This window comes from Rhipicephalus microplus, chromosome 3, assembly GCF_043290135.1.
Source record: "Rhipicephalus microplus isolate Deutch F79 chromosome 3, USDA_Rmic, whole genome shotgun sequence".
NCBI classification, from domain to species: Eukaryota; Metazoa; Arthropoda; class Arachnida; order Ixodida; family Ixodidae; genus Rhipicephalus; species Rhipicephalus microplus.
This window is the reverse complement of record NC_134702.1, coordinates 13,582,113-13,706,958: the sequence shown is the minus strand read 5'-3', so window position 1 is coordinate 13,706,958 and position 124,846 is coordinate 13,582,113. Positions and strand designations below refer to the sequence as shown.

General features: G+C 44.2%; 4 protein-coding genes across 5 annotated transcripts; 1 reads left to right on the top strand and 3 right to left on the bottom strand.

Annotated features, from left to right (window-relative positions):
- Positions 1–10,161: 10,161 nt before the first annotated feature.
- LOC119181826 (uncharacterized) lies at positions 10,162–44,070 on the bottom strand. Its single transcript, XM_075887662.1, has 14 exons — positions 44,034–44,070; positions 39,740–39,830; positions 35,159–35,364; positions 34,255–34,275; positions 32,311–32,367; positions 32,130–32,228; positions 30,046–30,123; positions 26,977–27,218; positions 25,768–25,883; positions 23,317–23,434; positions 20,095–20,259; positions 14,252–14,383; positions 12,403–12,525; positions 10,162–10,437 (listed from the first exon to the last, which is right to left on the bottom strand). Exons 1-14 carry the CDS (start codon positions 44,068–44,070, stop codon positions 10,402–10,404), a joined length of 1,521 nt encoding a protein of 506 aa, XP_075743777.1. The 3' UTR covers positions 10,162–10,401.
- Positions 44,071–55,280: 11,210 nt separating this feature from the next.
- On the bottom strand, positions 55,281–58,799 carry LOC119181834 (uncharacterized). 2 transcript variants are annotated; one of them, XM_037433079.2, is made up of 6 exons: positions 58,495–58,797; positions 58,325–58,395; positions 58,166–58,242; positions 56,241–56,285; positions 56,091–56,144; positions 55,281–55,846 (listed from the first exon to the last, which is right to left on the bottom strand). In XM_037433079.2, exons 1-6 carry the CDS (start codon positions 58,774–58,776, stop codon positions 55,767–55,769), a joined length of 609 nt encoding a protein of 202 aa, XP_037288976.2. In that variant the 5' UTR covers positions 58,777–58,797; the 3' UTR covers positions 55,281–55,766. The 2 variants fall into 2 exon arrangements, with proteins under 2 accessions (XP_037288976.2, XP_075745043.1); XM_075888928.1 differs by lacking the exon at positions 56,241–56,285 and having other exon boundaries at positions 55,428–55,846; positions 58,495–58,799.
- Positions 58,800–59,025: 226 nt separating this feature from the next.
- Positions 59,026–69,187, top strand: LOC119163815 (uncharacterized). The gene is made up of 5 exons (XM_075888927.1): positions 59,026–59,122; positions 59,948–62,697; positions 63,627–64,806; positions 66,591–66,938; positions 68,750–69,187. Exons 2-5 carry the CDS (start codon positions 59,951–59,953, stop codon positions 68,783–68,785), a joined length of 4,311 nt encoding a protein of 1,436 aa, XP_075745042.1. The 5' UTR covers positions 59,026–59,122; positions 59,948–59,950; the 3' UTR covers positions 68,786–69,187.
- A 4,047-nt stretch (positions 69,188–73,234) lies between these two features.
- coro (protein coronin) lies at positions 73,235–118,270 on the bottom strand. The gene is made up of 12 exons (XM_037433089.2): positions 118,133–118,270; positions 116,630–116,830; positions 115,053–115,305; positions 104,670–104,845; positions 103,183–103,299; positions 100,481–100,585; positions 98,738–98,883; positions 96,644–96,704; positions 94,965–95,066; positions 90,423–90,560; positions 87,608–87,796; positions 73,235–73,608 (listed from the first exon to the last, which is right to left on the bottom strand). The coding sequence occupies exons 2-12, from the start codon at positions 116,828–116,830 to the stop codon at positions 73,333–73,335; spliced, it is 1,764 nt and encodes a 587-aa protein (XP_037288986.2). The 5' UTR covers positions 118,133–118,270; the 3' UTR covers positions 73,235–73,332.
- Between the last annotated feature and the right edge of the window lie 6,576 nt (positions 118,271–124,846).

Here is a 124,846-nt window from a genome sequence, read left to right as displayed (position 1 = left end):
CCGCCATCTTGTATTCGTCACTCATGCTCGAAGCACACAGACTGCCGGCGAAAGAGGAAGCACGCCAAGAGCGAACGCGGTCGCAGAACACGAAGAATCGGAGTGGAGCGAGCACCGCAGCCCCATCTAGAGAGAAATACAAGTACTAGCTGTGCGTAGAGTTACTCTATACGGGAGCATATACAGTAACTCTACGCGCCTCGCCTAGAAATAGTGTATATGCTACCTACAGTATACGGTAGTATCTAGGCGACGCAAGGGTTCCTCGATGCGCGCGCTCACCTAGGCGACGCGCGCTCATTGCGCCATCTTGCTGGTAATGCTGAAAACACGATAGTCCCCCTAGGTGGCTATCGTCAGCGGTAAGTGGTAGATATAAATTGCTTGCCGTTTCGGCACCCGAAGGAGGTGCTTTTTATTGGTTCAGTGGCTAACGCCTCGCACTCGCAATTCAAAAGTCAGACGTTCGATTCCGTGTGCTGGAATCAACTTCTGCAATACTTTTTTCTTGCCTTTTTATATATATACATACGTATACATATACGGTGAATGACGGTAATGCTGGCGGCAAAATACAGCCGAGAGTGTCCATATAATCGCTATCGCAATAAAACAAATCTTCGCAAAGCCGGATTTTCCCTGGTGTCTTTGAATGCTAATGTTCCTGAAAGGGGCTTCTATCCACACATTAAGAAATACTTCAGCAATGTCGTGACAGAAAATGGCCCATTTTGTTTTTTGTTTTTTTTACAGCAAAATTTGTTATGATATCAAAACTTGGATCACGCGCAGCGCCGTAGTTTTCCGTCACCGCTCGTGTACGTAACCACATTGCACAAAGTTAGAAATATTAAAATTATTAATGAATTAAATTATTAATATTGAAATATTAAAGTCTCCCGACCTGAAGCTTCCTTTAATTTGTTGGCTTTCCCGCAATGCCTGTAAAAAAAAAGCAACCGAAAAATTTAGGCTGTTATCACGCCTGATAAGGTTTAACTTTAGTTTGACGTCACACCACACAACGAAGGTTATATTGTACGTTTGTATTAGTCTCCCGGGCTAAAGCTTCCCCTAATGCGTTCGCTTTCCCCCAATGAATGCCGAAAAGCAGCCGAAAAAGTTGAGACTCTTATCACCCCTGATAAGGCTCAACATTTGTCTGACGTCACATCGCGCAACGAAGAATGTACGTTTATATTAGTCTCCCGAGCTGAAGCTTCCCCTGATGCGTTGGCTTTCCATCAATGAATGTAAAAAAGCAGCCGAAAAAGTTGAGGCCTTATCACTCCTGATAAGGCTCAACTTTTTTCTGACGTCACACCATGCAAGGAAGGATATATTGTACGTTTATATTAGTCTCCCGAGCTGAAGCATCTCCTGATGCGCAACGAAGAATGTACGTTTATATTGGTCTCCCGAGCTGAAGCTTCCCCTGATGTGTTGGCTTTCCCTCAATGATTGTCAAAAATCAGCGGAAAAGTTGAGGCCCTTATCACTCCTGATAACGCTCAACTTTTTTCTGGCATCACACGAAGCAACGAAGGATATATTGTACGTTTATGTTAGTCTCCCGAGCTGAAGCTTCTTCTGATGCGTTGGCTTTCCCGCAATGAGTGTCACAAAGCAGCCGAAAATGTTGAAGCCCTTATCACCCCTGATAAGGCTCAACTTTTGGCTGACGTCACACCTCGAAGCAGAGGACCTATTATTTGATGTTTTAATTTCAGATATGTCAGAAAGGGCTAAATGTTTTGATGACGTCTGACAAAAAGTTGAGCCTTATCAGGGGTTATAAGAGCCTCAACTTTTTCGGCTGCTTTTTTTTTTTTTGACATGCATGGCGGGAAAGCAAACAGATCAGGGGAAGCTTTATCTGTGTAGGCTCTAACATAAACGCATAGTATATCCTTCGTTGCAAGTTGGGACGTCAGACAAAACTTGAGCCTTATCAGGGGTGATAAGAGACCCGACTTTTTCGATTGCTTTTCGACATGCATTGCGGGAAAGCCAAAGCATTATGGGAAGCTTACGCTCGGGAGTCTCCTATGCGCACAGGAGGTCCGTGTTTGCACGGTGTGACGTCACACTAAAGTTCAGCCGCTAACACAGAGTTTATTACAATAAACTTCATGCTTATTAACCACCTCCAGCATGCAGTTTGTAACCCTGGGACATCTACATATTTACCTGCACTGTATTACCCGTTTTCTTACTCGACTAATAAAGATTGATTGTTGACGTGATTTACTTACACTACTCGAAAAGGAGACTGTGAGCTTCTAATACGTCGATTGCATAGAAGCCGTCTCGATGATTAAAGGTGTCTGTCTATCCATCCATCTCTTTGCCACGTAATACAAATCGCACTGAAGACCCTTATATAGAAAACAAAATTTGTAGGCTGCGTTGAGTTTTTGAACTACTGGCTTACGCTCCAAAGGCGAGTGCCTTAACCACTAGACTAAAGGCCCAGGTATGCACAGCATCACTACCTATCAATCTCGTGCATGCACCATGAAGAAATTTACGTATAAAATAAAAGAAATTGCAAAGTTGCACTGAGTTTCGAACCTAGGGCCGCACGCTTCAGAAGCGAGTGTCTTACCCATTGGGCTAAAGACCCAGGCTTACAAGACATGTGTATGTTTCAACCCTATTATTGTGCTAAATATGAATAGACGTATAAAATAAAGGAAAACTTCGAGGCTGTGTGGAGTTTCGAACCCATAGTGCCACACTTTAATGTCGAGTGTCTCAGCCACTGGGCTAAAAAAGCACACTTGCAGATGTTAGGACGATCTTCTTTTAGTGAAGATATTTTACCACGTGAGCCATTTTTCTGCCATGGATTTTTTGGTTCAGTAGGGTAGCCCAATGACCAAAGTCCTAGCTGGATTATCCTCCCTGCCTCTCTCCTTCGTTTACCTCTCTCTCTCTCTCTCTCTCTCTCTCGCCTTAAGAAAAGAATAAGAATACGTAGACAAAATTTTTCTAGTTGAAGAAAAGCTTGTGCTGGTCTGGGAACCAGGACGAATTTTCCTTCAACTAGAAGATCTTCGTTCCGAGAAATTCTTGCAGATTTCCTAGTGGGTTCATGCTACGAATGTGTGGCTGTCTTTTCTCCCTTTCATAAGCCTTCGCTACAGTGCGGAATTCCGCAGTACTCACTTGCTGTAACAAGGTTTAACCGCGCCGATTAAGAAAGTAGCACCCTTGGGTAGCTTTGTAGCGCAGTTCCACGTCAACATTTCGCAGTGAAGTTTCAAATGCCCAAGCCATCGCTAAATAGAATGCTTCAAATCGTGGTCATGTGTTACCTGTGTAATGAGTACCCAGAGTTAGGCTCGTTAGAAACATCTTGCTTTTTTGTCACAGAATTGCTCGTCACGGAGTTTGCGCAAACAAAGGACCCCCGAATGACACAAAGGTACAAGAATAACGACAACAGCGAAAAACATGTTATAATCCTTCAAACATATGCATTTTGAACAGGAGAAAGTGAATAACTTTAATACAATAAGCCATGGAACAGTAACATCGCGACCCCAGGTGACGACCTCGGTCTTGACAAAAATATTCACATATGCGGTTCTTCCATTTACGAGCACACTACCTCATGGGTTTTGCTCATATACATAATAAGGTATCATTGAGCTATTTCTTTTATTATAAAACCATCGCAACGGACACCTTATGGTGAACACAGAATCGCCACTATATCTCCATATCTCCATTTTCTTGTGGAATTTACGACATGAACAAAGCCTTCACAATTATCGTTATTAAAACACAACGTGATCCAAGCACAGTGTTCAAACTTACACAATGTGACTTGAACTATGGCTCGGTTTTACCTTTATTTACCTTCGCCGCAAGCAGAGTGGTGTTTCGGTATAATCCGTGGTATCACAGCTCACATCATGTCGCAAACACGGCTGCGACGACTAGACTTATCGAATATAACATGCTGCGTTCACGGAGTCGTACCTCTATCACTTCCAACTGCGTGTCAGCCAAAGTCCGCATCAGATCACACGCCTTCGAATGCTCACAGTAAGCGCATCGGCTGACGCTTTCCAAGGAAGACGACGCAGAAACAAGGTAAATCAGACACTTGTTTTGCCTGTTTTAGGAGTAGCGCACAAGCAGCTCCTAGCGTGCTCCAGTCCGATTGCAAGTGATCTCTACCACTGGCAGCGCAGTGCTTCGTCACAGTGCTCCTTAGTTCATCTTTTTGTGAGGCCTGCGATTCCAAATGTGTGCGCTTACGCATTCAGGGAATGCACAGCAAGGACATAGAGTTTATCTTAACGATGCATGCGAAACGGCTGTATGACATGGGCTCACGTCAATCTGTGGACAGAGAAATAGTGGAGCACATGCAACCGACATCGCTGTTATAGAAGCAAAACTCGCTGTTGAAACACAGGGAGCCTAAATAATAAAACCAGCACTCTACGACAAGCACGCCACGTAATTTACCGCGAACCGCGCTGGAAGAGATGGACGTCAGTTGCTTGAAACGTTTCCTGCTGGGCTCGGTTTTCACCGAAGCGTGACTTCGAGTTCTGTGCGGTAACGTACACACACTTCGGAGTGAATACAGACTAGATGCAATGTCTTCGCGTGAGTGTCCATATAGATGCTGTATTCTTCTCTGTTCGACGCGAAAAACGGTTTGCGAGAGGTCCGCGTAAACAGGAGTGCGAACGGGTGTTTCAAGGCAAGGGCCACGGCATGCCACTGAAGTCCACCGGTCCACCAAGTCCAGCGTCCGCTTCCAGCAAGCTCACGATGACGGCCATGGCCACCTCGTCTTTTCCTTCACTGTTGTCCTGACCTCCGACAGTCAGGATTTCCCGACTCACGAAGCTGTTCACCAGGTTCAGATCTAGGATGAAGGAGCAGAACGTAAAACTACAGGCGAGTGGATCACAGTCTTATTTGAGGTATAAATTGTTGATACACTTGTTTCACGTATTCGCTATGCATATTTCTTGTGCTAATAGAATCGTTCGTGACCCTTTAACAAACTTGTTGGGTTTAAGGATTTAAGTAACGCGTTGTTTAAATAAGTAAGAATTAGAAGAAAACTGTCACATCTGACTTGGAAGTGAAACAAGTAGCCACCGTGAGAACTGTAGACAATGATGGTATTACGCGTCGTGTAAAGAGTTTTTGTTCGACATGTTTTTAGCTATTACTATTACTGATAATAATACTTCTTTGTGTTGAACGTCTCAAAACCGCCATACGACTGTGAGAGACACCGTAGTGATGGGGTCCAGAAATTTCGACCACATGAGGTTATTTAACGTGAACCGAAATCTAAACACATGGGCCTCTAGCATTCTCGCCTCCATCGAAATACGGCCGCCGTGACCGGGATTCGATCCCGCAACCTGCGTGTCAGCAGCTGAGTGCCTTGGTCATTAGACCACCGTGGCGGGTTTGTTTAGCCATTACCGTACGTCTACTCAAGGCTTAAATATTCTCGGCACGTGACCATGTTTGTAAGTAATGCAACACTGAAGTGTGATGGCTTAATTGTGAAAGTCGCCCCAAGTTCTCTTTATTGTGTCATGGTGCACTCACCGATAGCGAAACTCTAGTCATCACAGACCGCGCGTACTAATAAGTCAGTCGCTTTCCAATATTAATAACTGACCACAGCGCCGCATCACAAACTGGCTTCGTTACGACACAGTGCGAAAACCAGCATTATGCGAACGTCGCACGTATAGTGCTGTCTTAAAATGTGATGTCCGAGAAATTATAAGCCATTGTAGTCTTCAACCTACTGCCGTACAAAAATAAAAACCTAATTTTGGTAACCCGGACCGAAAGTTGAGAACACTTCGAATAAATGTTCACTCAATAGTGTGCGCTCTTATTCGCTTCCCTATACCTGAGACAAAAAGATTGCGCTTGACCAAGCACTGCAGACGTTTTAATAGTTTCATACATTTGAGACTTCAGCAGAATAAAACGTCATTGTGCACTTCTAAGCAGCCGTTACTTATTTTCGACTGCAATTTACCAGTGATTATCATGAAATAGAGGTGTGCTCAGCAAAAGATCTAAATGTGGTTGTACTCCCCGCCTGCTCCTTAGCGTATCATTCCAAGCAGTAAACTTTCGTAATCAGTTCAAACTTCAGGACACATGTCTTTTCACAACTTTGCAAGTTACCTTGCCCCAGCTATTTAAAAAAAAACTATGTCCTGGATTGTTCTTGAGAGTTTTGATAATGAATTGTCACCACGCTCACCATTCAAAGGTGTTTGAAGCAGTTACAGCGTTCTTCAAGAAGCATTTTGTTCGCTAAGGCTCATAACTCTAATGTAATCATGAGGCATAAATTTCGAGATTCAAAGTTATTAGTGTTTCCCTGCGTCGACACAGCTGACAGGAATGTTTTTATATACTGATAGACCAGAACCTGATCTATAGAAAAAAAAATGGCAGCATATCCACGGAGTGAATGATGGAGAGTGGGGCGAAGCATTCGTCCGTCCATGCGTCCGTCTGTGTGACCGTCCATGCGTCTGTTTGTGCGCCCGTCCCTGCGTTCTTTCATGCATCCGCCCCTGCGTCCGTTCATGCGTCCATCCACGCATCTGTTTGTGTGTCCGTTCGTTCATCTATTCAACACTCCAAGTCCCACCATCTCGCATCTTTTTATCATATATTCCCCATATAGAAGCACCGCCATCCAGCGGACATTCCAAGGACTAAACGAGAGGTGGCACACGCACACTTTCTTACGGCCTGCGCTTTGGGTCCATCCCACCTTTAACCACCTCGAGTTCATAGTATATTCTAGTTCACTGTATTCATGGCATTGCGACCAAACGCTCGCTAAACCTTTCGAAAACCAAGGAGGTTACGCCCAGCGAGTATAACGTAGCAACCTTTTCCTGTCAGATAGGGCTCAATTTACATGCCAATGGCTGGAAATGAGAAATGAGAGACAGGAAAATTCGGCTTTTACTTTCTTACGGCTTGCGCTTCGTATCTACTTCTCATTTTTAACCACCTTGAGTTCATTCATGGTATATACAAGTTCATTGTATTCATGGCACTGCGGCTCAACGCTCGCTAAACCTTTCTAAAGCTAAGGAGGTTACACCCAGCGAGTATAATGTAGCATACCTTTCTTGTCCGATAGTGCTCAATGTACATGCCAATGGCTGCTAATGGGGATCGCAGCGTGCGCGTTGACTAAAAGCCGAATGCTCATGTCTCTCATTCCCCATTAGCAGCCATTGGCATGTACATTGAGCACCATTTTTTATTGTTAAACAACGCACAGAAGAAATCTCTCACTGGCACCACCTTGGAGGTCAAGTGTTATACCTATTTCGAGTATGTGCCACTGGTGGTTACATACGAGGGACGCCCAAGCCACGCCATAAGGAGCTTCGCCCCTAAAATTTGGTTTGGATGCAAAACAGGAAACCGCAACGTTGGCAGGCCTCTGTCATCCTACCGGATGGCTTCTGCACAGGCGAAGTATACGGTATGATGGGAGCCTGTCTAGTCGGGACAAAGGTGCGAGAAATTTGATAGAAAAAGATTTTTCGACGGCTGCACAGCAGCCTTATCTCACAATTTTGCTGGAACATCTTGAAATGCTTTTGGAAACGACGTGAAAATCCGCCATGTCCAAATCGCCGTCTTTTCAACTCTGATTGGCTCGCATGGCAGCTACGATCTCTCTCATTGGTTGAAAATCTGCCAGTTTCACAGGATTTGGTTACCCAGTTCGACAACGTACAGAATAGCATATAGAAAGGAAAAAATTACAGCACGGGATGAATGATAGAGAGTGGAGCGAAGCTGGGTCCGCATGCCGCGCCGCTTCGGCCACCCGTACGCCGGGATCTTGTCGGCGCCACCGCTTATGTTGCTATGCATGCGTGGCTAACACAAGCATTGCCTTTTGTGTCAGCGACACGTCAATATCCTTATTTGATAGTGAGCATAATTTTCTGCGCGGCTTCTTGTAAAATGTTTGGTTTTGACCGTGTGACTACGTGGCTATGTTCTTTCGCAAGTATATATTTGAAGGGTGGCGAATAATAAAACTCATTAGAAAGTTTGCGCCTGTCCCCCTCCCATATTTTCTGCACCCTTGTCTTTATTTGTACACACTAGTTTAACTTGAAATGTCAACCAACTCGCCCAGCCGCAAGTTTTGCTGAACCAGCATAAACTTTCCTTCAGGCACAGGGTATGTGCTATATAAATATAACCATGTTGCCACAGTTCGAAAGTTTATTATAAAAAGAAATGAAAAAGGCACAACGTGTCTCATATTGTCCCAACCTGCGGGGCAAAACGAGGCAATGGGAAAACAATTTTCTCTCTTCAGTTGTTCCCAGCAGAACCACTTGAAATTCACACCACGAGCCCTCATGCAGTCCTCATGAGCCCAGGTCTTACACTCCACGCATTGAATCTAGACAGACACCAACTATAAGTTGCTCCGAACTTTTTGCAGATCAAACACTATCAGTTTTTTTTGTGCTATGTTTTTTTTTTCTAATGCTTGCACTTCATCGGATTATTTAGCGATTGAAATCTAGATATGTTCTGGCACCTCTTAATCTTTTTTTTCTTTTTTGCCGTTTTGAAGCGAAACAGCACTGGCATTTTTTTTTGGGGGGGGGGAGGGGGGGCAACTACCTATTGCAACTAGCGGGAAGGGCGTCACTGTTCCTGGCCATACAACACTGTTCTTTTCCCCATCAGAGCGTTGTTCTGGTTGCTGATTGTGCGTCACAGTGACTCACATAAAACACGCGAGACTTCAAAAAACGAATCGTTGACTCGATATTGCTGCAGACCGATGAAAGAGGCAGCGCAAAGCTACTCTAATTTTGTGCTGACACTAATGAAGCGGGTGTACCGAAGCACAACCACTGTCGCAGGAGGTAATGTTAGAGGCGGGCTTAAGTAAAGGAAGTGTGTTCATTATCACAAAAAATCTTTAAGCTGAGCACATCATTGTAACGTTTGTCAGTTGACTCCACAATTTTATTGTTTATAGCATGAGCAACTAGCACACCCTGGCGTTAGTTTCGATGTCACTATATAAACAGAATAAATCATTTTGGCATAAATTTCTACGCCGCGGGTTTTTGACAAAACAAGAAAGTTGTGCCCGTAAGTGCCTAATCGTTGAATGTACCTAATATCACTTTAAAGACATAAATGTATAAATCAAAATGAAATCGCCATGAATGCACCTTTCTGGCGACTCCAGAGTGCCACAGCACCGGCAGTGGGGGATGGTGTACACGTCCGAGAATGGGGGATACGCGTTTGTTTGAAGTAGACGCAAAGTGTTGACCTGTGCCTGGTTGAGCTTAGGGTGAGGTGGGGGGAAGCATGTGCTGTGGGAGTGCATGGCACAGTGCAGACACGCTATTACCACAACCCTTTCGCCAAGCTTCATGAGACTCTGCGGAGCACCGCTCTCGACGACCGAACCTGGGTGACCCAGCACGCGCGTGAGGCAAGCCCTTGACGTCCCTTATGGGAGGCCCAGCCACCTAAACCTGCTGGTTTCTGATAATAAAGTTTGCACCTTCTCCTCGTCTGGCGATGGGTTTCGAATCTAGAGCCACGCAATCAGAAAGCTAGTGTCTGTGATGTATACCTACAAACACTGAACAGAAAGCACACCCTGGCAAGCACTCCCAAGAATACGAATGCAAATGTCAAGTTCGGCGAGTATGGCATATGACACGAAAGAATTACGTACGCTGTATGATCTACAGGGCACGCGCAAAGATAAAGCGTGAAGGGGCAATAGCAACGAGTTCTCGGTTGAACGCAAGTCAATCTATCATACTCTTCTCTGTGACAGCCAATGCTTTCGCACATCTTATACTCAATTATGCTACCATCTTCACTGTCGTTTTCCGTCATCATAGCGTACAATCTGGTATCCCATTGACCTTGCAGGACCACGTTGCTCCATTTGGATAAAACACGGTGAGTAACATCCAAAATTGTTTAGCTATTGGTACCTGAAATGCTTCGTGCAACACTTACCTCCACATTTCTTGAACGAGAACCACTTGAACGAGAAGTGCAAAAGCAGCGGCCACGACAGAGTTCGGGATCATTGATCGGAAGAGCATACACTTTTGGAAGCACATGTAGAGCGCTTTATTGAAGCAATACGTATACGTATATGCGTCGTTTGCATGCGACTACGTCACCAGATTACACTGTACAAGAACAGTTTTATTCTGTTGCACAGGTGATGTCTATTTCGTTCATGGCACAATACGCGAAATGAGCAGAGCGTGAGAACGGTAAGTGGTGAAGGAGGAACGCAGCAGCTTATTACGACGCTGATGCTCCGCCGGTTTGCTTGCGGATTCAATTCGTCTCAGTCAGCGGTTTCGAGTCGGTTATCTGCGGGAAAATTACCGTGATGTAATAACCCGGAAAAAATGTTTATTTGAATCTAGAGAATGTATACTGGCTGCGTTTGAGTAAGTAAATAACCCAACACAACCTATTTTGTCACATAAACATGAAAATCTGCCACTGTTTCGGCTTGTCAACTGAAAGTATTACAGGACTCCTCTCTCTAATTCAGGTGAACATTGCAGACAACATCAGGACAAGCGCGAAAATGTTGAGCAAACAACAATCAACTGATGCTTTCTGGATGCTCGTGTCATGGTCGAATTCTAAAAGCAGCTGTTCTTTGCAGTTCTCACTTATGATGCAACGCGACGCGAACGTTTTCCGCTTTGCGTGCAGGTCAGCGTATCGATCAGCACGCACATAAGCTCGACTTGTACGATATTATTATATGTAAATAATTTTCTTTCCTCTTTCGGGCCAACATCTTTTGAAAGGGAACTTTTATGTCCGTGGTCAACGGATCGAGGCTGTTTTCCTCAAGACGTTAACTTTTGTTTATTTCAATAAATACGTTTATACCGGCGCCAGGGCAAGCGCAAACAGCTTGTGTGTGTGTTCTGTCACAACAAAGTGACACTTGAAATGATAGTTGGCGTCTACGACAACGCTTCCCTGTCGTCCGCGTGTTGACGTCTTTCTTCCGCATCCGGATTTCTATTTTCAATGTAAATTACTGTATACCCGAAAAATGTCACTTTGATCCTACTTACACGCAACTCGATCATAAACAACAACTGGCTGAGCGTTTAACTTATCGCACATCCAGGTAGATACATCGTGCTGCTAGCCGGTGCCACAGCAGCGAGTTCACTGCAGTGAGTAAATCGCAGTCCACTGACCTCGAGATCATTGCAGTGACAATGCAGTATTTTCCGGCTATACGATCGAATGTGGTAAATACTAGTGAGACTTTGACAGCGATCCACCCGCTAGCGATTTCCCCTCCTTTGTACATTTTTTTTTAACTGTAGAGTTGGCAAAGCAGGGCGTAAGGTGTAACCCGTGGACTGGAAGCAGATCCCATTGCAATGGGATCTGCTGAGGTCGATTCCGGAGCAGTTTTTTTTTTTTTTTTGCTTTGGGCCATACGTTACGGGGTGAATCGACGTGTCTGTACAAATAGAGTAGTTGTGTGCATGCCATCGGCTCAGTACACAAGTCGAGTACCGTGGCGCTTGAAGGGTATGTTATGCTCTGACGCAACCTCCGCACTCACTGTAGAGCACATAAGCCTGTTTTTTTGCGGTAGGAAGTGAAAATGAGAATGATGGGGAGGGGGGGGGGGCTGATATAGGGTTAAGAAAATGGGGAAAACGAAGGAGAACACCGACAGCTACGCCGGTTTTTTTTTTTTTTTTTTTTAGACGGTAGTCTTTCTTGGGGACCTTCGACGCAAAAATTTTGGTCTGTCTGTCTGTACATTTGTATGTTTGTCCACTCTTACCGGCATCGGGTATTGGAAACGGCCGACCCCATCTGCAGCGACCACCAATGTTGCTTAAGGTTGGGCATTCATGCTTGTGCAATTGTCAATTAAAAAGCAATTATTGAGCATGTCTGGGGCACCCTAAACACACGCATATATTCTGCATATGGATCTCTTACTAGAAAACGCATACATAAGTAATTTTAAGGACCGTAGCGCTTATCACGCTGCGCTTACCATGCGACGCTTGCACGGAACGGGGAGTGTTTCCAACGCTTTGCGAAGACGAGATGGTGGTGGTACCTACCCATCGCCTCGCGCTCTACACCTTATCACCTCTGAGACGGGCACGCACGGCCACGCGCTTTTTCAGTCTTCGCAGCACTAGAGTGCATAGATGCCATAGCCTTTATTTTTTTTCTTTACTCCGCCCTCCAGGACTCAGTCATGCATCCACCTCATCTGAACTGAACACTCACAATTCATCGTCTTCATCAATCATTTTCGCGTGCAGCACTAACCTGTCTGACTGCGGTGATGCGTGCGAAAGGCTCGCCAGGGTCGCACACGCCCCGATAGTCCTCGAGGTCCGCGTGGTAGAGCGCCACGCACAAAGCCGGATACTCGTCCAGGATCAATGTCATCTGCGCAAGCGCAGTGATTTTCAACGTTTATTTTCTAACTCTCGCAATGACACCGAACGTGTGTACAACCACCCGTCTGTGTCCGTGCGCATGCGCATAAGCACATGAACGCGGACGGGATGATTGTCTATTTCCTTTTCTTAACCCTTCCGCCGTCACTGCGGGATCCGGCAACATCAATCTGTAATCTATTTTAAAATATTCACACAACCATAACAGCGAGACCTTAAAAACAAGCTGGCACACTTCAGACGACCACTCGTTTCAATAGTGATGTAAGCGAAACGGCCTTACCTGTGCTACCGACACGCTTTATTTCAGTACCATTTCTACCACGCTTTTAAATATGATATGATTACATCGAATCAAATGCGATATAGATATTTTAAAAAGGCCCTGCAACACTTTTTGAGCATGTTCAGGAAACTCTGCCGATCTGTAGTAGAGGATCCCGACAACCCGCGAGCCTAATATTATAAAGCACAGCACGCGGCCTGGAATTCACAATAAATTTTCAAAGTCAGCTGAAAATTGCTTTCTCTTCTCTCGACAAATCACGTTATATGCCCAAAAAATCACACGTCAACGACCCATCTATCAGCCACTGGCTGATTTGTACATAGCACGCTCGATCGTTAGAGAGATTGCCGCGGGAGGCCGCTACTTGTCCACGCGTGTGAGCGATCACACTGACAAAGCCGCGCATTCGAAGAAAAAAAAAGAAAAAGTACTCAAGGTCGCGAAGCGCGCGTGACGTTTTTCTGTGGCCCTGCCATCCCTCCCTGCTTAGCTTCCATCGCTTTCGTCGTGATGAGAGAAGAGGGTGCAATTGCAGCATGCGACAAACCTTTGCAACTCCACTCGCACTGGACGGATTCTTAAAATTTTGACGGCTTTGAGTTCGTGAGGCAATAAGTTCTTCCAGTGAATTCATTCCATGGTTACTTGAAAAGGGGTTTTAGGGCCCCTTTAAGGGCCCCTGAACCACAACTAATTCAAAATAGAGAGTATATTTTCGTGCACGCCTTCCCTACATATCCTGCGAACACTATATTCTTGTTGTCACTTATTTCTTCATAAAACACGTCGTATGTCGGCAGTGTGCTTTTACACAGTCATTTTGCACTTCCTACTACACGCCACTATCTCCACTAGCGCACTCGCAAATGCACAAAACAAAGAGAAATAAGTTCATCGCGTACGATGGACATGCGAGATAAGGGAGAACGAGCTCGCGACTGCACGCCAAAGCAGGGTGAGGGACAATTTAAAACTGATATCCCTAGTACATTGGCCAGGGAAGAGCTCATTTCATCCTGACATCATGATTGCAAACTGCTGGAGTCAACAAATGTGCTGTTAAAACGGGAAACAAGAGAAATACGCGCAAGTTTTTGGTACCTTTAGAGGCAGTCTTAAACTGATGAGGTGCACTGAAATGCGACTGCCTCTAAATCATCCAGATAAGTAATTGCCTTCGAGGCGCGCGTCAAACTATCACATTTCCTCTTCTAATTAGTAACTTCAAGTTCACCGTAACAGCAACCATACGTCCGTCTCGCCTAGGAACTCGTTGCTAGAGTCTCTTGTTCGCAACACTCTAGACTTCCTTTAGCCCACTGCCCTGTATACAGCTGCATGTATCTACATATATGAACGCCAGACGAAATATCAGCGAAGGAACGCCTGCAGAAAGGTCGAAAGGATTTCCCTTCCAAGCTCATGCCTTTTTTCTCAATGTGGCGACAGTGTCGAAGGCTTCGAGTCGCACAGATTGGAGCTGTGTGCCGGCGGGTACATCGGCAAAGTTGCCGATCGCCGTATCCGAGTAATGCACCGGCCGCTTGTCCCGGCAGTGCTGCGAAAGGAATAGCTTATTTGAGAACACGGGAAAATGGGTTACGTAACGAGCAGTGCAGCGATGCAGCAAGTGTTTCTAATAATGATCACAATGGCGCAGGCACAAAGAAAATGCTTAGCAGTAATCCGGGTCACGCTAAACCTAAATAACCAACGACATTATTTAAATGATTGCTGTATAAGGATCTAAATAACCTAGCCAGAGCGAAGCATGTTAAATGAGCAGAATACATTACAACCTTCCGTGTACCGCAGGAAAACCACGAGAAATTATCAAAACTCTGTTGCACGGGAAATTTCTGTACATGCAATTGACAGCTTTCTACGCAAGAACTTATGGGGGGGGGGGGTGTAAATGTTTACACTAGACGTGTAAAGCTGGCAAAACAGCGAAGCTGGTCGATTCTATAAGAGCTTTAAGTAGCGTTCTTGGCTGATGCTATAGGTCTTTTCTTGGAGTAGACAGAGCAGAGTTACAGCCTGTCACAAACCTTGCAAGAACGTCGAAACGACATCGCCACAAATACAACTTTTATATCTGGCTGTGGCACCTTCTATAGAAGCTCGAGCGTCGGGAGAATTCAGCGCGGCGGATGCACACACTAAGATATAGAAGCTTCGCTCTTGGGAAAGACAACACATTGCAAGAACCGAGAACATATTGTATACAAGCCCACTTTATTAGACTAACAACGGTGTGTGTAAAAAAAGAAAGCCAAAATGCATTCTCAAAACATTATTCTACGGAAATCACCATCGAAGGGATTCAAGTGCTCGATGCACGGGAAATAAATGGTCGAATAAGACCAAATGTTGCAAATTCTGAACACCGGATATATTGCTCTTAAATAAACACACGGCATTAGAACGGCTTGGGTGAAAAGGGGAAGCCACAAGGAAGTGTCAAGCATTGTTCTGTGGAATGGTGTGTGTAAAAAAAGGAAGCCAAAATGCATTCTCAAAACATTATTCTACGGAAATCACCATCGAAGGGATTCAAGTGCTTGATGCACGGGAAATAAATGGTCGAATAAGACCAAATGTTGCAAATTCTGAACACCGAATATATTGCTCTCAAATAAACACACGGGATTAGAACGGCTTGGGTGAAAAGGGGAAGCCACAAGGAAGTGTCGAGCATTGTTCTGAGGAAATCACCAATGAAGAATTCAATGCTTCCTGCACCAGAACTATTTGAGCAAATAAGACCAAATGTTGCAGGAACACAGGAGATGGTTTCCTAAATAAACAGACGGCATTAGAACCGCGTCGGTGAAAAGGGGAAGCCACAAGGAAGAGTCAAGCATTGTTCTGAGGAAATCACCAATGAAGGAATTCAAATGCTTGATGCACGAGAACTATTTGGGAAAATAAGACCAAACGTTGCAGGAACAGAAGAGATGGTTTCCCAAATAAAAAGACGGCCATAGAACGGCGTGGGTGAAAAGGGGAAGCCACAAGGAAGTGCCAGATATTGTTCTGAGGAAATCACCAATGAAGGTATTCAAATGCTTGCTGCACAAGAACTATTTGGGCAAATAAGGCCAAATTCAATGTTGCAAGCACAGAGGAGATTGTTTGCTAAATAAACAGACGGTGTTAGAACAGCGTTGGTGAAAAGGGGAAGCCGCAAGGAAGTGTCAAGCATTGTTCTGAGGAAATCACCATTGAAGGGATTCAAATGCTTGCTGCACAAGAACTAATTGGGCAAATAGGACCAACTGTTGCAGGAACAGAGGAGATGGTTTCCCAAATAAACAGACGGCAATAGAACGGCGTGGGTGAAAAGGGGAAGCCACAAGGAAGTGTAAAACATTGTTCTGAGAAAATCACCACTGAAAGGATTCAAATGATTCCTGCACGAGAACTAATTGGGAAAATAAGACCAAATGTTGCAGGAACAGAGGAGATGGTTTCCTAAATAAACAGATGGTACTAGAACAGCGTGGGTGAAAAGGGGACGCCACAAGGAAGTGTCAAGCATTGTTCTGATGAAATCACCATTGAAGGGATTCAAATGTTTGCTGCACGAGAACTAATTGGGCAAACAAGACCCAATGTTGCAGGAACAGAGGAGATGGTTTTCTACATAAACAGACGGTACTATAACAGCGTGGGTGAAAAGGGGAAGCTACAAAGAAGTGTCAAATGTTCTTCTGAGGAAATCACCAATGAAAGGATTCAACTGCTTGCTGCACGATAACTATTTGGGCAAATAAGACCAAATGTTGCAGGAACAGAAGAGATGGTTTTCCAAATAAACAGACGGCAATAGAACGGCGTGGGTGAAAAGGGGAAGCTACAAGAAATAATCATCGAATGGATTCAAATGATTCCTGCACGAGAACTTATTGTGCGAATAAAGCCAAATGTTGCAGGCACAGATGAGATTTTTTGCTAAATAAACAGACGGTGTTAGCACAGCGTGGGTGAAAAGGGGAAGCCACAAGGAAGTATCAAGCATTGTTCTGAGGAACTCACCATTGAAGGGATTCAAATGTTTGCTGCACGAGAACTAATCGGGCAAATAAGACCAAACGTTGCAGGAACAAAATAGATGTTTTTTTTTCAAATAAACAGACGGTATTAGAACAGCGTGGGTGAAAAGGGGAAGCCACAAGGAAGTGTCAAACATTGCTCTGAAGAAATCACCACTGAAAGGATTCAAATGATTCCTGCACGAGAACTAATTGGGCAAATAAGACCAAATGTTGCAGGAACAGAGGAGATGGTTTCCCAAATAAACAGACGGTGTTAGAACAGCGTTTGTGAAAAGGGGAAGCCACAAGGAAGTGTCAAGCATTGTTCTGAGGAAATCACCAATGAAGAATTCAATGCTTCCTGCACCAGAACTATTTGAGCAAATAAGACCAAATGTTGCAGGAACAGAGGAGATGGTTTCCTAATTAAACAGACGGTACTAGAGCAGCGTGGGTGAAAAGGGGAAGCCACAAGGAAGTGTTAAACATTGCTCTGAGGAAATCACCACTGAAAGGATTTGATTGATTGATTTCTGGGGTTTAACGTCCCAAAACCACTATATGATTATGAGAGACGCCGTAGTGGAGGGCTCCGGAAATTTCGACCACCTGGGGTTGTTTAACGTGCACCCAAATCTGAGCACACGGGCCTACAACATTTCCGCCTCCATCGGAAATGCAGCCGCCGCAGCCGGGAATCGAACCCGCGACCTGCGGGTCAGCAGCCGAGTACCTTAGCCACTAGACCACCGCGGCGGGGCCACCACTGAAAGGATTCAAATGATTCCTGCACGAGAACTATTTGGGCAAATAAGACCAAATGTTGCAGGAACAGAAGAGATGCTTTCTCAAATAAACTGATGGCAGTAGAACGGCGTGGGTGAAAAGGGGAAGCTACAAGGAAGTGTCAAGCATTAATCTGTGGAAATAACCATCGAATGGATTCAAATGATTCCTTCACGAGAACTAATTGGGCAAATAAGACCAAATGTTGCAGGCACAGATGAGATTTTTTGCTAAATAAACAGACGCTGTTAGAACAGCGTGGGTGAAAAGGGGACGCCACAAGTAAGTGTCAAGGATTGTTCTGAGGAATTCACCATTGAAGGGATTCAAACGTTTGCTGCACGAGAACTAGATTGGCAAATTAGACCAAATGTTGCAGGAACAACACAGATGTTTTTCAAATAAACAAACGGTATTAGAACAGCGTGAGTGAAAAGGGGAAGCCACAAGGAAGTGCCAAATATTGTTCTGAGGAAATCACCAATGAAGGTATTCAAATGCTTGCTGCACAAGAGCTATTTGGGCAAATAAGACCAAATTCAATGTTGCAAGCACAGAGGAGATTGCTAAATAAACAGACGGTGTTAGAACAGCGTTGGTGAAAAGGGGAAGCCACAAGGAAGTGTCAAGCATTGTTCTGGAGAAATTACCATTGAAGGGATTCAAATGTTTGCTGCACGAGAACTAAATGGGCGAATAAGACCAAATGTTGCAGGAACAGAGATGTTTTCCTAAATAAGTGGACGGTAATAAATAAACGTGGGCGAAAAGGGGAAGCCACAAGGAAGTCAAGTACTGTTCTGAAGAAATCGCCATTGAAGAGATTTCTATACTTGCTGCACAAGAACTACATGTAGATGAGCGTATTGAACCAAACCTTGCAAAAACATGCGAAATATGTTTCCATATAAATAGAAGGTACTAGAACCGCATGGGTGAAAAAATAGAAGGCAAAAGTAATTTCAAATCATCATTCTACAGAAATTCCCGTTGAAGTGATTCAAATGCTCACTGCACAAGAACAAAAAAGGCGAATAGGATGGAACATAGCAGTAATTGGGATAGTCTCCTCTTATATAAGCTGATGATAATACACCAGCGTTTGTAAAATAGGAAAGCTGTAAGAAAACTTCAAAATATTGTGCAACAGGAATAACCATCGAAGTTATTTAAATGTTTGTTTCGCAAGTGCTAAAGTCACTTGGGACAAAGCAGTGTCAAAAAAAATATCTGCTTTGTAGCCAGAATAATTTGGGTAATATAGAAAAACCCAGAGAAATCATCAAAATTTCGGTCCGTGAAAAGAATTGTCGAAGTGATTGAAATGTATGCGGCACACGAGCACCTTAAGTAAGTGAAGTGGAATATTGCAGAAATGGATTGGATAGTCTCCTATTTACCCAGATGATATCGCCCCACGTGTTCATCGCTTTATTTTTATGTCACCACATTTTCAACCGCAAAAACTGTTAGCAACGCTTGGCGCAGACCACGCCGCAATGTTTGAGAAGCATCGCGATTGTTTGAGATCATTTTGTTAAGATTGCGCGCAGGACGTGAATAGCCGAGCTGATTCGAAAGCTTACGCGAGCAGAAAGGATAAGGCTCGAATGTTGGCCGCCGGTAACCAGAGTACCTACGGCCAGGTATGTGTTCGCTGCTATCAGTCTACGGCGTGTAATGCTTGATTTTTCATTTTCCGGGCGAAAGTTGGCACATGCAAAAGTTCCGTCTTGAAACCGTCAACTGCTGCCTTCTTCAATGTAACGACCACGTGACAATATTAGAAAGGTGTGGGTAAAGTTGGAAAGTCACCTTACGTTTTCTAATGTTGCTCAACGGAATTAACAATCGAGGGAATTCAAATGCTTGCTGTAAAATAATAAGTCTTGTAAACCATGCCGCCACAACTAGCTGTGCCAACAATTAGTTTGTTAAAAAGGAGGAAATGTTATATGACTCCTTTTTTTGAGGGACAGAACCAATGCGTCCAGAAGATAATTAAGTTAAGGCTGATTGCCTTGTTTATATTCAAATGAAATTGTCCGTTGCTTTCGTCTCACATTTAGTTATGTAAGGTAGTAATTTAGAAGAAAAGATTAACTGTTTAAGTGACAACAAATCCTAGGAACGTCGTTGGAGCCAACATTTTTGACAAGCGGACTTTTCTTTAGCATATATTTCAAGGTTACACTTCAAGGCTACAACTCCGCTTTATCCGTCATGTGCATCTTCTATAAGCGCAAAAGTTTAAATGCCTAGATATGCTTAGATTCAGTCCCTGCCGGCGGCAAGTTATCTTTTCGTGCACTTTAATTTCTTTTATGTCACCATTGCTGCAAATAACACCCACTATACTTTCATTGACTTGGTTGCCTGCTAGTTCTCATTAACGTGCCCACAGAAAGCGACACCGTGATAGAAACATGTCCGTCTTGCTTACCTGTCGGAGTGACGCGGGGTAGTAGTTGTAGCAGCGCGCGCCCAGGTGTCCCGGTCCCACGTGCACGATGAAGCGAAACGCGGCCAGGGTGAGCGATATGCACAGCCGCCCTGCCAACCGCTGGTACAGCTCTGCAGGGCCCGCGCTCCACTGCAGGCACTGCAACTACGAGAGACGCGATCTTTCAGAGAAGCTGCATCATGTGCGTACTCGGTTAATAATGTCCGCACCACGTTGTCTGGTCACCGTCTTATTGGTATAGCCATAAGGCTATAGATTACGGGTTCCGATAGTCCCAAACTGCCCGAAGTGGCGCCTATACAGCCACCGAGATTTGCCTGCACACAGTGCCTTCTCCCATCCCAGCCAAAGCAAACGTGCTGCCGTACAATACGCTCCTGAAAGAAGCGAAACCCAGTCGCACTCTGTGCAGTTATGACGCTTGGGTGGCGCGCGTGCCTGTGTGCAAGATGCACGCACTCGTGCATAAGGACAGGCTTCCAAGAAAGTCGTTATCTGGAGTGTCACACAAGATGTCCGGCATCGCTCGCGACAACTTCGTGCAGTCGCGCGCGATTTGAAGGGGCCATCGCGCGAGCATCGACCAATAACTACAATAGCGCCACGTCTCATAATGCTCTTTCGTGGACAGATTGGTATCATCCTAGCTTCACTCACTTTCATTGCCGTTCCTTAAGCTGCGACCACACCCGTCTGAGGAAGCTGTTAGAACGTAGCAGCGCCAAGCATCAGCTTCAACATATATTTCCCAGCAGTACTGAGGTCATCCAAGGAGATAATATCCCATGAAGAATACACTTGATTGGGATTAATGGAAGGCTCAAATAAAGAAAAAAAGGTGTAGATTTTATCGCAGGGGTGATTGTTGTAGCATGCAACAGCTAACGAGGGAAAGAATAATGCCCACCCTTGATTTTCACTGTTCCGAAACTAAAGCCGATATAGGCTCCTGGGACGTTAGGCAGGCCGGCGCTCTCGCGATAACCTTCATATCGCGCCTGACTGTACATCGGTAAATTGGGAAACTTCAGACAGATACTGAGGAAGCATCAGAACGATGTCGACAGGAAACAGTCTCGAATGCTCTCGCCGAGACCACGAAGGCAACGGGCCATAAGATTGATTGGGGAAAATAAATAATTATTGGCCAAGAAAGAAATCTGAAATCGCGGATTCATCTGTCTCAAGAAAACTTGTGTCGTTGGAGATACAGAAAACACACCACGCGCTCAGTCGAGGAAACCCTCCTTTCATCGTATAGACGCGCTATGTTATTAGTCGTGTGCTGATGAATAAGCGTCGGTGACTTGCATTCACCCTGTCGAAGTAAACAAGGCTTCCGTAGCGAAGTTGAAACGAACCAACCTAGAGTGCTGATGGAGGGGTGTGTGTTCCAGAATATAATGAAGAGAGGTGTTTTTTATGATAGTCAAGATATTCAGCATAAAATTGTCTGGCCTGCGCAAAAGCTGGAAGAGTGCCATTTCTAGAATTCGTTGCAAACTTGTTTTAGTAGCCCCACCACTTGGGGGTATACTTAATACAAGCACGCTCACAAGGTACCCATTACCGTATTTACTCGCATAATCCTCGCACTTTTTTTGCCGGAAAACCGATGAAAAGTTGGGGGGTGCGAAAATTACGCGGGGAAAACTTCCTAGGAAAACGTACAGGGCGAAAAAAAGAAAACGAAGTGGCCACAAATCGGGATTCTCACACCAGCAACTTACAGCAAGCTTTACAAAGTACTAATTAGAACTTACCTCAACAATAACAGCAGAGGTTCAACACAAGGCAAGATTTATTTGAGACATAAAAAGTGGAAGCAAATAGTCGAGAATTAGAATACCATACGCGAAGCTTGTGGGCGTTGCGGGCGTAGCGGTAGCGGTCGGCGCCCTCAAAAGGAGCCCTCAAAAGATGAACGTAGGACGTCAGTAATGGGCTGATGGCTATTTAACAGAATCGTCCACAGTTTCCTTCTGAAGAAACAAAGTTTCCCAGTTTAGGCACACGGCAGGCCCAACGCGTCTTGGTGGCTTTCAGCTGCCGTCACCAGTAGCGAACACAAAACTCGTAGGCTCCGAAGGGCCTACCAACGGCCCTGTTGCCGTTGTTTAGCGTATGATCTATCACTTGCAACTTGAAGCAGCCGTGTGGCTTCAGTATCGCCCCATAACGCGCCAAGATAACCGACAAAACATACAAAACATGACGATAGTTATAGCGCGAGAACAAAACGACGACACAGTTTTGTTATCGCGCTATAACTATCGTCATGCCATATCAACTAGCCCAAGCTGCCACACTTCTAAGATACAAAACACGCCGCAACGCGCACTGGCCACTTCGGCTTGGCTTGGATTGAATTGAATCTCCGTGCAATAGTACGCTTGATGCTTAAGAGATGGCGTCAAATAGCGCACGCTATCATCATCAGTGGCTGGAACGAGCAGACGACATTATTGCGGCAGTTTTCGGGGGTGCGATAATTACTCGAGGAAAAATTTTTTTTCGTATTTTTCTTGGGCGATGTGGGGGGTGCGAGAATTATGCGAGTAAATACGGTACTCCAATAATTGATTGGTTGGCTGATCATGACGAAGAATTATGGCTGAGCCTTTTGTAATGGGTTGGAAACATTCAACGACCCACTCGTAATGCAATTCATATTATGCGAGGCCCGGTTACACAATTCTCATTCTAGATCGCCTGGCTGTTATGCGTATACGTATGTTAACGCGGTTTCTTGCCGGCATATCGCTTGTATAAGCTTATATGCTCGAGATTTCGAGTACCAGCATGGCTCAGTGGTAGTGATACTGGGCTGGCACAGTGCTTTGAACCTCACTTTGTTTTAAATATTCTTTTTCTTATTTCATGTTTTTTTTTCATTTCGTGCGATAGCGGTAAGGGACACCAGCGGTGGCGGCGGTGGTGGTTGTGGTGTTAGCGGTGGACAACTACGGCGCCCTTGTTGTGATCTCATAATGGCAGGTACTGGTATTATTTTATCCTCAATACCGATTAGCACAGCTTCCCGCCTTAACAGTATTCAGCAAGTCCCTTGCTGCGAACCGCATTAAAGTTGAATAATTAGAAGCAAAACTACGGCCCTACTAAATATGTCACTTCTAAAAGAATCACCCAGCACAGAGCCCAATGGCGCGTTCTGAGCAGCTATAGCAGTGCAAGACGTACTATCGAGTGGTCTGGAGCATCGGGGTCCTCGCTGGGCTTTTTGTAGGCGTTGGGCACGAACACCTTGCACGAGGCGGGTCGTGGATCGTGCGTTTCGAACACCGTCAAGTTCACATGGCTGCGATTTTTGAAAAAAAAATACATATACAGAAATGGGAGGCGTACGCACCAAGAACCCGGCTAGTGGCCTGAAAAGAGATGCCTTAAAAAGAGAGGCAGCGAGATTGAAAAGAACTTCTTTATGGGCAGTTGGTGCTCACTGTTATGCCACAAGCAGGGTCCTCGTTCGGCAGCACTTGTTCCCACGAGAACCAGCGCAGTTCCGGCGAACTCCACCCCCCTCTCCCAGCGCCACCTTCCACGCAGGTGGCGGCGAGCCACCGAGCAGTTCTGGGCAAAGCGTCGCCTCCTCCGCCGAGCCACCGTGCCGTTCAGGGGAACTGTTCTCACAGAAGAGACCAAAACATTATTTAAGACCGTACCGGCCCCATGTTCGGAGGATTTTGCCCCAGCTGACGTGGTCGTGCTGGCCGGCTCTGTAAAACGACCACCTGCTATAGTAAACGTTCCTGTTGCTGTTTTCAAAACTGTTTGCCGCCTCTGGGCGAAGGCTTCAGCGAAGTCCGTTCTACTGCACGCCGCTCTGGGCTACCACTCCCATCGCAACACAGCGAACTTCTAAAAGTGGTGGCAGACCTGAATGCCATCACACATCGACTTTATAACAGGGGTGGCAGCGGTGCAATGTCATCGAACCCGACTTTATAACAGTTGTGGCAGCGGTGGGATGCGACTTAGCGACGGTGAACGACATAGACCGGAGGTCACCTGAAAGCCCTGGAATTCAGCGGGATCGGTACAGTGTATCACAACCGCACAAAGCCAGGTAAGTACCTGGCTTTGTGCTTGAGATATATCGAGTCTTTTAGCCTAGACCCGTTGAAAGATAGATATAACCAACAACTGCCTGGCCACTGTGGTTGTTATCTCGGCACAGAGCAGCACTGGATAGTTATCTGAGCAAGTAAATTAAGCAGGAAGGCTTAGATAATTCAATAGAATCAAGTGTTAAATTTTGCGGAATGTGTAAGGGTACGTTGAGGAAAATTTTGGGATGTTGTAAAAATCAGTAGAGTGAGAAAGAAACAAGAAACAGGTTAGAGATGGAGGTTGGCCACGTAGTGCTACTTGTGTGCTCAAGCTTTTCGTCTCCGCTGTGGGGTTTGCCTGGCTTCAATTTCTCCAGTCCCAGAATTGAAACGCCGGTGGGTTCGTGTTTCGTCGCAGCTGAGTCAAAGCAAAGCAGTATAGTCATGAACCTCATGAGAGATAACCTGCTAAACCTGTGTTGGTATCTTGACCTAAATTTTAACGATGATATGTCAGCATTTAAACTCCGTAAAGTAATTCTCGAAAGCAAAAGTGAAAAGGCGGAATAGGGAGGCAATCAGTTTTGCAAACAGCAACAAGTAGGGACGTTTACTATAGCAGGTTGTCGTTTTACAGAGCCGGCCAGCATCACCACGTCGGCTGGGGTAAAATCCCCCGAACATGGGGCCGGCACGGCCTTAAATAACGTTTTGGTCTCTTCTGCGAGACCAGTTATCCGAAACGACACCGTGGCTCGGCGGAGGAGGTGACGCTTTGCCCGGAACTGCTCGGTGGCTCGCCGTTATCTGCGTGGAAGGTGGCGCTGGGAGGGGGGGGGGGGGGGAATTCGCCAGAACTGCGCTGGTTCTCGTGGAAACAAGCTCTGCCCACGAGGACCATTCTTTTGGCATAACATCACATAGCTTTAGTACGCTTTTCTGTGGCACAAAATACATTTCGTGAAAAAAACGACAAAGAGAAGAAACTAAAGCGATGAACTACCCACCGTTTAATGACGCTCCCAGAGAGTTGTTGGAAGCCTTGTATAGAAAAAAAAGAAAGGATCTGATTGCGTCACGGATACATCTATAACTTTGTACTAATCATCAGAAATGCGCTTTCTCGGTAATATGCTAACTTGACCACGTCATTCCACGTCATACGTGGTCTCTTCACACATGCGCGGAAAGTGATTTTTTTTTCATCTACGTTTCTTCGAGTCTCATTAAACAGTCGGTACCACGATACATTTTCCGAATGTTCGCTATTGCACGACCCATGTTCGGTGTGCCTTCCCGCGACATTCGGTACGGCGATTATAACCACTGTACCAACGAGTCGGGCTGCAGTGGCTGCAAGCAGACATGGCGACGGACGCTGGTCTTTCGAGTGTGTAAGAAAAATTCAGCGCCCGTCCTGGTTGCCTCGTTTCAGCATTGTCTATTCATCGTGTCGCAGCACTTCAAAATGATGTTCTTCACTCAACATTGATATACACCCACCCTTACAGCGGTAGCCAAAATTCTGGCACGTACGCAATGTCCAGTAAAGGGGCAACACGCTCGAGCGTTGAAGCCATACTTAGCTATCCGGTGCAGCGTCGTGATGAGCTTCTTCTCCTCGTTGCCCTGGTAGCTCTCCGAAAGGTAGAAGCCGAACGCCATCAACACGTCGGGGCCCATCACGGCACGCAAGACCTGCAGGCAATGTGGGGCGTTGTGGACCCAACGTGAGACTCCTCTGAAGGAAAACTGCGAGGCGGCCTTGTTGGAATAGATCCACATCGACAATATTTGTGCGCAAACACGCATACAAAAAAGGAAGCAAAACGAGGAAGGACATGTGCTCATGCGGACATGCGACATACGGAAGGACATGTGCTCAGTTATCATCTGAGAACGTAAATGTCGGTGATTCCAGGTTTGATGTTTCAGGATCATTTGACACTTTTGTATTTCTTTACCCATGACATACAGACAATCTTGCACCATATCTGATCAGTACACGAGTACAATATAATCGCCATGTCACTGAAAAGAAACGTCACAGATGACGTGATTGGTTGAGCGGCAAGCCGCTGTCGACTCTGCTTCTGGCAGTATAATGATGCCGGCAGAATAGTGACAACCATGAAGTAGCACGACCCAGGTTATTCTCCCCTCCTCCGCAATTACACGGGCCAATCAGTCACACTGGCAACACAGCGATACTTATGCGACGCCAGGGCGACCCTTCCTTTCATTGAAACTTTACGGTCGTGATGATGTCGTGCGTCACGTTTCTGCTCCGGTCACGTGCTTGTTTCCCAGTTTTCGCCATTGAGTTCTTTATGTTATGGCAACACGCCACGGTGGCGCGCCGACGGCAACGTCGTGGGGAAATTCAAAAGTGAGATATTGACATCATAGGGCCCCTTTTGCCGCGTCGCTGTCTGGCGGATTACGCCATGTTCCCACCTTCGACTAGAACCTGTCGTGCGACAAGATCAGTCGCCAAGCGACTGGTGACAAGTGGCCACTTTGGTCGCCAATGGCCACAGTCGCAAACCTTTGCATCAATCAGATGCGCCGGAACTGTACGCCAGCTTATTTTACGGGCAATGACAATGCGATCCGCGATGCGTGTACGTGTGAATTCGGTGCGGCGACGGGCACAGATCGCCCGCAGGTATGAACATCGGTCGCCGTGAGTGGCTTTTCGGTCACTATAGACGCAAATGTTCGTGCGACCGGCGCTATCGGAGAAGCGAATGAGCCTTCACAGTAATCATTCAGTATATAATTAGAGCACCTTGAGAATATTGAGAATGTCCGGCGCAGTTTCCGAGGTGAGAGCGAGGTTGAGTAGCGCGAGTCCGTCCAGCCCAGTTCGCTGCAGCCATCCGAGGGCCAGCGTGGCGGCGCGGGTGCCGCGTGACCAGTCGCTGAACAGGTCGCGGTACGTGTCCGTCACACGGGCTTCCCACAGGGACACCAAGAACTGGCTGCCGTCCTCTTCTTGTTCATGCCGCTGGTTGATGAACCGCTGCAGCACTGGGACAATGAACGCAACAACGAGACGTGACCTTCAGGCGAAGCGTCGGCGCCATTTCCATAGCAGTTACTTAGATACAGGCGCGTCTCTGCCGCCGCCGTGACGTTCCGTAAATTGCAAAAACACTGCCACTCGCGTCGTATGTTCTCCGTCCGAGTGAAAACATGCGAGAGCAGTCAACGATCACGATTTCGGCTACTCGTTGGTTATGCTATACACGCAAACGTCGCTGCACTGAAAGAAGGGCACAATCCTTCTTTATCACGACATTTCTGAACGTATTTTGCTTTATCACGTGACACTCAGCAAAGGTCAGTGACGTCATATGAGGCATTTAGTAGCCGTTTTCGTTATCACATTCGGATATCGTCTGATTGAAGTATCTACCGACGTTACAACATGTGGGTTAACGTGAGTGGTTTAACTGGTTTTCGAAGTTTTTCTACCCGTGGACATCATAAAGTTGACAGCAGTTTATGAGTGAAGGCTATGCAGGTGTCGACCGTGTAAACAATGCTACATCAGAGATAACTTAAGCGTCATGTTGCACCACGTATCATTGATTGATATGTGGGGTTTAACGTCCCAAAACCACTATATGATTATGAGAGACGCCGTAGTGGAGGGCTCCGGAAATTTCGACCACCTGGGGTTCTTTAACGTGCGCCCAAATCTGAGCACACGGGCCTACAACATTTCCGCCTCCATCGGAAATGCAGCCGCCGCAGCCGGGATTGCACCACGTATCCCGCGACACCGTTTTCTGTAAACGCGGCGTAAACGTCCCAATCATATAAATTGGCAATGCTACTTGATGGCACAGCCGCAAAAATAACTCGGCGTACAACCTTTATTGATTTTATTCATCTTTAAGGCTTGTACTGCAGCGCAGGGGCCATACGCGGCTGATCACATGTGGTCGTTGAGCGTTTCAGCTTATTTATGAATCCAACAGCGACATGTCGGGCACGCTACGAGCAGTTTGATTGATATGTGGGACTTAACGTCCCAAAACCACCATATGATTACGAGCGACGCCGCATTGGAGGGTTGCGGAAATTTCGACCACCTGGGGTTCTTTAACGTGCACTCACATCTGAGCATACGGGCCTACAGCATTTTCGCCTCCATCGAAAATGCAGCCGCCCCAACCGAGATTCCATCTCGCTGCCTGTGACTACGAGCAATTCCTATCGGTCACCAGTTGCGGTCGCTCGCACGATTTCCTCTCAATAATGAATGCTGTCTGGCAAGCCTGCCAAGTTTTTTCGAGTTACCGCGTAATACCGCGTTTTTATAGACTTACTTCATCATTTTCGCGAAGGAAATCGTGTCACGACGTTTGTAGATTATAAAGTGAAGGAAGAACAATCCGCACCAGCGCGTCCCTGCTCGGCCGAATTCGGTCGGATAATCTGAGCCTGCAGGTCAATCACGGCGTTCATGAACACCAGGTGCGTGCACAGGTGCGTCGGGAAGTCTCCCTCGAAGGTATCCGCGAACATGCACATCAGGGCACGGCTGCCGTTACTTCCATCTGTGGAAGAATTGATTGATTGATTGATTGATTGATTGATTGATTGATTGATTGATTGATTGATTGATTGATTGATTGATTGATTGATTGGAGTGAAGAATTCCTGTGACTCGCCTGAAATGCCGGACATGAAAACGTCGTCTTTAATCGAAGAGACGCGAGAACGCCTCTTTTTTTTTCACATTTGTCAGTATATAGTGTGACATTGAATAAACGTATTCGAAAGTACCATCGACAAACAAGAGGGCCTCGTGATTGTGACAGCCAGTCTGTGCATGTGAGCACTTCATAGTCAAATCTACTTTCCTTCATAAGCCTTAATTTTTTTTAATCTTTCATTCGTAAGCCTTTCATAAGATAATTTATAAGCTTTGTTTTACGAAGAGGAGGATTACCTCCTTTCTGGGTTGTTGCACGAGAGTACAAAAGCCGACGTCTCAGCCTCGTGATCGGCAGTGCATTTTTGGGGGTTTGGGGGGGGGTGTGGCACGCGCACTAACAACAGCCCAGAGAGGACTATGGTGGCGCCCAGGGAGCCTTGAGTGAAAAGGCCCATCAACTGAACAACGCAATACAACATGAATATGCCTCTCAGCCGCGGCAGCTGCATTACTGTGATCGGCGAAGTACAATAAAACCCCACGTACCCCGCTTTTCTTTAATTTCCATGCACGCAGTATCGATCACCAACACTCGTAAATCGCCTGGATGATAGGGACGTCTTGAACCTATTTTTTTTTTCAGACTAGGGAGGAGAGGGGGGTAGGGGCTGCAAGTGTGCGTCCTTGAGATTTACCTTTCCTTCAAACATCACATATTTTAATTGCTCGGCAGTTATGTTTAGTTCGTACAACTTTCTTTTGAGCCGGTTCATTTTGTAGCGCGTATACTTGTGTTCGACGTCTCCCAGCCGAGTGAAACTTGAATTCGCAACTGCTCCTCAAACGGTATTAGAGAAGATTCAATAAAACAATCGAATTACGTGAGCTGTAAATCTATGTTCGTCACGTATTTTACTTTATAATTGATTCTAAGTATGTAAATAAATAAGATTAGCACCTGTATTTTTAAAACCAAAATGACCATTATGGCGAAATTTGTGGCTACGCCACTCCCTTCCGCCTGTGATTTTCCCGGATTTACGTCACTGGCATCTCTTAGGGGCCTCCCTGTTTCTATGGAAGTCAATCAACGAACCGGTGATCAGGTGTTTTCGATAAAAGTCGTCAGTGTAATCTAACCGCTAGTTCTGCGAAAATCGACAGTAGGACAGAGCGTCTCTGGCGTACCTGCAATGAACGGGGGCCAACTTGCCAAGCCTCCTCCTCTGCGGTCCATCCCGGCAGGCTGCCGGAGGCCACCAGGAACTACAGCAATAGACAATCCAGTCGCATGACAGGATTATAAAAAAAACATGGAAGAACGGAGAAGACATTTCGACAGGTCCATTTGTCGAAACGTCGGTCATAGAGCATGCAAGCCCTCTTTGTGGATTCATTTTTTCATCACATTATATCAAAAGACTTATACAGTGCCTCAACCAACCGTATTAAATATTTACAAGCGTTAAGAATATAGGGTGATACCTCGCTAGCTGCCCAACTGAAATTAACAAATGTGAACAAAGAATCATTGATTAATTATGTAGTAGCTAAGGACAATCTCACAATAAAGTAAATTATAACAAAATGATCACTCTTCTTTCTGGCCACAAAAATTACATTGTGAGAAAAATCTATCTATCTATCTATCTATCTATCTATCTATCTATCTATCTATCTATCTATCTATCTGTCTATCTATCTATCTATCTATCTATCTATCTATCTATCTATCTATCTATCTATCTATCTATCTATCTATCTATCTATCTATCTATCTTACCCTCAAAATCAAATGGCATTGAAGAGAGAAGCGAGTTGTCCCACAAGAACAATCGAACAATTAGTCACGACTCAGTAAAGCTAACCCTTAAAATTGAAGCTCATAATTAAAAATGTTAGTAAATACATCCCATAACTATACAACGTTAGGTAATGCATTATAAAACATGTGGCTTATAGTAACAATATCAAAGATAAGTCTTTTATACTCTTCGGACGTGGGCAGTAAAAATGACCTAAAGGAGGGTTTAGCATTGCATATTACTTAAGGTTAAAGCTGTAAGAACGACGTTAATTACGTAATCGACTTACTGCACTGTACACGACTTATAACTCGCTCCAGTGTAAGAAAATTGAGCTCTTTTACTGGCTATAAATTAGGCTTCCCGCGCTGAAATTAGAATTGAGACGTATACCGAGGCCATACAACATGTATACGTTGGGCACTGCATGCCGAGTTAAATATCAACTATCAAATATTTGTTCGTTAACCATCAGTATGAACTTCGACGTCAAAGTAGCCTTGCATTCATCTTGTGTTCTATACGTGTCACAACCCCGATGTGATGATAAGGCAAGCCGTAGTTGAGGGCTCCGGAAATTAGATATTGTTTAACCCTCTTGTGTTCTTTAATGTGCACTAGCATAGCACAGTACACGAACCTCGGGCGTTTTGTCTTCATCGAAATGCGACCACCGCGGTCGGTATCGAACCCGCAACCTTTCAGTTAGCAGCCGGGCAGCGTATATTGCGAGACCACCGCGGCGGACAGAATATAATTGGATTTGAATCCCTCTGCCGCACAATTTCCAACTGTATTTTAAAAAAAACCCCTCGTGGCGATGGAATTGCAATAATAGGCCTAGGGTGTGGCCTCACCGGTAACCACGGACGGGAATGGACTTCCTCACCAGGGCAGGATAGACCACCTTGGTGCTGTATTTGACAACTATACGTCCTACGTGAATACACCAATTCAGATATAAGCGTACATTAATGTGGTCGCTAGTTCGACAGAACACCGTCAGGTCGCGTAAAAGTATGTCGCTAAAAGCAGGTCACTTACTAATGTAAAATTAAAATAAGATGGCATTTCGGCATCCATACGGACCACTTGTTCCCAGTGGAACAATGGATAAAAATAAAACATCAAAACAATAGAGCACGAAAGTAATTCTCAGCAAGGGATCCGTACGGATCTCTAAATGTCCTTTCACTTTGTTTTTTTTATTGGTCAGTGACCTTGCTAACAAAGCGCGCATTAAAAAACCCCGGTAAGGTCTAAATCAATCCGGAGTAACCGCGTCATGCGAAGTGCATGCCTCGTATTTATATCGACGTGTGATACCACTTAAGTTAGAGGGTTTTATTTTTTCGCAAGGTGTTGATACTTTGTTGGTGATTATTCGCTAACTAGTTGTTGATTGTTCCTCAAGAAGTTATGTTTTCCTTGGTCTCGTGTTTAGTTAGTTCATGCGTTAGTCTGCACCTGAGGCGAAAGGAGCCATGTCGTCGTACGCTGTCGACGACTTCGCGCTTCGCTTGTGTTGCTCGGGATTGCTTGGGACCCCTTCGTAGTCCTCGGCAGCTGTAAATGGGCGTGGTCGCTGTATATAAGCTGCGTCGCAAATGTCTCTGTCTATCATAGACGAATAAATAGTGTCACTCACCGTTCCTCTCTGGTTGCAGAATGTCGGCCTTCTCGTAATACTTCGCAGGCTCTGCGTCTGACATGAGATGAAGAAAAGCGTTTTTTCGGGCACTACTTGATCACCTTGTTTGGGCGACATGTTCAAATCTACGCCTCAGCTGCTACTCTTTCTGAGCACAAATGACCAATCCCGAAGGGTGCGGTGTTGCCTGCTACGAGCGCCTGGAACACTTCATGCCATGTTTTCGGCATTCTGTATTCGATTGCATACTTTCTTTTTCACACTGTAGCTATACACCATCTGAAGCGATGCAAATTCATAGAAACACTATTACGATTACTTATTTATTTTATTCTTTCAATTTGCACTTGTCGTTTTTGTACAGCCATGGAGTGCAGAACCAACGTAAGGTTAGACACATCGGTATGAGACAAGCGTTGATACGGGGACGTATCTGTCATCGTTAAATACCTGCGTTCTGAACGGAGTCTGTATCTATTACGCGCAAGCGCCCATGCCTCTGGCAGACTCGCGATGCGGTTGTGTACATGAAGCTCGGTGATAAAAGATGACCCCGCGCCAAGGATGTCAGTGACGTATAGTGCAGGTGACGCGGCGCGCATCGGATGACTTGGGTGCCGAACACAAGCGCTGAGAGGAAAGAGAGAAATAAACTTTTATTTAGAAAACAGTGTTCCCAGCGAGGCCCGGTGTCACCCTGTAAGGTGGGAGGGTTCCCTATAGTCCAGGAACCCTCTGGATTCGACTGCTCTTTTGGCCCTGGCGACGAGTTGTCGCTGGTCTTCAAGGTTCTCGAGGACGATCTTGGCCTCCCACGTTTCCATTAGTTGATCGCCGTTTATTCTTGGGGCTTGGTCCCGCTCCAGTTGCACGCCGTGCACATGGTTAGCATGGCACTGGCATTCCAAGAGCAAGTGTGCCAGGGTGTCTAATACGCTGCAGAGCGGGCAACATGTATAGCCATGTGTCGTTGAGTAGAGGCGGTGCATTAATATGCCATGTATGTAAGTATTGCTTTGTAGGCGTCTGAAAATCACGCTCTTTTTTTGTTAGTCTTGGATGGGGTGGAGGGTACACCCGTCGCTCTAGTTTGTAGTGTTGAAGTAGCGACGAGTAGGTGTTTTCTACTACCTCCATCTCTGCAGCCACGGATCGGGTATCCTTTGGTCCCAGGGCAGCCCGGCTGACGTGCTCGTGGGCAGCGGCGTGAGCCGCTTCATTTCCCTCTAGACCCTCGTGTCCAGGAACCCAGATTACACAGGTATATGGAAGTGGAGAGCTGAGAGGAACAGATCTTTATCGGCGCTTGGAAATACTAGTCAATGCATCGTCGCGGTGAAGTTGTATGAACGGAGCGGGAATAACTAGATAAAACAAAGAGGAAAGAGAAATAGCTGGAAGTACACTCGCGCGAAATACTATGGTTTATTTCGTAGAACGAGGGTTCATTATTAGTTACCTACTCAGGCGCCTCCCACCGTGGAATCTCTTCCACGACGCCGTTTGTATAAAATCCGATCGAGACGGCCTTACACCTTGTCTTTATACAGGGGCGTATCAATTATGTAACTGCATACCGCCAGAAGCAGCACCACACGATTGCACTAAGGCGAAAGCCTTAGGTGTCCGATCAAATAGGCAATCGGACCATCGGCGGAGACCATCCCACGGAGTTACGGACGAGCTATAGCGCCTAGAATATACTAGTATATTCTAGGCACTATAGACTAGCGATGCAAGAAACCATCACGTGCTGACGTCTCCATCTGACGTCATCATGACGCGACAGATACAACAAAATGACGTCATCATCCCGTCACAAATTTTAGCGTGACGTCATGGAAAGTAAAAGAATATGACTTTCGCTTTATGCACAAGGGGCCGTCTGTGAGTTTTCATATTGTTACTACACTGCAGTGCACTAGAGTAATTGCGACTTACCACTGTCAGCCGACAGAGGGCCTGAAAAAGCAAAAAAAGGAGTGTTACTAGACCACCCTTCCCGAGCAACCATGATAGCCTCAAGAGAGTGCACTTGGTGCGTATCGACTGCAGTAACAGGTCTCACATTTTCTTAGATGCTAAACAGAATGTATGTTAAATTTGTCGCTACGTTTCAAAGCTACTCAGGCACTATATACCTTCATGTACCATGTTATGCAGTAAGTTCTGTAGAGATGAAGAAATTACTGCTGTGCACCTATGTTACACTTTTATTTTACAAAGAATCAGCCGACGACGAATCCTGATCGCTTGGCAAGACGAGGGTGAGTCGACCTGTCATGCACCGAATGAGAGTGCGCGTCAACAGAATCCATGCAAGTCAGCGGAATAGCGCATTAAGTGTCAAGAGCGTGATTAAATTAAGTATAAACTTAGCACTTAACTCATTGAAACGATGAGAACAGAAACATTCCCACTTTACAGGAGAAAAGTGGAAACTACCGAAAACGAGTGAAGCTAGAACAAAAGACAATGCAGGGGGAATAGCTGTAACCGAAGCGCAAGAAACAAAGAGACAAAACAAAACAAGAGAGGACATACGAGCGCTATGTCTCTTGTATTGTGTTTTTTTTTTCTATCTACAAATGATTTCTTATGTAGTACAACCAACAGGCCCCAGTCGCCACAGTTCAACTGATATATAATGGGCCGTCCATCCTGTTTTATTATGTTTTCTGTCATGACAGCTTTTCTGTTTTTCCTGCCTAAGTGTGTGTCAGTCTGAGCGTTCTTACGAAAGCAAGCACGCGTCGAATGTGTGGTGCGACGAGCTATAAAATTCCATGAGCTATCAACAGTTTAAATCGTGCCGACGTTCTGAAAGGCAGGCAAACGGACCGACCTGTGAAGATGCCGTACTTGTTGATGGCCGTGAGCGTGACGACGATGAGCAGGCCCTGGAAGACGGCGGCCAGCGCCACCAGCAGCTGGTTGCTGGTGCAGGGCCACGAGAACGCAGGTGGGCGCCGCCGATCCACGTGCGTCGCTTCTTCGTAGCTGCTGCAGCTCGACACGTCCATCGTGGTCATGGGCACGCTGTCCGAAACACTGCACGATGAGACACTCGATTGACAAGCGCACTCGAAAACACCCGATAGCAGCGAGTTCGATGCCGCGGCAATCACATTTCGATAGCGGCGATATGCTAGAGTCCCGTGTTCTGTGCGATGTGCGTGCTCGTCAGAGGGACACTAAAGCAAAATGACAATTTACGTCAGAGTGAAAGCCCAATGTATGACAACATCTAAAACGACAATACTATCAACAACAGTGCCCTACTTACCGAGAAATTAAGGTAAATACACAAGAACACAAGCGCCGCAGTAGGACATTTTCAAAAAGATCCCGATGACATCAGACGAACCGCCTACATATATTCACTAGTAATCGATCTAACTGCACTAAATAAAGAACCTTCCAAACATCAAGAGACGCAATAATATGCTGCTTGTTCATTTCTGTTTGATTCATGAAAAAAAAAAGAAAAGAAGCACCGGGCGTTACTATAGGGAATGGCGCGAGTGGTTCAAAAATTCAATTTTCACGTAGTTACATTGGACACGTTGTGCCATCTAGCGGGGCGCAGTCAAAACAAAGAATGTCCGCAGTTTTGAAGCCAATGGCGGGAAATCGATCAATGGCTGTTGTGTCTGCTGTGCCTCCCGCTGCTTTCGATCTGCTGCTACTAGCGCAGTAAAGCCGGGCAACGTAGTGCACGGCAACAGTGACGTGAACCGGTCCGGTCGGTCTGCTTTTTGAGGTGGGTAACTTGAAGTGCGCTAACCTGATGCAGACCACTAAAACTTGATTTTATTTCAAGATAGGCCCTTTCTAACCCAAAAGTAACACTACGACGTTTCTGGACCGCCATTTCAACAATCAAAGTCGACTTAATAGTTGCCTTTATATGTCCCTTTAAAGAACACTGAAATTTCTGGAACCCTTCTCTAGAGTATCCCTCCTAATAATATTGTCACGGGGGTGAGAGAATGAATGAAATAAATATATTTACATAGTATACAGGGAGAGTCAGAGGCAGCTGCAGCCAAGGTAGAGGTACAACAGCAACAACACGAGCGCGGTCGCTTTCATCGACTTCTTCGTCTACCTGATGCTCTCTGGTTGCCGATGTCGTGTAACAATATCATGCTTTTGAAGCGTAAAACCTCAGATTGTATTGCCATGCATTCTAGAAAAAAGAAATAAAAAAGGAGCGAGTAAAAAGGGTGTTTTTGTTCCACGACAATCGTCCGTGTGACTTTGCTTCCACGTTATATCACCTGGTGCGCGGTGCTTCGTGAACGAAACGCACGTTATCAGCGTAACAGTACATTCTCGATAGGAAAATGGTGAGAGCCGTGTTTTCAAGGAAAGACACGACAGCAAGCCATGACGATTACAGTTGCGGGGCATAAACACTCCTCAAATACTCGATTTTTTTCATAGTGTGGTCCGCAGGCGCCAGCTCACTTTAGTTCACATGATTTGAGAGGAAACGCAACGTATGTATAACGCCATATTACAGCCATACGATTCAAATAAAAAGCTAACTCCTGCCTTGCGTTATGTAGGTGTCACCATTTTTCTGGCGTCAGTGATGGGTTAGTGTTACTCGGGGACAAGTGAAAGCCCCCGCTGAGCCGGTTCGTGGTTCTCGCTATTTTGCCAGCACCACTATCCAGAGCCAGGGTAGGCAGCGACGGGACCTCCTAACAATGACGTCGTGTACGACGTTTGTGCGCGGGTCACGTGATCGCGAGCTGTTGAGGTGCAAGAAACTCTGAACTTGTATATATATTAAAGGAATGCACTCTAAATAAAACCGTGAATCGGCGGTTCTAGTCTGGGGGTGGGATGGGGTTTTAAGTGCTGTGTGGCTCGAGGAAGAGGAGGATAGGTTGAGGAGAAGAAAACACGCTCTGTCTGCAACCCTGAATATGAGCACGTGCGTCGAAGGTGCTTCTTGCAAAATGAGATTGCTTGCCCATTTTGCCCCCCCCCCCCCCCCATCACCTGCCGATTTCCTTGGTACACTCCCTTAAGGCGCGTTTACACTTGAGAGACGCGACACCGATTTTGGTCTGCGGGCTGTCGTTAGAAGTGTCTTTTCTCTGGTAATAGGCCTATGTACACTGCAAAGACACAAACAGTCCGCGGGTGGTCTCTTCAAGATACTTTCCGTGCATTGTCGTGCTCACAGCCTTTCGTTGGCCAATTCTGTAGCCACACTGGAGGAACATCCAACGACACCGACTAAACTTGCACAACTGCACCTCATTTTCAGCCATGCTCCCCGCTCTGCCATTGTCGCTCTCCGGTTAGGCGGCGCAGCCCCCGCCGTAATCCATGGTAACGAGGGACGGAGGTGGTGCACACCATAGGGAAGCGAAGAAAATACTTCCGTTGGGTGCTCGACCTGCCTATTCAAACGCCGCGGAAGCCTCGGAGAAGGCACTGTTAACTCCCCCAAGATAGTCAGCTTCGTGGTGATTTGAAGCAATGACATGGGGCGAATTTTCGCTCAGCCACCGATCTCCCAAAGCGACGCCAACGATAGGTCTGTCGATGCGTTTTGCTGGTGCTTTCGGTCTCTCATCATGCTACACTACGATGAAATGCTGTCTTTCAAGATGTCGTCATCGTTGGCTATAGTGTGACCACGGGGTCTGGCGACTTCGTCGGCTGATAGTTTGCGTCTGTTTCGTGTCTTGAGCGGGCTCGAGTCAGTGTCTTATCGCTCTAGTGTAAACGGACAACCGGTTGTAGAAGCCGCCCGACACGTCCTGGGCTATGCATGGCACCACTCTCCTCTTCTTATCAACGCTTACCTTTTCATCTATTCCACCCCTTCGTCACTACAAACGCAGAGCTATGCTCCCAACAGGAACTGCAACAGGGACTGCTCTGGGAATCTAGTTGGTTACCCTTAATGACCAGTGGCTACCCTGCCTACGCGCTACATGTCTGGCCCATGCCCATTTCGTCTTCTTGATTTCAACTATGATATCCTTAACCTCGGTTTTTTTTCCTGATCCAATATGCTCTCTGCCTGTCTATTAACGTTACACCTACCATTTTCCTTTCTATTGCTCACTGCGTCGTCCTCAATTTAAGCTGAACCCTTTTTGCAAGTCTCCAGGTTTCTGCTCCATAGCGAAGTACCGGCAAGATGCAGCTGTTATACACGTTTCTCTTGAGGGATAGTGGCAATCTACCTGTCATGATTTGAGAGTGCTTGCCAAATGTGATCCACCCCATTCTTATCATTCTATTTACTTTAATATTGTGTTTCAGCTCCGCTGTTATTACCTGTCCTAAGGAGACATAGTCTTTTACAACTTCAAGTGCACTATTACCTATCTCGAAGCCGTGTTCTCTTTCGAGGTTATCGTACATTACTTTCATTTTCTGCAGATTAATATCAATACCTTCCTTTCTGCTCTCCTAACTCCATAATCATGAGTTGCGATTCATCCCCTGAGTTACTCAACAATGCAGTGTCATCGACAAAGCTCAGGTTACTAAGGTACTACCTAACTCTTCCCATTCTAGGCCTCTGAAAACCTCTTGTAAGCACGCGGTAATTATCTTTTTGGTTGTAAGCACCCGAAATGATACCGACGGCTAACTGGCACAACAATCAGCACAGCGTGATACACTACAACACAATACCATTAGCTGGGTAGTTTTTTCAACTATTCAGAAAGAAAGCTATCATAGGTTTATACTGGTATGCGCACAGCCAACCTCATCCTAGAGGTGGTATTAGCTAAATTGTTGGCACAGGCCAGTGACAGAAGTAGCGGATGGCTTGGAAGGCCACTGCCGAGGCGTCTCAGCTTAGCGCTGATAGTGCCGTGGCCTCTGTGATGAGCTCCAGCCGCGCCCCGTTCCAACAGCGTGCTGCTGAAGCTAACCACGGAGGACATGGTAGTGCGTCGGCCTCGCGTAGTCATTGTCGCGGTCAAACGCAGTCCACGCATGCTTAAGTCGTTACCGGTTTACAGTTATTAATTGATTGATTGATATGTGGGGTTTAACGTCCCAAAACCACTATATGATTATGAGAGACGCCGTAGTGGAGGGCTCCGGAAATTTAGACCACCTGGGGTTCTTTGATATGTGGGGTTTAACGTCCCAAAACCACTATATGATTATGAGAGACGCCGTAGTGGAGGGCTCCGGAAATTCAGACCACCTGGGGTTCTTTAACGTGCACCCAAATCTGAGCACACGGGCCTACAACATTTCCGCCTCCATCGGAAATGCAGCCGCCGCAGCCGGGATTCGAACTCGCGCCCTGCGGGTCAGCAGCCGAGTACCTCAGCCACTAGACCACCACGGCGGGGCTACAGTTATTAAGGTAAACGTTGAACCTGGGGAGCGATCAGCGCACGCAGCAACGTGTCATGCATGAACTCACAGGTTGTGATCCATGTCATCCAGGCCAAGACTAATGATGCTGCTGTCTCCGTCAAATATGCCGAAGGCCGACGTGTTCTCTCCGAAATCTCCTACAGAGAAGGCGCGTGTAAATGAATAAGGAGTTTCCCAGCATTCCTACACGCGACTCTATGCTATTACATTAGTGACTAGGATGCAATATATAGGCGCTCTAGTTACATGCAAGTAATCGGTGTTGACACGTGACATATTTCAAGGTTTTGTGGGAAGAAAATGCCCGATCTTTGGCAGAGGCGAAAAACGGCAGAGAAAAAGTTATCATATTTGCTGCGGTACATCTGAAGGGATACAAACACTGACATAACATCATGAAACAGGAAGATCACTAAATTGGGTCCTCTGTCAGGCTATATGCCTTTAGCGCCTACAAAAATTTTTTTCTTGTTCAAGAAAACAACAAAACGGTTTTTGAATTCAATTGAATAATATTCGTATGAAACTTGCGAGTGAGAGCAAATATAGTTTACAAGACGCTTTCGAATAATAAAAATAGGAGGTATGACTCAATAAACCGCGAGAAATCGTACAAGCATGCGGTCAATCGCTTAGATCTTGCAGTATCACCACCTCGTACACGAAAAAAAAACACAACTATTGATTAACTAATTTTGCCGGAAAACACCTCAGTTAAGTGCACATCTGTAAAAGCTAAAATGGTGAACCCCTAGTACCTGCAGTAACGTTGACACGGGGGCAAGAAACTGTAGCAAATTTATACATGCAGCTGTCTATGTTCAATTTAACTTAAAGGGGCCCTGCAACACTTTTTCAAGTAACCATCGAATGACTTTATTTAGAGGGCCACTTACCAGGTTTGACAATTTTGAGCTAAGAAGCGCAATGCGCAGTTGAGGCGTTCATGGTCATGTCTGCCAAAATTTGCAACGCTGCGGAAATGGGTCAAATTTCAAGATGAACGCTGCTCCCCCTCCCTTTTGCGGGCGCGCGCCCAAAGAATGAGGGCATGACGCGCGCGTATGAATGGCCCTACGTACACGGCAATGCACTGATGTTGGCCCTCTACGTAGACGACTATGCTCTGACGTTGCCAAAAGTGGCACGTGACATGGCGAAAATTATTTAACACGACATGCGTAGTTTAGGTATTTGTTGCTTGAAGAGAAGAATAAATCTCTAGATAAAGAATGCGACGCAATAATGAAACGTGAGCGTTCTTTTTTTTTTTCACTTTTTACCCGTAAATTGCAACGAGATGCGGGGCTAATGTGATGGCGTTTCGCATGCGTTCTTGTCCCCGCGGTCAGCGCATCGAGCAGTCGACAGCCGTGGAACGCTCCTACGCGTTCGCGAATTCATTGTGCTCATCTATTCTACCGCGTCTAAGCCAGCCTTTCCAAACCACCCCGCAGAAACAAGCAGTAGGCCTCAAAACAACGCTGGTCAACAACAACAAAAAAAAAGCGGCGCTGCGTGCACGAGGGTTGGGCTTGTTCGCGTACGTCATGCGCACCTGACCTCTTGGTCGTGTGCCGGAGAGGGTAGGGAAGAGTTTTGGCTTGCGAAGGCTACGCAGAGGAGCGGTAAGGGTTTCGAGCTCGCCCCCTCTCATCCTCAATTCGCACCGCTTCAAAAAAAAAAAACATACTTTTCTAAGCTCGTAATGAACCGATTCAAAAAATTTTGTGGCAAAATTTTTCTCATCGGACACCCAACAACTTCCACGGTCTAACTAAAGTTCAGTATGGCGCCTGGTGAGTGGCCATTCCAGAAATTTATCGCCTCACGAATCGACCACCGCACAAACCATGAATCCGTCAATTACGGGCGGAAAGAGATTTTTCACACGCTGTAATAGCGTTCTCTCTTTTCTCGCCCCGACGAGCGCTCTGAAACTAAGCAAGGACAGATGGCTCGGGTGAAAGAAGTGGCCTCACGCACGTGTCATGGCCTTAATTTCTTTTTCAACGAATTCGCTGCTTACTGTCACTGTGATCGCGAGCATGCGCGTGGGCAAGCGATGACCTCTTACGGCTGCCTTGGTAACTACGGAGTTCGCGATGTGGCCTCCGAGATTAGCCGGCTAATCGCGGAGGCCATGCTCGTGATGCTAAAATCGTCCAATGGTCATGGATTTGGGCATATAGCGTGGTCGTTTGGATATATAGCATAACATTTAGAAAGAATATGAGAACAATTTCTAGCTGTATTTGAGAATTGTAAATTTCCGGCAACGTGCTGAGCTATATTGTTTGGCTCGCGCGTTCTCAGGAGCCTCGATTATCGATCGGCAGTGTTTTCTGACCATGCTGAAAAAGTGTTGCAGGGCCTTAATACTCGGGGGGGGGGGGGGGGGTGCGAGATGCTGCACAAAGCGAGATACGTACTGCGACTGTGGACCAAAAAGCGACTCAATTGAGGCGATCAATGTCTACACCTTCGTACGACTTATACGCGCCGCCACACGAAATTCACGCCTGCTCGCATATATTTCGCATTGCATTTTCCTCGTGCATGTGATTCCTGCGCACGTGATGGGTTCAGTGCTTTGCGACTGCAGTTCAGGCTTTTGCAGTTGCACGGCTAAAAAAATGGCAGCATATCCACGGGGTGGATGATGGAGAGTGGGGCGAAGCATCCGTCCGTGTATTCGTTCTTGCTTCCGTCCGTCCGTGCGTCCATCCATGCGTCCACCCATGCGTCCATCCGCCCGTCCGTGCGTGCGTCTGTACGTGCGTCCGCACGTCCATCCATGAGTCCGTCCATGCGCTCGTCCATGCATCCACCCTGCGTCCGCCCATGCGTCCATCCGTTCGTGCAGCCATCCGTGCGTCCGTCCATGAATCTGTCTGTGTGTCCATTCGTCCATCTAGTCAACACTCCAAGTACAACAATCTCGCATCTTTTCATTATATATTCCGCATATAGAAGCACCGCCATCCAGCAGACACCCAAGGACTAAACGAGAGGTGGCACACGCACACTTTCTTACGGCTGGCGCTTCGTGTCTACTTCCCACCTCTAACCACCTCGAGTTCATGGCATATACAAGTTCACTGTATTCATGGCACTGCGGCCCAACGCTCGCTAAACCTTTCTGAAACAAAGGAGGTTACGTCCAGCAAGTATAACGTAGCAACCTTTTCTTGTCAGATACTTCTCAATGTACATGCCAATGGGTGCTAATGGGGAATGAGAGACAGAAGAATTAGGCTTTTAGTTAACGCGAACGCTGCGATTTTTTTATTGTTCAACAACGCACAGGAGAAATCTCCCACTGGCACCCCCTTGGAGGTCAAAGCGTAAGACATGTTACGTACTACGAAGGACGATCGGGTGCCGTTTTGAGAAGCTTCGCCCCTAAAAATCTGGCTCCGAGTGGCTGAGCCGAAGCAGTCGTTTTGCGACCTGCGTAAACAGGCGTGAGCACAAGGGGGTTGGGGGAGGAAGGGCCCTAGTCATCTACGAAGGGAGGACTTAAAGTCAGCCTTATACATTGAAATAATATGAATGGGGCACCCTGACACAGGAAGTAGGGGGCGCAATGTCAACACCTTATAATAGGGAGGCGAGGCGCTACGACAAATCTCCCCTGAAGGACAAATCTGCGCATGCCTATGGCAACCAAGGAGGATTTAAAAAATTGCTGGAGTGGAAATGGCTGCGCAGAAGTGAAGCCGTTCCTCTGGCAAGATGGCGGCTGCAGCGGCAATCTAGGGGCATTAAAACGGGGCGTTAACCTCGCATGCCCAACAAGTTTACTGTGGGAACTTTTTCGGGTCACATAGTGCTCCAAGTGCGTCTTAGAGTTACTAGTTTTCTTTAGTGAGCCTCTAATGGGAGGCAAAGTTCTTTGAAGATTCAGTCATCCATACTCGTTTCTGTATGTTATTTCGTCGGGAACAACTATCTTTTAATATAGAACTAACGCAGCATTTACATACCATATCAAAGCCACTTGATCTTCAAGTGGGCACTATCAGAAAAGAGCATGTTTCCGCCATCTTGGCAAAGGCAAAAGCTGGCTTCACTTCTGCTGGCAAGGCAATGCAGCAGCTTCCACTCCAGCAATTTTTCTTTAATCCTCCTTGATGGCAACCAACGTGGCCATCTGCGACCACTCGCCTTGCGACTAACTTGGTCCCATGTGTAAATGAGCCTGTAGTATGCTGCATTTCTATGCGTCATGCCATTTTTGTTAAAAACTAGCGAAGCCGATCGCAACGTGAAGACATTTCGTTACCATCTTCGCGCATCGTATTTAGAATATGTGCCACGCCAACGAATTTGCTCACCAAAGCTTTCGTCAGTCGATGTGCTGAAGGACGTCATTCTGTGAGGCATATGTCGGATGATGCCGAATCAGGTGAAAAAAGTGCTTTACCAGAGCTCGTTGATGTTGATGTTGATGATGATGATAATGATGATGATGGGTTACACGTAAGGACAAAAATTAGTTGTGCTTACCATCAGTGCTGTTTGTGGTTTCAGCCACGCAACAAATTGAAAGCAATGCTAATACCTACTGTTATGAGTATTAATTGTTACACCAGCAATAAAGAAACAATAAAACAAGTTGGGTGTGTTTTAGTATCACTATTTAAAGCGTGCTGTTAAGTTAAACCATTAAGCTGTCTGGCCTGATTGTACATATGTGCGCAATTGTTGGAGTATTCTGTGTTTTCTTTTCATATCTCTTTATCATTATGTAATATTTCAAAATACTATTTAAATGTTACGACCAGAGAGCCTGCAACGCGGTGGTTAGGCTATATGACTAACTGTTCCCACGTGGGAGTGGCCCCCGGTGTCGCCCTAAGGGGTGGCACTTCTCCGGATCTTTAAATAAAGTTCTTCGTACCGTATCCTCCAATGTGGGCACGAGCAATGTCATCGAAACATCATCATTATTTTTCCACATTTAGGTATTGGCCAACTTAAGGGCTCATTTTTCCGTGTTTTAACACAATATTAATGAGATTTAACAGACAATATTGCCAAGCTATCAGACCCAATGGTAATGTAAACGTGAAGAAAGAAAAGTGGGCGAAAAGATAGCTTGCCGTGAGCCGGAACCGAACCTGTGACCTTCGAATAACGCGTTCGATGCTCTACCACTGAGCTACCCCGGCGGCTATCCCCCAAGCCATTTTATTGGGTTTATATGTGAATTCAAACGTGGGAGTGTCAGTCAGCACCACTAATATGTACATATTGCCGTGCTCGAAATAGACAGAGAACGAAGACGATGTGCGCGCCAACAGTCTCGTGAAAAGGGACACTGAATAAGACGACGGGCTTTTGTTTATTTTTGAGACTTGTACAAAAAATATCTATTATAAGGTACAGTGTGGCCAATCCCCCCTTGTGGGTATGAGCCAAGATCTTCTAGGCGACAAGACAACACAAGACTAGCTTTAGACTGGCGATGTCTCCTCCGAGGTGCAAGTAGCTGGCCGCGTGCTTGCTCTAGGGTTTTGGCCAAAGTTTGTGTAGATGTTGATGTGTCATTGTCTTTGTTAGGTGTTCTTATAGTGTTTTTACAGTTAAGTAAGTGCTTTTAGCGCTAGAAAAAGCACTCAGATGCCGTTTTCTTCACCTGGAGCAGGGGCTTTCTACTGGTCTGCTTCACTTTCGCCACAGGAGATACCAGTGGATCAGTTTCTGCGCAATGGCATCCCCGCAGTTCCTGTGGCCCTCGTCCCAAGCAATGATGGCTTCATTCGGATGAGTACGAAAGTGGTCCAGGCGGAGCTTCGAGCTGCTATACGTCTCACTTCCACAACATCACAGAGGTCCGCCAGTTCGGCAAAGACGGTATTCTATGTTTTTCATCTGATCAGCTCTGTGTCCAAGACCTCCTAAAGTGCTCGATGTTCGGGACAAATCCGGTGAGCGCCTTTATTCTACCGCATCTGGCATGTGTGAAAGGTATTGTTCGCAGCGTCGATGTCGACGACCCCATCTGAAATATTAGAGATGTTTGCCATGGCTGGTGAAATCTCCGTTTATAGGTGTGCACGAATGGTAGAGAAGCAGAAGATCCCGACTAAGTCGGTAATTGTAACATTTGCTGGAGCGAACCTCCCAAGCGAAATCAAGGCATGGCCACTAATATACAGAGTGGAACCGCTATGACTACGACCACTCCTGTGTACGAAGTACTGGCGATACTGTCACACTACTAAAGGATGCAGGTCAGAACTCAGATGCCGGGTGTGTGGTGACAATTACAAAACTGCAAAGCTAGAGAAGAGAAATGTTGTCTCTGCAACGAACAACACTGTGCAGATAGTCCTGATTGCTCAGCTGAGGCTCAAGAAATACAAATTCTTGAAATTATAGGGCGTAGGCGCTGTTCGCGACGAGAAGCCATAGAGGAAATACAAGCCAGAACTCACGGGTATGCCAGTGTTGCAGCACGACATATCTCGGAAATGGGTTGATCTCCCTGAATATCGCGGAAGTCTTAGATAAGGCTCTAGAAAAGGCCATGGAGCAACTGGCTTCTAACCTTTGTGATTCCCTGTCTCAAATTCTGGCTAACCAGATGACTCGCATACTTGGTACACCGGGAGAGTCAGGCCTAGTATACCAACATGTTGAGAGTTCACGACCAATAAATGACGTTAAATCTGAAACTGCGCCATCATATTATCCGTCTGTAGGACCCTCTGCAAGAGGCATCCAGAGCCATAATGAAGAATTTGAAACCTCACCATCGTATTATCCGTCTGCAGGACACTCTGCAGTAGATATCCAGGACCAAAGTGAGGATAAAGATGCAGATACAATAGATTCAGATGACATGAATTCGGGCCCTAAGTCACTGAAGCGATCTAGATTCCCTCTGACAAGAAAACTAACTCACCAAAACAGACAAAGAACAAAAATTATCTGAAGGAAAAGGAGAGCCTTTCAAAGAGAAATTTTTTGAAAGAAAGCATTCTAGATAAAGCTGTAGCGGAAGCAGCTCTTTCGAAACCATGGGGTCGCTTAAGATTCTCCATTGGAATTGCCGTTCAATTTATTCTGCATCTACGAATTTGGTATACTTGACTTCTAAATTCGCTCCTGATATTATAGCATCACAAGAGACATGACTATCTGTACATAATTTGTTTCAGTTAAATAACTTCCGGTCTTTTCGACTAGACTGTCCATCGAGAGGTGGGGGTCTAGCTTTCTTTATTAATAATAAAATTAGTATGAAAGTCAAATGTTCATGCAAACATTTGACGCCAGAATGCGAAATTTTGGCAGTAGACATTACATTACCAAACTGCAGTCCTTTCACCCTAGTTAATATATATTTTCCGGGTGGAGTTCAAGACACGCGAAGTTTGGATCTAGCCACAAGGTCGTGGTGCAAGGACAAAGTTTTAGTTCGAGACTTTGATTCCCACCACACGAGTTGGGGTTTTAGAACTGATCTGAGTGGAAAACGCTTGTGGGAGTGGACAATGGCTAATGACCTGACGTGCCTCAACGTCAAGTGGGGCTTCGTGGCAGTGTGGATTTTCCCTGGGTATGGAAATTCATGGTAAAACACCTCCCGACTACAGTGAAACCACCTTTAGAGGGGGTTGTATGTGAAGTATTAAATACACCTAGTGATTGATATGTGGGGTTATACGTCACAAAACCACCATATGATTATGAGAGGCGCCGTAGTGGAGGGCTCCGGAAATTTCGACCACCTGGGGATCTTTAACGTGACCCAAATCTGAGCACACGGGTCTACAGCATTTCCGCCTCCGTCGAAAATGCAGCCGCCGCAGCCGGGATCGATCCCGCGACCTGCGGCTCAGCAGCCGAGTATACCTTAGCCACTAGACCACTGCAGCGGGCCTATTCAATACATCTAATCGTTAATTCCAAAATACTTTAAAATTTTCAATAAGTTAAATTCGAATTTTCCAAATATATCTCACAAGCTTACTGAAAAGAGTTCTCTATTAGGTTGTTTTTAATGGTTATCATTTGTTCAAGACCAATTGACTTGATGTTTCACAAGCAGAAATCACATGATAAAACTATCGTTATAATTCTTAAACTTCGAGTATTCTTCATAACTCTTGCGATTGGCGCGCATTTGTAAGCTCAAAATAATGAAAAATTCTGGCTTCTATGCTATGCAGTCCAAGCTAACTTCTCATCAATCATAATTGGTGAATGAACGCTCATGCTTATCTTATGTATTAGAGGTAGTGCATTGAAGAAGTAATTAAAATCTCACATAAATTTCAATGCATCACAGTGCGTTCTTCCTGCTGCCAGTTTTGTCTTGCCCAGCATATAAGACAAGCCTGCCTGGGCATTGTGCATCAGCAACCATTGTCTCTGGTCATGAATTTCGTGTGGTTTCCGACCGGCACTGATGCAGCTGGTGGATGCCTGGGATCGGAGGCTCATCTTCACTATTGACCAGTCGACCACCACAGGAGATTCAGACACTGTGACGTGGAATGAGATTCACCAGAAGACAGAGTGTAGTTCCAACCACACAGGGCATGGTTACCCGGACCCTTTTTACCTGCTGGAAAACCTCCTTGCCAAGCTTCGAGTGCACGGAGTCACAGACTAGGGAACGTCTGAACTATACTAATTATGTAAGTTCATCTTGTGTTACCTATTTTCTATCGTTTTTTTTAACAGTTCAGAGAAGAAGGCACTTACATCTTCTTGCTTGTCTTTTTGGGCTTTCTTCAGTAAGCAGCCCAACCAACTAGACTAGCTGAATTCACCTTAGTGTACCACAAATGGGTTGTAACATCATATTGAGTTTATCATCATCATCCTCCTTTTCTTCTTCAACCCCTGCTATGTCCACTGCAGGATAAAGGCCTCTCAATGATCTACGATTTACCCTGTCATCAGAAACTGATTACACTTTATTCTTGGAAATTGCTTCACTTCATCTCCCGCTTGAATCGCTGCCACACTCAGCTGTGTTTCCTGTCCCTTGTTGTCAACTTCATTGCTCCTACTGACCACAGGTCAGTTACTGACCACAGGTCATCACTCTTACTGACCATGCATTACATGGCACATCCAGCTCCATATTTTTTGTTTTATTTCAATTTTGGCTAACCTCCCTGTCCTTCCTCATCTATTCCTCCTCCTCAATCAGAATGTCGGCTACCCCTTAATGTTCTCTGATCAATTGTGCTGCCTTCCAATCCCTTAATATTAAGCCCATCATTTTCTGTTCCATCGCACACTGTGCGGTTCTAAACTTTTCCTCTAGTTTCTTTCCTCCAAGTTTTGGTACTTTATGTGAATAATGGCAATATGCAATAATTGTACACTTTTATCCTTTAGAGAGAGCTCTTTTCACTGTTTCAATTTGTTTTAAGAAATTGCGCTGAAGGGCTTTGCATATTTATTATACTACAGTGACCTGTGATTGTAGTAGCCGTCATCTGAATGCACTTTGAGAAAAACCTAACTGTCGCAATCTTTTCAGGACAACCGAGCACACTGCACCTGAAAGTCCTGCTGCATAGCTGCAACATCATGAACATACTTTTATCAAAAATTTTATTTTGGTTGTTTTTCAGTGCTTCCACAAAAAGAGCAAAGGCAAAAATATTACCATATGCATGTCTAGCTTGCTAGCCTGCAAAGAAGGAAGGGAATATGTATAGAGACTCACAACATAAGTGTGAAAAATCTAAAGCGATACTTTAGGCATGTTAACTGCTCTCTTTTGTAACCATCATTCAGAACTTTTTTAATGACCAATAAAAAAGTGTTGTGGAAAGTGCAACTGGCCGATGTCTGCTCCTCTGGAACAGCATATTTTTCTCCCAGGCTCCAGCTGTTTTTCAAACATACCAGGCCTACACACTGCCTTTATTTACCCTGTGCCAATACATTTATGTCTTAATAATTAAGCAGAAGGCTGACACAGTTTTTTTGACAGGTACAAATGATGATGGGCAAGGTCAATATTAAAAAACAGTAGCACTTAATAAAGCTACATGCATTACGAAAAACATGTTTAAAACTCACTTGAAAGTCTTGCAGAATAAAGCATGTCAAAAGTAACACGCAGAACCGAGTTGTACGACATATTTATTCCTACCAGTACTACTTTATCTATAGGTTAAGCCACTCTTCACACAATGTGGTACAGCAGTATAATGGTATCCTTCCCTTGGTATGTCCGAACCACCGTGTCTTGTTTTAAAGGGCACCATTACTAGAAGCACAACAATTGCACCTATTGCACCAAATTACACTAAAAGAGGTACTTTGCACCGATTTCAAATGCTGTTTTAGCATAAAATCTTGCCAATCCTATGGCCTGGAAGTCTCAAAGCTTCCTTGCAAATAAAACAGACCAAAACCTATATATCACTACCCCAGAGGTAAAGAGCTCTTGCCTCCATTTGCTGTTTTTGTTCTGTGGCATTTATTTCTGGCTGGAGCAAATGTGCTGATGCCATAGATTCATACATCTGTGTTGTTTGTGGCACAGTCATATTTTCCTCATAACGAGTACTATCTGTGAATAGTAACGAGGTCACTGAGAGCAAGGATTGTATATCGGCATGTACAAGAAGAACAGGCAAGATCTTTGCATATAATTTACTTAGCTCAGTTTCATCACCTGGCCCAGCAAGATGTTTACTCAAGCAAATCAGTCTGTGGTAGTGACCATTAATAGTGTGAGGGTACAGCGTTCAGTAAACATTGTTGCGTATAATCAGATTAAACATGTAGAAGCTCAACAGACCAATGTGTTCTTTTTCTTTTCCCATGGCCTTCCAGAGTTTCAATGAATTGGCAAGCTCAAACTTGAACCACCAAACTACAACTAGTAACTGTATGAAGTGCAATGGTCCTCAATGGTTTGAATGACTGCGAAAAATTCCCAGCGTCCCTTATGTACTCGTCTTAGACAACTCAAAAGTGAGAACCATCCTCCTTTTCTCCTCAGTTAATTGTATTGAACCTTACCTCTCCCACACTGCTCAAGCTTTCTGCTCGTCACGAAATGTTGCATTGCCTCTGCGATTGGCCCTCCTTCGACAAAGTGATATGTCATGCTATTACCTTGACATATGTCATGCCGATGTCAGAAATTTATGCGTTCTACCATATCATGATGACCTTGAAGAGCAAGCGCAACAGAAAAGGATGTTGAAGAAAATTAACGCCACATCTTCAAATCTAGTGTGACATCATTAGATTTTTTGTACCATTAGCACTGTTACCAACACCAGTCCCATCTCCCATTATTTTGCCTTGACGAGACCACTAGCCCGGATGGTGCATAACTTATAAATTCTTTTCATTCACCACCATACGTTGTCATTCACTATTCACAAACAGCCTATCCTGGCAATGTTGCAGATGGATAACCATACAGTTTGCTGTTGAGCAATGACAAAAAAAAAAGTGGATGGAATGGATACATTACATTATCCCAGGCTTAAACTAGCCAAAGTGTATGCTCTTACTGGAATTGAAATTTTAGATCCAGAAATAATTGGCATAAAAAACAATGTTATATGCAAGAAACTGTAGCACTTCTTTTCTCATTAGCCCTTGTGTGAAGCTAAACCTTGCATATGCAGGCTGTCTGTTTCAAGATTCCCTGTACACCAGAATGAGCCTGTTCTGGTCTAAACAGTGCCTCCAACGGAAGCCATCAAAATAAAAAATGCGGGTTTGTGGCCTCTGAAGTTGTGCACCGCACACCAATAAGACATCCTCTGGAGCTTGGATGCGCTTCTTTTTTTCGGCGTACTATATTGAAAGTTTGCTGCTCCAGGTGTAGTTCTGTTTCTTGATGTTCGCATTCTTCTTGTCGCGGCGCTGTGACACCCTAGAAAACATTGCGTGCATCTAGCCACCCCTGTCGCACTTTTGCAGACAGTGGAAAAGCTAAACGTTTTCTTCCTTCTCGTGCTACATGAATCCCACAGGGCAGTGTACTCGGTCCCCTACTATTTTTGATATACTGTAACGATGTAGTAAATTGTGTAAATCCACCTGTTAACGTTCGACTTTTTGCAGACGATTGTATTCTGTTCAACTCGATAAATAGTTCTAATGACCAAGCAGCTCTCCAGTCCACTCTAAACAATATATGTGCAATGGTGCAATCACTATAGTGCAATCAATGGGGGATGAAACTAAACTTGGATAAATCAGTTCTGCTCCGTGTCACTAACAAGAAAAAGCCAGTACTAACTGACTACACGCTCTCTAACCAACCTCTTAAAGAAGTTAAGGAATACAAGTATCTTGGTGTCACTCTAACGAATAATTTAAGTCAGAATTCCCACATTAAACAAGTTTCTTCTGCAGCTTTCCGCAAATTATGCATGCTAAGGCACAAACTTAAGGATGCTCCTACAAAAGTGAAATTTTTAGCTTACCAATCCTTGATTCTCCCTAAATTAGAATATGCATGCATTGCCTGGGATCCTTATACTAAAACTAACATTGATGCATAAGAAAAAATTCAGCGGAGGGCAGTTCGTTTCATTTATTCTCTTTACAAGCCTGGTAGTTCTGTAACTAGTGTAATGCTTTCAAATGGTATCGTATCTTTGCAGTCGAGACGCAGATTCTTACGTCTCAAATTTTTGTACCAACTTTTTAACCGCAAATTTGCTCTGAACCCTGACCCCTACCTCACACCCCTAAGAACACGCCAGACTCGGCATTCACACGCACTTTCTTTAACACCATATTTTGCTCGTACTAACTTGTTCAAATTTTCCTTCTTTCCTCGTACCATTGAAGAGTGGAACGATTTGCCTGCAAGCAGTTTACACTCTCCCGATCTTATTTACGCTGAAATTAGAAGTTGTTTTTCTAAACTATTCCAACTATTTCCTCTTTTCCCTCCCCCCTCTTTCCTTTTGTTGCTTTTGTATAAATATGTCACGCTTTCCACTTTCTTTATTGTTGATGTTGTTTTGAAAGGTGTATGAAAACTGTATTATCTTACCCTTCCTGCTTTGGCCTCTGGCCAGCAGTATTTGTAAATAAATAAAATAAAAATAATTAAAATTGATAAGAAAAGGTATATATATATAATATATATATATATATATATATATATATATGTTCTCAGAACTACAAAATATCTTTAGATGTTTCAAGTTGTACTTCGTAGTAGCACTGTACATTAGTAATACATTTTATGCATGGTAGTTGAAGACACATCACGAGCAATATCATGTCTTGCCTACACTTCATAACACTGAAAACACAAAAGTGAAGAATTTTGTATTTATTACAGCTCTGTAACAAACAAGTGTACATGAGCTTCTGATAAACAGTGAGCATTATTACTAAAATAATATGGCTGGAATGCACCACATTCTGCATGGTATTTGGCCACAGTGAAGTCCCCACGTTCACATGTTTGAAGGGTTCAGAGAAAGCACGAGGCTTCAAAAAGCTGTTCCATGCTTTCGCCTAAAATCCAAAATTGGAATAGTGCTTTCCAGTTACAGGACATAAATGTGAGGAAAGCACTTCACTGTAACAGTACATGGAGCACATGCAAAACGTTCAAAAAATATACATGTGTCAAACAGAGACTTGTCGAAAAAAACCTGACATCAGGGGAAAACACTGCCATCAACCTCATTTGCACATGGTGCGCAGCAACATACCTCATAGTTGAACGTTGAGTTTCAATAAGATGCAGTAAACACAAATTCAATGACTGAATATAGAACGACAAGCTTTACACGTATCTTTTGTTATTGGGCTGATAAAGTAAAAATGTCATCATTAGGACTATCAGCCTGTCATTTCTATGGCTGACAATGCCCATGGATGATCATCGCAGATGCTCCACTGAACATTACTATGGCTCTCAGCATACCACCTTCCTCTTATCAAACGGACAGTCTGTAAAAATTGCCACGTTGCTCTTACAATGTTGTGCAATTCTGGAAGTGCTGGAGAGCTGATATGAGTGTGGTGGCCTGTTTAGAATTCTAAACACTGCAGTACCTAAAATAAAGAGTATATAGTTACTTGCAAAAAGAAGCTGCAGTTCAGATGAGACTAGACAGATGCAGTTGCATGGGCAATGGCAGTGACAAGAGTACATACACTCTTGCACCACTACGGTTCACCATTAAACCATGAAACAGCTCACAAAAGAAAGGGTACATCAATTGCAGCACTACAAACACTGTAAATGTAAACTTAGAAACACAGTCCTAGGAACATTGAGAAACTAAACATTGGCACACAATCAAAACAAGTCATCCAAAATAACCTTCCCCCAAACCATCACGTGACCATAATGTTGCAAACCATAGAGTAAAGTGCTGAATGTTGCATAATGAGGGAAGGCCAGGTTGACTTTCGAATGAATCAAGTGTGCCTATGGCCACAAATTTTGCAGAGTAGGCATGTTGAAACAAGTAGAGCTCAAAAAGGCATTAGGGCACTAAACTGGCCTGTTTTGTACACACATAAATATGTGCATTGTTTGATGATGCTATGCAGAGTTTAAAATTTACACAAGCAGAACAGTTATAGGCTACAATTCGTAACAAGTCAATCCATGAAGTATGCCTTCATGTACCATCAAAGTGATAGGGAGCACCAGCAGTATGCTGCCTTTCTTTTTCATAATTTTGACTGATTCATAATGAAATATAAACATTGAAATGGGCAATCAGTTCAATTGGACATTATAAGAAGACACCACTCGGAAAATTCCACCTCTATTCAAAACTTTAACACTAACAATCTAGCAGTTTTGATAAAAGAACCACATATACCTGGCAATGCAACATTCAGCTGAATTCTTTGATCTCGGCTGCACTCAAAAGCAGCTGACACAGTTCTCATGAACATATTGTGCAGGTCACAGTTCCACGTAGAAACACCACTAAGAGAAAAAATTGTACTGCAAAGTACTAAAATGATGACATGCACTATAATTAAATAATGAATGCGGATAACGAAACGCAATGCTACTGCTATACCTGCTCGATGCTTCACAGCCTGTAATGCAAACGACAGGAGAGCAAAATGATCTTGAAGGCAAGACAAAATATTTGCCACACGCAACTGCCTAGTAATGAGGCCTCACAAGATATTAATTTAGCCGTACAGCCAGATAGTATTATGACCTGGAGTCAGCATTACACACACTGTGCAAATAACGGCCATCTTGTGCCATAGCAAAATGAAGAACTGCATAAAAATGGTGTCCCCTTACAACAGTTCACCACGAGGCATAGACAGCAAACATACACCCGGGACAGCAAGCAGAACCTGAGGGCAGTACCACATTGTAATGCTGCATTATCGGCGGCAAGCATAGCTGCATCACGCTTCAGACAATGACAGCACTGGATGATGGCATTAGTGAGTGTAGTTTGAAAATGGCAAGACCACAGACTTGAACATAAATTCTTTAAATGCCACCAATAGCTGCCACAGGAAAACTTCTAAATGTCTCGAATCGCCATAAAAACTCGTTGCCTTTGCAGTGCAGTGCTCAAGCCATACACAAGCTTCCTCAGTCGAAATGGCCCCTCGTCTCTCGCACTATGCTGGCACAGTTTAACTGAACGGCAAGCGGCAATAGCGCATCGAGGGTTCCTCACAGCAATAGCAAGCTCGGGGAATGTCACGCCACAGTATAAAGGTGCACTACCTGATTACAGAGAGTGAAAAATTAGAGATGCCAATGTTCTTCTTTCCACAAAAATTGGCATCCTGATCTCTGTGAGCAAATGAGCGATTCCCTCCCCTGGTAAATACTACGTTCTGCGGGAGCCCACTGGATTTCATGGACATGAAGTCAAGAATGTTCTTACCCAGCCTATAATAAATACCCACAACACAACACATCCACACACATAAAAGTTCCTTTGGCTTTAAAACTCTTCGGCATTTCACTGCCGGTGACCTCCGCACAAAGCCTCCAAAAATGACGGGAGACAGTAATGCAGGGAAGACAGCAGACTGTGTTCCACGGCATAAAATCGGTCTGGTCCACTTTGGTCACTGCCCACAGTCGCAGTCTAGTTAAACAGTGGCAGGTTGTAGAAGTCGTAGCCACGGCACCCCTTCACAGCGCAATATACATACACCACGTGGTATGCTGTAAAGATGCAGACAAACAGGTTACCATTAGTACAGGAAATGTATTGTGCAATGCAGTGTAAATGGATGCAGCATTAAAAATAATTTCTTATTGGGTCATATATTGGTCCTTTGTTTACTAAACATTGTATATATCAATTTTTCATTTACTAAACATCAATTCACAGAAGTGCAGATGTTAGTGAGACAAGCATTTATAAGTTTACAAGCATAATTTTTACTTTCAGCAAAAACAAACTTGCCTCCAGGAATGAAGCAAATGGCACCAGCAATAAAGAAGACCAGACCTTGTACACCTGTGGATGAAACGAAAGCATGTTGATGTCAGTGCACCATTTTCCTGATGACCTAGTTGATAAATTAAATGGAGTAATATAGCAGCATGTTCTTACCAACTCTAGGCAGTATTTGCACAACTATCCCAGTAGCAATGAGGCCTGAAAGATCCAATGCACGCAACTTTACACCACGAAGATAAGTATGCCACACCTTTAGCCAGTATATTATGTGAATATCAGCTGCCTGATAACAGTACAGCACTATTATAAACAGGTGGACGACTATTTTTCCTTTTCACAAAAGTGTTTGGTTAATATTATTTGGCAAGCATGTTGCATATGCTGCGTACAAAAAAGTTCATTGGCCAAATGTGTTAGTTTCAAAGCAATAAACACACCACTTGGGATGGCACTGCTTTGAGGGGGTGTAATTAACTGCTCAGGGTGCATAGGCTGCAACACAATACGGCATATTGCGTTTAACACCTTACCACCGAAACATTCATTTCTCGGCAAAGTTTATCTTTGAAATCACTAATTTTCATACTTGCACAGGAATCACTGCATGACGTGAAGTACCGACCAACGTCGCTATATTATGCAATTTTTTCACGAGCTGAAAAGGAAGACGTCGATTATAATGAAATGAAAACAACGCAATTTTTTCACACGGGGACAAAAGCAGACGCGGACAGCGTTATACCCGTGACACACGGGCAAAAGTAAAGTACTTTGAAGTAAACCCCTTTTGTCGCCTAAGGGGACCATTTGCAGAAAGGAGTGGCGCTGATGACACACGGCACCGGACTACTGCTTTAGGCGATGTTTCAGAAGAACGCTGCAGAAAAAATGGCGCTGTTTGTGGAAGCAGCAAGATTGGAAATATTAAAAAGAATCTGCGCATGTACATCACATTCAGCGACGCCGGAGCATAAAACCGTTTTTTTTTTTTTTTATTGTCTGGTGGCCTATATTGCGCATACCTGTAATTTTCTTTCGCTTTTTTGCGTTTTTAGCAGCAACTTAAGTTCGTCTGGCGACTATGAACAGTCAGTGTTTTGCTGTTTTTGTTTTGTCGTGCTTTTTACATGGCTGCGTCCAGCTAGGTCAGTGACGGCGTGCCGCGTTTCATTGTGGTCCTGCGATGTCTCAGCGCAGAGACAGAGATAAAGCAACAGTTGAGGTGGGCCTGACTGTTGTCGCCCTCGGCTCCATCGAAGATGAGCTAAACGCTGCGAAGGCAAGAGTGATGAGCCTCAAACAAAGACTCGTCATAAACAGCTTCATTTTGACTGCTTCCGCACTGTCCCCCCGAGCCATCAACCGCGAAAGTTGGGCCAATGTGCGCAACGAACGCTGGTTCGAAGACACATTGCCGTTATTAGGCGACGGCCACTTTAAGCAGTGTTTTCGAGTGAGCCCGACACAGCAACTGCCGCTGCCAACCCTAACACGATCGCGCTAGTGACGTAATGCAGGCGTTTGACAGTATGGACAGACTATAGGCCTTCACTTTTGAACAAATCGCACTGCTGCTGAAATTGAAAACATTTTCTGAGCGCAAGAAAAAAATACTGACAGGGCACCACAGTGGTGAGACACGTTTTCTTCTATTGATAAATTATGCACACTGTATGCGAGAGTACTCCCTTCCTGCCAGAAAAGTAGATGCGGGATCTGCTTTTGCGAAAAGGATCTTTGCCGGAAAGGAGTTACTCCTTTGTCGTGTGTCACTGTGCCCGAACGCCTTTCCGAAAGATGTCCCCTTGTCTAAAGGACTTCAGGGTGCCCGTGTGTCAGGGGCATTAATCTGAGTCGCTTACTTTTGTTCCCGAGTGAAAAAAAAAAATCGCTTTCCATTTCTTTACTGAAAACCAACTAGCTCAAAGCACTACACTTTGAGCAGCAGTTCAGTAATGCTATTATACCGAATAACAAACAAGTCAAGCATTCAGATGAATATAACGATGTGAATAGTAGGCAAGGGCAAATTTCAATACACGTGATTGAAGTGTAACGTATAACTGAACGCGACTCACCTAGGCCAGTGAGTAAAAGGCCAAAAGCGGCCAGCATCACTTTCCAGTTTTCGCGCACTTTGGGGTGCGTCCACCACCTGTACGTTTCAAGAAGTCAGAGGTAAACGAGGGCGGTTTGACAGAAAAGTACGCGACCCAAATCACACATCGACCACGTACCCATCTCTGGCGTCGTATTTCTGGAAGTTAGGGTCACACTGGATCAAGGAGTCGCTATCCTTTGACAGGTTCTGAAAATTGACCGCGAACGGTTAGTGCCGACGTCGTAAAAATGTTACGCGCAGGGTCGACTGTCATCGAGGCCAGTACGCAACGCCCGCATGACTCACGTCTTCAGGAAGCTTGAGCCTGCTGAGTGGTTTGTTGCTGCTGCGGTCCTTGCTGGGTTCTTCGACCCGAACAACGACGCTGTCGGTGGCTGTCATGGCCTGCTGCTGCTGCCGTGGTTTCAGCGGCGTGCTCTCCGTCGTAGAACCGTACGTGCGGACAATGTCATCGTCATCTGGGTCAAAGGCATCGTCGATTGTGAAATTCGACTTCCCAGACATTTCACCCTCGCACCTGCTCCCAAGTTGGCCCCCCAAAACGTTTATTTTGGTCTTTTCTTTCATCGGGATGCGCACGGGATGCGCGCAATACGACGTCACAGGCTACGTCATTGTCTTCAACATCTTTAACTTTGAGAAGTATTCAGTGCCAGTGCTTAGTCCTATTTTAACTTATAAAAAATATTTTGCAAAAAAAGTCACATAATTGTTACGTTGTAATAGCGAAAACGAGTGTAGCGTATCGCGTGCTTTGGCGCTGCAGGTTAGAGAGATTCCAAGCCGTTCATGCGCGATAAATCCAAATTCTGACAATCCAGTCGGTTGGCGATCCAGTGGTTCTGTCATTATCAAGTACCATTTTTTGCAGCTTGAATTTTTCCATCGAAAGAGGGAAGAATATACGTCAAAGGTACTGTACAGATATTTCAAGTTTTTGTTCGCACATCTCTGCTATCGATGGCTGTATCGTATCAGAGTTTTGTGTGCGCGTGGTCTTATCTCTATCGCTCGCGCCGTGCGCGTTCTGAAAGTTTGTTTTTACTGGTGAACAGTGCACACTCTGCGTTTGCTTATCGAAATGAGAGGCAACTCCACGTGCAAAAGATGCGTGTATTGTGATCTGCAATAAAGCTTTCCAGCCACACTTTGACAGCCATGAATTGGCTTATTTGTACCACGTACTTATAGTCTATGCGGCAGCAATGTTCTATGCGGCTACGGAATAACAGTACGCTGCCTCGGAATAAACGTAAAAAGAGGTCATGTTTCTCTGTCGAAGATGGTGTTCTACGGGAAAAAAAATTCTGTTCTACGGGAAATACGACGCGCGCCATAATTTTTTAGCAGCATTGTGACTTCTCTTACCGGTACTCGTAGTTTCTTTTTATGTTTCTCAGTGCTGTGCTCATCAAAGAGAATTCAAATTTCATGGCATGAATTTCTGAGATTTGTAAACGAAGCAAGAAAATTGAGTTTGTTGTCGGTAAATTTGTAGGAAGTAAAACGTTTATTGTGACCTCTAGGCTCTGTGAAAAAAAATTACTGCATACACGATCGAGTGGATGCACGAGAAGGAAAATGACACAGCGTGTGATGCAGAAATTGCGTTGCTTGCCTTGTTGCGTAAAATGTCTCAGGCATGCTCGCGCTAATGTTAAGGGCCACCAGCTTGCTCACTGTTACGGTCTGTGTTCCGAACGTGCTAACGCTCTTGCGTCATTTTCTGGCTTTACAGAGCATGTCCACAGATGAGCGACACCTGCTCATCATGGTTGAAAGGTTGCCCGATGAGATTGCACAAGTATACAGCCGAACAAAACACAAGAAGCCATCTCAGCACAGAAACTCCTTCAAGCATCGCAAGTTGAAAGACAAAGGTGGAGACCATGGCAAAAGCGATGGTGAAGTATTGTCTCCGGCGGCACGTGAAAACAGAAAGCCCACTACTGTGTCACCGTCTCGTCTGCCTATGTCATTGCCAATGTACAGTCGTAGCATTAGTTTGCCATTAACGCACGAGGAGAAAACAGAAGCCTGCAATCAAAGTTTGAAAGTCAAGGTCAAAGTCGAGCCTAGAGTGAAAGTAAAGATTAAATCAAAAAAAAGAGGAGGGTCTCATGAGTCAAACAAGGTGTTGCGGAAGATCAAGATACGCAGGATCTCCAATGATGTGTTGCCACCCAGCACACCTGAAACTGATGCGAACCCTGATGTGAAAGCTCTTTTTACCAAAGATGATGAAGAAGGTAGTAGCAAAGAACCATCTGAAAAGTATGAAATTGTTTCATCATCTGGAAAGGTAACAAACATTCATGAGGAATCTGGTGCCGCTAGTGAAGAATCTGGTGCTGCTAGTGTGTTTGAGCAGACCACTGTTACGAAAGGCAACGTCGAGGCCTGGCTTAGAGGTCATGTTGGTGAGTCAAGCGAACGAGTAAAAGAAAACACAAACAGCTTTTCAGAAGAATCAGTCTTCAAGGAAACTAACACATCAGATGAATCTTCAGTCAACCAAGACACTGAGTCATACAACAGTGACCATGAGGAGGAGCTAGTGGAAAGTGATGGGACACAGAGAACAGAGATTGATGCCGCCGATTGCACAAGTTCAGACACTGAGATTGATGAGGCAGAACAATGTCAGCCAGAAGTAGCCAGCTTTGTTGATGTAAATACTGCAGCATCGATGTCGGATGAAGAATCCTCTCATAGCGACATGCTGCGCGAGTGCTCTACTGCATTGGACGACATAGTGTCAGAAGTGTGTGCCAAGAAAAATTTGCCAGTAGAAGAAGATGGGGACAGCTCTGATAATAACTGTGCTGAAGACATGGCGACAGAAGCAGGGCTGCGTGATTCACCTTCACCATCTGTGGATATGAAAGACACATCAGCACAACCAAGTGAGACAATAGAAGAAGCAATCATAGCTGAAGTACTTGATGACTCTGATAAATTGTGTGTTGGTGAGCAGAACCAAGCTGTGTTGCCCATAGATGTCATTGACATCACTGATGACACAGTTGTACTGACCTCTCTAGTGGGAGAATCCCAACCATGTGCAAGAACAGATGTGCCACCTAATTCGTCTGCAAGTGACTCAAACTCCGGCAAAACATCACGTGCGGTGACTGTACTGCGTGATTCACCTTCACCATCTGTGGAAATGAAAGACACATCAGCACAACCAAGTGAGACAATAGAAGAAGCAATCATAGCTGAAGTACTTGATGACTCTGATAAATTGTGTGTTGGTGAGCAGAACCAAGCTATGTTGCCCATAGATGTCATTGACATCACTGATGACACAGTTGTACTGACCTCTCTAGTGGGAGAATCCCAACCATGTGCAAGAACAGATGTGCCACCTAATTCATCTGCAAGTGACTCAAACTCCGGCAAAACATCACGTGCGGTGACTGTTGTAGACCTCACGAGTGATGACGTTGACTGCTATGTTGTCAGCCCTGAGAACTGTAATGATGAGACAGCTAACCCTGAAATGACAACTGCCCCTGAGGTGACAGTGTCACCTAAGGCAACGACCCCTGAGATGACAGGTGCTGCTGAGGTGACTGCCTCCACGGGCATGACAGGGGTCTGCATGGCAGCGGCCAAAGAACTTGATCAATTTGCTAACGAGACCATTTTGGAGAGTTGGGACGTAGAGGCAGAGTCGATCCTAGAGTGTGCAGGAGAATATTTAGGCCACCTAGAAAAGTGTTTGACAAGCCTGGATCTAATGCAAGAAGCAATGAAGAGCATGCTTGTCACTTCACTTCAGAAAAAGGGTCATGTGCTCAAGCAAATCTTCGTGCTGCTGAAAAAATTGCTTCGTCACCCTGAGCAACTGAATAGAGTACAATCTATAGAATCTGGCTTTTGTGTTCTTTTGGGAATCGAAACCCCATTGAAAATGTTGCCCGGCTCTCAGATCCCTGGCCTAGAAGAAAAGGAACCAAATAACGCTACCAAGGCTCTTATCCAACGACTTTCGGTTGCAGTAAATGATGACCACGCAAGAGTCCCAGTCGAAACGACCTCTATAGCCCAAGAAGTTCCTTCGGTTGAGCACAGACTTCCACAGCGGGCAAACAGCGCAAATGAATGTGGTATGAATGCTGTCAATGCGAGGTACTTTAGAGGGAATTTCGTTCCACCACCATATCAGCGTCCACGAATGACATGGAGGAATCTAGTGGCTGTTGCCAATAGAGAGCGCCAATGTGCAGCATTTAGGGCTGCAACTGCCACTATGCCAATGGCTTTGCAGGCAAGTCAAAGGAGACTTCCACTAAGGATGCCATCATTAATCCAAAGCAATAGAGTAGCAGCACCAGTAATTTCCCGTGTAAATTTGGAGAGCCGCGTCAGTCTTCATTGTGACAGGTCATCGTCGTCACAGTCAACATGCGGTGTTCCACAACAGCAACTCGTCTCAAGAGGCACAACACAGCAGTTCAATTCGAAAAGCACTACAGTATCGTGAGTATAGTGTTTCTCTTGCTAAAGAATCTCCCACACACACATGTAGAGAAACGAAATACGAAATGATAGTCTAATTTTGTTATGATGAAGTGATATCTGGCTCAACGATATTATATGCTTTATTACTTTTGTGCTGATGCAGGTTAGGCATGGCTAATGTTTAGTAAAACATATTGCAGATCTTATCGATGTGCAATTAATATAATGGTGGTGCAGTAAAAAAATCATAGCATATCCACAGAGTGAATAATGATGAGTGCAGCGAAGTTTCGAAGGGTTTTATCGCCAAACTGTCAATCATCTGCTGGCCGCATCCGTCTGTCCTTCTGTTTGTATGTATGTCCGTCTGTTTGTTGGTCCGTCCATCTAGTAAACACTCCAAGTACCGTCATCCTGTAGATATTCCAAGGACTAAAACTAGAGGTGGCTACCACATGCAGGAGACGCACGACCCACGCCTTAAGGAGCTTTGCCCCTAGAAGCAACAGACGAGTGCACCTGTCCCTGTTGACTTAAGCTGTCTTTTGCTGTGCCACAAATCTAGTATTAGTCTTATGCTTACTTGATTAGATCTGGTAATGCCAATGTTAGTCACATTGAGGTTTGTCTGTATATTTAACTAAAGGCTTGAGGTGTACTTGGGGAAAGAGATGAGTAGGAGCATAGATGTTATGGTGGCTTACCATAGGAACTGGCCACCTTAGGACTGCACTTCTCCCAGAGTGCCATCAGTTTTGCCTGCAGGAGATGATGCACCTATAAGGTTTGTATACCGGCTCACTCGCTTCCTGTGAGCAGTCTCTTTAACTAGGAGGTATTCTTCCCACTTTCTTTTTCTCTCAGAGTGGCTGGGTGCCAAAGTTAGGACAGTTGTTATGGAGTGACCCATGCAGGAAAACTTACCGTTTTCATTCTGCTTCATCCAGGAATTTGCAGCCAGTCGTACAGAGGCAAATCCACCATGGTCAACCAATGCCCAGGCAAGGCAGTGACCCGAACGTCTCCACATTACTAAAGGAGTTGAAGCAGATTGCGAGTCCTTCATCTTCAAGCAACACTACGGTTTCAAGGGAGAAAGCTGTCACTGTGGAGGCCAAACAGGTGCAACCTTCAAGGCAAGCTACTGTAGCTTCAACCAGTGTTGCTGCATCTACACTGCTCTCTGTCACATCAGCATCCCTGGGCCGCCAAATCTCAGTGTTGCCAGTGGCCACGGCAGGATGCAGTGGCAAGGTCATAGCACTACCTGCAAACGTGACACTCTTGCCTGCTACAACATCGGTTTCAGCCGCTACGTCGTCTGCCACAACCACAAACACCACCAGCGTAGTGGGAGGAGCAAAAGCAGTCTCAGAGGTCTCGCCTTCCAGGTCGAGTCCGCATAGCATTCTGCAAAAGCTCCAGCAAAACCTGGGTCTGACGGTGAGGCCAGTACAGCAGAAGGAGAAGCTAGACAAAGACAGTACTGCTGCGTATGGAAGTCCGTCACAGAAAAACATTCCCACTGATGTCGCCACTTCTTCAAGTGAAACAGCGGTGTCCAGGAACAGTGTCATTACCATACCTTCGGGTCTGAGCATAACAAGTGCACCAACAAGGGTGTCTACAGCTGATAAGACAGCAAACAAGACATCCGAACAAGTAGCAGTTATAGAGCTTGGCAAGGTAGGCCAACGCCAATTGCCTTTTCAGACTGCCAAACCAACAATAGCATCAGCAGTCAGCACTGCATCAGGCATGCGTGTCAACACGGCCATGTTGCAGCCCACAAGCCTTGCAGCAACACAAGCTACTCTTCAAAGAACAATAAACACGAGTGGGTCAGCTCCAAGAACAGTGCCCCCTCAGCACCAAAGGCCCGTTGGCAACAGCAAACATGTGGTCGATTGGAGGCCCACACAGAGTCTCCCAGCACATCCTTCCCCTAAAGTGTCTGGTGCTGCGACAATAGTTTCAGGTTCAAGGTGTGCGGCGCCACCTGCATTGAAATCCACTACCATTACGACAACTTCCCACAGACTGTTGTTACCAAGGCTGCCTGCGGGAGTGGTTCGTCCGGCTAGCACAGTTCCTAGGCATAGTGCACCTCAGCAGCCACCTATACAGGTATATAATCTTATGTATCCGACTTCCTACATGCATATAATGATATCCTGTTGCAATTTGTTATTGCAGCCATTTACAGTTGTATTCCCGTTCTTAGTGATCTTTCATCACTTTCATTATAAAAAAAAGGGATGTTAGCAAGCTGGTGCATCTCAACAAGCTTGTAGTTGTGAGTGTCAAGACTAAGTGTCACGACTTGTCAGCAAAATGAGTAAAAGGGGGTATCAGCAATATTGAGCATGTCTAAAATATCTTTTCAGTTTAACAATTTCAGTTTATTCAGAATTGAAATACAAGTGATACAAGTGCATGTGTTATGTACAAATACAGAAGGAGGTCTCAAAGGCGCGAGACTGTGAGTGAGACCTCCTATAAAATCATACATGAGAGATACAATGCAATAGTAAAGAGGGGTAAGGAAAGAAAATTTAAGGTATACAAAATGTACAGATAAACACGAAATAGCGAACGTAAGTTATAAAACGTTCTCTGTTATGATTCCTGTATTAACAAATCTTGTCACTCAAGAGGGAAAATAAAGTTTTGCACACCTAAAATTTCTTTTTAAATCTAAAAATGTACTAAGACACATTGCCGGGCTAGTTGGTTGGGGTTCATCATTTAAAAGGGTATAGCACACCACGACAGGGACACAAAAACAGAGAGACACACACACACACAGCGCACGAAATGTAAGCTGAAACTCAACCATTCACTTTCTACTGAGCACTCGTAAGCTGGACCTATCAGGTATGAGTACCCTGGCCTAATGAGCTATTTTCAAACTAAAACTGCACTGAGGACGAAACATCAGAGTTAAAGGCGAGGCGGTTGCAAACCAACAATGCACTTTTTCGTTCTTGTTCCACCCTGGTGTCTCGTCTTCAGCAGAGTTCTAGTGTGTAAATAATGTTTTACCAACTATCCTCCCAACGTATCTTTAAAAGGCCTGCAACACTTTTTCAAGTAGCCACAGAATGGATTCACTTTAGGAACTTATTGCTTCTGGAATTTACCGCTACAAAAATTTTTAGAATCCGTCCAGTACGAGCTGAATTAATAAGATTTGTCGCACGCTGCAATTGCATTTTCTCTCTCGTCTTGACAAAAGTGCTGGAAGCTTAGCAGGAAGGGTTGGCATGGGAAAAGACAGTACGCCTCGTGACCTTGAGCACATTTCCCTTTCTCTGTTTTTTTCTTCGAACACACGACTTTCCAGTGCAATCACGCACATGAACAAATTGTGGCTCCCACAGTGGCCTGAGTAATGACCAAGTGCATCAAGCTCAAATCAATCAATGGTTGATACGACTGTGACGAGGAATTTTTGAGCTTGTATCTTCATTTTCCGAGAAAAGAGTAAGCAATTTTCGACCGACTTTGAAAGTTTATTGTGAATGTCAGGTTATGTGCTGTGCCATAATATTTGTATTGTGTGCTCTTGTGAGCCTCAACTACTGATCAGCAGCGTTTTCTGACCATACTCAAAAAGTGTTGCCAGGCACCTTTAATAACGAATCCCAATATCTGCTTGCAGAAATACCTTCTAGATTCACTTTTTTCTTAGAACATTCAATGAATCGAATGCTTTGACTGCTGTTTCTTTTGCTGCTGTTTCATCTGAATTGAAAAGAAGTGGTAATTTTACAAGCTGTTCCATCTTTCGGATTTGTATGTTCAAATCATGCGGCATTTGAATATGCAGCATGACTTGAGCAAGCCCTTTCTCAAGGTTGACACGTGTGCGTAGATTAAGCGTAGTTGTCTTTTGTTTTATTTGATAGGCTGCCGCAAGCGTTGCACCAGTATCAGTGCAAACTACAACGCTGCAGAATGCTCGGTGGCCTCAGCACCAGCAGAATGTGCAGTTGGGCGTGGTTGTTCCTGGACTTCGCGTGGTGCAGGCGCCCAGCTTTCAAGGCAGAGCGGTGGCTATACCACCGCCACCGCCCCTCCAATGGTGTAGTTCCACTGTGACAGTTGGGAGACCTGTTGGCGTCAATGTCTGGCGCCCGCACGTCGCAGTTCCTCCATTCCCGTGGGGAGGCTTTGCACCACAAGACCCTCGCCTTGTGGCTGGGGCACACCCAAGCGGACGAGTGCTTCCTGGGCAAGCCGCACCTGCACAGCAGGTGTCTACACAATTTCTCGTCCTCAACCTTCCAACATGATTTGTTGGACTGTACATGCCTAATATGTACAGTCGAGCCCAATAAGAGTTGCAACGTGCTTCCCGTGATCAAAGTGGCGCCAACACTGTGCAACGGCGCTGATATAGACAGCAATCAGTGACAGTGGCGTAAACTCTGTCTCGACAGCTGATGTGTTCAATTATCCTGCTCAACGACACTGCAGTAACGTAAAAAATGGATATGGTAGCCATTTATAGTTCACCATTGTAAGAAGTGCACACGTGTTCCCATGTTTCAAAGAACAAAATTTATAGGAAAATAGAAGAAGGAAGGGGAAATTTTAGGAGCCCTTTGGATCCATAACGAGGGTGAAAATTGTGTCAGTTCACCCTCTCTCCTGCTAATGAAGAAAGAAATAGACTTCTTGAAAAAAAGATTGTGATTAACGAGTGTTTTATGCGCACATGTTAGTTCAAAAAAATTATAAAAAGCTGGTTTTCTTGCAATAAACACTTAAATTGGCAGTCACTGCTTGTCCTGTGGTCTTCACTTTTTTTTGTCCTTTTTTCATTCGCACTGAAACTTTCTTTGCTCTAGTTCTGCCTTCAACTTACTACTACTACTTTATAACCAATTTCATATTTCTCAAAAAGTTACAGTGTAGGCTTGGGGCTCCCTCAACCATGGCCACAGTGTTGCAACTCATATCGAGCACCACTGTACTTAGAGGCCTCTTTTTAAAATAATAATGCAGCGATGGGCTCTTCACGGGAAGGGTTCCATTCTCTCATTTGACCCTACCATGTGTTTGCTAATTAAAAAGCTAATTTATACAGTCCAATTAATTACTAACATGTCATTAGTCATCTTAAGATGACTGCCACTAAAGAAAAAATTGTGAAAGTGGCAAGTATAATTTTTTTTTACTTTTGAGGATTTTCGTATGCATTTCTTGAAACACCTGATTTGTGTTTGTATGTGTGTGTGTACAATTTTACTGATAAATTAGGTTCAGAGTACTTTCTTTCTTCAAATACATTGCATGCAAGTATGTTGGCAGAGCCTTCTTCACTGCCATCTTATGCTTCCTGCTGTAGTTTGTGTTATCCCAAGGCATTGTATTGCAATGTCGCGTCTAGGTTGCTGAAACTTAAAGCAAAAGTTAATAGATGGTTCACAGCCCGCTGGTAAAGTGCTCCTAACATCCCTCTTTTTATTTTCATTATTTTAGCTTAGTTTTAGCAACGCAGCTAGAACAAGCTTATTTGTAATGCACTTTTGTGTTTGCAAATTGCTTGTACCTTTTTTATTGGCATGCACCACTCACTGGAATTGCTTGATTTAGTCTTTTGCACTCTCTGCCCACTCTCTGCAGTCTTTTAGGCGATGGGAGCATTGTGTTAAGCATAATGCAAGACATTATTTAATGAAGGAGAGACCGTACACTTAGTTACAATTTTCAACTTACAACTGCAAAGAGGTTACTATCTTGGGTTGGCAAAGTGGATTAACCGTGCTTGTGTATAGTCACATGCAGCCATAATAATGCATGGAGCCCTGTGGTATTTAACCGTTTAAGAACCTCTCAGAAAAGGTTGCTTATTTCGTTCCACCGAATAAATTTCACAGATGAGACTTTGTGACAAAATTGGCTTGAATACTGACAGCCAATGTTCAAAAAGCAGATAGTTTGACTTACATACTTAAACATATCTTCTAAAGGGTTGTGTGTGTTGTTGATTGGCTAAGTATTGCGTGCTTGAAGCTGAAATACACTGTAAATGTGTTGCTTTTTTTCTCTCTCTCTTTAGCAAATATTGCCCCAGCCTCCACCATACAACAGATAACCCCCAAGTTCACCCTGGGCATCTCCTCTTCTGCCTTCTAGGTAGCATCGACTTTGATGGACCCTGGCAGTATTATGTTTCCAAGGCTAGGTTCATTTTTTGTATAGTGCATTTAATATTTTCTATATGCATGGTATGTATTGTAATTGGGTTCAGCTCATTTAGTATATTGAGTTCAAACAGCGTACGAATATGCCTAGTCTGGCTGACCAAAATTATGAAGCTGTTCTCTTCCTGTTGGGCTTGAGCAGGATACCAGATAAGCACATGTGTGACACCCAAGTCTCAAATACATGATAAGTAAAGCCTTTCTACTGGCAATGCTATAGAATTCCTAAAAAGTTGGTCTTATACTTGGCCTGACAAAGACTGGCTTCCTTGTCAAAATATTGACTATAAAGTACCCACTTGTCTACGTGCTGTTGACCACCTCAGGTTTCCAGGTACCAAAGTACTTACAGTGCTGGAATAATGGGTTTGTAAAAGAAATATCAAAACAGTTTTATGTGTTTAAAAGAATGTGCTTTGGTCAAAAAAAATTTTAATAATAATTCTTCAAAGTGCCGTGCATATAGCACAATCAGTTCTAGTGACTAATACATGTTTTGTCACTTGTGTTTATTAGTAAAGTTACATTAAGGGGTACATACTAGATTAACTATGTTTGCAATATCTCATGTGGCATGTGTTTCACTCCACTGACATAAAGCACGGCATGATGCGATAATTTATCCTTCAAAAAGTGGCCAACCAGGAGTATTACTTCGGATATACCTCTAGTGCTTTTTTGGCACTTCAGATAAAAGCCATTGTTTGCCCTCCTCTGTTATGCAGAAATACAGAGCATGTACATGAGCTCAGCAAAAAGGAGCAAGCCAAGTAATTTACTTATTAACACCTCAAACATCTTGGCATGGGGCTTACATGAGAGAAGAGGAACTTCCTGAGGGATTTCAAACGACTAACAACACAAATTCAGGAATCTAAACTTCTGTACTTGACATTCACCATGATAAGAGAGAATAGCATAGCACCTCCGAAGTGGCTGTACTTATAAGTTCATTTTCCCACGTTAAGTGTGCGCAAGCATTTGATCAGACCTGAATGTGAGCGGTCAATTCTTATGACTATGTTGAGCTTCAGGCATAGTCCTAATGCTTTCGGGTGAGAATATTCTCAACATATATACATCTTTATAGCACGTCTATGTGAGTTTATATCATTTATTCAAACAAACTGCACATTCAAAGCACGCAACTCAACTCGCTGCACTCACACCAATACAGTTGCTCATTGTGCAAAACTTGAATACTGAGCAAGCGGTTGTGCTAGAAGACCCGTTTTGTATTGCACTCCCAAGGACATGTGCAATGTTGAGTTCTAGCACTAATGGTTGGCCTAATGAAAACTTGGAGATTTGATGCAATTGAAAAAAAGAACAGTAGCGTTTATATCCTGTGCATTAAAACAATGGTGATCTTAAGACATACATCGAAACATATACTTGTGGCCTGACCTGCATTTTCCTTCTGTTATGTTTTAACGAGGAAATCAATTAATGGAGAGGGTGGTCGCAACTTATTCTGTAAAAGAACATTGGTTAAGTCGCAAACACCACTGAAATATATACCCAGAAACATGTGCTGTCTCATGACTGTTCAGCCTTTCAACTTTTCCCTTGGCACTACTTCTGCTTGGCTTGCACCTCGATCTTGTGTGCATAGATATGAGAAACGCTTCCCTTTTTTAATGCTTAGTATGTGTGTTGCTGTTGTCTTGATAGGGTATCCCACTTCTTTCAGGGATGTGTAGACAAAGACAGATTATTCTCTTACAGTACCTTTTTCATGTCACAAATGTTAGGTCTTATTGTAACATATCTTGTACATAACGCACTTGCAGAGGGATGTTGCATTAGTTTAACGTTAATGTCACCATTCAGAAGGCAAGATTACAATGTAAATAGCCTCTCATATCTGTGTTATACTGTTCGTAGTGTAAGAGAATGAACGTGAAGCTTTCGTTATGTGCTGTGTGAACAGCTTTTTTAAACTATATTGTCATCTTAAGGCTGTATTATTGTCACAGTATTTGTGAATAGAAGGTCCACCCCTTTATTTCTTGTATCATTTTGTATCTGTGCTATAACACTAGTCTAGTTATATTGTGTGTTTCTATCGCAATATTGTTCATGTCTTGTGAATAGTGTCTGCATCTTGTTAAATCACGTTGTCATGCACCTGGTACGAAACTTAAAGATTATGCAATGGGATAATGTTTTTATCACTTTAAGTTTCTTTTATCTTTGACATCTGACCTAAAGCACCTCACTCATATTGTGTACTCGTGCCAAATTGGCAGTAGTGACCTTCACATGGAATGCAGATTTCAAGATAGTATTTAACTGTACAATCTTCAACCAAGGCTGACCATGCTTTTTCATTGGTAATCGCCAATATCCAAGAAATAAAGCTTCGTCAGGAACAAAGAAAGGCAGAGCTCCTTGCTGAAAGTGCCAGCCACTATTTGGTAACCATTACCCATGTCTTCTGATTATCACATCTGTGCATCAAATCATTTGTGTAGGTTGTAAAACTTTACAAGATGTCCAATGTTATGCTTGTTTAGCAAACACATAGTTAGGCAAGATTCACATGGTTTATGAAGATAACTGCTGTTAAAACATGGAATCTTTCAAACCTTCATTTCTTGGATACTTGAGACATCTATTGCCTTTTCAGAATGGCCATATTATACATTATTTTTCTGCCCTTCTGCCAGCAAAATATTTGGTAATCATTATGTCATTATGCCAGTCTTTGAGGCAGATGATCATAAGTTTCAAGATGTGGATAAAAGAGCATTATATGACACAACAAAAATTTTTCGGATCATGCAGTTAAGGGTGCACCTTTACACTGCAACTGTGCATAACAGGTGAAGATGAACTGCTTGCGAAACCACAAGACTCAACCACCACAAAATGCAGTGTATGAACTGAAGCACAAGCCAGAGTCTGCAAACAAGTTTTCTGTCCTGCTGAAAGCAATTATGACTGGCTTTTTTTATAAAAACACCTGAATAATGGGACATTAAACACAAGACATTTCCATGGATTAAGCCATTTCTGTCAGCATCTGGTACTTGTTTCAAAACTTTATGACAATTCCACTGATAAGACCATTCACTTTAAAACCATTCAGTGCTGAATATTGTTGCTTTGGCTTTGCTTTGCCAAAAAATTTACACTCACGCACACCCACTAGATACAGTGTAGAGTCCCTTACTTGCACAGCTTGCAGCGTGTAAGCATGGATATGCACGTGGCAGGATGGGAACACTGTGAGCAAGTGTGATTGAATGTAGAGCATGATGTGTGCTATTGTGGTGGTTCGGCGTGCCTGCGTAGTGCCGGTGATCACAAGGTTTGTGGGTTTTATTCGCATCTCACCTGGCCCCATACCGAAAGGTTAAAGGGAAAAGTAACCCTAGCTTGTTTTGTACCTGTTCTAGAGAAATTCGATGCAGCATCTCTCATTGCCTCTAAATTCCATCTTTTAATTGGAGCAAAATGCTGTCTAGTTTGCACCTAGCTTCTGGAATGAGTATGGCCGAGAAAAATGTGCGTGTCTCTGTTGATGCTACTTATTCTTAGAAACCGTGTGTGTTTAGGATTTGCGTACTCTGGTGTTAAAAGGGTATTGACACAGAAATTTTGGCCTGGCCCTTTTTGCTAATATGTGTTGCCGGAGGTCTGTTAGTCTTAACACGGCACATCATTTGCTGCAGTGTGTGACAGATGATTAATTGCAGGCTCCTCATTACCAACCAGCTTCAGTTCTAAAAACGACAAGACACTGAGTGCGACTATCGCCACCAAGTGTGTGCAACTTTCAACCACGTCAGCACTCGGAACCGTGACGCAGTTCCACAGGGTCCGCATTGAGAAGTCCTTTTGAGCAGGACGCAGGACAGCAGTGTCGCCAAACACAAAAGTTTCAACGCATGAGCCATGACCACAGAGTCGCAAGCGGCTGCCGAGTAATAATCTGCTGGTGCAAACGCAGCAAAAGTAGCAGCTATGAGGTCTTAATTGTTGCAGCTTGGTCACGTGAAGAAACTAGGGGAAGTCACCAAGTGTCATCTTTGCAGGTGTCACTAGTGCGAGGGAGTCGATCGCTCACGTAAACTTCAAAATTAATTTATACCTTCCAACTATATTCACTGTCGATGTTTTGCAGATGGTATACACATTTTCACAGGAATCGATCGCGCAGGCCGTTTCGACCGCGAAATTTTGTCAGTACCTCTTTAAATGCCAGATTAGCAAACTTGTGTCATTTTTCACAAAATGGGCAGTTCACATTTGATCCATGGCAGGTATCCTAATTTGCAGTACTAATTAAAGTTAATGCAGTGTCATAAGACAGTCATTGAGAAAAAGAACTATTGCTAGTTCATCACACTTTACTTCACTGCTTAAAAAACAAAACAAAAGGATGCTGCGGTTGGTTACAAACCCTTACTGTAACAGGTGGTCGTGTTTCTTAAGCAGTTGTATGCAAGTTGAGTTGGGACCTTGTGCCATTCTCGCGGCTACGCACCATTGGGTTGGCAACTAGGCTATTCCAGGCACGATTCATGTTCTGCAGAAATAGCGTCATCTTGCCATTGCCACGCCTGCAATGATCACCGTGGGGCACATTGTCTGTTTTAGCAGCACCTTGCTGTGCTTTGCAGGGTAGGCTCCGTGGTGATGGATAATACAGGCTTGAACTTGTCACAGACTTGTGCAAGGCATGGCCATGTCCTGAGGCATTCTCCTGCAACAGGTTAGGATTAAATGTCTCTAGATCTTATTGCATCAATTCTACCTTAACTTGGCTGCATTTTCTCTCAGCTGCAGGTGTAAAGTAACGTTGAAAGTTGGGCGCGCTGGTGATATTTCACGTTTACTTATGAAGCAGCGCATGGAGACAAAGCACGAAAGGAACAAAAGGGACACTGCTGCACTCGTAACTAGTTCATTTCGGAAAAAGTACCACGCGTGACAATGACGTTCAGCAATGACGTTAGCCAAGCATGAGTTAGTCTAAGCAATTGCAAAATGTCCTTTTTGGAAAATATGTCGCGACTTGAACATCGTTGTCACAAGTGGTATGCCATCATGTTGTATATTAAGCATGTTTTTTTTTTTTTCAAAATAAACTAGTTGCAAGTGCAGCGGTGTCTCTTTTGTGCCTTGTCTCCGTGCACTGCTTCATTAGAAAACAAGTAGGTTTCAAGTTTATTTTCTGGTTTTGGTTTGATAGCAGATGATAGTGCCTATAATGCCTGGGCAAGCAGCATTGATTGCCCTGATCTGCACTGCAGACTGTAAGCATTAATTCAAGCTTGGAAGTACAAATGCAAACGGGATATGTTCCTTTTACCCTTACACACGCTTCGTTCAGCCTTGACTCTGGTATTGTATTTTAGCGCTTCAAAATCACAAGTGATGAAGCTTAAGCTTAGATGTTTTTCCCATCAGTGAGTTGAGTGTTCATTTTTTTATGTATTACAATTTGCAAAACTCTGGGTTTGCTCGCAGCTGCATTTAATCTGCAATTGAGTTTACAAAAGAACAATTAGCAAATGCAGTTTTCTCTTACTTGTCCTAAATCTGTAACATCGTAATATCGTGAACTCCAGCTGCACAAGCTACTAAGATTCACATTAGCCATGTGATTGCCACCAGATAATTTGTGCGAATGAATTATCAATTTGACTGGGTATTTTGGTCTGCAGGGCAATGTTCATGGAACTTCCCCATTTGTAAGTTACTGTGAAAAACGTAAATGCATGTGTGAAAAATGTCCACGTACTGCTGGAGATCGTAACTAACTTATTTTGCTTGTCTGTATCTATGTACATTTGTAAAAGAAAGAAACGCATGGCTTTAAGACACCTTATTCTCAATTAGCAATAAAGCTGTGCTTCAAGGAACCAGTGTTATGTATGTTTTAGCTTTGTATAACGATAAGTTGGGCATGAATTGTCTTAATGAGAATAAATTTCAGGAATGTCATGATTTATCTTTCTAATCGGCCTTCTCTGGTTACGTTAAAAGACCCCTGGCACCAAATTTGGAAACTCAAGATACCTGTGTTGTTTGAGAGTCCTCCATGCGAGGGGGTGGGGGGAGGGCACTTCTGACCAATTATTAGTGACAAGCGTTGCCTACGAGATATCTTAATTTGGTTTCAAAGTATGGATGCATGCTCATTCAAGTATTCAGGTGCAATTGACATTTTCGGTGGTTTGACGTAGATAGTTCCCTCGGGATGTTGCAAAAGTCAAGCAAGTATTATCGGCGCCAGAGCACATTTGCGGGGCGCGCACAATACGCCGTCTGACACTGGGAAAAGACTATTCTTCGTTCCCCCCCCCCTCGCTAGGTTTTGGCTGCTTAAGCCAGGAATGCTTTTCTTTTTTTCTGAGGAGGAAACACTCAAAGCATCCACATTGTTTCACTCGTCACCGAAGCTTGAGCGCACGTAGTCTTGGGCACTGCCCCACTGTGGGGCGATGGTATTTAGGCAAGCGTTTCGAACTGATGCAAAATCTCTCGAAATTAATAGTAGCATAAATTATACAATGTGTTAGACCATCTAGGATTCAATTTCGGCATTACCACACGCAAAGCTATAAATCGCTGTAAAAAAAGTCACAAACAAAACTTTCGCTATCAGGGGTCCTTTAAGACTTCAGAAATTCCAGAACTTCATGTGGTCGTTGCTGCAGATTTTCGCCAAACCAGAAGGCTTCCCTTTCAGTATTTTGTGTGTGTACACATATACATGTAGAGATTTTATGCACATGAGTGTCACTTTCTTTTCTCTTACTCAGACTTATACTAAATGTCTTGTGTATCAGCCATTGCAAGTGTTTTAGAAATGATATACTGCACGCATAAAGTATTAAGGTATAACTCTGTGGCTTTGGTACACATGTAGTCATAGAAGTGTTAGTGCACAGCAGGTTTTTTTTTTTCCATGTAGATAATGAGTTTCACAGCAAAGGAGTGCATACTCTTTATGCAACATGATCATATAAGCAAAGCTGTTGCCACACTTTCTTTTTGTTAGGATGTCGCACAAAAATGTTGCCATACCAAAATTTCATTCACAGCGCTCAGATTGAATCGTTACGCCAATCTTTCAGTATAACGACTGGTACGTGCAGTTGCTTGAAATAACCACATCATGGCATTACGAATCTCGTCACCACATATAATTAACTCTGATGCAAGTGTTGCAAATACATCAATGTGGCTCAAACTAAGGACAGTGGAAATGAAAGTACTATGGGCATTACGTAGCCCCAAGTTCTTGCGTTTTAATCCTTGTGCATTACAAATAAAACATTTTTCTTTATCAATATAGAGAAGCATTAAGGGCAGTATAGATCCTACTGAAGTATTCAAGTACTTCTGGTGAGACTATACTGAAAAAGTGAACACAAACCAAGATGACATGAAGACTGTTAACAAATCCAATGTTTTGCCAAAGTCATAAAGTTTTTTTTATTTAACTTGCATAGTTTACCTGCTTTTGTTCATTATTGGTGAGCAATATCAATTGGGCTTATAAAGGTAACTTTGCAACAATTATTTTTCAAAGGGGCGCATATGAATTAGTAGCAAAAAAAAATTTGCATGGTCTAAACTCAATATTCTGAAGTTTGGATACCCATTAGACACCGATGCTTAGTCTGATAACCTGTACTCTCTAAAACATCTGGATGTGTTAATAAATGCTTATGGGATCCGCAATTATTCTTTCGCCAAACTGCACCCCATGTTGTACATGCTTCACAGCATAATTTATTTATTTTTCATTTTTTTATTTTGTGGTTTTCTGTGTTTGCACAGCGATTCTACTGTGCTCGCTGGCATTCTACTTGTGTTCTCACGCTTTTTATATCCTCTCAAAAATGTTTTATATTTTGGGAATTATGGGAATGGTGCAACAAACCTGGCTTAAAGTACTGCAACGTCTTTTGCAGTCGTTCAATCTCACTATTGCTTCATACTCCTTTTACTTGTGTAGTAACGAGCTTGTGTCCAAAGATTTGGTGTGTGTATGTGCACGTGAGAAAGGTTTTTGCGGCAATGCTGTTGGCCATTGCGTACCTAACCACTGTGTTTGTAGCAACTGTACACTTCACCAGGTATATCTGTTCTTTAACATAGGGTGTACATAATGCATACACAGTAAAAGAAAAGTTGATTGTTAGGCTAGTTGGTTGTGCCTAACTGGCTCAGATAAATTAGTGGTGGTTCCCATTTCCTTCCTTGTGTTCCTTGTCATTCCTCTATTTGTGCTCAGATACCTAAACTGATTATATAAAAAAAGCGAGGGAGAAGGGATTAGAGAAATGATGCAATTATTTAAAAAGTGAGAGAGAGGGGATTAGAGAAATGATGCAATTATTTAAAAAGTGAGGGAGAGGGGAATGGAGAAATGATGCCATTATTTGCCACGGCAATCTGTACAGTTACATTTGGCAGGAAAAGAATACTACCATGCTTATATACCATATTTATGTACAGAACCAATGTCATATTTCTCGGAGGTGTGTATGTATCATGAAGTAAAAATAGATGTTGAAAACTGTGTTGTCTTTTACCATTTTTTGGGGGCATTCCTTCTGAGAGACGGGGAGAAGATGCACACTGGCCTCCGATGATGCAGTTAGAGATAAGCACAACGCTTTTAAGGGGCCCTGCAACACTTGCCAAGTGATCGAATAATGGCTTCATTAAAGGATAATTTCCGAGGTCTTACGTACCAAAACTACAATAGCATTATGAAAGACATCGTAGCAGAGAGCTCCGGAAATTTCTATCATCAGATGTTCTTTAACATGCACAGACATTCTACAGTACACGAGCCTCTACCATATTGCCTCCTCCAAAATGCGACTGCTGAGGCCAAGATCGAACTCGTGGGCTTTGGGGCGGCAGCTGACCACTGAAGCCACTGGTCCACTGTGGCAGACAATTCATCAAAGAAGTTTATGGTTCCACAAAATCACTGCCACAAAATTATTCTTTTTGAATTCGGAAAGTACAAGAGACATCATCAGTGACAAGTTTCAAGTGCTTTCTCTTTCCTTTTGTATTGGCGAGTGCATAGAAAGGTATGCAAGAGGAGGGATGACTAGGGGCAAGAAGCTACGCCTATTCGTCGGTGCACGTCACGTCCTTGAGCACTTTGTGCATGGCTTGTTTTCAGTGAGCGTGCGAGCAGGTTTCGGCAACCATAATAGCTATGAAGCTCACTATGCTCACATAAGACACAAATTTGGGGGTTTACGACATTGATTTGGGCTTACTGCGTCATTTGTGAGGAGGAGAGAATGATAATTAGCCAACTACATGAATTGTAAATTCTAGGCAGCACGCCGCACTATGCCTGGCTCACTTGTTTTCAGGAGCCCCTGCTGCTGGTCAGCAGCATTTTCTGACCAGCTCAAAAAGTGTCCTTTTAAAAAACTTGGATCCACTAGTTATTGTCGTTTCTGAAGTTGTTGGTGGAAATAGAATTTTGAGAACGATGTAACCTTTGGCACGTATTGCGACTAGTAAGACTCTTAGGTAGCCGTTAGGTGTCACACAAAACTTATCTATAAATTTATGCAAGAAAAAGCACCGAAAGCAAATGAGCCTTTGCAAAAAAAGCAGTAGGATGTTCTGGTAACAAAGTTATGCCTCGAATAGTAGAGTCAACCTTTCGAAATGGGCAATAAGGGTGCCTTGAGAGGCTAGGTTTCAACAGTGAAGGTGTTCTTGATCAAGGTTTCCTTGTCAAATAGCACAGTGCTGATCATGTGGCATCGCAGTGTGGCAAAAGTGAGGCCCCATAGGATGGGGAGGGCTGTGTCATGCTGAGATTTGTGAGGGTGAAGTTTGACAAGTGAACCAATGAGAGGCATGCCAGGGAGGAGGAAAGTGAGGTCTTGCAGAAAGAGTGAACCAATGAGAGGTTCCTCAAGGAAGAGAGTGAAGCTCAGCTGAGGAGTCCAGCTGTTTTGAAAGAAGTAGGTCAGTCGGTGCCTCGGTGGATGCAAAGGAGGGCTCATCGGTTTGTCGCGAGTTTGCACTTTCATAAGGGCCAGAACAGCTACCGTGGAAGAAGCCGCCCGACATGAGCATCAGCAAGAGCAAATGCTGGAACAGGCATGTTGTCGCTGAGCCAATCGCGATGCCTGCGCAACAGAGGCTGAAGCTAAGAGCCAATGAAAGGAAGACTTGAAAAACGCAGAAGCATGATAGCCAGATGAAGGAGGAGCGTCGCCATTTCGATGGTGTTCGCAAACGAAGCTGGCTGGGTGTTTCTTCTTTAGTGACAGTTTCCTGAAAATCAAAAAACGTAAGCCAGGGAATGCTGAAACAGTAAGTTCAAGCAGTTATCACGGCAGCCCTCATCCATACACTTTCTTAAGTCTGCACGTGTGATAGTTGGGCTATTGTAGCACCAAATTTGTTTTCCAGTAAATATATGTGTTCCTTGACCATAAAACCCGTCAGTCGAAGACATGGCATACTGTCATGATGCACGTCAATGCCACCACACCATTTGGACGCAATGTTTGAGTGGCGTGGGTTTCGTTAAAACTTGCGCTACAAGCACAAAACTGTATAATTTTATTTCACTGAAATCAGCAAGAGCTTAATGATTTCCTATGCACAGTTTGTTTGCACGTACAAAGGTGGTGAAGAAGAAAAACACCTCGGAAAGTTCTGGTGAACGATGCACACTCACAAGACTAGATGGCAGACCCAGTCTCTCCAAAAAAAAAGTGGGGGGAAGGCACTTCTGTAATAAATATTTATGCTTCACACACTGCTCAGAAAGTCATAGCGAAGTCGCCCTTGGCACAGTTGTTGCTCAGACATTAACACAAAAGTCTTTTCAGCCTTCCATCTCTGTGAAAATGCTCACAACCAATGCAAATTTTTGGCATTAGGTACGTTAAGCAGACACGGTATATGTGCCCAACTCGAGCCACCAAGTGCAACTGCGAAAAATTGCGCGAGAGAAAAGGCCCATGTGGGGGTCCCAGAACAAGCAAACTTGAAACAGAGTTTAAAATGGTTGTTTCATTGAGACCCTGAGCAAGTCAAGCAATTGCGTCATGCAGCATTCAGCATATCTGTTTAGCTCGATTTTTCATGACGGCGAGAATTCCTCTCTTGTAATTATCATCACTCGTGAGCCAATTTAGACTCGACGCTACGGCATCGAATGTTTTGATGCTCTGTAAATGGTGCTTCTCAGAACGCCATGCTTTTCCCCCGGAGAAGGCGAAAAAGTGTAAACTGCTATTACAAAAAATTGCAAAGGTATCTCCAAGCTCACAAAATTATTCTCCTACACGCTATGGACATAGCAGAATTCACAATAGCCAATAACTCCTCACTGCACTGCCCTAAATTTGGAAGACTTTTTTTTTTTTTTTTTTCATTGAGCTGAAAACGAGTTACCAATCCCACTTGAAGCATTTTACAGGAGCCAGTGACAAATATGCCATTCCACACAGTCACAAAGATTTCAGCAGCTTTCTGGCTCTTAAGGCAGTGCAAGCACAGTGCATGAGAAACAAAGCCACAAGGCTTCACTTGTGCAAGGGGGCCTTTTCCATGCCTATGCTTCATCTAACATGTTCGAAGAAAGCTTAAGTACCAGTACATAGATGACAGCTGGGCATTTGAGAAGCATGAAAGTCAAGACCAACCAAGTTGTGGTTGTGGTTGTGCAATAAAACAACACAACCTATGCTCTTTTAACAGCAACAGGTGCATGCCCGTCCCATGCATCAGTTAAGGGAAAACGACCCAGACCCCGAGCAAGAGATTACAAAGTGCTGCTTTTCGTGTCTGTGCATTTCCTTTCCTGTTGAACAACTACTACAGCATGTGTGGGCCTATATCTTATCTCCTTTACTGCTTACGTGCCATTTTACTTTCAATATAGAGACATACAGCTGAATGCATGCACTTGGAGCATTAGGCACCGTTCGCTTCAACTAGCGCAAAAGCATCAGGGCTCTTTTCGCTTAATTGTGGCACGCTTCTTGCATAACGCACAGCAATGTAGTGCCAGCACACGCGTCGCCCAAAAGATGAGGCACGTATGCATTCATTCGTGGAAGAAGTAATTTGCTGAGAACTTGAACCAGTTCACAAAATTCTTATACTATTCATGAAATTAAGTGAGAACTAAAACTAGTGAATTAACTTGTCCAACCAGTTTGCAACTTTCATAATAGTAAAAATATAACAGCTAAAAAATGCACAAGACTTATATTATTTTCATCAGTGCACTATCAGTTTAAAAGCATGTAAAAAGGGTTAAAACATCTCAGTTAACCTCGGAAGCACCATCATGATATAAAAACAGCGGAAGTGCTATTCAATATTCACACTTCAACATTCAATATTCACACCTTCAATATTCTTGAAGGTGATCAGTGTAGAGAGTAGTTAGTTCACAAGCCTCTGTACAAAGTCAGTTATCAATTGTTGCCTTCTGGCAGACTAAATCTGAGCAATTCAAACAACTACTTCAACTGACCGCACTGGTGATAACGTGTCTGACACCATATCTAGAATGAGAGCCAATGCATCATAACACGACAAATACTGGCTGTGTTCACATCAATTCTGCTGACAACTGTGCATATATGATCGGTAACTTGTACACAACATATCAGAATTAAGGCACAGGGAAGTATCACAGCTGAACATCGGCTACCACGAGCCTTTGCAACAGCGCACACAAGTTATTGTTTACCTCGCTTCCGATGTATCACTGTGGAGATGGCTAACAACACTGGCTTTAACAACCATCATTCTGACGTTCCTTAACAGTACCACCATACAATCCTGAAAGCCACTTCAAAAATAATGTATGCAGTACCTTTGCTGTGCTATCTCATACATTAACAGTGGGCCAAAGATGCAGAGAGACAACTTGAAAGTGTTGCAGTCAGCACAGAAATACTTGAGCATAGTTGTCCTTCCATTACATTAACAAGGCTTAAAATCTCAACACTTTCTTAACAGTCACTGCTCCCATACACAAACACTGAAGCATACTTGGCGGTCAAGAGAATAAGAATAGCTATCATAAAAGCGCTTCAGTTCAAGTGTAAAAAAAAAATGAGTCAGTCATAAAAGACAAGATTTCAGAGGCAATGCATAAGAACGGAGCGTGGAACATGGTTAAAAACGCCATTTGAGCACGCATGATAGCTTACAAAAAAAAAGAGCACAAATATTTGTATAAAGCCTAGTAGCAGGCCAAAAACAGCAAAATAAGTCAGACCATAAGACAGCAAAATCACACACATATCGAGGTAACCATTCCACTAAAGAAGAAACACTGGCATCCATTTAAAAGTTACATACTTCACAATGTAGTCAGCTTGAGATAGGGCATGACATCATGCCTCATGGTGCACCCTAATGGCATTAGGAGTTCCAAGGCATTATTATTATTACTTTTGAAATTGGTAATACACAAATATTATTTTATGTTGGTGTCATCATTTCTCGATGCGTTAGAGCGCTGCCGATAGGTTTTTGTATTACGTTGATTGAATAAACACTGAATAAACACTGAACATTGAACAATACTGTTCCCAGGGTTCGAAAGGGTTACTCGCTTTACTCCAGATCAATTATGCTATTAATGTCATAATCTTGATCATTGCCCGGCTGGCTAGAACAGCAGCTTAGCCATAAACCATAATATTTAGGTTCAAATGTTCTTCATGGCTTTTAAGGTGTAGTGCTACTAAAAACTTGCAGTAGTAAGGGTGAAGCACTAAAAACTAAATTTGAGCATCTTTAAGTGTACTGTTGACTGCTCTTGAAACAGAAACTATGAATAGCATCTACATATTTGATGGTATGAAATGATTAAGAAACGCTGACATCTGAGATGAAAAAAATACCCCCTTTAAAAATGATTAATGAAATTAGCACACTGTTGTATATTTTTTTAAAGCACCTAGACTGTGCAGTTCGGTATGAACAAGGAAAATGTGCCACTCACAGCACAAATATACGAGGTTCTTAAAACTCGGAACACATTTGCATTTTATCTTAATGCCATTAAGCTTGCCCATATGACAGTGCATGAATGACAATCAGAGCTATACCATTAAGCATTTGATGCCATTAAATCAGCACGTGCGGCACAGGTACAAAGAATGCCCATTGAAAAAGCAACCAAGCTGCATAGAGAATGTGAGAGGCCATAGGCAACCTACATTTCCACATGGTATCAATTGATGCAAAAATCATGCTCGCTAAAAAAAATCGTGCCAATAATTTGAGCAATGACAAGTACAACTGTTTCCAAGTCTTTCACACTACGTCAAATGCAGGCTTGTGCGAATAGTGAATTTTAGGTTTGAAGCGAATGCGAAGCGAATAGTGATTTTGGTCACACAACTTCAAATTGAATTCGAATAGTATATATATATCACATATCATAAAGAAAAATGGAAATATTCATCATGACTTGACTAAACTGCGCTATATTTTTTTTTTTAATTGAAACAAGGCTGTCTAAATGCCATTCCTTTTGGTTCAAAGGAAGTGCAAACTTTGAACAGTAGCAGGATTAGACTTGCTATAGAATGCAAGTGATAACCTGTAAAATAAGTTATGTTTCAAAATTTGTAATACTTTGAGCATATAAAGTGGTATATTAAGCTTTTAAACTTGAAAAATGATGAATTGATGTAAGAACAATATGCTCATTTAACCTTAAAGTGAAACTTCGAAACAGTGCACATTTTTATTGGATAGGTGTTATCACGGCTTAGCATCCCTTTACTGCAAAGAAACCACTTTTACAGTGGGTTACATGCAGACTAATATACACTTGAATACGTGCTTTCATGGCGTAGCACTCCTCCACTGCAGCGATACCATCCTTAGAGGGTGTACATGCAAATCACTCTACACCTATTAGTTTATTTCGAATACTTTGAAATTTTCTACAATTTAGATTCGAATCGAAAAGAGTTAGAATACAGTAATATTCGCACAAGCCTAGTCAAATATAAAATATAAAGGTGATGTTGTGCTTTGTGCTTAGCGTCACTATTTCCAAAAATGTTGCCAGGTCATTTGCCAACAGTTGCGGAGTAAAATGACAGGTCTTTAAAATATAAAAGTTAGAAATATGAGAGAAAAATATTTTCTGATGAACTGCACAAATACAACACAACGGCAGTGATGAAAATGCAGGCAACCAATTTTATGGACACGCTTCGCTATCTGAATTAATACTGGCGCACCACCACCATGTGCTCCACGGTGAAAAAATTTAGCTGATTGGCAATAAAAAGGCCAATTACATGTGATGGTTATCTTAACTTCTTCCCTATGACCTGCACAGACTTCACCCTAAACTTGGCAACTACAATAGTGCCGCCAGCATTTTTTGTGCTGCTGCGACTTCCCGACTTCCTAAGAGCCATTTCACCACTAAGCCTAACAATGTAGCGATTTCGACTCTTTTTCAATAAAGTGCCAACTCCACTAACTAACCTGTCATTTGCAGCTGTGAACGTTTTTGAAAAATATTTCTTATATTGGCAAATAAATTCCGAGAAAGCCAACGAGAAGGATTAAATTCTTGAAAGCACCAAGTTCTAAAAATATCCATACAGATTTCTCACAAAAGCTCCCAAGTAGACAAGAATTCGTTCCGTTTGCTAATTCAAACTAGGTGGCTTATAGTGCGAGCTATAAAGAAACTAAAGCATCAAATTTTTCTGTCCACTGTTCAAGGCAAGGCAAGTGCAAATGAAAATGACGATTGCTTTTTTGAATGTGCTAACTACTTCAAAGCACTACTTCGTCAATATTTTCTCCAAGTGAACCAGGCATGGTCACCACCACTTATTGCAGTCACTTGGAGGGCAGAGCAAAAGCAATTTCAACATTTTCTATTCATGTTTTACATGCCAGACCTTTAGAACTGCCGCTAATCATTTACAGCTAATACAATGTAAGAAGATGAGCTTATTCACCTAGATGTCAGAAAGCACAATCAACGAGCTAGGTTTTCTATGTTTAAAAGTTTTGAAGCGCTTCTTTGAATAAAGTTATTGTGTCCACAAAATCAGTCAGCAACTGCGATAATTGAGCATTGTCAAGATGTGACCTGTTTAAAACGAAATATTGCTGAGAAGTTTCCGGGTGATAATGACCCACGACGAAGTGATTAATAATAAATGATAGTTTAGATGGTCTACCTGCATAAACGAAATCTGGCAATTTCCACAAATCAATCACACTGGCTAACCTTTGTAACGATGCAGTGGGACTTGCATGTCACGTGAGCAACCCTAAAGTTTCAGAAAATGGTACAAAGTAATGAGATAGAAAAAAACTTCCCAGATGTAAGGCTTGCTCGAGGGTAATAAAATATGTGCAGCACCATTCTTCTGAAGTTTATGAAGTAGAGAAACTTACAAGCAGCACCCGGCTTAAGAAAACAGCCAACCTCCAACAATTTGACACCATTTAAGGACAACTTCGCTTAACTGTCTCTACACCAAGATTTCTCAAAGACATGGAGACAGAAAAATCTCAATATATGAAATCTAACTAACTGACCATCGGCTTATTTTTAAAAAATTACAGCTGATCAAAACTAGCCCAATTTAGGCGATGGCAGGTAGATGTACCAACAGCACTTACACTGCAAAAACACCCAATGGAATTAAGTTACTAACAACCACACTAAAAGGGGCACACGATATCACTAAAACATGAAAAAACAAAAACGTGCAAAGCCGATCTAAGAGCCAGCTAACACAATTTGAGCATAACAAAATGAACAGCTGAATGGCATTGCAAACGATACACAAAACACAGTGCTGTGTTTGACAGTACTTTTTCACTATGGTGTTGTGTATTATTTGTGCTGCCGTTCAATTAGGCATTTCTTTCAGCAAGCACAAGTATCAGTGTTATAAAATATTCAAATATTTCATTGGCACCATATCATAACAACAGCTTTTGCTCGAGCAGTGGTGTCAGGCACATTCAGTGTTCACAATTAAATGTGACAGTTATTAATATGGCAAGTTGGCTCAAAGCACTGCTCTTGACACATGCAGATATAGTGTTCGTTCATGTCGAAACTGTTTTTAATGGGATTTTCGAAAGTATAAGCAGTGATGACGGTGCAGTATTTCTAAATAGCTAAGTCATCTCAAGTATCATTTCATTTCATACAGTGAATGGTTCAAACCAATTTTTGTATGTATCAATAAGGTCAAATTAATGGAGATGGCTGTGCTCGTAAGAGATACACACGGAGCACTTGGCATTGGCCATACACTTACACCTATGCTACACATCGAGTCAACACAAGAGGGACAATGACATTTACAGAACATCCTAAAACCAAGCAATTAAATTATGCTCATCTGTTAATCATTGCAGTCACAGAAACATGAACTAAAAACACATGTGCTGTAGCTCTCGCAAACAATCACAAAAGGTCTCAATTTCCAAAAGCAGAACTAGCTCAATAGGCCAAGAAAAAAAAAACCCTGGCTATATAAGGCATTGAACAACTCTGAGAAAGAGGGAAACAGTTACTCCACTAGCCAGAGAAGCTTTCTAGTGATTATGAAGTCAATATAGGGCAATGTCAACATCCATAAGTTACGAAGCAAATCTTTGGCAAGGAAGGCACGTAGGTACTACCACATGGCAATAGTATCAGCAAAAGAAGATGCGCTTTGTACTGAGTGTATAGAACTTCAGAGCTGAGGGCTGTGGCAGGCTTTCAGTGAGATTTGAAAAGCTCATTCTTACGAGTAGTGTTAGGAAAAAAAAATGCATACATTTCAAAGTAGGGGCATGCAAATAATGAAATTTTCAAGTGCGAACTGAAGGCCAATAAGGCAGAACACTGTCATTGAATATTAAATACAATACTGAATGTGTCTATTAACGATGCTGAATGAATCTTAACGTTTTACTGTGTAAGTAACAATGCATAGCATTTGTTACTTGCTTTTAAATATTCAGGGTTTCACTGAATATTCACCACTTTACAAATATTCAGTAGTGGCCAAATATTTGGGAATAAAATTTGAGGGAGCTGATAATGCAAAGCATTTATTTTAAGTTTGGCTAATTATTCAGGAATATGCCAGTACGCATTTTTCCATCAAATATGCTTCGAATAAAGAAAACACTGAATTTGTTCATTAAACTTCCCATATTTGCACACCCCTAATTTCGGAATCCAATGTCCATCAACTTGCTCTATGCTGCAGTCTACTGAAAATCGGCACGCAATGGCTGCCAAGTATGCTCCGTTATAAAAGTGTTGATAGCAGCATGTTTGAGCCATACAATAGCTTGCTCGTTAAAACAATAAAATTGCAGATATCTCTTTTTTTTCCTCGCTTTCGTGAGCGCAAGCGTCTTGTAGGCCTACCTCTGCCACTGATGTCATTCAAAATGAGGCAACAAGTGTAAGTAACTCTCATCATCATCAACATAGCAAAACATTCATCGATGCCACATGCCTCAACTGAAGAACCCCACCGAGAAGGCACTTCACTCGCTCACACTCCGTGGAGCCAGCAAACCTCAACATTGCCACCTTGCAGGCGGGCAAAAACGTCAAGCCGCTGCACCCACCATCGTCTTCGCGACAAACAATAGCACAAACAATGGCTGGCTAGCCTGCTTCGAGCAGCAAAGAAAGCCCAAGTTTAGACGCCTACTTCATGGTTGTTGTTGCTCTGCTTCTGGTCACCCGGCGGCGGTGTCGGTGGTGTGCTGGGTCGGTCGATGGAGGTGTCCTCCTTGCTGCTTTCCAGCCGCGACTCCAGCTCTTTGATGCGTTTCTCGTGCTTCACCACAACGGACTTGAGCTTTCTGACTTCATCCAATAGCTCATCCAGCTTTGCATCCTACGTGTGCACGGAAAAATGCCGCAGAGCAAAGCTGTCACCTTTCTGTTCGGTTTACCCCACACTCAAGGCGAGCACATTTTCTCCACATGCAGCTCATTTTCTACACAATTGTGTACACCACTTGTTTTAGCCATTTGCATCAACTAGGAGCAAAGAAAGAGCAAGATACGTTGAGCTTTGAGCGAACTAAACCTTGCGGGGTCTAAAGTGGAGACCACGACGCTCTTGGAGTAAACGAACACAGCAGACGCAGTTGGAACGAACTAAACAACTCACATTTATTTAACTGCTTTTAGATTGACGATGTGGTCAGCCGAATCATTACACATCAATTATGATCAACACGCTAAACAACCTTACACAATATTACACAAGATTCCATAAAAACATAACAAACGCAAGAACACACATGAGGCGGCGGCGCCAACGCTTGACTTACCATGAGGGCTCACCGCAGACGGCCCAAGGTGTCGCCTACCGCAGGCCCACTGCTAGAGACAACCGTTCGTGCCAACCGCCACCAGCCAAACAGAACCACTCATCTCTCTTGTGCAGCCATCAAGGCTTGTCGCCAGGCATCACTGCCGTACTTACTGTTCTGACCATGATGATGATTATGGTGGTGTGGTAATAAACGCTCGCGAGCACAACGCCACCTACCGCTGGGTAGTTTGAACCTGTAATGCGACCTCTGTGCAAGACACATGTGCCACGAGGTGCAAACAACTTTATAAAAAGTGTTAGCACTCCCACAACCTCCTGCATAATAAATCTATATACTGCAATGTACTGTTGCCTATGGCCACTTTGCTAAAGGCACTACCTACCATGTTGAACAAGTCGTTCGACATGCCGCTTCCCATGAGCCATGCCAAAAGTAATACTTCTCATCGCTTAAAATGGGCACAAGCAATAACAAATTTGGCCTATGGCTAAGACACGTTGCCGGGCTAGTTGGTTGGGATTCATCCTTTATAGGGGTATAGCGCAGCACGACAAGGGCACAAAAAGAGAGACGCACACACACACAGCGCTACACACACACAGCGCTGTGTGTATTTGCGTCTCTCTTTTTGTGTCCTTGTCGTGGTGTGCTGTACCCCCATAAAAGGTGCACTATAGACTACTTTACGGATAGGCTTGAGTGTCGCTACTTGTATCTTTAACAACTAAACGAACGGCGTTACAGTTGTGGAAGTGATGACACCCCCTGTAAGGTTGTTTGCGCCGTGTGGCGCACGTGTCACGCGCAGAAGTCGTATTTCGGGATCACAACTGTTGAGCGGTAAGTGGCGTTGGGTTCGCAAGCATTGATCACCACTATCACCATCATGGTTAGGTCGGTAGCGCCGGCATCACCGCCGGCTATATTCTCTCGTGCCGCCTTAGTGGCGGCACGAGAGAATTGAGCGAGTCTCTTTTTCTGGTGGCATTGACGCGAGCGGTTTCTCTCGAGTGGGTAAACGGTGCACAGCACCGCGGGCCATCTGCAGGAGGGCACTTGTGGTGAGTCAAGCGTTGGCACTGCCGCCTTGTGTTTGTTATGCTGTTGAGTGTTGCATAATTATGTGTAAGGTTGTTTTAGCATGTTTGAGCACAATTGATGTACAATTATTCGGCTGACAATATCGTCGTTCTAAAGGTAGTTAAATAAATGTGTGTTGTTTGGTTCGTTCCGACCGCGTATACTGTGTCCGTTCACTCAAAGAGCGTGGCGCTCGCTCTCCATTTCGAGACCTCGCACAGCAGACACATGCACATGAAAATGGTTAGGTTGGTGCTTACAATATTTCATGGCTTTATCACTGACTCCAAGACATACCAACAGGGAAACATTGGCAGCCCAATATGGTGACGCCCACATGTCTTATGGAAAATAGTCCATAATTCTAGCTTAAGATTTCATTCGACTTATGCAAACAGAGAGCACGAATGACTTCAGAACAAGCATATGATTGCAATTTACTTGTTAACACATGCAAAATAATGTACTTTGACATTATCTTTGTTGGAAAAGAAATAACGTACGTATCGATTTTGATGCAGTTACAGACAATTTTTCATAGATGGTGTCTGTAAAGGTTATACTTCTCAATTCATGGGTATTGAGTCTTGTAGTACAGCAGAGCCCCACTTTTCTTTCTTTTTAGAATTTCCTTGACTTAATGGCAGAAGGCTGACACAAATGTCAGTGTAATTTTGTACTCAGCAGTTAAGTGCACTTGTTTTCACTCCGAAAGACTGCATAAGCGCAAGAAAAATAACTGCGACCCAGTGCACCGTACTCGTGGATTTCTTCCAAACTTCCCGAAAACTTTCAGTGTGGCTTTAAAAACACTAGCCTGGTACTCGTATGCAATTTAGGCCACATATTAGTATGTTTATTGTACTATAATGCAAGTTTGCTGAAACTGTCACATGCTTCCATTTTCCATCAACATCGGGAAGTCTTCACAAGTTCCTTGATAGCGCCCTCATATATCTATATAGCTTGCACGTGCCGAGACGGTCCACATTGAGCCATCTCACAATGAACGAAAGTAGCACGCTTACAATTAAGCAAGCATTTGAAATGTTGCAATGACAGCATATAAAGTGCCACAGCAATGCATGGCCTACTTACCGACACCACAGAGGTCACCGACTGTTCGCTTGCTTTCGTTGCAGCTGGCCTTTCAGGCATTTTGTTAAGAATGTTGGGCTTCTTAGTCATTGCGAAGTCCTGCTTGGTGCTGGCCGTGTAGCCTTCTTTCAAGTTGATCTGTCGGAAAATAGCAACGAGTAATCACAAACCACACACTGACAAAAATTAAAACAGAGCTCTTCATGGAGACTGCTGAGGCCAGGTTAGTGCACTGGAACTGAACTGAAACAAAACGAAGTTGTTTTTAGTTTTCTCTTTTTTTTTTTTTTTTTGACATAAGAAGATTGAGGCACCTGTAATTCTTGATAGACTGTAAGGTACGACATTACAAGGAAAGGGGGGGACAGTATAGCGAGGGACCTTTACTATTGTAGGCAGTAGGTGCAATCCATGCCAAAGCTTACAACGTAATTTCTACCATACCAGGACTTCAATTCAGTAATTACAGCTAAAGTTGCTTGGAGGATTTCATTTTCACTTTCCATAAGCATGCTATCCACGAGGACTGCTCCGAGCAATTATGATGTAACTTTTACTGCTGAACCATAGAAACGAAAACACAACAGAATTTACCTGTCTCTTGCTGCAAGAGGCATATCATAAGGCCATAGCAAGGCTCAATTGTATAAACAATTAAGGGGCGACGCGGGTCTTAGAATGATGAAAAATGGCCAAAAAGTCGATTTTGAGAAAATGTGATATTTGAAATTTTTAGACCTATAAGCACGTGTCCTCAAATTGTTAACGCTGAATTCGATCAGTAAATGGATTAAAATTGATTATGGACTCGCCACGGGAGCCGCAAAACAACCCACGGCAGGTCAAATTCGTTAAAACTTCTCGTGCGCGCCGCCGGCGAGGCACTTGGCCGATCACCGCCATCTTGGGCTTGTTTTGAAGCTGATTCCTTTGGGCGCATTTTGCCACCCTTCAAAATGGCGTCGCTTAAACAGAACGGCTGCCCTCACCCCTTTTCCGGAGCCCCTTTCCGGGCCGCTGATTGCCCGGAGCGTGCGCACACTAGGCGAGCCCCCTGTTCCTCGCTTCCCATTGGCTGATGCGGCCATAATTGCTCGCGCTTTTTTTTTTTGTATATTGTTCGTCGGCCGCCGGTTCCCGTTCGCGCACATTGTTTGTCTGCTTCTCGCACGTGCCTGCTTCTGCTACGCGACCGACGCACCGACTTTCCGTCTTTTGCCGGCATGATTGGAGACGCTCGTCTAAAGAAGAAGACGCGCCAAGCGTACGGCAAGAAACGGAAGCGCCCGTGGAACGCCCGCCAGAAGAAAGCAGCCGACAACGTGCAGCCGATTTCGCTCGATGCCACCGAAGCGGCGCGTTCCGACGACGGCGCGCAGCCGCGGCCGCTTGTGTCCGAAGCGGTGCATTCTCCTGTGCCTTGCAGTAGTCATCTTGCACTTCCAGCAGCATCCTAGACCGCGTTGACACGGCGTTTTATTCGGCGGACGAGTTTGCTGAGTGCGCGAGAAACGCAGCGGGCTTGAAGGCATCACTCGCATCACAGTGCGCGACGGAACGTAAGTTCGAGTTACTAGATATTGATCAGGATGATGGTGGCAAAGAAAATGGGACAGAATTTGTTATTGTTGATCTGGGGGCGATACGCTCGTTATTTGGACTTGTCGCATGCCCAGAATGTGGTAAAAGAAGCGTCACTATTTCAAAGGCCAAGAAAGAGTACGGGCTGTGTTCGAAGCTCATACTCACGTGCGGCAGTTGTGACTTTCGCGAAGAGCATTTTTCGTCCCCACGTATAGCCGACGAGATCGACGCCAAAATAAGGCCGTTTCAAAATAATATGCGTGCCATGAAGGCCATCAACAGTATCGGCAAGGGGAGAACGGCTCTGTCGTACTTCTTCCCCGGGATGAACATTTCGCATCGAGGGCTTCACCACAAGAGTTACCAAAGCCACATGAATATAATGAAAGAAGCCAGCTGTGCGACTGCTGCCGAATGCGAAGCGGCGAGCATTGCTCGCGTCAAGGAGCTCTATGCGGAGTTCGGCAACGCGCCCGGAAACGACGTCATTTATGACGGCACCTGGCTTACGCGTGGACATAGCTCGCATATATGTGTTGGCTACATTGTTGAGATGTATAGCGGCCTCGTGATAGACCATATCGTGCTATCGAACTTTTGCCTGGCTTGCACCACAGGACCCAAGGAAGGAGAAGCAGGACATTCTGCCTGGCTCATTCAGCATGCCCCTCTGTGCCAGAAGAATATTGATTGTAATGCTGACCAGATGGAAGTGGAGGCAGCGCTATGCTTGTTTGAGCGGTGACTTGAAAAGCACAAGCTTCGTTATACAACAATGCTGTCGGACGGCGACAGCAGGACATTCCATGCACTCACAGAAAAGGAGGTGTACGGCTTCGTAAAGGTGGCCAAAAAGGACTGCATAAAGCATGTACACAAGCGTATGGGAGCTGCCATACGTACCCTTGTAGAGAAAAAAAAAGCTCAATGTGGCTCACTTGGTGGAAAGGGCATACTTACGCAACAAAAGATAAAGAAGATCACCTCATACTATGGCTACGCATTGAGAAGCCACAGGAACGATGTTCCAGGTATGCAGAAGACTGTTCTAGCAACTTTGAACCACATGTCTTCAACTGACGAGGCACCAAAGCATGACCTTTGCCCTGAAGGCCTTGAATCCTGATGCAAATTTCAGAGAGCTCTTGCAAAAAATGAGAAGCCGCCACCACACAAGGACAGCCTGCCTGATTTCGTAACTGAGGCATTGGAGCCTGTGTTTAGGCGGCTGAGCGACAATGCCCTCTTGGAAAGGTGCAGCGATGGGATCACCCAGAACCCAAGTGAGTGCCTGCACGCTATGATTTGGCAGCAGGCCCCCAAAACTCAGCATGCATCCTTGCGGAGCATTGAAAGGGCAGTTGCCGAAGCCATCAGCCGCTTCAACCAAGGCACAACCAAGAGCAACGTGGAAATTGCCGAGAAGCTGGGCTACAGTGCTGCCAATAACTTGGTGCGTCACAGCCTTGAGAATGACAAGGGCAGGCTGCAAAAATCGCGAGGAGAGCATCTCGACAACAGTTCAATAAAGGAAAGACTTTCAAAGCGTCACAAGCCAGCAGGGGACTCTGCTTACAGTCCTGGTCTGCTGTAAACAGTCATGATGGCAAATAGTGAGAATTTTTGCAAAAATAAATATTCTTGTTTTTAGACCTAAACATTGTGTAAATCTATTGTCTATCCAAGGACAACATTATTACATGATTTTTTTGTGTTCCTTTCACTTGCAAGGCACTGGAACGACCACAAAGTAAAAAAATAATAATTCTCATGCTGAGTCAATGACTATTTTATAGTTCTAGAACAAGCTGTAAGCAGTATTCTGGGTGGGTACAGTGAAATTTAGCATGGCCATTTATCCTATAATATAGAGCTACAGAATGATGTCATTAATATCGCTGTAGCTTTACTTTAGCAAAAGTTAAAGTTGCTAGAAACTTCAAACGGGTTTTTCTCAGTTCTATGTTTTTGCACATAGCACTCGGCCTCACAGGTGTTTTTCCTATGTTAAACTTGAGTGAATGCGACAAAGTTGGTATCATTTTATTCGTCTTGACATGATCCAGGGGGTAATGCTATTTCTATTTCTCTAGCATCACTTCAAAAATTACCATTGAAGATTTTAGTGAGAGAAATTTATTGTAATATAGTGACCTTATGTGTTCGTCCGTTTTCTTGCTTATAAAATGCCTTCAAATGGATAAAAGTAGCATCACCCCCTACAGCAAGTCTCCAGCATTGGGATTATGCATTCACTTTTTGGATTTAGCAAGAATAAGTTGCCAGAAGTATGCAATTAAATGAATAAGTTGTAAGAAGTATGCAATTAATTGAGATTCAGACCTTCATATTTTGTAAACCACTTGAAATATTAAGAAACAAATTAGAGATTTGAGATCAGCATGAAAAACTAGCTTAGGTAGTGAAGTTTGGTTAAGACTGAGCAAAAAATTAAAAAAAAATTTTGGAACCCACGTCCCCCCTTAAATATATTTAAAAGTGGCAATTTGCAAGAGCAAATGAAGGTCTCATAACGAAACAGTGCTTGAAACCGAACCCTGATGAGAGGAAATAATCTTGGCGAGAACAAATTTTTATTACATGCTGAGATCAACATATCAAGTCTCCTCTTATTTTGGTGTCGTTTTGCATTACTACAATGAAGTTTTTAAATGTACCAACCAGCACACTTGAACCAACTACAGCAGACTACAAAGACGTTTGTACATAAATACTGCTGCACAATATTCAGTACTGAGCCATATGACAGCATGCTAGGTACTATCAGAGCACAGATGTTTGTCTACCGTTAGTTTTTTTCTTTTGTGAATGCAATAAACTCAACAAGCTTTTACGCTGCCAATGAGGCAAGGCAACTACTACATTAATCAGAGAGATGCCAGCAAAACTTCACAAAGAAAATAAAAAGGTCTGATACATATTTTGACTAAATCTTACAAGAATGGGGTCAGCATCTTTTCCTTCTGCCCACTCCTCAGCCGATATAGCGGGAGTGTCACCGGGCGTCTCGGGGTAGAGATCTTGCTGGAATAGGTCCGACTGAAATGACAAAACCAAAAAGGCAATGCGCTCATGTAAGTAAAACACATTACATATACTTCATTATGGGATCACATTCAGGTGGCTACACCGTAGTTGTACTCATTGTTTGCAAGAACACTTTCTTTTGATTCTTTTTTTCACCAGTGTAAGCAACTAGTTTTTACAATTTGAGATGCACATGATCATGGTAGTCTAAAGAGATGAAAAAATCTGCACCTGCATTCATCGATCAAGAGTAATAAGCATCAAAATTAATTTGTTTTTTCATTTCTTGATAATCTGATTTTTATGGCACTTATTTTCTCCAGCACAACGAAAAGCTTACCGGTCATGAGTGTCTAATCACGGAATAGTAATATCAAAACCGCCATGAAAGATTTGTAATCAGAGTTTCTCTATCTGCGGCAAATTTGAACACATGCTGTAAGCAGTGAGCGCTACAGCAGTTACTGATCATGCACAGCGGTTTACTGAGCATGCGTGCACTCCAGACACATGCATTGCGGCACAACATGGTCCACTGGCTGCCTAGCCCCACTTCTTGCCATGAAACTCCTTTTACCTTGAAAACAGCACAAAATAGTGCGAGGATAGATGATAATATACGTGCTTTATTTTCTCAAGACGAATTATAGTGCACGTGATAGCATCAAACTGCGTGACTATGTACAGCAAAGTGATCAACCCCATAATTAAGCTTGAAGGCTCTTCCAATAGGGTGTGAGACATGGCTGTTTGTTGCTACTTTTAAACAATATTTAAAAATACAAATCCTACTCACAACATGAAAAGGATGCAAGAATCTGTTACCTTATTTACTGTCTTTTCATTTCTACCAGAATTTAACCACATGTTCTGGCAGTTGTCAGTCCCTTTAGTCTCTTAAAAATTCATTTAGATGGGATACACAACAGTCAAAGTTCAAAATTTTGACACATAACTACAAAATGAATGCCCTACTTCTGCACGGGGAAAGAAGCTTCCTCAGCAAATTGAGGGACCTTTTCTTTCACACGTGACCTCACTTTCTTGAGTATACCAGGATGGCAGCATAAATAGAGCAAATTCCAAGTACAAGTCCAGCTAAAACACAAACGCAACTGTTTCAGGAGCTATAAAATCTCCACCACACTTAAGAAAGCTTAAAAAGAAAATTCAAACTAATCTGATTGATTTCATATATACATAGCATGCTACTATATGTTATTAATTTAATATGTCATATACACCATGAAATATTGATCTTCTTATGAATGTTTGCATTAGATGACTAATCTCGCTTGAAAAATTTTTACAATAAATATTATACTCTCGTTACATGGAGTACTTTTATAGTTATCGTGCTCAATCAGGATTGAAAATATGAGTTACTACTTGGTCCCTTTCCTAAATTGTTAATAAGCCAATTGTGATGGAAAAATCATATGTCAATTACCATGGAATGAATGTGCCCATCGAACACTGGTATAAGGTGCTAAAATCTTGAGCACTGGTTTAATTTGCGCCAGAGAAAACAACAAACTACTCAACGTGAGCAGTGAGCTCGATTTTGTTTGAGTAGCACGAGCACTAACCTTGCGTGGTACTGTGAAAGAAATCACTTCACAAAGGCCCTTGGAGTGCAGCTTGTAAAACCTAATGCAAGAAGACGAAGATGAGAAGCCAACAAGGGATTTACATCAACCAGACAAATTTCTGAACAAGTTTAAAAGGCCAAAGGCTGCTTACATCCTAAAATTACAAACATCACCAGCAAATTTTTGTTCTTAGACTGCAACAGTAGTAAGGATGCTTGATTGAAAGCCTAAATCGAGAACTTGCATAATGAGGACTCCTGCGGATTTGCGGTAATCTATTAAGCCTGTCATTCAGATATCACCCTGTTTGCCCTGGTCTACTACATGAACGTGGCATAGGCAAATAATTCCATTGCAGGATATACCTGAACAGCAGGCCTAACAAACACAGTAAAAATGCTAACAAGGGCATGATGGCTGGTTAGTCATTTTCTTCAGTACCTGTAGCTGCTTGCCTCTTTTCGATAATTTTTTTGGTGTGCATGGTCATTAAGGCAAAATTACAAGATTACTAACTCCACTGAATCTATTAACATACAAGGGCTAAATTCCATAGCTGTTGATTGGCCAAGGGTTCATTAGTACTAAATTTTAACCCTTAACGGGCAAAGACATGGCATTCCTTAGTGGCTCATAGTTCATCAATGATTGATTTTGTCTCGTGTTTACAAATACTTGATCCAGATTTAAATAAATTCCTGAGAAAAGTAAGTGCCTGCTTGAGTTTTCTTCTCTGTGTTTCCTTTTCAATACTCCATAATAAACCTTGGAAAAACATGTTGTAACACTAGCAAAACTAAAATTGAAGTCATGCTTCATCATCACACAAAGGCAGCTGGTAACCTGTAACAATCAAAGCACAGCATAGGTTTCCTATGTGCCTTAGACTGCTATTTCACACACAAACTTTTTGCAGGGGTTTATTTCAACTCCTAGCAAATTAGTATAAATTATAACCGAGTAAATAGAACAATTTTGGGTTTGATCTTCGAATATTGAAGTGAGAGTGTGAATCGAATCAAACATTTTTCAGATAATTCCCCAATATTTTTATGATACAGAAAACGTTGGAGAGGATTTCTATAAAATTTGCTATACTTAGATGATATAAGCAGGCGTAACAAAGATTTAGACCATGGAATGAAGCTTTGCGGCAGTGCAAATTTTCCCTAAAAAGGTGTGCTCACTGTATAACACGCCTCTATTGCAGCGAAACCATCTATAAAAAGGGCTAAGCATATTTTTATGAGATAGCAACATGAAAGTGTTTCTTTTTGCTAGGTTGATGAGGCACTGGTGGAGTGGTGTTTTATAGTTATCTTATTAGGAATGAGGTAACACAAAAGCCAACTGGCATTTGAACTGGCAAACGACATGATGACATCCAACCAAAGTGTTGCCCACAACACTTGGCATTTGAAAGGCAAAGATGCTATTTCCTCAGCCTTTCCTCCTCTTTCAACTTCTTTGTTAGCTCAACTGATGCGGTGGACAAGGGTGTGCTCCCTTCGAGCCCAGAGCTCTAAATCTGCCTTGTAGACGTCAATATACCAGTACGTCTGAAATTTTGGATGATAAAAATCTTCGGCGTATAATTTTTTGGGGCTTGCTATTCAAATTGCAGGTCTAAAACAGCTTTATTAGAGCCCCCATTTCTGCCTCATTTATGATCTCACTGTTGGAACTAGCGCTTTTTTTTTTAGTTCATACATTTGCAGCCATAGCAGAACCTGAAAGGCAGCTTTGCCGCAATACGAGACTGTGATAGAGTGAAGCATATAAAAATCTGAAGGTGCCACTGCCCATTGAACATTGACTGTACTTGTCTACAAATAGTTTGAATAACGAAATACCACAAATCTGATTGAATAGCAAACACTATTAAACTTTTTTTTTCGAAATTTAAATTGTTTGCGCACTGCAAAAGCTTTTGTTGAAGCTATCATGTGGTTAGGATGGTGGTTGGGGTAAGTAAGCATTTCATGATGTTCTCGAGGTTACACTAGCAGATGCCACGATTCAGCAAGAAATGTGGTTTGATGAGAATGAAAAGACGCAAAGTAAGCAATGAATTGGAAGCAGAGAACATGCCTTGCTATCTCACACTGGTGGACATCACAACCACGCTTTGGCATGGCGCACATTCCCCGCTGTGGCTCGCTAGACTGGTACGTGCTGATGTAATGAACAAATGGGGGCTCGTCAGTCACCTCAAAGTACCGGATGTTGCTGTCCCCCTGGAAGGCAAAGGATGGTTCGAGAGGAATCAAACCACACCAACATACAGAACACACGTCATGTGTGCGGGATTCCGGAGCAGTATCAAGATCAAAAGTCAGCCCGTTTGTATCAGACATCAGTATAGAGCATGGCCATTTTATTAGTATAGAAACCTAGAGCATTTGCTTCTCAGAATCACCAGCATTTCTGAAGTCATCACATGTTATGCTTCTCTACATGTAATGGCAAAAAAGTGACGGCATCGCCCACACTGCTACATCTCATTACCAAGTCAATGACACTGAGAACATCTTTCCAAATGATAAATTCAACTAACTTGTTCACAAAAGCAGGCTTGTGGAAATTCTAAATTTTAGGTTCAAAACGAGTTTTAAGTGATATAATTGTTCAGGTTCAACGTCCCAAAACCAACATATGACTGTGAGACATGCCACAGTTGAGGACTCCGAAAATTTTAACCACCTCGTGTACTTTAACGTGTACCTAAATATAAGCACACAAGTCTCAGAATTTCGACCTACACTGAAAATGCTGCCGCCACAGCCGGTATTTGATCCCTCAAATTGCGGGTAACCAGCGAATTAGAAGGAAATAGGGATTTTGGTTGAATAACTTAAACTGAATTAAAATATTTTATATCCCATATTATCCAGAAAAATGGGCATATTTGTCATGACCTAACTAACCTGCACAATAAATTTTTATAATAGCACGAGGCCTGTGCAATGGCATTTTTTGTTTTGTTCAAACGAAGAGAAAACAACTTTGAATAGTAGCAGGACTTGACTTTCAGTAGAGTGCCACTGATAGCCTGTCAAGTATGTTGTTTTGAAATAAACTATACTTAGCATAGCATAGCATAGAAGCCAGTATAACAAGCTTTTAAACTTAAAGAATGAAAAATCAATGCGAGAGTAATATATATGGTCATTCAACTTTAAGTCTTCGTGACAGAGCGAACTTCCTCTAAATGTTTTCACGAATTAGCATCCCTCAACAGCAGTGAAACCACCTTTACAGGAGAACACACAGATTAATATAAACATTTAAACATTTGAATAGGTGCTATTACATCTTAGCACCCTTTCACTGCAGCGAAACCACCTTTATACAACAAGCATCCGAGTTTGCACTTCAAACAATGCCTGCACGACTTAGCACCCTTATACTGCAGTGAAACTACCTTTACAAGGTGTTACATGCAAACTAATATATTTGATGATTTCGAATACAGTTGCACCCCATTATGAAAGACATGCATCGGGGAGCAATTCTTGTCTTTTATATGAGGTGTTTCTTATAAGCTATGTGCCATGTATGCATTTTCTTATCAGGCCATATTTCAATGTAGGCACAACACAGGTGTCTTTATAATAATTTGTCTCTTACATGAGTGTCTCTTATAAAGGGATTCAACTGTACTTCGAAATTTTCAATAACTTAAAGTCAAATTGGGTTCGAATACGGTAATATTCGCACAGGCCAACACAATAGGAAAAGTAAACCGGTATCATGACAGTCTGCCTTAGCCGAGTTGCCGTCAACTGAGGAAAGCACATGATACGCACAAATATCCCCATGCGGTTCACGTACCTTGGCAGCAAGATAAAGCAGGTTCGTATCGGGATCATAAAATGGCTGCAGAACACCGTTGCTCGTATCTAGTTCTTCCAGGACCACTGGCTGAGCAAGTTCCGACTGCATTAAAGAGAAGGAAATGATTCATGATTCAGATGAAAAATTTGAAATGTTTCTGGCATATGAAATATTTTTTGCAACAGTGCAAGATATGTGTATGCAATACAGGCTTGCCGGTTAACAAACTTGATTAGAATGAAGCATTGAACATAACAAAGCAAATAGAACAGTGAATACTGTTGAAACCCTCAATAACGAAATCGGCGGGAAAAGTGAAAAATTTTGCTCTTGCAGGAATTTCTTTGGCATGAGAATGCGGCAGAAAAAACAGGGAATTGACTAAACATACATTTTACTGCTGAAAGTTAATATGCTTACTTTGCCGAGTCTTTCCCTGCAGCAATTTCATAGCTCTTGACTTGCATTGTAAGAAAATAATCCATTGCCCAGCATCATCGTGCTCGCCAAAACTGTGCCCATGTGCGGCAGCAACGGGTACGCAAAGCCGACAAAGCCAATGAACGAAGCTTCATCTGGATGTGGATTTGGCTATGTAGTCCGTGACTACTAGTCAACATAACAAGCCCACTGCAATGTTCCCTCAAATTTTTCCAATTTGTTTTAGGAAATGTAGTTGGTACTTATATTTTGTTTGGCACACTGTGCAGTCACCCGTACCGATGGGCAAATCATCATCACCATCAATCATCACTCTCACCAGCGCCTCTCCTCTCTCTCTCCCCCCTTAAACAATGACGACGACGGCTGCTCAAGTGCGCTGTGGTGATAGCTTTGCACAGTTTAAGTGCACCACGAATGCATTTGAGCAGTTTTTTAATGAAGTTAATGTTTTAATAGTAGATTATTTGCACACTCTCATTTCAAAAACGTTGTGAATGAGAGAATGCAGAAAACAGGTTTCATAGCTGGAGTTACAAAATGCATTGACTGATATGGGCATTAGCTGGGGCTCCAAAAATATTTCACTGCAGTGAGAATTACGTTCCCTCAAGATTTCGTTCCAACTAGCCCAATTTGCTAGTACTTTACTTCACTATAGTGGGTTTTAGCTGTATAACATGAGTGTTCTTCTGTCAGATGTAAATGAACTGAACTATATAGTAATGGCACTTGGACTGTCCTGCGCATGCAAAAAAGAAAGGTTTAGATTGTATTGCTCCGACACTCAGTGCTAGCATTTTTTGAATGCTTGACATCTATAGCAACAAGCAAATTATGCCTGGGGGTATGGGTGCAATTAACACGAACAAAGGATTTTATTAATGAGTAGCACCCTTTTATGACACACATGCAATGACATTCAACTTATAGACTAACACATATATATTTATCAGTTTGGGCAACGTAACATTTTTCCTAATCCCTAGAGCTTATGAAATCACCTGATATATAGAGCAGTTTGAAAAATCAACAATGAAAATTTGCGTGCCTTTTACTGCCGCCCTCAAGGCATGTCCCGAGCCAAAAATTGTGCCGTAGACGATGACGACTGAAAATAGCGCTAAGAAAAGGGGACACAAGAACAGGCGCGAACTTCCAACATAATGTTTATTACCACCGCATGGTTGCCTATATCACCAGAGGAATAAAATCACATAACATGTATAATGCACACATACATTAATTTCTTAGAAATTATAATTTTGTATTACTGAGCATAAGTGAGGGAGTGCTTATGCACTTAGACCCCAGTGATGCAATAGCCTCAGCTTCAATAATATCTCTAGTAGACTAGTCAAACATTCTCTTGATAACTGTGCATGCATTTAATATTGATGCGCAGCTGCAGGATTTACAATGAATGGCCAGCCAATTTGTTTGAGAACGTTTGACAAGCTTACTAGAGAGATTACTGAGACAGGCAATTGCATCACTGAGGTCTAAGTGCATCAGCACTCTCGCACTTATGCTCAGTGATAATAAATTGTATTTTCTAAGAAATTAATTTTTTGTGCACATCATATATGTCATGTGATGTTATTCTTCTGGTGATATAGGCGAGCGTGTGGTGTCAGTAAACATTACGTTGGAAGTTAGAGCCTGTGTCGTGTGTCCTCTTCTTGTGTCCCCTTTTCTTAGCGCTATTTTCAGTTGTCACGATACACCAACAAGCCCAAATTTTGACAGTGCCATAGCCGATCACACACCCCAAAACTAAATTTGAAATTCTTATTCAGGAAGTCTCTTCTGAATTTAGCGTATGCTATCCTTGAAGGTTTCTATTCGAGCATCATGCTAATTCAGTGTTCTTGCCACTTTCTCAGTTTTGCAACATGCATCTTAGGTCTGACATGTATGTGCTTGGTGTGATCCACATCCTTTTGCAGCCCCTGTGTTCCCTTTATTTTTAGTGGTTCAGTAGCGAGTATGTCACAGGGTTTACCCAGTTTGTGCGCCATACATGTTTTGATCGACACACAGGAAAAGTACATGGGACACTAGCCATGTACAGCTTCGCTGTAAAAGGGGCACCCGAAAGATCATGTTGGCCACATGTCCACCAACTAAAGTATTGCTCACAAAAGTGTGGCTTTACATTGCTTGTCAGTAATGCAATCACACTATGATCTACATCTGGTGAAGTTCTGCAAGTGCTTAAATGTTTCATAGAAGCAATTAAAGTAACGCAAACTTACCTCAACGCGTAGTGCATATTGCCTTTCACTCATCCTCGAGAACCCAGTCGTAAAAATGAGGCCGTCCCTCAAGTAGATGGCTTTTTGTGGCTTGGCACCTTCGTGCCCAAAGTCCTCCTGAAAAACACACAAAAAAAGTAAATAAATACTCGTGGTCCAGAAGAGAATACCAACAGAAAGTGACAAAGCACAATAGCAAGCTGAATAAAATTGTGATCCAAGTACTAGAAAAAAAAAACTTCAGCACAAGAAGAAAGGCATGCTTCTATAGAGGCATGTTCGAATATTCTAGCCTAGGAGACTTCTGCAGGTTCTACAGAAGGCAAAATCACTGCAACTGGCTTTTCATCTCAAGATATGGTTCAGGAAAGAATGCAGCAATTAGAAAAAAATGATTATGTGTCGTGCACTGCCACATTTACATATCACTGTAACGAAGTACAGTTGATATAAAATTCAAGATAAAATTTTTATATAATTAAGAATTCATAATTTTTCAAGTATTCATAACTTCATCTTTATGTACTTTAAGTCTCAATACATTGCAGAAACAGAAATTCAAGATATTATAACTGATCTCGCTTGCCCGAGAGCGAGATATCAAAAAACGAAAAGTGCGGACACCATAAGGCGCTGTAATTCAGGTTGTCACCTTGCTTTCATATTGTTTTAGGACTGTTAGACGCAAATTTTTGTTTTAGTGGCATGTGACGGTTTTCAATGGAACTAAGTGGAGAGCAAGTGATTTGGTCAACATGACATCACTGACGTTATTATTCTGGGCAGCACCCAAGGTTTGATGACTAACAGAAGTGGCAGAACAGCTACCATAGCTTCACATTACCAATATAACCCATGCATTGGACATGCATCTCTTTCAGCTTCACACATGGCATAATGGCAATGAGTGAAAGGCCATGTTTGAACATTTCCAGTGCAGCACCAAATCATGCTCGCTGGATTCTGGTATCAAGAATTCTTTCGCGCTGTATTTTTTTTCTCGCATGCCACAGTATTATTGAAACATTCCTTCAAAGCATAAGTGAATCCTTCAGCCCCTATACTTTGCGTAGAAGGTCGAATTTCGATTTGACGAAGATTCAACATAACATAGTAAACTTCCAATTTTACCGACACCTTTATATTGAGCTTTAACTGCGTACTGATAGGTTTCACAAGGGCAAAATCTGCCCAAATTCTTACTCGCAAAGAAATTTTTTAGGAGGATGCGTCGTAGCCAGGATTGTTAAAAGAGAAACCTGTCACGGACTGTACGCACACCAAGTAAAGCAAGGCGTGTGCAAAAGTAACTTGCATTTAGTTCCACTCTAACCAGCATGCACTGTGTTAGCTACCTCATTTGCAGGATTATAAAATGACAGCGGATAAACAAGCTGCGCCTCCATGAAACAAAAACCACGGGTAGCCCTGTGAAACGGGGCATGCTCGACCCTCTTCTCTTGAGTCCACTCCCAACCTACACTTACCGCTTCCACATCCCCTGTTCTTGGATTGTAGACACGAATTTTGCGGTCCTTGCAAGTCGTTACGATGCGACTGCCATCCCAGTTCCAGCAACAGCTGAACACACTGTCTGGGTGGTCAATGCATGACAGTATTTCACCTGTGCCCACATTCCAGATGATGATCTTGCAGTCGGCTCCTGCATGCACGTAAAAGGGTACAGGCACATGTACAGCACACATCGATTTCCGCCGCTGGCAATAAAGTAGCACCCTGATTCGCAGCATAAGACTTGTGGTTCAAGCTACAATTTACATCCTTGTACTGTGCAATGTCCTAGCTTCACTGAAAGCTGCATATGGAGGCCCAGCAAAGTGATAGCCAATCAATGGTGCATTCCATTTAACAAACCTGTCCATACCGCTAATAGCTCACAGGTAAACATATGCTCCTTATTAGTTTAATAATAATAACTAGTCAGGTTTAGCATCTCCAAACCACGATATTGACGCAAGGCAAACGCAGTATTCAAACTACGCGCGCTAGTTCGTGCGCCCCCCAAGAAATCAGCGGCTTGATGATCAAACAAGAAAAGGCCGCGACGGCGCGCACCTCCTCAGCACGGGATTTTGATGAAAAAGAAGTGGTACACCGCTCGAGGGTTTTCTCGGAGATTGATCCCTTTTTTGCTGATCGCCTGTTAGAGACGCCGCTACATTTTTCTTTACTTTTCGGGCACAAGTTCGCCCCAATAAACAGTTATTCGTACACCATTTGGATTGTACGTAACAATTCTGGTGGAGGAGCCGGGTAATGATCCCAAACCCAGTTGGACTTCGAGGAAGCAGCCCGGAACCACGAGCAGTCGAACCAACTGAGCTCACGCCAGTTCATCAGCGCTCCAGCCGTCGTCTACGTGGTGAGCCGCCGGAATTTCCCCTGCCACCAGAGCCCAGAGTGTCTCCAGCTGTCTCCAATGAGAGTACCAAAATGTCGTCTCCAACCGCTGCCGCACACGCCGTTTCGTCTCCAGTCGCTGCCACGCACGTCGTTGTCGATGAGCCACGGACGCCGGACCCTTTTCATGGCGATCCTCATGAAGACGTTGAGGGTTGGCTGGAGGGTTTTGAGCGCGTCGCCAACTGCAACGGATGGACCGAAGAACAGAAGCTCCGCCGAGTTTATTTCGCATTGCAGGACAGCGCACGAACGTGGTTTGAAAACCATGAAGGTACCTTTCGATTGTGGGATGATTTCCGACGGGAGCTACTGGCCACATACCCGAGTACAGACCACAAATAAAGAGCTGAAGCTGCCTTGCAAGCAAGAAACCAGCGCATCAATGAAAGCGTCGCAATGTATGTGGAAGACATGTGCCGGTTATTCCGCCGGTCTGATCAAAATATGAGCGGGGACAAGAAACTTCGGCACCTAATGCGTGGGGTGAAGCAGGAGATTTTTGCTGGTTTGCTCCGATGTCCCCCGCGGAACGTCACTGAATTTCGCACCGAGGCGACAGCGGTTGAAAAGACTCTGCAACAGCGAGCGAGGCACTACAATCGAGATGTTAACGTCGCATCCTTAGACGCGGTGCCAGCAGTCTTCGGGAATGGCATCGACGTATTACTAGAGCTCATTCGATCGGTGGTTCGAGAAGAGCTCCAGAAGCTAAACGGCAACCCCTCAACGGTCTCGTTATTAGTGGAAGTTGTTCGGGAGGAGGTGAGACAGGCAGTCCGTGAGCAGCAGCCACAAGCCCAGCCTGTTCAAGCGTCGGTTTCGATGCAGCCCGCAGTCTCGTACGCCGAGGTACTGAGAAGCGCCCCTGTACCTCATTTCGTCGCCCCTGGACCTCCTTTCGCCGCCCCTGGACCTTATTTCGCCGCAGCAAGCACGCATCTGCCGAAACCTCGATTTACACCGTCCCCAGCCAAGACTAGGATCCGAAAAACTGATATATGGCGCACTCCTGATCGAATTCCGCTTTGTTATCACTGCGGCGAAGCTGGTCATCTTTACCGAATGTGTGAATATCGCCGAGCTGGACTTCGGGGTTTTCCCGTAAATGCTGCCTGTCCACGGAATGGGGAGCGACCTTTTGAAATCGAGGAGTACTTGTCAACGCGTCAAGGTGCTCACTCCTTGCAGCAGCATCAGTCTCGGTCGACAGCGCCACTGAGGTATCGGTCACCAAGTCCGCGCCCATCTTCAAACTCTCCGAGGCTACTTCCCCAAAGCTCGCTTCGGGAAAACTAGAATCGGCGACCTGGGGAGGTAAGGCCGCTGCCGACGCAAGAAAACAACCTCCAGTGCCGATTTCAAAATGTGATGATGGACACGAGACTACGTGCGGAAATGGTAACGTCGCTTCTGACTTGTCCGTAATTATAGACGGCTACAAAACGAATGCTTTAGTAGACACAGGCGCAGACTATTCCGTCATGAGCAGGGGACTTGCCAGAACGCTGAAAAAAGTGCTGACTCCTTGGATAGGACCACAAGTGCGAACCGCCGGGGGACACCTTATCGATCCAACAGGCATGTGTACCTCTAGAGTCGGGATACGCGGCTTCACCTACGTCGCCAGCTTCATTGTCCTGTCGGAGTGTTCAAGAGATGTAATTATCGGAATGGACCTTTTGCAGGCCAATGGCACAGTGATAAACTTGTAGGAAACGTGCGTCTCGTTCTCGACGAAACACGCCATCGCGACATTCGAGAGTGAAAAACGATTCAATGCGCTCCAGATTGCAGGTGATGATGTAACAGTACCTGCAAGATCCATCATCGTTGTCACCGTAAAAAGCAATGTGTAAAACGACTATGAAGGAATGGCAGAAAGCAATACTGGGCTATTACTCGAGAAAGGGATCTGTGCAGCAAGAGGTATTGTACGACTGCGTGATGGGTGTACGAGTGTCTTCCTGACGAATTTCCGAAATGAGGTGCAGCACCTTGCGAAGGGAACTGTTGATGGTCACTTGCACGATTACGTTCCGATTACGGATTTGAATTCTTCCGAGACTGCACCACTGCACCCTGACGGTATAGATTCCATACTCGCATCTATCCACATCGAAGCAGCTTTATCACCGAACCAGAAACAAAAAATCGAGAGCCTTATACGGGAGTACGCCTCATGTTTTTCCACGTCATCGAAAGTGCAAAGAACATCTATCATCAAACACCGCATCATAATCGATCAATCTGTTAGACCTATTTGCCAGCACCCGTACCGAGTGTCACCAAAAGAGAGAGAAGTCATCAGAGGCCAAGTTGAAGAAATGCTCAGGGACGACATAATTCAACTGTCGGCCAGCCCATGGGCCTCACCTGTAGTACTGGTAAAGAAAAAGGACCAGACCTTGCGCTTCTGCGTTGACTACCGAAAATTGAACGTCGTCACAAAGCGGGATGTCTATCCCCTTGCAAGGATCGATGACACCCTTGACAGACTACGAGACGCGAAATTCTTCTCCTCTCTAGACCTCAAGAGCGGATACTGGCAGATAGAGGTGGACGAACGAGATCGCGAGAAAACTGCTTTCGTGACCCCAGATGGGTTATACGAGTTCAAGGTACTCCCATTTGGCCTGTGTTCCGCACCCGCCACATTTCAGCGGATGATGGATACTGTGCTGTCCGGGTTAAAATGGCAGTCCTGCCTTGTTTATCTCGATGACATCGTGATCTTTTCGGCCACCTTCGATCAGCATGTGGAACAACTACGGACTGTGCTCGAAGCGATTAGTTCAGCAGGGCTGACGATAAAACCCCAAAAGTGCCATTTTGGTTTTCATGAACTGCTTTTCCTCGGTCATGTGGTTAGCTCTGAAGGCATTCGACCAGACCCCGAAAAGACAGCAGCTGTAGAAAAGTTTCCTAGACCGACAGATAAAAGGGCTGTGAGACGATTCTTAGGACTTTATGCCTATTACAGAAGATTCGTTAAAGATTTTTCGAAGATTGCGGAGCCACTAACCCGACTGACGAAAGAAGACATGCCTTTCACCTGGACAAGCGAGCAAGAAGAGGCGTTCAATGAGCTATGACAGCGACTCCTACACCACCCCGTCCTGGCACATTTCCACGAAGAAGCCGAAACAGAGATTCACATGGACGCAAGCAATTTGGGACTAGGCGCCGTCCTTGTGCAGCTGCAAAACGGAGAGCAAAGAGTGGTCGCATATGCTAGTCGCACTCTTTCGAGAGCTGAAATAAATTATTCGGCGACGGAAAAAGAATGTCTGGCGGTAATATGGGCCATACAGAAATTCCGACCGTACTTATATGGTAGACCATTTCGAGCAGTGAGCGACCATCACTCGTTGTGCTGGCTCGCAGGCCTAAAGGACCCTTCTGGGCGACTTGCTAGATGGAGCCTCAGGTTGCAAGAATACGACATAACAGTCGTATACAAGTCCGGTCGCAAGCACAGCGATGCTGATTGCCTGTCACGCGCACCAATGGAATCTGCACCTGGGGAAGATGGAGACGACTTTCCGTTTCTTGGGGCCGTCAGCACCGCAGACATGACTGAATATCAGCGATCTGACGCGGAGTTGCTTAAACTGATCAAGCATCTGGAAGGGCATCCTGTGCGTGTTCGAGTTTTCGTCCGGGGATTGTCCTCGTACCTCATGAGAAACAACATTTTATACAAGAGAAACTTCAAGCACAACAAGGAGAAATTCCTACTCGTCGTTCCTTCGGCCTTGCGACCCGAAATCCTGGAAGCCTGCCACGATGACCCAGCAGCAGGACACCTTGGAGTGAGTAGAACATTGGCTCGCATCCGCACAAAGTACTACTGGCCAAAGTTACTGGATGCTGTACAGCATTATTTAAGGACATGTAGAGATTGCCAGAGAGGCAAAACCCCTCCATTGAAACCTGCAGGATTTCTCCAACCAATCGAACCAGTCTCCGTTCGAACAAGTAGGAATGGATCTACTTGGTCCATTTCCTACGTCATCAATGGGCAACCGATGAATAGTAGTGGCGACAGATTACTTAACCCGGTATGCCGAGACAGCCTCTCTCACCAGGGGCACGGCTATAGAAGTAGCTGAATTTTTCGTCACTAACATTGTACTACGGCATGGTGCCCCTAAGGTGGTTATCACGGATCGAGGAACTGCATTCACAGCCAATCTGACGCAGTCCATTATGAAACTTAACCACACAAGTCATAGGAAAACAACGGCTTACCACCCCCAAACGAACGGGCTAACCGTGCGACTCAACAGAACTCTAACCGATATCTTGTCCATTTACGTTGACTTGGAGCTCCGTGCGTGGGACAAGATACTGCCGTACGCCACTTTCGCTTACAATACTGCTGTGCAGGAGACTACTAAAGTGACGCCATTCCAGCTAGTCTATGGTCGAGTAGTTACCACACCATTAGATGCAATGCTGCCTGTAGGCGACAATACAGAGCACAAGCCTGACGTCAGCGAATTCATTCAGCGAGCCGAAGAAGCACGGCAGTTGGCGCGACATCACATAAAACAACAACAACGCGTGGATGCAAACCGTTACAACCTTCGTCGGAGAGGAGTCGACTACGCACCAGGCGACCTAGTTTGGATTTGGACTCCTGTGCGGACGCCTGGCCTTTCCGAAAAGCTCATGCGCCGCTATTTCGGCCCTTACCGAGTCCTTCGTCGCGTCAGCTCCTTGAACTACGAGGTGTCACCGGAAGGACAATTGAGCTCATCAAGATGCCGAAGGAGCACAGAAATCGTGCATGTAGTCAGAATGAAGCCATACTATGACAGGCAATGAACATCGAACTATACACACCCGATTATGAGGAATACCTATTTCTCCAATGGAAATCACGCATTCAGACCATCTCAGCAAGACTGCTTTTACGCATCGGGACGATGCGTTTTTGGAGGAGGGATAATGACGCAAGGCAAACGCAGTATTCAAACTACGCGCGCTAGTTCGTGCGCCCCCCAAGAGATCAGCGGCTTGATGATCAAACAAGAAAAGGCCGTGACGGTGCGCGCCTCCTCAGCACGGGATTTTGATGAAAAATAAGTGGTACACCGCTCGAGGGTTTTCTCGGAGATTGATCCCTTTTTTGCTGATCGCCTGTTAGAGACGCCGCTACATTTTTCTTTACTTTTCGGGCACAAGTTTGCCCCAATAAACAGTTATTCGTACACCATTTGGATTGTACGTAACAATATGATTACATGACAGATGCCGTAGTGAAGGGCACCTGAAATGTTGATCACCTGAAGTTCCTTAGGGTGCACCTAAATATAAGTACATGGGTACTGAGCATTTTCGCCTCCATCGAAAATGTGGCCCTAAAGACCGGGATTTGATCACGCAACCTGTGAGTCGGCAGTTGATTTCGTAAAAGGATGCTAAAGAATAAAACGATTTTTCTGCCCATTAGAAAATTACCCTTACGAAATTCCAAAGTTGTGTAATGGTCCACAATTCCAAAAACACCTCAGTCGCTGCAACAAGACACTTGGTAAGTGAGAAAATGTGCAAAAATAAAATGCAGGTTGCAACGCCACCTGAAAATTCCGACACCGGACGTCGTGACGTCATAAATTTTGACGGCGCTTACTCACCCTTACGTCGCTCCTCATAGACAAAAATGAACCACACTGTCTGCTAATTGGGCCTGAGACAACATAACAACCTGCGGGAAATTTCGTTGAGTCAATTTTGGGAAAGTACGGCAAATTCACTTCGAAATTGGTGACGTCACGTGTGCAGATTTGGGCGAGAAATTTATACATGGTACTTTAAAGGGACACTAAAGTCGACTATTAAATCGATGTTTATTGTTGAAATGGCAGTCCAGAAACGTGGTAGTGTTACTTTTGTGCCAAGGAAGGGCCTATTTTGAAATAAAATCACGTTTTAGTGGTTCTCATTGGGTTAGCACACTTCAAATTACCCGCCTCAAAAAGCGGACAGACTCGCGTCACTGTTGCCATGCACAACGTTGTCAGGCTGTACTGCGCTAGTAGCAGCAGTCCGAAAGCAGCGGGAGCCACAGCAGCAACAACGGCCATTGATCAATTTCCCTCTAATGACTCCGAGATTGCAGACACTTTTGTTTCAACTGCGCCCTGTAAGATGACACCACCTGTCCCGTATAACCACGCGAAAATTGAATTTTTGAACCACTCGTGCAATTCCCCATAGTAACGTCCGGCAGTTCTTTTTTCTATGAATCAAACAGAAACAAACAAGCAGCATTTTATCGCGCCTCTTGATGCACGAAAGGTTCTTTATTTAGTGAAGTTAGATCGATTACTAGTGATCAATTGTAGGCAGTCCATCTGATGTCATCAGGATCATTTTGAAAATGTTCTACTGCGGCGCTTGTGTTCTTGTGCATTTACCTCAATTTCTCAGCAAGTAGGGCACTGTTGATAATATTGCCTTTCTAGGTGTTGCCATACAGAGAGCTTTCACTCTGACGTAAATTGTTATTTGACTTTAGTGTCCTTTTAACCTTGGTTTTTCTCCTCTAATTATGAACTTATAATGGTAAGATTAAGGACATTAGAGTAGTTAGAGAACACTTTATCAAACTAAACAAATTCATTGTTTCCCATTAGTGCCCCTTGAATAGTTTACAAAACTAAAATAATTCAAGCACAGAAGTCTAAAAGACTCGAATTTGGACATCATAAGTCTTGTTTCGACCACGAAGCCTAATGTGATTGACAAGAGAATAAAATGTAGACTTCCCATGCCATAGGTTGCCGAAACAGGCCCCTCTGCTTTATTTTTCAAACAATACAGGCTCTAATGCAAGCACTGTTTTCCCCAGTGATACACACTAAAGGGCCAGAAAAAAAATAGAGCTCTCAGGACAGTCCAAATAATTTAGTACAATGTGTTCCTATGAACCAAGTTCTCGTTCTAACAAACGAGACGTGGATGCATCATGGTCTCACAACACAGTGGCTGGGGTCTCTTTCCCTTGGTCAAAGCAAGTTCCTCATGCAAGAATCTACAGAATTGCATGTTTTATTTTTTATTATTTTTTTTTTGAGTAACATCATCATGCACAACCTCACACTTCCATGACGTTAGCTAAATTCGTTCTGGGTCATCACAAAAATGTAACTGACACCATGCCAGTGCTTCAAGACAACTTCAGTATCACACTGAAATACCTTGGATGTGTTCTCCCATCTCTATACTTGATAAGTGTGATTACTTTTTAGGGGCGAAACTCCTTAAGGCGTGCATCTGTCCATCCTCTGTCGTTGTAGTACATAGCCACTGGGATTCAAGATGGCGGTACTTAGAGTATTCCACGGAGGAAGGAAAAAGGTAAGGAGAGGGCATGCCCAGCCGGCGCAGGGCGTAAAAAATGTGGCGGAAATGACATCATGGCGGCCATATTCACTAGGCACAATGGCGGCGTTGCTATGGTTACGTGTTGCGCAGTGAAGCTGGTCTAGCAGTGAGCGGCCGCGGCTGGCGGCGGAATGTGTGCCTCCCCAGGTCTCGTGCTGAGTCGTGGCGGACAATATCTGTGCTCTGCGCCGCGTTATTGGTTACGCAGTGTTCTCCTGGCTGTTACATTACTCTTAGCAACGTTTACAAATCCCTTTGTCCATCACGGGGTTTCAACAGTGCGTAGAACAAGTGCATATCCATGTGTCGTGCGGCTGATGACGCGGATATGAAGCAGTTAGTGTTCAGCGAAATGCTCAGCGAAATTGCGTTGGGCACCATGACGAAGCTGAATGACGACGAACGCCTTGCAGGTCAGTGACGGTTGAGCAGTGCTCCTGCTTGTGACAACGGACGGCGCTGTTGAGCCCAGCAAGACGCCATGAGGACCATGTGCACATACGTAGTTTCGTGTTGTGTGTGTACAGTAACAACTTGCATGTGCGTATTAAAACAACTTTTCTGTTCCGCTTGGTACACTCACCACCAGCATTGCATGTAATCTCAACGTAACAGCAACCACGTTCAACTGTCACTAGCACCGTGCTCGAAGTCACCACGGTCGCAGAATGCTGACGCCGGTGAGTTTCACGCGGAACACGGACACAGTGGCAGGACGCTGCGTCAGTCGCGTGGCGGAATGCAACCGTAGAAGGCGCACGACCGATCGTGTTGTCTGTACAGTTGCTGAATTAATGACGTGAAAGCACTCGCCGTTGTCAGTGCATCTAGCGCGCGTTCTCTCGTAGTTGCTTCGTTGTCGGCGAGCTGTTGTTACTCCCTGTTATTACTCGGACGAAGCGATTTCGCTGAAGGTGTCCCGCTGGCTCTGAGTGATGAGCCCAGTTCCATTAGTTTCGGATCGTCCCGACACACGCGCTGCGCAGGCCACGTGCTTTCCGAGCCGGAGAGGGAGTCGCGCCTTCTGCTTCGCATTCATATGTAAACAAGAGAGGAGAATTTGCCTAGTCAATATGGCCGACTTCCGGCTTCATCGCGGCTTCACAACGAGTGACGTCAGGGCCTCTCCTTACCTTTTCCTTCCTCCGTGGAGTATTCACTAGATGGACGCATGGACGGATGGACAGACAGACTAGCCGACGGATGGACGAACGCGCGGAGCAGATATGTGCCACAGGGGATGCAAGGTGGCGGTACTTGGAGTGTTCGCTAGATGGACACGCAGACGGACAGACAAACAGACTAGAATACGGGTGGACAGATGGACGCATGGATAGACGCACGGATGGTCGCACGGACGGACGAAAGCAAGAACGAACGGACGGACAGGCTGACGGATGCTTTGCCCCCTTCATCATCATTCACTCCGTGGATATGCTGTGATTTTTTTTTTGTGCATGCTCTGTAGGGTGGTTTTATACAACATCAAAGTTGTGTCACTAATTCACTTATGGCTCTGCAACGCTAGGTCAGACATCCAAACATAGACAAAGTACTATTTTGCCAGTAAGTCACACTTCTGCTATTGCAAAGCCTCGACTCCAGTCAAGAAAGAAGTCTCGGTATGCCAGAAAAGACATGAAATGGAAAAAGGTTCTGTCACTGCAGGGCACTCAAGATGCTACACGAGATCTCTTTCAGTCTAGTAATTGTTACATGTTCTGATATGCCATTAGACAACTCAGCAAGCTGGAGTGAGTGCCAAAATGACACGATGTTCTATACCCGCGTGATCACCTTCCTTCAGCTTCGACGTCATGAGCCGTACGCATCATAAAAAATGAAACCAGAAACGGTTAACAAAAAAGCTATGCCACTAAGTTATGTTAGGCACTTGACAGTATTTCTGCCGAATTTCAAAGTTGTAAATTTTCATTTCACAAAAAGACTAAAAATCTGAAAACGTCATGTCAAAACTCCTTCAATATTAACAGCGAGGCACCTCACTATAGCATCAGATGCAGAGACATTTAACAGTCGAGTTGTCTCACCAACACTGAGCAGCACGTTGTTGGCTGACGGGTGCCACAGCACCTGTCCGACACGGCGTTCGTGTCCGGGCAGCTCGACCACTGGATCCGTTAGCGGACGAACGAGGCCAAAGTTTGGGATCTGCCACACTCGAACCACGGCATCGTCTGAAGCACTGGCAATTATATTGTCATTGAATGGGCACCAAGCGATGTCGAGCACAGGTCCCTTGTGGCCAGCCACCAGAGGATGGTTCACATCCACCCGGCCCGTCTGCACAAATTAATACGCTCACTTTAAGTCTACTTGTCCATTGACACAATGATATGCTAGCAGCGACACACTCGTATCACAAGAAAGCAACCATTTTAAAGAGATTTATAAATTTCCATGCGCTCATTTAATGGAGATATTTTAGAATCATGCAGCAGCCTCTCTCATCTTTAAAGAGGCACTAAATGACAAAATAAATCAGTTTATACTGATAAATTACACTTTGAAGACTTTGCTACAGTTAATTTCACCAACACAGGTTTATTAAGGAAAGATTAAGTAAAGGTTGAAGTTTGATTTTGTATTACCCACCAAAATCTCCACACATGCACGTCAGCATGATGTTAGTTCACTGATAAACTGTTTGTTCACACAGTTTTTTCTTAACTATGCAAAGGGTCAAAAAATTACTTATCTAATAGTTAGACATTATACACACGCCCCCTTTGCTGTTTATAGGCTTGTATCAATTGTGTGCACAAAAGCAGGGGAATTGTTCGAGGGGCTTGTTAAAAACAACAAACATTTTAGCCAAGGAAAAGATAGGGGTCATTGTATTTTAAAACAGCAGTGTAATGGTTGTCACCTAAATTAAAAAGAATTAGAATGAAAGATCACTCTTTCCGTCAGTGGGATCACACTGACAGAAAGGTAATGTTTCGTCCACATTATTTAGGGGAAAATCGTTACACTACAGGTAAATAAACAAAAAACAAATGATGTCCCCAGCGCTGTCCTTGGCTTAATGTTGGTTTCAACGATGTGTGCCGGTTAAAACGCTCGAGAGCTTCACTATCACACAAAAAGAAAATTGCTACAGGTCAGATCTGCACTTACTGACTCCATAATGTGAAATGAATGAAATAAAGCCAATAGGAACATTGCATAAGTCACAATAGTAAAGACAAGTGACAACTCAATAACGGCATTTTCAACTGGTCCCTCCCAAGTCATTATTCAATAACAATCTGATGCCCCCTTCTGTACCAGCCAAACATTCTACTGTTTTCTCAGCAATCGGAGGAGTCTACTGCACGTTGGTCACCCAACCAACTTGTCAACAAAAAAAGCACTTCAAAGTGCTCGGAGGTGAAGCGCGTTTCTCAGAATGAGCCAGACGAACGTTTTCTGGGCGCTTTATTTCAGATAGCTAAATGTAAATCACAATGCAAGAGTGCTCTAGGGCACATGAAACTGGTCAGCCTAGAGCGTGGTAGAAAATATTCGTAATAATAAAGCCAACCATTATTCACACACATGAAATCTTAGGAAATATAAATGCTAGAACAAAAAAAAATTAAAGCTTGAGGAGATGCACACATACCTTGTTTAATGGGAGCACCATAAATGCTCCACCACCTGCAGCTTCTATGATGATGGCCAGGAACTTTGGATTGACCGCACAAAAATTGGAATCCCATGACTGTTTCGTGATTCTTATATTGTCGTAGCACTGTTCTCTCTTCAGGGCCTGACCAAACACATGGCGAAACTTGCTCGTCCGCACAATGCTCCGATGCGCCATCTGAAATTCAACAAAGACAACAATGTGCCTAGTTGTCTACAAATGCGCTGGGTGTACGCATGCATGGTAAGTGAAATTCTTGTAAATCCCTTCATCAAGTATGGACTCTAGAGGCACATCTCACAAACAGTAGTGCAAGAGCAGCTGCGTCCTTGAGAACTTTTCCATAAGAAATGAAAACAGCACGCGCAGCTTGTCAGGTAGCCGCCTTGCAATGTTATCTGTGCAGAACAATGTCGCCAAACACAATAGCTTTCAGACGGCCGTGATTGGTCGCAGTCGCACCGTCTGCTACCACAGCATTTTCTTAACACAGAAACATGTGGTGCTACCTCGCCAGCTTTACATTGTGACGTCATCCAGATGAATCACGCGACTGCTTAAGTCGAGAAAAAAAAGACAAAAAGGGAGAGTGTGTGTGTGTGAGTGTTTGTGTTTGTGTGCATGTTAGTGTCACAGCACCGAATGGCAACTTTCTGAAGGGTAGTCATAGCCGGTAATTTATAGCTTTGCGCACAATGTGAATAGGATTTTCTTCGCACGACATAGCGCGGTTCGTTATCGCTATCATCTGTTACGTAAACGTTACCGCGGGCACGTATTCCTCTTGCCCGGCTTATGTAACTAGCCCGCGCGAACATTTGGAAGCGTCAGCGTATTCATGCGTCAGCTACAAATTGATCTAAATGTGCACAAAAAAAAAAGAAAACGGCTCTTGCAACGTACGCGTGGCGTGGTGATCTGTTCATAAATAAACGTCTCGCTTTATAGTAATAAAAGAAAGAGATGATCGAAAATAAACGCGACAGCTGCTGAGAGGCGATGGAACGTGAGATGTCAACGATCAAAAGCACCGACAAAGTTTTATTAGCGGTTTCCCTGCTGCCTAAATATGACGCAAATTCCACGCAAGTAGCACTTGGTGATTTAGTTTCAAGTGTGAGCAAAAGTTCGGACATCTCGCACTCAACTTACCGCTGTCCGATTATTTCTTTCGCGGCAATGCACCTCAGCGGATACGCAGACTTGACCCACTGAACAGTTTACGCCCAGTTATGCGGGAAGACCGTTCGCACGCCAAGATTCTTCATACAAACTACGTAACACTGTCAGTGTCTTCAATCAGAACACCTAATATTTTAGATATTTATTGGCGCCTCTAAAGCAGCGCCACAGAAACACGCACACGATCGAGTGCAGCAAACCACAGCCCCGTACGTGTGAGCCCGTCGTCCCTCACAGCGCGCCGGACCACGGCCCTCAAAGCACCGCGCATAGGCAGCGATCACATTCTGTACTCACATTTCAACTACAGTTCAAGCCGTGGCCGTCCGATGTATCGAGGTAGCACGCTCAAAAATTGCGTAACATAGCGTGAAGACCCGCACGAGTCGATAATCGGCGACTACGATTTGATAACCACACAAAATGGAAGCGGCAACGCGGGTGTGGGGGTTGCGCATGCGCACACGGGCAGGAACTAGCCATGCCATTTATGGGGCGCGCGCTTTATTTTCTGTTTCTTTTTCATGAAGTTTGCGCGCCAAGCTTCAAACCATTGTGTTTCTGCGACGGATATTGAAGTGATCCCAAGATATATTTAAGCTTTATGTAATGCAAAATTTTAGGCACTTCACTCAATGAGCGCTTTTATCGCACGCTTACATAATTGCATGAGGCGTTAAGCGTCCACTAAACGCTGAGTATACTTATTTAGTCACCGTATTCGCATCGTATTACTGCGTACAGTTTTTTTTTCTTAGTATCATAGGTCCCTGATAGTTTGGAGCAATAAGCTGGTTTGGTCATATAATAGATCTTTTATGACTTCTCTGTTAATGTGTGAAGATAAATAGAAGTGTCCACATTACGTTGGGTTCAAATTTTATTCAACGTAATTTAATTTAATATTTTCTATCTGGCAGGACTGTAAAGTGAAAATGATGAAACACATGAGGAAAGTGCTTTGACGGCACGTAAAATAAAACATTCGATGCAGATGTATCCATATGATCAGCAGTCGTTGTAGACAGTGTTTGCCGTACCATATTATACAAGTTACAAACAAGTTGCTTGTTCTGTAGAGAGCACCAAAAAAAAGGGAAAGGGACACTGTATTTTGTTTTGTTTTTTTTTTCATAGAAGTACTCTTGTTTGGTTAGAGTAACATGTATTTTCAGGGGTGCTGGTTGACGTTAAGGTGATAATGTAACCGTCCTTGGTGTGCCGATTGATCGAGCTAGAAACATGGGTTTTGTTAGCACGTTCGTTCTGCGTCCGACAATGTTATCCAACGCTTCCTTCAATCGTGACAGCTGCTTAGATTGCGTCAGGGGGGTACGTCATTACGCCATCGTTTTTTTCACAGCGCGAGCCAAGAACACCCTTTAGTCTGGTACAGCTGGTTTGCGATCCGAAAATATCATTCAGTATACCTGAACGGGCCAAGCGAGAATAACTCGTTACATGGACTGTGGCGTCGAGACTTCGCATAATTTGTGTCGAGTGGATGTGCACGCACGCGACTAATTGCTAATTTGCATGCGGTAGTGCGCGCTGGGGGCTCGTTACAAGCGCTTCGTTGAGGATCGCTCAACGCGTGTCGTTGCCGATGGACGAGTCGCGAGAGCTAATTACACGCGACGACGCTTGCAGTGTTTCTCATCGAGGGGGAGGGGAAATGGGTTGGTGCTCGGGTGTCAACGCTTGCACGTCACCGCGCCAGGGAGATCCTTGAAGGCGCGGTGCACACGGCACTCGAGCGACCGAAAATCTGCAGCAGGAAAAGAAATACATCTTGCGCACGCCGCTTCCAAAAATATATTCGGCCTCACGGAGGAGTCGCCCGCCCCGTTCCACCTACACTCATTTAGGGCAGCCGTCCAATCGCCGTCGCTGCGTCAACGCAGAAGAGCGCGCTACGGAGAAGAAGAAGAAGAAGAAGCGCTTGCGACCTCTGCACTTAACAGCCCTGACGGCTTGCCGAGCGCGAATTGTCTCTCTCGCTTTGACGCCAATTGCCTGCAGTGCGCTATCTTCTCTGCGCGAGTGCTCAATTTTCCTCTGTAAACGCGGGTGACGGAATCGGTAATAATAATATCTGCTGTTCAATGTCCCGAAACCGTGCTGTATATGATAATCCGGAAATTTCGACCATCTGGAGACATCGCGAACTATACACGCCGGCCAGCGTTTTGCCTCCGTCGAAATACGACTTACGCAGCCGCGATAGAACCCGCAACCTTCAGATCAGCAGCCGTTACACAACCACGGCTAGGCAACAAAATTAAATTACGCGCGCACAATGAGCCTTAAGTATGTGCTATGAAACCAACCGACAATGATGCCAAAATATGGGCAGGGGACGTGACGTGTAATTGATTGATATGTGGGGTTTAACGCCCCAAAACCACCTTATGATTATGAGATGCGCCGTATAGTGGAGGGCTCCGAAAATTTCGACCACCTGGGGTTCTTTAGCGTGCACCCAAATCTGAGCACACGGGCCCACAACATTTCCGCCTCCATCGGAAATGCAGCCGCCGCAGCCGGGATTTGATACCGTGACCTGCGGGTCAGCAGCCGAGTACATTCGCCACTAGACCACCGCAGCGGGGCGACGTGACATGTATTACTGTAGCATAGTATATGACATAAATGGAAAGGAACTAAAATCGATCTATACATTCACTTTAGTTCCTTTCTGTATATGTCGTGATTGCTATACCACAGTTAAACAGTACAAGTAATGTACCTTACACCATCCTTAGTTTCACTGCCTGTCAGTTTCATTAGCATGTGTCTATCAAAAGGAACGAGCCCTCTTCCCTATTTCGTTCTAAGCCCACTGTACAGTAACGCGAAAGGTATACAGGAGAGGGCAGGGGTTCACTGTGCGAACGGCTTCACCCGCTTAGCTGATGAACTCCAAGAATTAATTTCACTGGGGTCTTGGATTCATTCGACAAGGCGCCAAACTCACAAAACCTCACTTTTGTGAGGTTTTGTGAGTTTGGTAACAGACTGTTTTCTGCAATTAGCCAGGCAAGCTTCGCGAACCGTATGTCCCGCGCTATCTGTCTTATGTTTCCTTTTTTTTTATCTGAGTTACGCTATGGACACTCACGTTTGACACACGTCAGAACAAGCGTCATGCGTTGACTCACCCAAACAGCTAGCCCTCAGAAATTTTCTTCTACGAACGTTAGCTATAACATGCTTATGTGACCGCGGGCCCACATTCATAGGAGTGCGCACGTGAAGGGGGGGGGGGGGGGGGGCTAAGTCAGCCCTAGAGTTACTATATATTGTATACAGTAACTTTACTCTAGTCAGCCCCATACATTGGCATGATAGGGGGGGGGGGCTGTGGCGAACCCCCTCCGCCCCGCCTTGCAAAAGAACTTTGCACACGGTTATACCCTGAATATAGTTTGTATCTGCTTGCGCATCTATGTGCACATCTTATGCTGCTATAATGCGCAAAGCTTACTCCGCGACCGTTGCGGCTAAGCATGTACTTACCTGCTCGTGACGGTGACTTCCCGTTGAACTGATACTCGACGTGGACACGATGCGTTCGCCAGCGATGAAATTATAGAAAAAAAAACGTTTTTTTCGGCGAGGGCAGGGGGCTCGACCATTATTCATGTGTGCGTTTGTATGTGTGCATGTATACAAGGCACATGCAAAAATTTAAAAAAAAAGCTACGGGCGAGACTTTACGGCAAGTTGTCGTGGCCCACGAACCGAGCTCCGTGTGCAGCTATAATTAAATTGTTCCGGCGAGTTGCGAGCTGCGGGTGTCCAGCGATTGTTGGCAGTCAGGCACTTAGAAGTTCCAAGTGGCGTCCGTCGACCCAAGTCGAGGGCTTCCGACTTGGCGCTTGCGCCATACGGGCGTTGCGAAGAGTACGAGTATCTATCTATCCGACCCGGAACATTTGCATTTGAACTTTTCGCCGCACACGCCCCATTGCGCTGCGCCTTTGCGCGCGACTCGTTTCGTCTCCATGCATGGCGCCGAACGTACGTGTCACCTGCCCGTACTCCTTTACGCGAAAACGCGCTGCCTGACGGACCAGGAGAGCCGACAGACCGTGACAGAGCGAGTGCCGATGCAAATACGCGGTCTCCGCATGCGAAAGGCACGTCAAGACTCGGAAAGCCTTTCCGCCCGGCGCGAGATTTCGTGCATCTTGCTATGCAGACATTATCATCGTGCGGCATTGTTTGAAACGACAAGGACAAATAAACGCGCCTCCCTCTCCCCCCTTTTATTTGTGCACTGCTGTTTCATGCCATACAGTACAAGTGCGATAAATCTGCAAGCAGCCGGAACCTCTCCGCAGAAGCTTTCCGTGACGTCTGCTACGTCAGGGTATATGCCGTCTGCTTCACGTTTTTGTTCGTGAAAGCGTGAAATATCGATTTCACGCTTTCGCTAAGGCGCATTGAGGGTCACGCGAACGCCGGCAAGACGAAATGACTGCGCTGCTACAAGCAGTGCGTTTTTTGTTGTTGTTGTTTTTCTTTCTTTCTTTGTGCGTGCGTAAGTGTGAGCGTGGGTGATGCTCGAGTTAAATTGTACCTCATGCCAACTTTTCGCCACATGACACTTGTCATGAGGCATGTAGGGCTTTCGACTTCATATAACGTGTTTTTCAGGTGTCCGTCGGTCTAATCATACGAGGATATTCATAAACATGCACTACGTAGCCATTTATACTTCCTTCGTCTTTTGAATTATTAGGACAGAAGACTAAAGAAAAAAAAAGGCCACATTTGGTTCATAGTCGAACGTCAATATTATACTGTCTCTGACAGCTATAGCTCCCCGCCTCATTCATTAAATTGTTTTTCTGAACGCGTTTCTTGGTCAATCCGTGGCTGCGCCAATGTGTCATTGTATGGTGTTATCATACTCAACGACGCAAAACTTAGAAGTGTGGCAGCTTGGGCTAGTTGGTATGGCACGACGATAGTTATAGCACGAGAGTTGCCCCGCCGCTGTGGTCTAGTGGCTAAGGTACTCGGCTGCTGACCCGCAGGTCGCGGGTTCGATTCCCGGCTGCGGCGGCTGCATTTCCGATGGAGGCGGAAATGTTGTAGGTCCGTGTACTCAGATTTGGGTGCACGTTAAAAAACCCTACGTGGTCAAAATTTCTGGAGCCCTCCACTACGGCGTCCCTCATAATCAAATGATGGTTTTGGGACGTTAAACCCCACAAATCAATCAATAGCACGAGAGCAAAACGACGACACATAGACAAGAAGGACACGAAGGACACGAGCGCTCGTGTCCTTCTTATCTATATGTCGTCGTTTTGTTCTCGCGCTATAACTATCGACGCAAAACGCTCAGGATGTGCGTTCACTTGAAGCTCGCAAGCCCCCCCCCCCCCCCACCGCCTGTCTTTTGCTCCATACGCTTATTTTCGTTTCAATACTTCATTTACTGACACCTTACAAGTCTTCAAGAAGGTATACCGGGTATAAGGAGAGAAATTATACAACCGTAAACAAGTGTCATTTATTATTATCGGATAATGCATCATTATAATAAAAGGAATATTAACAGGCGCAGTCGTATACACATAGTAAGATAAACATGTCGTAGGATATACCCAAGACGTCAAGATTATGACTTCACATGCGCAAAAGCGAGACAATAGTCAGACGCACCAACCGTTAAAAATAATAAGTATCGCGAAGAAGCATAAATGAAGTATAGTCTGATAAGAAATAAGAAAGCGAAATGTAAAACGGACTTCGGAAAAGTAAATTGTCGAATCCCCCACAGTGGGCACTAGCCACAAGAGAAAGTGAACAAGAACAAGTAAAGGCTGAACACGTCTTCCATGGCTTTGCACAAACCTCCAGAGGACATCGCATGACGGACATTTCTTGGACACCACATAATGCCAGAGTACTAGATCTACACACTTGGCAGATATATAGAGCTTTACAGAAAGGGCATGAAGTGTATACCACGTGTGTTTTTTTTTTTTGTGCGCTCTTCTTCCGCCCCACACATCCTTCCCGGATGGGCAATTAGGGTTCGTCGTGCCTCGAGGAACGAGCGGTTCGAGGAGCTCATTTGAACGTTGTAAGCCAATCGGCAGATACCCCCCCCCCCGCATCCACAACCATCCCGAATTCAGGTGGTGAACAGGGGGGCTACCGCCAAGAAGGATGTGGGGGCGGCAACATCTCCTCCCCCACCCCCCAAATCATCTGAACATCGGTGCCATACCCTTATTCAGTCGGACATATATTCCGTCCTTCAGCAGGCTCATTCTGGGAAAAGCAAACATATAAAGTGCTTGATACTCAGTTTTTTGACGATAACAACGGCCGAGGACTCCGGATGTTGCATTCAAGTGACCCTTTTTTTTGCATCTATTTCAGGCTAGAATGATGAAAAATAAGAGGGGAAAAGGGGGTATGCGGTAAAACTTGGCTCGACCAGTGTTAATGTTTGGGTGAGCTGGTTTCTCGTTTACTCGAACTGGCGCATCACGAAAACGAGGAGACAGACGGCCGAGCCGGTCAAACGAAAGGCCAGAGATCTGTCCTCTTGTTTGGCTAGCTCGGCCATTCTTTTTTTTTCTCATTTCCATGGTGCGCTATACCAGTTGAAGAGTTCAAGTAAAACTGGTCTCCCCCAACCCGGTGAACGCCAATGCAGTTCTCCCACTTAACTTGCATCGCAAGCGTTCTGTCGGGGTTTCAGGTTACATAGCGAGTAACAGTATTGTTGCAAGCGAATTTACACGACTTTACAGTGCATCGAACAGTTCACTGTCACCTGAAACGGCGCTGTGAATATTCTCCTGGGTGCGCTCTGGGTGTGAGAGGCGGGCCCGTAGCCAGAAATATTTTTCGGGTTGGGTGCACTGCACTTGCCTGGACTATTTGCGAAAAACGCCTATGTTTATTATTTATTTTCGCTAAAACAGCCCCCTCCATCGAAACTTCGGGAAGGAGGGTGCCCCTAAAGACCCCCCCCCCCCT

What these genes read in the sequence shown, in the direction of transcription:
- LOC119181826 (XM_075887662.1), bottom strand. Translation starts at nt 44,070, where the DNA reads ATGACGTCCTTCAGCACATCGACTGACGAAAGCTTTG. An exon ending in ATCGACTGACGAAAGCTTTG is followed by an intron (nt 39,831 to 44,033) that starts GTGAGCAAATTC and finishes CCTTCTCTGTAG; the next exon opens with GAGATTTCGGAGAGAACACG. An exon ending in CCCTCTGTCGGCTGACAGTG is followed by an intron (nt 32,368 to 34,254) that starts GTAAGTCGCAAT and finishes ATCTCATGTCAG; the next exon opens with ACGCAGAGCCTGCGAAGTAT.
- LOC119181834 (XM_037433079.2), bottom strand. Translation starts at nt 58,776, where the DNA reads ATGAAAGAAAAGACCAAAATAAACGTTTTGGGGGGCCAACTTGGGAGC. An exon ending in AAATACGACGCCAGAGATGG is followed by an intron (nt 58,243 to 58,324) that starts GTACGTGGTCGA and finishes TGAAACGTACAG; the next exon opens with GTGGTGGACGCACCCCAAAG. An exon ending in GCAAATACTGCCTAGAGTTG is followed by an intron (nt 56,145 to 56,240) that starts GTAAGAACATGC and finishes TTTCATCCACAG; the next exon opens with GTGTACAAGGTCTGGTCTTC.
- LOC119163815 (XM_075888927.1), top strand. Translation starts at nt 59,951, where the DNA reads ATGTCCACAGATGAGCGACACCTGCTCATCATGGTTGAAAGGTTGCCC. An exon ending in CTCAGCAGCCACCTATACAG is followed by an intron (nt 64,807 to 66,590) that starts GTATATAATCTT and finishes TTTATTTGATAG; the next exon opens with GCTGCCGCAAGCGTTGCACC. An exon ending in AAGCCGCACCTGCACAGCAG is followed by an intron (nt 66,939 to 68,749) that starts GTGTCTACACAA and finishes CTCTCTCTTTAG; the next exon opens with CAAATATTGCCCCAGCCTCC.
- coro (XM_037433089.2), bottom strand. Translation starts at nt 116,830, where the DNA reads ATGGCGCATCGGAGCATTGTGCGGACGAGCAAGTTTCGCCATGTGTTT. An exon ending in GAACAGGGGATGTGGAAGCG is followed by an intron (nt 103,300 to 104,669) that starts GTAAGTGTAGGT and finishes TGTGTTTTTCAG; the next exon opens with GAGGACTTTGGGCACGAAGG. An exon ending in AAGATGCTGACCCCATTCTT is followed by an intron (nt 90,561 to 94,964) that starts GTAAGATTTAGT and finishes ATTTTCCGACAG; the next exon opens with ATCAACTTGAAAGAAGGCTA.